This window comes from Chlamydotis macqueenii, chromosome 1 (assembly GCF_036417535.1).
Source record: "Chlamydotis macqueenii isolate bChlMac1 chromosome 1, bChlMac1.mat, whole genome shotgun sequence".
Classification (NCBI taxonomy): domain Eukaryota; kingdom Metazoa; phylum Chordata; class Aves; order Otidiformes; family Otididae; genus Chlamydotis; species Chlamydotis macqueenii.
In genome coordinates this window covers 85,289,782-85,433,960 of record NC_141556.1, presented here as the reverse complement: position 1 = coordinate 85,433,960, position 144,179 = coordinate 85,289,782, and the positions used below count along the sequence as shown (strand labels likewise).

Below are 144,179 nucleotides of genomic sequence, written 5' to 3'. Positions count from 1 at the left end.
ACTGGATGGATCTGTTGGGTTTCACTGATCAGGAGAGACACATAATGCATTTGTGCAGGTTTGTTTTATTTCTCATAGCAGGAAAGAAAGACGTATTGTCATTACAGACTCAAATAATTCTTAGTTTATCACTTATACTTGCAGTAGTTTTCCTTTAGAAGTCCACAAATAAGCAGGTTTACTTTCTTTTTATTGTCTCAGTTTTCTTTTTTTTTGTTGTTCTTATTTAAAACATATACTCTTAGTTGTCAGCACAGAGCAGTTTTGGAGCTAGCTGAGGAGTTGACAAACGCTTGCTAGTATTATGTGTTCATAAACCTAGAATTGCATAAAAATTGAAAATATTAATAATAATATTCTCTAAATGCCAAATGCAGATGCCTGGCATTCTCAGTTTCAGTACAGTCAGTAGTCTGCATCTATATTTGCTTAAGTCTGTATTCCGCGACACTAGCTCTCTTAGGATTGACAACTCAGCAAACAAAGCACCCATGACAGAAAAATATAATGTTAATGCCTTAATTAAGGTTTTGTAACTCACAATAATAAGTAGGGAGGTGAGAGCAGGTAATTTTTAGGAGCTTCCTATGTGATTTGCTGGACCTTTAAAAATGCCATGTAAACCACATTTTTTAGCATATGCAGCTTTCTGAAATTACTAAGCAAGGGAAAAGGAGATTTTTAGTTGTTATCTAGGTTTGGCTAAAGCAGATTTCTGTGGTGTTATTCCCCTCATGCCAATACTGCAGTGAAACTCTTCTGACCATAATGACTTTAATCTTGACGTCAGTGTGAAGAAAATCAGGCCCATAACTAGGAGGCAAGACTCACCCCCTAAAGGAAAACATTTTAGTGTTGACCTGACAAGTCTACTGGAATAACTGAACATTTTTTGTATTGCATGCTAAATATCCTCTAAAACAAAAAGGAATCATTCAGTATTTAACTGCTTTTCTAGTGGGTATTTAAAATAATGAGATGGTCTATCTCATGTTAGAATCAAATAAATACTGCAGAAATGGTTGTGGTAGCATCCCTTAAAATCCCTTACCATCTTTGCTGCACAACTAGCAAAGCAGAGCCTCTGTGTGTTTCTCATTGTTTCTGTAGAAAGGTGGGAAGATCCAGAACTGGATGCAAGGCTTCCTCAGCAGGGCAGGCAAAATTGTTTTTCCTGTATTTAAAGGTTTGGTAGAGGTTCCCAACTAGCCATAGTGTTTTTGAGATTGTCATAGTTTAGCCCTGCTCGAGACCAAGCTACAGAGTCTCTCGTTCACTCCCCCACCCTCCGAGGGAATGGAGGAGAGTTAATAAAAAAAAAAGGCTTGAGGTTTGAGATCAGGACAGGGAGAGATCATTCAAGTTACCGTTAGGGGCAGAACAGGCTCGAGTTGGGGAAAAGTATTTAGTTATTAAAACCAAAGCAGGATAATGAGGAAGAGAACAAAACAACTTCCCCCCCCCCCCCCCCCCCCCCCCCCGCTCTTCCCAGGCTTAACATTAGCTCTACCTCCTTCCCCCTGCCCCCGAGTAGCACAGGGGGGAATAGAGAATGGGGGTTACGGTCAGCTGCTCCAGCATGGGGTCCCACCCACAGTCCTTTGTGAACTGCTCCGACAGCTGCTAGGTGGAAGGCCAGAGGGTGAGGCCTGCAAGGCCCACAAGGCTCACGCCTCCCACTCTCTGCCTCTGCTTCAGCTTTTTCACATCTTCTTTTATTTTTTTTTTTTTTTTCTTCTCCGAAAAGTTATTTTTCCCCCTTCTTAGATGCATTATTGCAGAACCAGTTGGCTCGGTCTGCCCTAGGCCCAGCCAAGTCCACTGAACAAAGGGGAAACTTCTAGCAGTTTCCTACAGAAGCTGCCACTGTAGCGCCCCCCTCCACCCCCCTGCCCCCACACTAAACAAAAGCAACATGGAGGTAAAGGTTATGTTTGCTTTAAAGATTACTGTTTCTGTTAAACTCTCTGAAACTTTATTTACTGTTTACATTACAATATTTTTGCCTATAGCTTACTTTGAAACATGTAGCTGTACTGCAATGTTGAGAGACAGCAGGTTGTTTTTTAGAATTGCTTTTGGGTGGAGTGCGTAGGAAAAAAAGCATAGGGGAGTTAGGAATTATTTTCAAAAAAACAGTATTGAGTTAAAACTGTGCATAAACAGATTGATTGTATTTGCTAATTTTGAAAAATGAAAAAAAAAAACAAACCTTCATGCTTCAGTTTTGAATCAAAGCTATGGTTGCCAATTTGATAAACTTCAACTCTCTCCTGTTTACTTCTGTCTCCCACTGGTGTTATTTGAGCAAAAACGGTTCATGAGGTTTCACTCTAGATTTTTATCTATAACAACATAGGTTTAGTCCATGCTCTATATGTTAGCAACAGTTAGTTTAAGGTATTCATATTTCCAGCCCACTGTCATTTTCACTCCAACCCATCACTCTGAACACAAAATTTGCATATTTTTTTTAGCTCTCAGGGTCGGTATTTCTAGATAGTTTGTTTACCTTATTTGATCTCAGATCTGACTTCTTATGCAGATGTTTTTGTCTGAAAGATCCAAAATTTGTTCACCTTTAATGTTAGCCTGCATCCTCCTACCAGACCTTTGTGTAAATTGAATATTTTCCTTTTGCTGTGTTATGTACCATGGACCCCTTCACTTGCAGTAGACACTTTTTGATTTTTAACTTAAGCTTTCAGGTACTGCTCTCATCTAGCTCTAGCAACTTTCTATCACATCTCCCTCCATAGCATCTCCACAGTAGTTACATTTCCCAGAAATCCGTGGTTTATGTCCTGAATTCCTTGGCCTTTTTCTTTCTGCTCTTCATTTTCTCCCTTACTAATGTTGCTGCTTCAGGTAGTATAACTGTTTTGATCATGTCTCTCCCGTCCTTCCCATTCTGCCCACTTCCCCATTCTTCAAAACATCCAGTTCACACTTTTTGTGTTCATGCCTTGATCCTTCTCTATCCTGCTTTGAGCACATCTACGTTGTAATTAAAAGGCGTATTTGCATAGTGTGCCAACCCACACAGTCATCTTTGATGCAGAGAGCAGGAATGTAAGTAGGAGGCCAGTATTGCAGAAACAGCCCAAACACAATGTGCAGTTATTTGGCTTACACAAGGCCTCAGCCATTGGGGCCTGTTACACTCTGAATGTTTTGAGCCTGGCTGCTGGTAATGATCCAGATGTTTGCATGTGTTCCTGACTGTGGAGTGAAATTCAGCTATGAACATATGTTATGTTCATAAATTATGTTACATCATACATTATGTTAGACCTGGTTTTGAGGTTAAGTGGTATATATGCTTTCTCTAGGATTATGCAAATTTCTGAACAGGTTTTCATTTCATGAGCAGATTTAGCTGGAAGATGGAAGCACTTTACTCATGTTGTCTTTATTTTAAATTGAGAAATAATTAATTACATCAGAAATTATATTGTCCATTTTTTCTTCTTCATGATGGGGCAGATTTGGAGTGGGACTTCCTGTGCATTTTACGAGGAGGAGTAGCTTGGGTGGCAAGAGAGAATTTTAATGAAGCTAATCAATCCTAAACTGTCTTTTCTAAAATTTATTACATTCACGCTGACTTTAAGAACTTCACATGTCAGTTTGGGAAGGCTAAAAGACTGAATGGAGAATAATGCAGAGAATCAAGGGTTGAATCTGTATAGTTCACATTGCATAGATAATTGGAGTACTTATATCTTATCTGATTTTTAATTAAGTATGAGAGTACAATCTGAATTTAAGTACTTTGCTGAGATGTCCATTCTAGATCTTTTCTGTAAATATATATCTTTGTATAATATTCTTTTAAGTGTTTTGTAATAAAGTTTGTAACAGTGAAGGATATTTAAGAATCTGGAGAAAGTCTCTAACAGCTACACTACCAACCAAATAATTTTGTTTGCTACAGGTCAGTTGCATTCAAGCCAACAAATGACAGAAAGAGATTGAGAACTAATTTATGCCTGCCTGCTGTGATGGTTTAGCCCAAATCACCACACAGTTTCTCACTCCCCCTCCCCCTCCCCAGGGGGATGGGGGAGAGAATTGGGAAGGAAGGAGAACTCGTGGGTTGAGATGAAGACAATTTACTAAAATAAAAAGGGAAAACTACAATAATAACAGAATATAAGAATATTAAAAATATACAAAGTGAACAATATGTGTTTTCTCACCACCCGATGTCCCAATGACCGATACAGCCCGTCCCGAGCAGCAATCATGGAAACAAAACCAAGCAGCAAGCAACAGAGCAAAAGGGAGCCAGCAAGGTAGAGGGAACGATGCCAGCAAAACAAGCAGGAAAGATGGATGCCAGGAAGGCAGATACCCACCCTCGCCTGCCCCCACTTATATACTGAGCATGACGTTTATGGCATGGAATACTCTGTTTGGCCAGTTTGGATCAATTATTCTGTCTGTCTTTCTCCCAGCTTCCTGCATCTGCAAATTAGCGAGACTTGGAAAGCAGGACAGTGTCCTTGGTCTCATTCACAACAACTGGTATCATCAGGGTGTTTATCAACATTCTTCACACTTGAAATCCAAAACATAGGAGATACTGAGAGGAAAAATTAACTCCATCCCTGCCAAAACCAGGACACCTGTATATGTTTAGGTTTGACTGTAGTCAGCAGTAAAAGCCCATGACTTTTAGGGAAGTCAGTATTTTACACACAGGTTTTAAGACCAAGAAGAACCAATAAGATCTTTTTTGGCCTACTCCACAATGCAGACTGTAAAATTTAATTCAGTAGTATTTGCATTAAATCCGTGTTCTGGTTGCTCTTACAAGTATAGCTGGTTGAAACTTGCAAAGTAATTTAGCTGTTGCACAAGAATGAATAACATCTAGATCCCTGGCTGGTTTGTGTGGGCTCTGCAAGGAGACAGGACAGGAATAAAAAGTTGCAAAGGCATATTTTTGTCTTTGAGGTAAATAGATCTGACTCTGAATAAACATAGCAATCAAATCTGTTGAGTGGGAAGGTGCAATTTTTATGTAATCACTTTTGGAATAGAACTTCCACTATTCTGTACAGTTATCCAGTTTTTAGTTAAATAAGTGAATACAATCTGACTTTAAGTACCTTTCTGAGATGTCTATTTTAAATCTATTTTGTAAAATAAGACATTCACCTTGCCTACTTGACCTTTCTATTTAAACCTGAGTGCTCTTCTGCTCTCTCCACAGCAGCAGTTTAAATTTTATTGTCACTTTTTGAGGGTTTCACTGTCAGATCTTATTAGGCATTTTTCAGGACTATGTATCTCCTGTGAGATACATCTCTAATGTGAAGCCTAAATCTTTCTCTTTTGTTTATTGCTTTATTTGGCTTGCCCTCTGTTTTCTCTCTGCCCACTGGAAATGCACGTTGTCTTTCAAACAACATGTAACTCATGCAGAACAAACTGTCATTGGGATTGAGAGCATTGTGTTCTTTGCACTTGCCTTCACCTTAGGTCAGAAGGTAAAAATCACCTTAGGTCAGAAGTTAAAAAACTGAGTGTACCACTACATGCAGATTCTTATTCTTTCCCACTACATTTGACAGGTAGCAACTGTTCATGTTTACCTTTGGGCATTTATCTCGTTCAACATACAGTTTTGAATAAAATCTTATATTCTACTTCTGAATCTGCTTGTCTAACTCATTTCTCTACACTTGGTTGACTTCATCTATTTTCTATTAACCGCAGTGTAAACTGATTTTACATTGCATAAACTTTTATATTTAGTCTACTTTGCATAAATTGTTAATAGAGTTACAGCTTGACCCTTACAAAATTCAACTTAAAACACCTGTCTAACTTCCAGTCTGCTTTCAGACTGCCACAGGGACCTCAATCAATGTTGTTAACTATTTCCTTACTCCTAAATTTGCCAATACATGCAGTAATACCTGAGTGAATTTTCTTTAAAGTTTTCTGAAGGTGCAACTCTTACAAGGAACTAAAAGATACTTTGTTCTTAGTTGGTGAGTTTCATCACAGAAACCAATTTTAACACCTCCTACCTTTGCTATAACCAGCCTACATCTTTATTATATCACATATCATATTAGGAATTTTCTAAAAATCTTAAAAAAAAAAAAAAAGTCAATGGTTTAAAGTCAGCAAAAATGATAAAATTTTCCCAGCATTTGTTTTCCAGAAAATTCTCCCAAAGATTTGGTTTTGGTTTGGTTTTTGGTGTGAAATTTCAAAGAGATACAGTGATTTAGTTTTTAACCACTCTCATGCAGCATAACAGTGCCAGTGGAAAGGAAGGGAAAATGATGGAATATTGCAATCAACACACAGTGGTTTATTGTGCAGCAAATTCTATTTTGTTTCTAGTGTAGTTTTCCTGAAAAAAAGCCACCAAAAAACTCCCACATATTCCACTCACTACCTTGTCTTATATCAGCCATTGAAGTGTAGAAGCTGCCTTGCTCAGAGATAAGGTATCTCTGCTTGTTGGCAGTGCTTCCCAGTGTGAGCTGACAGCTCTAGATGCTTCTGCAGGAACTCAGGTGGTGCTAAACATCAAGACAAGGACATAGTGATGATGATGAGGCAGAGAGGGACATTGCAGACACAGAGGCAGGGAAGCATAGGATAAAGAACTGAGGAAACAGCAGGGTAAGGTGGGGGTGAATAAGGTTAATTTCTGTTTTAGGTGAGATGAGTGGCAGTGACAGGAACATGGGATTGGATTTCTTATTTGGAGGTGTAAGGATATGTGATGAAAGATTTTGAGGCTGATAGGATGGGAGATGTAGGATCACCCTATGTTTCAGGTCAAATTTGTACTTCTCCCCTATCAAAGAGATGTAAAATCAAGGATCAACTGTAAGACCTTATAGTCAGCAGTATGTTTTCTTTGTAGTATGGTGGTGTACCTTTCTCAAGAATGCTCTGGTCACTCCAAAATAGCATATATATGGGATATTTTTAGAGGCATGCAGTAAAAATGACGGGAAGTTGAGAAGCATAGTCTGACTATTTCTATGTGAGAAGCAGTTAACCTGCTAGACCCGCTTGGCTTAGGAGAGGGAGTCATAGGAGTTTTGAAATATGCAGTACTTCATGCAGTAAGTGCAGAAGGAGGATTTGGGAAGATTCTTGTTTTCATGATAAAATCTCCATAGCACAGCTAACTGATTTAATTAACTAGTATTTATGAGTCTCCTTATCTAAGCATATGTGGTATACCAGGAATATTTGGTGCAAGAAGATAATACAAAATTGGAAACAGTTATGAAAGAAATATTGATGTTGAGGAGGAAGAAATAACTAAAATTGTACTGTTGTGATTCAACCGTCATAGGCAGCTAAGCACACACAGCCACTCGCTCACTCCCCTGCAGTGGGATGGGGAGACAAACAGAAGGGTAAAAGTGTAAAAAACTCATGGATTGAGATAAAGACAGTTTAATAGGTAAAGCAAAAGTTGCATGCACAGGCAAAGTAAAAATAAGGAATTCATTCACTGCTTCCCATCAGCAGGCAGATGTTTCACCATTTCCAGGAAAACAGGGCTTCATCACACATAACAGTTACAAACACCATAACTCTGAAGTTCCCCCCTTCCTCCTTCTTTCCTCCAGCTTTTATTGCTGAGCATGACATCATATGGCATGGAACATCCCTTTGGTCACATGGGGTCAACTGTCCTGGCTGTATCCTCTCCCAACTTCTTGCAGATCCCCAGCCTACTCACTGGCAGGGCTCTGTGAGAAACAGAAAAGGCCTTGATGCTGTGTAAGCACTGTTCAGTAATAACAAAAACAGTGGTGTACTGTTGACACTGTTTTTGTCACAAATCCAAAGCCTAGCACCATATGAGCTACTATGAAGAAAACGAACTCTGTATCAGCCAAAGCATATACAATGAGTACATATAATTCTGTTAGTCCTATTAGTTGTTCATGGAACATCTGAAAATAATAAATATTCATAAAAATAATGGACTTGTGTTCTGGCAGTTCCTCAAGAGTGAGATTCTACTCCTGTGCAGAAAGGAGACAGATGAACGTATTTTTGCATTTTTAGCAGAATGAGATACTAACTGTTGAGCAAACCTAGCCTACTTCTTCCTCGTTGTCCTGGTTTTGTCAGGGATGAAGTTAATTTTCCTCTCAGTAGTGTGAGAGACTTGAAAGAGTTAATGTGCGTTGATGTCTCAAACACGGTTTCGGGGCAGTAGGTGTCTGATGACACAAGAGGTGGAGGCTGCATGGCGCCTGGGCAGCTCTACAGACCCCTGTTAATGACTTGACATATATGGCCAGGGGTCACACAGCAGCCATCTGAAAAAGGGGCTGACCACCCCTCACATTTAGCACCTGCTTCACTCCTGCACAGAGGAGTCAGAACTTTCTGGAACCAGACCATACAGGTCTTGAAGGGGCATAACTGGAGGCGGGGATTAGACCGCCTGTGAGCCCCCGCAGGGAGATCATCATGGGTGCCAGTCACCGCACCACCCCTCCCCCCCCGCCACGCCACCGCCACCAGAATCGCGCTCACCCGTCTATCAGTCAGTCAGTCATCATCGTCGCTGGATCCAAGGGTGGTGATATCTCTTTCCCTCTCTTTCTCTTCTCCATGTTCTCCTTTTCCTTCTTAGAAACATTCTGATAAGAGCCCCGACGATCATCCCCTTTATGCTTTCCAAGTTTTCAACGTTAAGCCGTTCCACTGAATATTAATAAAATGTTCAATCGATCGTTTGGTGTCTTTTCACCTTAATTTAGTCTAAGGGAATCATGAACCGGCTACAGCCCTGGGTTGTAACAAGTAGCCAGTGTGGTTTGGTCTTAGTATGTGAAAAATGTTGATAAACATGCTGATGTTGCTAATTAGTTGTTGCTAATGAGACCAAGGTCCAGCTTTCCAAGTCTCACTAATGTGCAGGTGCAGGAAGCTGGGAGGGATACAGCCAGAATAATTGACCCAAACTGGCCAAAGAGAGTATTCCATGCCATAAACGCCACGCTCAGTATATAAGTGGGGGTTGCCCAGGGAGAGAATCGCTCTCGATCTCCCTTGCTCTCTCACTCTCTTGCTTGTTGCTTGGTTTTGTTTCTGTGATTGCTGCTCAGGATGGACTGTATTGGTCATTGGGACATTGGGTGATGAGAAATCGTGCATTGTTCATTTTGTATATTTTAGTATCCTTATATTCTGTTACAATTGCCATTTTCCTGTGCTATTCTAGTAAACTGTCTTCATCTCAACCCATGAGTTTTCCTTTCTTCCCAGTTCTCTACCCCATTTCTTTGGGGAGGGGGAGCAAGAAACTGTGGTGACTAGAGCTAAACCACAACACTGGTATTGAAGGAAACTACTGTATTGTACCTCAGAGCCCTTTGGATCATGCTTCCACTGTCTAGGTGCAGATGGTTCATTTTATGTAGAACACAGAAATAAAAGATATTCATTTAAATGCAAATTTGCCACTATGTCCTATGGAATTGCCTCTCACTGAACAGTGTTGTGGCATACATTTGCTCTTGTTACATGACATAAATGTTGAAAATTAAATATCAGTATGAGGTGATTCTTGCTAACTGTAGAACTGTAGTCACATAGGTTAAATTTTATACGAAATCTATTTGTCCTTAGAGGGAGTGGGACCCTAGAGATCTTATAATACGCATTTGTTAGAAGCTAGCCTAGCATATCTTTAATACAATGGTAAGTCCCAAACACCCCCAAACACCACCTGCAGAAATAGGCCCTGAGCCATCACTTTGGAGCCAGGAAAATCAAGGAGCATCGCGACCTGTTCTCAAGACCATATATGGAGATTTCAAGGAGGAGTTTGACCAGTGAATTTGAGGAGGGGGCGTTTTGACGACCACCAAGACCACCAAAAGACCCTCGACTCAAAAGACTGGGCATGCGCGAGTGGGTGGGGAAATGATGTAATGGTTTCTCAGAAAATTTATGTTTATGCATATTATTTCTTGGAATTTAATGAATATGTATAATTAATGTGTATTTAACCCGTGCTGTTGATCAAATGGGTGCGCACGCTAGGTGGAGCGATCCCCCGTGCGCCCAGCGCTGCAATAAAGAAGTGCCTGCTTCTTAACTTCTCATTGCTGTTAAGGAGTTTTATTCCGGATTTCGGTAACAGTTTTGGCGACCCAGATGGGACCTTGCGAGTGAGACTGAACGAGATCGAGTGTTGATCGAACTCCAGCCGGCACCGAGGTATTCTCGTGGAGACCCATCGCTCTCGACTCACAAAGCTCCTCGCAACGTTCCCTGGAGAAAAGGGTAAGGCACTTCTTCTTTGAAATCTGTCTGGTTTGGATAGCCTGCCCGTAAGGCGCGGCGAAAGCTTCGCAGGGTTGGGGCTTAGAGGGTACCCGTTTGGTTTGGAAGCCTAGGCGTCTGCCCGTAAGTCATAAGCGAAAGCTATTGCTGGGTTGGACATTTGTGTATTTGGGACAATTGTCATTTGCATTTGTTTGGTTTTTGTATTTGGGACAATTGTCATTTGCATTTATCTGGTATTTGGCATTTAGTCTAAATTGTTTGAGAGTAAGAGTATGGGGAGTATTGGTAAGATTTGTACATAGCTTGGAAAGGGGCCCCAGGGTGTTTTAGAAGTGATTTACAAGCTGGTAATTGTTGCTTCAGTGCGTTTTGTTTTGTTTTGTTTTGTTTTGTTTTTAAGTCTGTATGCATGTGTTGCAGTGTACGGGACTTGAATGATATACAGTATTGCATTTGGGGTTTTAAACTTTTCTTGGTGACGGGATTGACTTTGTTTGTAGAACAGTGTTATTGTCTTTTTGGTACCAAAAACTCCTTTGTAAAATATGGGAAAACACATATCTTCTATGTCTACCTCAATGGTAGGGGAAATATTAATGAAGTCTCCACTGGGATGTGTTCTTAAACATTGGGAGGATATAAGGGGAGACCCAGTAACTAGAAAAAAAAAAAAAAAAAAAAAAATTGATACAATATTTTACAGTTGATGTTATCTTGTAGAAGGGAAGGAAAGTGAGATGTGGTCCCCGATGATGATTTGTTCTTTACTTTGGGAAATCATCCCAAGTGGCAGAAAGATTGCAGATACGTCCCCAAGGATCCAACGGTTTTGGCATAAAAAAAAAAAAAAAAAAAGGAAAAAGGTTGAAAAGATCCTGGCTTGTAGTATAGAAAGTGATGTTTAAAATGTGGAACTGAAGAGGAAAACATAGAATTCATGTGTTAAATTTCTGTGTTAAATTTCTGTATTATCTTTATGTGTTGTCTGGAAGTGTTGATGCAGGTTTAACAAATGAAACAGTAGAAAAAGGGGCCAGAACACCGAACGCCTGGTGGGAGCTGTAGAGTGGGACAGTTGAATTATGAGGGTTTCAGTCCTATTGCAGGGAGAACTGGGAGCCGACAAGACCAGATAGAACAAGGAGCGGCTCAAGCCTTGACCCCCCTACCACTTTGACAAGCAGTAGGGGAACAAACCGGGGATGAGGTCGGGGTGTGGTAGAGGAATGGATAAAATAACTGCAATAGGAGAGAGATTGGGAATATCAGTGTACAAAGTGTGAAGCATGGTGGCACTGGAAAAATGAATGTCCTTATTCTGAAAAAGAAACAAAAAACTGGCAGCACAGCAGATGCCTTTGTCAGAGGTGCAAAGAGGACTGGGGGAGAATTCCCCAGCAGAACCCCTGGTTACAATCCAGCTGGGGACCCAAACCATGGATTTTCTATTTTGATACTGGAGCTATTCATTTTAAGTACTGGTAGAAGAAAATTGAGTAAAAAGTATGTAGACAAAATTGGTGCCACAGGGAAAGCTGAAAATAATTTTTTTCATTCAATCCTTAACTTTAAGGTGGGTAAAAATGGGGAACTGGCCAATTTTTATACGTGCCAGAGTGTCCTGTTGCCTTAGTGGGGAAAGATTTATTGAGCAAATTGAAAGCACAAATTAATTTTTAAAACTGTGACATTCAATTAAATATACCCTAATCAAAAGCCAGAGAGGCAAGAATTTTTATGTTGCAGACAACTTCAGAGCCATATGAAATCCCTCAAGAAGTGGACAATGCAGTAACCCTTTGGTGTGGGCTGGCGAAGTTCCCGGACATTCAAAAGCAGCAGAACCGGTAAAGATTTTTCTAAAGGAGAGCACCAAACCGGTAAGACAAAAACAGTACCCTTTAAAATTAGAAGCTAGAAGAGGCCTTGAGAAAATGATTGAAAATTTTTTTAAAAAAATATCGACTATTAGTCGAATGTGAATCAGAATTCAATACTCCCATTTTACCTGTGAAAAAGCCAGAAAGTGAGGAATATAGGTTAGTACAAGATTTTAATAGCAATAAATTTAATAGTTCAAGATATTCACCCCTTAGTGGCAAACCTGTATCCTTGCTGACAGCTTTAAAAGAAAATCACAAGTGGTTCACTGTATTGAACTTACAGGATGCCTTTTTCTGTATTCTTCTTGACAAAAATAGTCAGGCATATTTTGCCTTTGAACTGCAAAATCCCACAACTGGGCAGAAGACTCAGCTCACCTGGGCAGTGCTACCTCAAGGATTTAAAAATAGCCCAATGATCTTTGGAAATCAATTGGCTAAGGAATTAGAAACATGCAAAATAATTTATCCTGAAAGACTGGTGTTGCAATATGTAGATGATATTTTAATAGCCACAGAAACCAGAGAAGAATATTTCAACTTGACTACTAACCTGCTAAATTTCTTGGGCCAAAGTGATAACAGATTTTCCAAGAAGAAAGCACAGATTGGAAAAGAGACTGTCATGTATTTGGGATTTGAAATCACACAGGGACAAAGACAACTTGGAAATGAGAGAAAAGAGGCAATTTGCCAAATGCCGGAGCCAAAAGGAGCTAAGGAGCTGCAAACGTTTCTGGGAATGGCTGGCTGGTGTCACCTGTGGATTAAAGGAATTGAAGGAGGGACCCCTTGTGTGAGAACCTGAAGCTCGAAAGGCATTCCAGAATGTAAAGGTAGCTCTGATGTTCACTCCTGCTCTAGGGTTGCCCAATTTAACCAAACCCTTTGAACTGTTTGTTCATGAAAGACAGCACTCAGCTCTCAGAAGAATCCTTTCTCAGAAAAATGGAGAATGAAGAAGACCGGTTGGTTATTTCTCCAAACAATTGGACAATGTTAGCTAAGGATGACCAGGTTGTCTATGGGCTGTAGCAGCAACTGTCCTCCTGACTTAAGAAGCTTGTAAGCTGACAACGGGACACCCAAGAACAGCTTATGTACCGCATATGGTACTTTCTGTTCTGGAACAGAAAGGAGGACACTGGTTATCCCCAAGCAGGATGCTCAAACATCAAATTGTCCTGTTGGAACAAGATGATGTCAAATCGAAAACAACTACAACAATAAATCCTGCCATCTTTTTAAGTTCAATAGAAGAAGAAGTTCTAAGTTATGACTGTCTACAGACCATCAAACAAGTTTATTCCAGCAGAAGTAACAGAAGAGTGAACATACCTGACCCAGAATTCGAGATATGTACTGATGGAAACAGCCTCATGAGAAATGGAAGAAGATTGGCTGGATATGCAATAACAACAACAAACTCTGTTATTGACGCAAAGCCGCTCTCAGTGAACACCTCAGCACAAAAGGCGGAATTGATAACTAGCCCTCATAAAAGCCCTAAAATGGACAGAACATAAAAAGTGAATATATGGACTGATTTAAAGTATGCTTTTGGAGTAGTACATGCCCATGGAGCCACATGGAAAGAAAGAGGAATGCTGACAGCACAAGGAACATCCATTAAACACCAAGAAGAAATTCTGCAATTGCTCCAAGTGGTGCAGAAACACAAAGAAGTTGCAATAATGCACTGCAAAGCCCACCAATTTGGGAATTTCCCAGTGAATATTGGAAATAAATTAGTCAATAAAAAGGCAAAGGAGAGAGCAGAAAAAGACATCATGACAATAATACCAGTTAAAGAAGTGAAATTTGAACAACAAACCCCAAATTATAGTAAGGTTGATTTGGAATTAGCTAAATCAATTCAAATAAATATGAAAAATGATCATTAGTCCTAAAAATCAAGTTGTGGTCTCACCACAATCAAAGCTAAAAGCATAGAAAAATTCATTGGGAAACAGAGGCAATGATCAGTGATTTAAGAAGACAGGTGATTAGTGTTAGGATGATAAAGCTAATAAAATCAGTAACAAAAAGTGTGAAACTTGTTTAAAGAATAACCCGAGAAATATTAAATAACCACCCCCAGGAACCATATATATGGGAAACTTGCCTGAAAATTATTGGCAGATTGATTTTTCAGAATTGCCACAACAAAATGGATATAGATATCTATTGGTATTAGTAAATATGGCCAAAAGATTTTTTTCCTGTCGCACCAATAGGCAAGAGAAGTGGCTAAAAATATGTTAAAAGAAATAATATCATGGTTTGGAATCCCCAAAAGAATATAATCAAATAGAGGTCCTCATTTTGTGTCTGAAATTATTCAAATATTGAGCAAAATTCTGGGAATCAAATTGAATTTACACACTCCTTGAAGGCCACAATCTAATAGACAAGTAAAATTTGTCAGAAAATATCTTTAAAATGGCCTCGTGCTCTTCCTTAAGCACTTCCGAGAATCAAGATTCAATCCAGATCTAAGACTAAAATTAGTCCATATGTTAATGTATGGAAAATCTTATCAGACTCTAACCCTTGTTCAAAATGTGACTGCTACTGGGGATAATGAAATGGAATTGTATTTGATATCCCTTGGAAGAACTCTGATATGGATATGGAACTGCCACAGAGCCTTTCTTTAGATTCCCCAGTTCATCATTTTAACCAGGAGATTATGTGTACCTGAAAATTCGGGAATCAGAAACTCTTCAATAAAAATGGAAAGAACCATATCAGGTGCTTCTAGCAATATATACAGCCCCTAAATTTGAAGATATTGATTCTTGGATTCATTATTTGAGAGTCAAGAAGCACAGCCTCCAAAACAGAAACAATGGATTTCTAAAGAAATATGTCATTTAAAGTTAACAGTCTCTCATTTTAATGAATTAGACAAAATCATATCAAAATAATGAAATCTATCAAAGGAATTTTAGTAGTAATGCTAATAATACTTTTTGTTTTACTGATTATGGAGATTAGTTATAAGTAAATGAGACTTATTGAAAAAAATTAAATAAGTCTCAAAGGGGGGAAATGTTACATGACATAAATGTTGAAAATTAAATATCAGTATGAGGTGATTCTTGCTAACTGTAGAACTGTAGTCACATAGGTTAAATTTTATACGAAATCTATTTGTCCTTAGAGGGAGTGGGACCCTAGAGATCTTATAATACGCATTTGTTAGAAGCTAGCCTAGCATATCTTTAATACAATGGTAAGTCCCAAACACCCCCAAACACCACCTGCAGAAATAGGCCCTGAGCCATCACTTTGGAGCCAGGAAAATCAAGCAGCACCGCGACCTGTTCTCAAGACCATATATGGAGATTTCAAGGAGGAGTTTGACCAGCGAATTTGAGGAGGGGGCGTTTTGACGACCACCAAGACCACCAAAAGACCCTCGACTCAAAAGACTGGGCATGCGCGAGTGGGTGGGGAAATGATGTAATGGTTTCTCAGAAAATTTATGTTTATGCATATTATTTCTTGGAATTTAATGAATATGTATAATTAATGTGTATTTAACCCGTGCTGTTGATCAAATGGGTGCGCACGCTAGGTGGAGCGATCCCCCGTGCGCCCAGCGCTGCAATACAGAAGTGCCTGCTTCTTAACTTCTCATTGCTGTTAAGGAGTTTTATTCCGGATTTCGGTAACACTCTGACTGGAAGAATACTTACACTCGTGTGACTATCCCTATTTTCCTACAGTAAAGTGCAAGAGCTGTTAACCGTCATGGTTCAGGACAAACAATTGCCAATGCCAGGAAGAAATCTTACTTTATAATTTGTTGGCACACTGATGTATGATTAGGGGATATCAGTCTAGTCTAATGCTTTAATTAAAAACAGAACACTAGACTATCAGCTTTTTGGAGAATGAAAGATTCACATTCTGTGCATTTTTCTTGACTGATGCAAAGGTTTCCGAAAGATTATAACCAAATTTAATATTTAATGGCAGATAATTTGTATATTTTCAATGTCCCATCTTCTAGCAGTTGTCAAATCTCTCATTGTTGCTTCCAAGCCATGTAATGAATAACAAATATTAACAGGATGACACTGAATCATTTGTTTCTCTGTTTATGTGGTCTCAGGAATGCAGAATGAATCCCAGAACCTCAGTTTATTGTGACTTTTATGCTTTCAAAGCTGGTATTGAGATGTCTGGGAGTTTTGTTCTGTCGGTTTGGTCTGTACTGGGTTTTTTGTTTGTTTTGTTTTTCCTTTGAAACAAGAATTGGGATGAAACAGCTACCAGCTTTAGGACAGGTATGTTCAGTATTGTGTGATGTCAATATTGGTTCTAGCTTCATTTTAATTTTTCTGTATTTTACAAAAAAAAAAAAAGAATAAGCATATAAGGCGATCAAGCCAACAAAGCAATTTAAAAAAACAAAGCTTTACAAAGCAATTTAAAAAAATCCACCTCTAATTAGTCAAAGCTACACTAAGCCTTGACGTTAAGCTTATGTTTAAGAAATTTGCAGAATAATAGCCCTTAATTCTGTAAGAAATAATGCTTTGGAAAATGCTGTTCAAGAGTACATTATTTCATCCCTTTTCCTTTATATCATATTTCAAGCACATATTCAATTTGCTGTCCTGTTGCTTTTAGGTATCATTTGGTGTTATTGTTTTCCCGATTTGTCCATGGAGTATTTGTATGGTATAATGCTATTTAGAAGATGCCCCAGCCCTGTTCTGAGAATTGAAGAACACAGAATGTGATAAATCATACCCTCTTAAAATTCAAGCTGTTAAAATTAGGTAGGTGTCTCCAAGTTGGGTTGTGTTCCCAGTTTTTCCTTTTTCTACTTTTTTTTCCTCTACTATAACATCCTTTTTTTTAACCTGTGAAGTCCTGTTGTTGTTTGATTTTTGCAAGCCATATCCTGTGGGATTTTTGTTGTAAAGGCCTTAAATTCCCTTTTCCAAATCAGTAGCATGTGTAACAAATAAAGCAGAGCTTGGCACCAAACCTGTGCTACCCAATTAGAGATATTTCCCTGCGACACTCCTCAGTCTGAACTGGAAAGACCATAGGCACTGTATTAACTTCCTAAGTTCTCCCTCTCCCTACTGAGTGTATTAACTTCCTAAGTTCTCCCTCTCCCTACTTTCCTCTGCCAGCAAGTGTGCTTTTGGATTCTCTTCCTGTCTGTCATGTACCTGTTTAAAATGATCAGTGAGGGAGTGGCACATTCTTTATAAAACACTCCCTGTATTAGTACCTGAGCAAGCTATGCTTTACATCAGTGTACCTGTTTAGGCTTATTATTTATTTAAATCCAATGAGAATTACATCATTTAACAACAAAAAAAAATAAATCTATTTTACCACCACAGTCTTTGAATTGCTGGAGCGTATATTGGTTCTTGAAAACAAGCTTGAAAATGAAGCCTCTTCTATAATAAAACATGTAGATCTGCCTACGGTAAATTCTGACAGCCCTGCAAGGGACCACTTTGCATCTTTTAGCTGTTACCAGCCTGTGCAAATGCAGTGTTGGGCTATGAGCTGGAACTCTTCTATCATAGCTAGAAGACCTCCTTTGCTCATTTGATTTTGAATGAAGTACAGCACACGGTTCCATCTCTTGCTTATCTTTCTTAAGAACTCAAAATATATGTAATTAGGGAAATAACTTCAGGAAACTTAAGTCAACCATGAGCTGAAGCACTTGTGATAAAAGGATATGGAGAAGCTTAAAAAGTATCCAGCAGAGGGCTGCCATAACAGTGTGGGGCCTAGAGCACATGACCTACAAAGGGGAGTTGAAGGAGCTAATGTTTAGTCTGGCAAATGGTAGACAAAAAAACCAGCAGGTAGCAACCCATAAGGACCAGAATGGGATTAACAACAATGATGACATCAGATTACTTTTCTTATTGAGAAACTCACTTCTTGAGTGCCAGACAGCAAGAGGCAACAGCTGAAAAAACTGTGGCTGGGGAAATTGAGATCAAACATTAGGAAGAATACTTTCACCAGGAGGTTAGTACAGGACTGGAGCAGATGACCCAGAAAAATTGTGACCTTTCCTTCCACTGAGATTTTGAATAGCTGTCAAAAGGGCACAGTTAGCCTGATCTAGAGTTAGCAACAGTCCTGCTTTGAGTGGGATTGTTTGGCTAGAGACCTCTAGAAATAATTCCAAAAAACTCTTCTTCTTCTCCTCCGGTAGATGTGATGTCAACTAACCGCTATCTTCAGTGAACATTTTTTTTTTACGTGAGGGAAGAGTTATAACATTCCTCCTTAGTTTTATCATTACCAGATGAAACAGTTTAAATTCCTCCAGTCTTCACTTTTAGGATGGGTTTTCTCAAACTCGTGGTCATTTTCACAGTTTCTCTTTGAACTTCCTACAGTGGATTTACCATTTGTGAAGTCTGATGACCAAAAATGGTCACGCCAGGGCTGCAATCTCAGTAGCATCTCATCAGGTAAAAAATTAATTCCCATATTTTCCTTATAATCTAGATGGTATTGCATTCTGGAATGATTTTGCTTTTTTTGCAAGAGTCAAATTAAGGACTGAGTTTAGCTTGCAAACCATTGCACTGTAACTGGCTATTTCTAACTTTGTTTTACATTTGTTTCTTCTTCTAAGCTGTAAATAATGTGTCCTTGTCTTTTGTGAAATTGTATTTTCTTTATATCAGAGTACTAATTTGCAAGATCATTTTGAATTCAGAGTCTATTCTCTAAAATGTGTGTATCCGCTTCCTTAGAGGCAAACTCTTCCAGTGCACTTTGTATTTCAAAATAAAATGTTAAATAAAACTAGACTCAATACAGTCCAATGCCGTATACCTTTAGATTGACAACAGATCACTGCTAAAATATTATTTGAGTCTGATTTTTTTCAACCAGTTTTCCAAGTATAATCTACTTTCAAAATAAGCTCAAGATTTTTATGAACTTCTAAAAAATGTGCATGAGGATGTGCCTGTGTGAACAGACAGGATAGTTAGAAATGCCATTACTATGGCCAGTAAATCCATCCTTCTGTCTACTTAAAGGAATCTACATTTCTGTGGAGGGAAAATTTAAATGATTCATACATTTTAAAATTGCTGTGTGTAGACAAAGAGTAGTCACTGTAAAACAGACAAAAATAAAAATTGTAAATGCAATTACTTGTTTCTTGTTCATTTTTATTTGTTATGTGCAGTATTTCTGATTCAGAATTATATGGGGAATATTCTGCACATTTAGCACCTGCAAGTCAGTCCTTCTAGGAAGGAACTTGATCTTTCATGTGTTAAGTAATTTTATACGCAAAACTCAAACCATTCTCATGTATTTTACACGTATCATGCGCACAGTTGTCCATGTATTTATTAGCACACTAATAAATACATGGACAAGGGTTCTGAACGGGTCTGAACATTGTGATTTTGGTCTTCATTATCTTTTCACAGTATGATGCAGTGAGGAATTTCTTTTCTGTTAGATGTTTTCTATTCTGTCAGGTCTCCTTTTTGGAACTCCAGTCATTTTAAGTCATTTCTGTTTCACTGTCACAGTCTACTTTGAACAGTATTTTAGTACTTTGATGACTGTTCCTTTGTTCTGAAATGCTTAGTCAAAACTATCAAGTAAGGCTGATGTGGCTATTGGTGCTTCTTGAAAGACAATATTGTGAGAACAACTAGTGTAATACTACTAGTTCAACTAGTAGTAGTTGAACTCTGCTAAACTCACTGCTCAGATTCTCACTGAAATGCTTACAATACTTCTGCTGATTTTAAAAGGATTTTGTGTGGTAAGAATAACTGTCAGTAATACTGAAATACATCCATCAACAAGCACTGTTAGATAATGCATATGGATAAGGCCAGAGAAGAAAATACTATGTGGAACTTCTCTGATAAGTGTCTTTGTCAGCATTATGAAAATGGGGTTTTATTCTTAAGACATTAATAAAGACCATCACTATTGTCTGCCCTTGCTTGTACGCTTTTTAAAAGCTGATTGATATTTTCTGCATTAATTTGTAAGAGAGAGATTATCTAGTAGACATAGCTTTTCTCAAATTTTGACCATTTACTTTTCCTCTCCCTTTTCTGATTTTTTAACATCTTTGTTGCTGCTATAACAATGGAGACTTGGACAAAGTATAGTGAGAAAACAACTAAAATCCAGATTCTGATTTCCCCAGGCCAGAAAATATCTTAAATTGTCCACTAAAATATCAGGATTATCCTGAATGTAGATGGGTATAATCTGGTGTATTTTTTTTATTTCATGCTTTTTGCTGTGATACGTAATTTGCTCTTTTGACAGGAAAAACTCATAGGAAAAAGAATTTATGTGCACATATAAATAAGATTAAGGAAGTGGAGACAGTATCATATTACCTGATAGTCTAAGGACAACAACATATTCCATTTGTCACAGGAAGTTCTTAGACTTAGCTGTAAAGCTATAAATGGGACAATTATTAAATGACTATATTTCAAGTCTTACAAAGAGATAAGGAATTTGAGCACATCATTTAGTACTAGTAGTACTTTTGACCATTTTGTGGGGAAATGCCAGTTTCTCCATAATTGAAGTGGAAGCTAATCTAAAACTAATTTTCATCTGCAGTGAAGTTTGACTAGTTCTTTGGACTGATGATGCTTTTAGACAATTTGTGAGGATAGAAGCTGGGTCAGACATTGTCACAAAAGTATCACAAGAGTATTATAAGAACCGCCAGCTTTCTTAGATACAGTTTCTCAGCAAGTCTCTTTCCCCTAGATGCATCCACTGAAACACAATTTGTTAACTATAGTCAGTGTCCTTGCTGTTTGCCTTGTATCTGACCAACAAATGCATGCACTTGAGTATCATGCTCCCTGACAAATTCTCATTGGTTCAGCTGGTGCTTCATTCATTCTGACCAGTTTTTTGCCAAACAGACACAGTTTTGACTACTTCGACTACACCATAATAAGTGTTTGTATGCTTGACTTCATTTTCATTTTCTTGCAAATTTTTGAGGTTTGGGTTATATCTTTTGGCTTTTTTATTGCTCTTGCATTGCAAAAGCTGTCTTGCTAACTAATCTACATGTATTAGTGAGATCTGTTTACTTTCTCATCGTCTGCAAACTACACATGGAGGCTACTTGAAGGCAATGCCTTTGAAAATGTTAACGTTTCATACGGTCCTCCATTGAAGTCATATGCCACAGAATTAAACTGAAGTGATTGCTGAGAGTTATTTATCTGACTCCAGAAACTGGATGCTAGTGGACATGCAATCAGTACAAATGTCGATCCTTACCAAAAAAAAAAATGAGCAATATTTCTTTTCTTGCCGTTACTATATTCCAAGTTTCTTTCAAACTATATACTTTCTTACTTTATTCATTCCTTCTAGCCTGTACTCCATCCTGACTGGTTCCTAGATCTGGATTTATACATTTGTTTGTATTGTCTATATCCATTCCCTTAACCTAGTGATGTTGCTCTTTAGTTGTTGAATAACATCTTGTCTGAGGTTAAATAAATTTTAAAAGAGCAGCCAAACATTTTCTTAGTCCTAAAATTATTAACCTAGCATATCTTTAATATTCAGCTATCAGAGACCATTTCTTAGTTACTACTGAGCAGCCTGTAGTTCCCTTCTTGAAGATAATAGTGACATTTACTTTCTTCTAGTTCTCAGGAGTCTCACTTGGTTGACATGACCTTTCCATTTCAGGAATGAACTCAGCAGAAAGAAATATTCCCATACTTACCTAGTACATTTTGAATATTGAGAAGCTTTATTTCATTTTCTCCAAATTAAAGTATTGGATTGTAATGGATAAATGGTCTTTAATCTTTAACTTATTGTCCCTGTTTCAGCTGGAATGGAGTTAATGTTCCTCTTAGTAGCAGATTTCATATGTGAAGAGTGTTGATAAACACACTGATATTATAGTTGTTGCTAGTGAGTTCAAGGACACTGTCTGGCTTCCCAGGTTTTGCTAATGTGCAGGTGCAGGAACCTGGGAGGGATATAGCCAGAACAGTAGACCCAAACTGGCCAAAGACAGTATTCCATGCCATAAACATCACACTCAGTATATAAAAGGGGGTGAGCCAGTCAGCTCTTATTTTTCTCTCACTGTTCAGAATCATTCTGGGATAGTTTGTAGGTTTTTTTTTGTTCTGTGATTGCTTCTTGAGATGGACTATATAAGTCATCAAGTTGTCAGGTGGTGAGAAATTGTATGTCATTTGTTTTGTAATTTATTTTTATTTTCCCCTTTAAAAAATTATTATTCCTTTTATTATTTTTAGATATATATTATTATATTTTCCTTTGCTATCCTAGTAAGTTGTCTTTATCTCAACCTATGTGTTTTCTTTTCTTCCCAATTCTCTCCCCCATCCCCTGGGCAGAGGGAGAGTGAGTGAGTGGCTGTGTGGTACTAGATTGCTGACTAGCATTAAACCACAACACTTATATATCAAATACTCATCCTTGCTAGGTGCTCTAGCTGCTCTGAAGACAAATTTACTCAGTTCTAAAATTTTGTGTTAGAAGGACTGTTCTAGAAAAAGCAGGAGAGCTCTCTGTTTGAAGCAGGGAATTTTTTTTCCATTGAAAGCCAAAAAGGTTCATGGGAAATCTCTGAGCCCAAGTAAGTTTTATTAGAAGAAGTGAAAAAAGACTCAGGGTTGCAATATTCATATGACTTAGGGTATCAACCAGGATCTAGAGTTTCTAATTTTAGCAGGGTTTTCAATTTTAATAATAGCATTTTTTTTCCTGGTTATTCTATGTACTAACAAATTTGTGGTGCTAGAATCTAACACAGATATCTTTAGTGGAACAGCTACTTAATCTGACTGAAAGAGAAGGAGCAGAAAGGATTGGAAGAAACTGCTGCTGCTTCCTGTGCTCTAGGTAGAGATTATGTAGAGCATTATCACGATGGGTAGAACTGCCATTCACAGAGACCTCAGCAGGCTGGAGAAATTACACAAGGCTCATTAAGGTACATGCAAAGTCCTCCATCTGTGACTGAAGAATCTGTGCAGCAATACATGGTGGGAGCTGATAGGATAAAACACAACTATACAAAAAATGAGCTGGTGACCTTGGCAATTCTTGTGTAGAAGGTGCCCAAGGACATAGTGGGGCTGTGTAGCCAGCAGGTCAAGGGAAGTGTTTATTCCTCTCTATGCCACAATTATGTGACCACATCTAGAGTTCTGTCTTCAGTTTGGGGCTCCACACTGCAAGAGGCATTGATACACTGGAGCAATTCCAGTGGTGGACCATCGAGATAGTCAGGGGACTGAAGACTCTGGCATACAGAGAGAGGTGAGAGAGTTATATTTGTTCAATCTGAAGACAAGAAAGCTTACGGAACATGTTACTGCACTTTTGTACCTAATAGATAGATACAGAGAAGTCAGAAGCAGACTTTTCTTACAGGTGCATGAGGCATTAGCTGGAAGATGAGAATTTCTGATTAGATAGCAGAAAATCCTTTCTACTGTGAGAGTAGTCAAATACTGGAAGATGTTGCCCTGAAACATTATGGAATTCTGAGAAACTGTAAGAATTTGTGTGGATAAGGACCTGAGCAAGCTGATTTAACTTCATAGTTGGATCTAACTTTGGTTTGAACAAGAGTTCATAACAGCTGACCTTAGAGTCATAGAATGGTTTGAGTTGGAAGGCATCTTGAAAGATCATGTAGTCCAACCAGTCTGCTGTGGCAGGGACATCTTTCATTAGATCAGGTGTTCAAAGTGCCATCCAACCTGACCTTGAACACTTCCAACAATGGGGCATACACAACTTTTCTTCAGCAGAAAGTCTTCTAATTTACATTGTTGTCTGATTCTGTTTTTACATAGTATTCTGATTAGCATGTTGAAGGCCTCTGTAGCATGCAACCCCGGCTGCTCCCTCTACCTGCTCCAGTCTTTGCCTCTACAGAGTGAAGACCCACTTGAGTCTACTGTAGCAGGTCAAGAAACCACAATATTATTGTGTCGGTTTTCTCAATGCATCACCAGGCTCAGTTTGCCCTGACTGGCTTGTAATTTTGTCTGTAATCTTAACAGCATTTTCTCCACCATCTATTAGCTCAGAAGATCTTCAGCTGTGAGCTGAGCACCATGGATCCTAGCATCTAGCATGGACAGGAGCCTAGGGCTATCCTACAGCTCTAGAATGACCTCCAAAATCTGCAGGAGTCTGTGGCCTATAAGCAGGTCACAGTCCTATAGACTTTTTTGGTACTACCTTCAGCCACAGTGACCCCAGCCCCCACCATAGCTTCCCCAAACTCTTCACTAGGGTGAGGGCACGGGGATATATTTGTCAGATATGGCTATCTTTGCCACTTCTCAGAGGACTACCTGACAGATTTTAGTCAGCAGTAACATTCTGTTCACTGTTGGGATGGCCCTAGCTTGTAGAGACTGCAGCCACATGGCCATGACTGACAGTGCCCTCCCTGAGCCCTGACTGAGAACAAGTTGGCATCTGCTTACTCAGTCCTATTCACTAAGTGGATGCAAGGCCCTGTTGATACACTGTGATGGTTTTGGCTGATACAGAGTTCATTTTCTTCATAGTAGCTCATATGGTGCTAGGCTTTGGATTTGTGACAAAAACAGCGTTGACAGTACACCACTGTTCTTGTTATTACTGAACAGTGCTTACACAGCATCAAGGCCTTTTCTGTTTCTCACAGAGCCCTGCCAGTGAGTAGGCTGGGGATGTGCAAGAAGTTGGGAGAGGATACAGGACAGTTGACCCCATGTGACCAAAGGGATGTTCCATGCCATATAAATAAATAAATAAAACATGATTCGTATTAAAAAAAAAAAAAAAGAAAAAGCTAGTAAGTAATATAAAATAATAGAAATTGTATTGTTCTGACATTATTTTTTTCTTACCAGAAGCATGATTTATGGCAAGTCAAATGTGAATAACCATCTCAATACTTGAGTAAAAACTTGAAGGAAAAAAGAGAAGAAGCTGCTGAAGAAAAAAAAAAAAAAGACATGTTTGGAGAAAGTTCCTTTTAAAAAATACTGACTTGCTAGAGCTTTATGGAATTACATGAACATGGAAGACTTTGGGTTTTGATGTATTAACTTTAGCAAGGATTGCATAAGCTCAGATACTTTCAAGGCAGCAGACAAAACAGCTTCATTCAAATGCACTGAGACCTAAATAGCCAGTTATATTCTGTGTGTCCCTTTAGATAAGCATGAAAACTCTGGTACATTACAAAAGACAAGTTAGATATGTCATTCTGTAACTTTTTAAGACCATTAGTTATGCATGATTACATAAGTTTGTGTTAATTAACAAGTGTATAAGACCAAAGGCCTAAGAATTTCCAAAAAGAAGCACTTAATGAAAGGCTTAGATTGAATTTATTTTCTAACTGGGATCATAGTCACAGCATTTTGATTAGATGGGTTTACTTCTGGATATCAATATATTATCATCTTTCTGGCACTTCTTGTTCCTAGATATCAAAGAGTGTCTGTAAAGCAGAAGATTCTTGATTCTTAATCCAAAATTTTTATTACCCTTGGGGGAGAAATCTTGGTGCATCTCAAAAAGAAATTTTAAAAGATAATAGCTTCAGAATTCCTAAATGCATCAAAGTTGAATCTGTAAAAAGATATCATAACAAAAACAAAACCCCCAAATATGTGGAAGAGACTCAGCTGATGAAGATAACATCAGAGGCTTCTCACAGTAGATAGCAGTCTTCAGTTAAACAGTTGTTCACTTCTTGAACACATTTCTAACAAAACTGGAGGAACTATCAAAAGAAAAAATGGAGTCCTTAACTTCATTTTCTTTCCTGTCCTCGTAGTCATATCAAACATGAATATGACAGTAACCCTGACACTTGATACATTACAAAAGAAAAAGAACTGACAAACTATGTAGGAATGCTGAATGCCAAGATAAAATAAGTAGCTAATATACATAAGGCAGTCTATAAAAAGGACTACCATACAAAGCCAATTATTATCCCAACACATTTATTCTAAGTGCAGAGAATAGAGAGGAGTTGAAAAGAAGACTATATGCCTTTAATGGAAAAAAATATATATTTTAGTGTATTGCAAGGCAATACTTAATAGCTGTTAAAATGAAAGTCACAATGAACTAAACGCTTCTGCTGGATTTTCCCTAGTGAGAAACACTTTAGAAAGCAGGTGTCAAAAAAGCTTAGGAGGCTTTGTATATCAAATTAATAGTGCCTCTTAATTATAAGACAACCTCAGAACTCTTGCTAAGTCAAGCAAAAGCATGCTTATCAGCTGGCAGTTTGAAGTAGATTTTAGGACTTGTGTCACATACTGGCCTGACAGCTCTGGAGGCTGAAATCATTCAATAGTAAAGAAGGAAGCAGCTGTGCAGACTTTCCTACCTCCCTTCTGCAAAAGTGTCTTGTTTCTATTCTGTCAGAGCTCTCTCAAGATACTTTCGTTTACTTTCTGAGCCTGTTTTCATCCAAGGCCTTTCTCATAACTGCTCAAGGTTTAGTCCTGCCACCACATAGTCATGCTGCAGTTAAGCACATGACTTAAGCATGGAGTGCTAAGTTTGCCACTGAGATAATCAATTGTGTTCTTGTAAATAAAGCAAAACGCAATTTCTGAAAACACACAAATGGATTTTCACCCTGTGAGTGATTACTGTTTGAAACTTAAATAAGAATCAGGTATTAAACTTCAATGTAATCTGTGCTCCTGTGCAAACCCTGGGTTCCAGCTCAGAATTTGTGTCCCACAGATTTATCAGGGGCCTGCACATGGAAGTTCATTGGCGTGCATTAAAACATGATTGTTAAAACACTCTGATCAGATTCTTACTTTTGTCATTTTTACTGTCTTTAGAAATGGTTAATTTCCTATTTGGTAGATGAAAAACTTTCTTGTCCATCATACACATTAAGCAGCATTTTGAAAATAAATGGAATTCAACTCAAAATTCAAAGAAAGGATTTTAATTTATTTTATGCTTCAGTGAAGCTGCAGTAAAGATGTTAGTTATATAAGAATAAAATAGTTTATCAAATTACCTGCACTGAAAAAGGAATCCTTTAGTAAGAAAGATAACAATTAGCTATAGTTACAGAATAGAAATACATTGATTTGCATCACCATGTCTGACCTAATGGAAAGGAAAGACTAGGTTTGTTTTGGGTTGTTTTGTTGTTTGTTTTTTTTTTTACACCTGTTAGTTTTTTCATTTTGGATAAAACAGATATTAAGCAGCCCTAAATGAACCAGCTCAAATGAAGTGACTATTCTTTCTCTATCTAGAGAATACAGAACTAGTTGACAAAGGCAACTGATGGATTGCCTGGAACAGGAGAGACCCGAAGAGAAGACAGTGAGACACATTAATAGTGCATTGCCAGTTGATGTATTCTATGCAAAATCTGATCATCACTGGTTTTACTAAATTTTTATGAGGTTGTGAAAAGCTCTACCTCATTTTAAAACATTCATAAGCAGAACATAACACTCGTGAAGAATGATTTGATTTCAGAGTTTATTTTTAAGGGCAAATTCTTGGAGTAAATCTGGAAAAAAATATGATCAAAGCTTAATTTGCCTAGTTAGACCTGAAGAGAAAATATATTTTCCAATGGCACTGAAAGTCAAACATTATTTGGATCATATAATCTCAACCTCTTTTTTATCCTGACAGAATCATAATATTTAACTTGCAGCTTTTACGATTTAGGTTTTTACAACTGAAAGAGTTACATTTTCAGAGATGCACATGTAGTCAATAGCAAAAGTTCTTTTTGTCAAAAAGCCCATCCCAACATATTTTCCCAAGGAAAGTGATTTTCAATCAATGGCTTTGTTTTCTCAAAGGAAAAAAAAAAGGTTTCTCTGATTCACATCAGTTAATGCCTGTATATTTGGAGTCATGAACAGTTACTAACAACAGTAGTTCTACAAGTAACAAAGTGCATAAGTTTATGACTGACAGTATATCTTGGGATTAGACTTTTTAAAGCAAAGGAGTACATGCATATGAAAACACTACCCTTTTTGAACATGTCCTGAACTTGGCATTATATGAGATTAAAAATTCTGGAAACTAGTTTTTATGGAGTCTGAGGCCTCTGACAGAAGAATCCACTGACTACTGCTTTGTCAGTTCAAGAGATTCCTGTCTGTAACTCTCCTTTTTGGCCACTACCCAACTAGCAGCTGGGAGTAAGGGTGATGAAAGGGAGCATGAGCCTTCATTTTAACCACTTTAGTGGAAAACCCTGTATCTTTGCATACTCTGCAAAGTATGCAAAAGTATGTGATTTGATGTAAAATATCATGCTGTGAACCGAAGAGTTTGAGAAACAGACGTGTTTTCTTCTTTTTATTCAGTAGTTGAATTAAAAGTTTCTAGCAGCAAGGACAGAAGACAGCTCAGTAATGCTATATACTCCTTTAGAAAGGAAACACTAAAGCTTGCTTATGAAGACCCAGGTTCTTAACTAAGCTGTTACTTGATGTCTCTGCACTGGGAAGTAAAAGTAACTTTAAAAAGTAAAGTCATCTATTATGGTTTGGTCTGGCTTCTCCTGATGATTTTTATGGCATGCAGGTTAAGTAATGTTATTATTTGCTAGGTGTTTAATACTATAGATTGCACTTCTATTCTTTAAACAGAACTCAGACAAATAAAGCTGTGATCAGTGGTTTTGAAAGCAAAGAAATATATACTTTGACCAGGAACAAGTAGAGCTCTTCGAAATTTTTCTGAGTTTCACTTACATATGACAAAGTAGTGTATGTCTGATTTGATTAGCATATTTGCTGTGTTAATAAATTGCTGTTCCTTTGGGTTCATGTGCTTTCTCTTATGGAATGATCTGATGAAAAAATTGTAATCTTGAAAAAGACGATAATTAGTTGCATCTGCAAAGCAAGATTGTGTTCAGTCATGGGCTGTAGAAGAAGTCATTCCATTGATAGTGATGCATAAACAGTGTTTGTATTCACAATCCTCACACAGACTCCGAAAGTATGATTCTCTCCAGAAAAAAAAATGCTTTGTCTCAGATATTCTTTAGCATATTTGCTTACATTAGAAACTAAATGAGTTTTGATGGTTGACCTGTTTTTTCTAGAACTAAGAAATTAAATTTCACCTTGAAATCAAAGATGCAAATTTACAATGATGAAGTTATATTGGGGTTTAGTTGGGTTTAAAATAGCCCAGGGTGTTAATGATTCTTTCTGATACAGAGGCTTGAGGGGTCTCAGGACTTGAGAATCTGATAGTCTCCTGTGTGCTTTATGTTTTGTATCTCTGTGTTATGTATCACAGTCCCATTCTTCCCTGGAACATCCTCAGGAAGAATATGCTGCATAAGAGCCATTTTTAGATAGCCATTTCTAGAGCAGAACTGCATATTAATTTCTTGTTTAAAATTCCTGTTTGCTCACTCACCTGCAGTGAGTGATTATTTCTGACAGATTAGTAAAATATTATTACTTTCTTCTAATTTTCTTTTCTCCATGAAAGAAGGGAGGGGAGTGGATTTTGTCCCAAGCTAGAGCATTCCTTAAAGTGAGACAGCAGTGAGATCTTTCTAAATGCACTGCAAAGCACGTGTTCAAACTCTGGGAAGAAAAAGCTCTTATTATTACCTAATTGTCAGATCTACAAGTTACAAGGTTCAAAGACCTGGGAAGAGCAACCACTGATACATCATCTCACTCCCATGAAAGCATAAAGAAATTTCTTTTATAGCTTCCTAGCTCATTGGACTAGCATTGGTTGCCAAAACTTATTAACAGTATAGTGTAGAACCGTTAGACTCTAGAATTCTTCTCTGTCGTGTCTGTATTTTCATTTTGGGGCAGATTTCTTGGCACTGTTCTCATTTAAGAAGCAAATCTCCATTAAAATTGAGATTAAGATATAGAAAGGAAGTACTGTAACAGTACGGGAAGGAAGCATAAGAAGTTCTGAAATGAAATGTGATAAAGTTAAAAATTACTAAGGAGTCTCAGAATTGCTTAGATTCATTGGCATGGTTATATTCTTCATTATCCTTGATTATATTTGTAGAAAAGGGGTTAATGTATTTGGTCAAATTCAAAAGTAAATAATTTTATGAGGTGCTGCAAAATATTGATAAAACCATAAGATATTAAAGAGAGCTAAAGCTGTTAGGAGTGTGTTAAGCAATAAGATTCAGAAAACGTAATTTTAGAGGCAGATATGTGATTGGTAGGAAATATTCAGAAAAGTTCAACAGTATTAAATTCAGGAATATTAAATGAAGAATTAAAAATCAGACAAATTTTTTAAAGAATATGCCAGTAAAAAAGGCCTGTGGTGTTGAACTTTGATAACACACAACAGTAGTCTCTCTTTCCCTGGAGCTGACAGCATTGTCCTGTGAGCAATTCTAGACATATCCTTAAAGACAGATATTCCCATAAAGGAATTGTTTAAAGGGAGAGAAAGAAAAAAATTCTGATGGGTCTGTTTGGAGGGATTAATTTATGGGGAAAGAATACATGAAGAAAGCTATAAATATGCCTTGGTTGGATAAGGAACCATTAAAAGGAAGGAGGAACAGAAGTATCTACAGCTTTTCAAAAAGTAAACAAATCTTTTTTTTTTTTTTCTTTTCACTCATACACATATTCCTATTGAAATTCCATAGGAAAAAAAAAAACAACCATGCAGAATTAAACTCTTTCATATTAGCAAATACAGAGATCTACTATCTGTAATGGCAACATCAGTCTGCATTCTCTAGCATCGATTTTCATATGACACTTTATAAACAGATTAGAGAGATTTCTTCGGATTTGTAAGTTGTATAGGTCAAAAAGAGAAAAAGTCAAGATAAGAAAGAAAGATTAATTTATCATTTTAAGATAGAGATTCCTTCCTTTCCCCAACGAAGCAAGAGTCCTTACGTAACCAATATTCACTGCCTAAAAGACAGCATTAAAATGTGCAGTCCTGAAATGGAGTAAGCATTCTCACCATCCTCTAACAGAAGGCTTTTGTAGCCCTACCTCTTACTAGCTCCAACAATCGTGATTCCTCAGGAGTGGTGTATGTGAAACATTCTGGACTAGCCTGTGCTTTGTACCTTTAGCTCAAGGGATCTGAGAATCAGGCCTTTCATGTTTAATTAGGATTGCTGCATTTGCCTTTTTTTTTATTTAAAATGGACTGTTAAGATTAACATTTATTTTTTATGGAAGTAGTTAATCTTTAATTTATCTTCAAGGTAAGATCTTCCACACTGATCTTCTCTTGGACCAGAAATTGTAGCAGGTGATAGAGTTTTTGCGTGGAACAAGGGAAGCTTGGAGAAAGGAAGGGAGCACATGCCAACACCAAGCAGAAAATATCTAACAGGTCTTAAAAAGAAGGGGCAGGGCTGAAGGGAGTGAAAATTGAGCTGCATCAACATCTAAATTAAATGTTAAAATTAAAATCATATCCTACTGGCTTAGACTTATTCAAGAAAAATATCAAAGTAGCACAATTAACACAAATAATACAATTTGTCATTGTACAGCTCTACTTCGTAGTGCATGTGGCATGATAAGCAAAGTTAATTTTTCATTGCCTTTGGGAATGTGATATTCTCTTGTTAAGGTGCAAACTGACTTGTCATCACTTCTGTGATTGAATTCAGCTATAGTGGTCTGGTATTATTCCCTGGGTTAAATACACAGTGACATTAGTTAACATACATTGGCAACAGAGTCTGCCTAGTTGTGAAAATGCAAGTCCTGAGTTTTAAGACATCGATATGGAATATCAACTGCAACCTGACAAAGAAGACTCCTAAATCTAAATCAGTGAGATTGGCAGATTTTTTAATCCTGACTGATTACTCTTTTCACCTGGAAACCTTTGAAACTGAAGTCTTCTACAAAAAAAAACCTCCAAATTTGAAAATATTTTGTGTCCAGAAATCGAAGAAGATAAAATATGGTTGAGTCATATTGGAGTCTCTCTCTTTATTAGTCATATTTTAACAGATATGATATGATATGATTTATACAGATAACTGATAACATGGTATACTATAGCGATTTTTTAGGTGACCAAAACATTTTCAAACATACATTTCATTCCTCTGCCCATACTTTTCTGTTTACCTACATTCTGCAGTTCACTGTGTGTGGACAATAAGACCAAGGTATAAGACTAAGGTGATTTATTTAACTGGCCTTGTGGGCAGTGGATCTGATGCTCACTAGTGTCTTACTAACCAACCTGTAACATCCCTCTTACATCATGATAGGTTAGGAGAAGATGAAGCCCATATCCTTAAACTTTTTTAAGCCTCAGTTCAGAAGAACCTGTCCAAGAAGAATGTTTAGACTGAAGCCTGATGTTAAAGTGTATACTTAATAGTTTTTTTTGGATCCCAGATATTCATAATACTCAAAGGTATTTAGAAATTCATTCACATACACACTTAAAAATGAACTATTTCCATTTCTTTTTCTGTTTATTTCTGTTTCATAAACACCATTTGTCTATACTACTGCCTACCAAATATGACTTTCCATGCCACACTAAGCTCAGTGGACTAGTTCTTCTATCATGAATTTGTGATGCAACTAAGAAAATTTTAAGCTTCAAGCTACTAATAATATTTGTTATATGACAAGAAGATTCAGTGAAACAAAGAAGCATTTAGAATCATAGAACCACAGAAGCAGTGAATGGAATGAACCTTGGAGGTCTTCACCCCAATTTCATTATTGGAATGTGTTGTGGTTTAATCTGAGCTGGCAACTAAGAACCACAGAGCTACTCACTCACTCTCCCTCGATGGGGTGGGGAAGAGAATCAGAAGAGTAAAACCAAGAAAACTCATGGGTTGAGATAAAGACAGTTTAATAGGTAAAGCAAAAGCCACGCAGGCAAGCAAAGCAAAGCAAGGAATTCATTCACTACTTCCCATCAACAGGCAAGTGTTCAGCCATCTCCGGGAAAGCAAGGCTCTATCACACATAATGGTTACTTGGGAAGACAAATTACATCACTCTGAATGTCCCTCCCTTCCTTCTTCTTTCCCCAGCTTTATATGCTGAGCATGATGTCATATGGTATGGAATGTCCATTTGGTGAGTTAGGGTCAGCTGTCCTGGCTGTGTCCCCTCCCAACTTCTTGTGCAACCCTAGCCTACTCGCTGGTGGGGTGGTGTGAGAAGCAGAAAAGGCTTTGACTGTGTAAGCACTGCTCAGCAGCAACTAAAACATCTCTGTATTATCAACACTGTTTTCAGCACAAATTCAAAACACAGCCTCATACTAGCTACTATGAAGAAAATTAACTCCGTCCCAGCCAAAATCAGCACAGAGTGGGACTATTGCCAGCAATGTATCAAGTGACTGGCTTTGCATACCTGAATCTTGAAAATGGTTGGAGATGGAGATTACTCAGCCTCTCGGGGTGACACCTTCCAGTGCTGTCCTAGTCAATAAATGTTTTTGTTTCATCTAAGACCAAACCAGCATTTCCCAGGTTTTGGGAAATTCCTGTAGCCTCTTGGTCCTTATTGTATCATCTACCATAACTGAGAAGAGTTTTGCTCTGTCATCTTTCTAAATTACCCTTCACATAATCATAAACAAACTCAACTCCAACTATAAGACATCCCCAGCCAGTGTGTTAACCTTTTACTAGACCAATTCATCTTCTCCACATCTTTCTTGGACTGGAGGGAAAGGAGAAAAACTGGATACAGCATTCCAAGTGTATCCTCACCAGCAGGGGTGAGGGGGTGGAAGTGGGCAGGGGTGGAAGAACAAGCCAATTCTTCTTGAGCCTCTCTGGCCTCTGGGCCTGGTGAGCTAAAGTAGAGGCTACTTCCCTTCAAGGCCACCTGATCTTAACCTGACAGGGAGGACACTCCTCTCATGGTCACTCTGCTTCCAGGGCCTGGCTGGGACTTCTGCTTCCCTCAAGGCCACTCTTCCTTCAGGACCCAATGGGGAAGCCCTGTCCCCTTGAAGATACCCTGACATCCAGGGTCCAGTAGCCCTGCTCCCCTCAAAGCTGCCCCATCTCCATGGCCAAGCAGGGAGGCCCATCTCTCTAGTGGCCACACCATCTTGAGGACCAGCTCCACCCTGTTTGAGACCACTGCACCTGTGGCGCCCAGTGTTGTGCTTCTAGGCTGTGGCCAGCAGATGTAGTTCCCTCCTGCCCTTGAGACTGCCCCATCTTTGGGACCAAGAAGACCAGTGTGGTGCCCTGCTCCCCTCAAGGTCACAGCACCTCCTGGCCATGGGAACTTGGGGTAGTGCTCTGCTGCCTTCTAGGCCGCCTTGCTTCTGGGACCCAGTGGCCTGTTTTGGTGCCCCTCAAGGCTGCTGTGCAGCCTGAGCATTGTGGGCCAACATGGTGCTCTGCTCCCATTAAGGCCATCCTATCTGCGAGGTATGGAAGGCTATGGTTGTACCTTGCTCCCCTCAAGGGTGCCATGCCTCTAGGACCAGGCAGACTAGCATGTTGCCCCTCTCCCACTGACGTCCTGGGCACTGGTCCTTGGTCCTCTCAGGCTACCCCACCTCCAGGGCTCAGCATTGTGCCCTGCTTCCCTCTAAGCTGCGGGATCTGGCAAGGAGGCCTAGTCCCTCTGAGGCTGCCCCATCTCTAGGGTGAGGGGAGAAGCCTGCTACTCTCAAGGCCGTGCCACCTCTTCAGCCTGGCAGGCTGATGTAGAGCCTTGCTCCACTCTTGGGCACCCTTCCTCCAGGCTTCTGGGGCATAGCAGGCTGGTGTGGTTCCTAACTCCTGTCAAGGCAACGTTGCCCCTGTGCCCTGGTGGGGGTGCCAGCTCCCCTCTTGTACACCCTGCCTCTGGGGCCTTGCAGATTGGCATGGTGCCCCACTCCCATTGAGGATGCCCCACCTTGGGATCTGCTGGAGAGGACACTTCTGTCAGGGGCACTCCAGCTCCTGGACTAGGCCCACTACCCTTGATGCTTTCCCACCTCCAAGGCCTGGCCCTTTGAGGCCACCCAGTGTCCTTGACGTGACAGGGGGACCGCCAATGCATGGTGTTGTGTCCTACTCCCCTCAAGGCTGCCCCACCGTGGAGTCTAGTGGCACAGCATGGTGCCCTGCTTCCCTTGAGGTTGCTCTGCCTCCAGGGTCCAGTGAAGATGGCTGCTCCCCTCGAGACCACCTGATGTACTCAAGTCTGGTGGGGGGCCCATTCCCCTCTTAGCTACCCTGCTTCTAGGGTCTGATAGACAGGAGTGATGTCCCACTCCCATTGAGGCTGCCCTGCCTGGAGGTCTGTCAGAGAGGCCTGTTGTACTCCACGGCATTCCAGGCCGCACCACCTCCAGGGTCTAGCAAGGAGGTCTGCTTCCCTCAAAGCTACTCTGCTTCTGGGGACTGACATGGAGTGCTATTCCTCTTGAGGCTGCCTGGTCAACTTGCCTCAGGAGAATGTTTCACTTTCCTTGAGGCTGTCTTGCAGCCATAGCCTTGGTGTGGTACTCCAATTCCCTTGAGACCACTTGGTCTCTTGAGCCCAGTGTGGTGCCCCACTTCCCTTGAGGTCATCCCTCCTCTGCAGCTGTCGTAGTTCAGCCCTGATCGGGACCAAACTACGCAGTCTCTCTCTCACTCCCCCCACCCTCCGAGAGAATAGGGGGAGATGATATAAGAAAAAAGGCTCGAGGTTTGAGATAAGGACAGGGAGAAAATCCTTAAAGTTACCGTTAGGGGCAAAACAGACTCGACTTGGGAAAAGTATTCATTTATTTCTAAAACTAGCAGGAGAATGAGACAGGGAACAAGATAAACACCCCCCACCCCTCCCTCTTCCCAGGCTTAACATTATCTCTACTACCTCCCCTCCCGAGCAGCACAGGGGAGAAAAAGGGAATGGGGGCCGCGGTCAGTACATCACGCGTTGTTTTACGCCACTGTGTCGTCATCGGGGAAAGAACTCCTCACATTCCTCCTCTTCTCCTTCGTAGGGTCCCTCCCATGGGCCACAGTCCTTCGTGAAAATGCTCCGGCGTGGATCATCTCTTCCACAGGGTGCAGTCCCTCCAGAACAGCTGCCCCAGCGGGCCCTCCACAGGTCACAGCCTCCTTCAGGCCTCCACCTGCTCCGGTGTGGGGTCCTCCATGGGCTGCAGGTGGATCTCTGCTCCTCCGTGGACCTCCATGGGCTGCAGGGGGACAACCTGCTCCACCATGGTCATCACCACAGGCTGCAGGGGAATCTTGGCCAGGAGCCACATTACTCCTCCCCCTCCTTCTTCACTGACCTTGGCGTCTGCAGCCGTTCCTCACAACAGGCTGGCAGATGCCTCTCAGGATCTTTTTACATCTCATTCTATTCACATCTCATGTCCTCCCCACTTCTTGCAGCCAGGCCGGGCTGAGTTGGGCCCAGTCGGCTGCCCGGCAGGAGGCCAGAGGGTGAGGCCTGCAAGGCCCACAAGGCTCGCACCTCCCCCTCTCTGCCCCCGCTCAGTTCCTTCACATCTTCTCCCCTTTTTTTTTTTTCCTGTTTTCCCCTTCTTAAATATGTTATCGCAGAGGCGTTATCACGGGACATTCTGCTACCAATTGGCTCAGCCTTGGCCAGCAGTGGGTCCACCCTAGGCCTGGCGGAGTCCACTGAACAAAAGGGAGCAATTTCTAGCAGTTTCCTACAGAAGCTACCACCTTAGCCCCCTGCCCCCCCCACCCCACTAAACAAAACCAGAACAGGAGCCCAGCTGGCTGGTGTGGTTCACAAGTCCCCCGCATCTCCTAGGCCTGGCAGACACACATCATGTTCCATTCCCCTTGAGTCTGTCCTGCCTACAGGGCCCAGCTCTGAAGTTCAAAGCCCTTTTGGTTCGTATTCCATCCCTCGATCCCTTCAAGATACTGTAAGTTGTAGATTCAGTAAGTGATTCCTACAATTAGTAAGAAAAGAATAGTGATACATAAAACAGGTATTGGTTGTGAGAGTAAGTGCAGAGTAGCAGTGACATTAGAGATAGGACCACCAAAGTCTTAGTCAAGTATGCTGGGTGCTCGCTACAGCCTTTCTGACAGGAAGAGCCAGCAGCCCATCAGAGGCTCACCTCTATAAGCCCAGAGAAGAGCAGTGACTCCTTTGAAATGGACACCCTGTCCTGTGGCAGCCCTAAGACAGCCATTAGCCTGACTGTTCAGGTGTGAAACCCATCAAGATGTCTCATCAGGAGCAACTCTCTGATCACCTTTTCAAACTGAGGGAGAGTTTATTGCTTGAGGGTGCAATATGCAATAGGGGTTGCAGGGGAAGAGAACAGTGGAATTGCATGTAATGTATTATGGGATACTTAGAAGAGGAACCAAAGGTGAGGAAAAGCATTAATTTTGGTGATTTGTGGAGGAACAAGTGTATGAAAACAGATAAGCAGGGAGATAATAAAGGCTAGTTGTGCACAAATAGTTTGCTGTTTGGTACACTTGTCTTGCTGTGCCCTGTGCCTGATCAGTGCAGTCTCTCCTACCTTATTAAATTCCTTTCTGATGCTTTTCCTGGGTAATGGACTTTGTGTGGGGGGGTGCGGGAGTGTCTCTGTGGGGGTCTGAGAGTAGCAACTGGAGTCAGATCAGGGGTTGGGGGGGGTACTTGTCTATGATACCAGCTGGAGTGAGTGGACCTAAGTGCTAGCAGCTGGAGTGAGACTGTGGGTCATAGTAGCCCGTATGTCTGTGGCAGTAGCAACTAGAGTGAATGCAAGGGTGTCAGCAAGTGTGTAAGCACTAGTGAAGGTCAAGCTGGGCTAGCTGGCATGTAGGTAAAGTGGTCTGGGAGCTACACAGCGCTTGTCTATTGGGACCAGGGGAGTCCCAGCCAGCTCTGGGTGTGTAAGTGTGTGTATGTGTGTGTGCAATGGACTGTGCCAGCTCTGGGTGTGTAAGTGTGTGTATGTGTGTGTGCAATGGACTGTGCCAGCAAGTGGAGTGGGGCTGCAGCCTCGGAACTCGTATGTTGGTGCTGTCTGTTCATGTCAGTGCTCCATGTGTCTGTCTGTGATCTGCGTGGCTGACCATCTATATGTGTATATACGAGTTGTATACCTGTGGTCTGTATGCTTGTGCCTACTGGGAATACACTTTCACCCTTGCTGCTGGTTGGATTTGGGAGCATGGAACTTCAGTTCTTTCATGTTGTTAGAGCTGACACGATGTATTTCTCACCTAACACACCCTAGCTATAAATGGTGAATATCCTACTAGTTGCAAGGTTATAAAAAATTATCTGGTTGGTTCTTTCACCTCCCTGAATATGTTAATATTCATCAGTTTATGTTTAAGGTAACGGGATGAATTTCAATTAATTAAGGTAATTTCTTCATGGTATCTTATGATGGCAGTTCCAATGTATCACAAGTGCAATGGAACATAAGAGCAACACTCCTGCCCAGCTAGCTCTGTTTATTAGCCATGCCGGAGAGGGACCACCCATTCCTACTCTTGTTTCCAGGGAGAAAGGTCAGAGAATATAGGAACAATTAAGGAAGAAGTATCTTCACTGTCTACAGAGGGAGGTGCAGCTGGGACTGTTGCTCCAGTGCTCTACGGTTTCCGTCACTCCTTCTTTGCTTTTACTTATCTACACAAGCCCCACAAGGAAGGAGTCAGATTGCCATCTGTCTGCTTCCTAGCACTTCTGCCTGTACTAGTGCCAGAAGTGTATCTTTCTGAGCACCTCTTACATGCACTTTTAGGTAAAAACAAAGACTTTGCAGCTAGTGTAATTGCCTTGAAGAGGAACTTAAAAGAATAACAAAAGAAACATCTTGCCCCAATAAGGTCACAAGATAAATGGGCTGCCAACAAGGCATGAAGTCAGCAAGATGCAACAGTAACTGCGGTAAAGGTAAAGGCAGCAGGAGGAGATCGTGACCACTGACTCAATTCAGAACCAAGAAAACTTGCCCCCCCCCAACCTGCAAGGGAGCATGCATGCTAATTTACATAGCAAGCAAGGCTGATTAAAATATAACTAACCAATGGTAAATGATATGTTAATTACTAACCAATCAGTTATTTTATTGTGATTTTCTTCCTTGTTATTATTTTGTACAAAAGACCCCTTGTATTTTTAAAAGGTGGGCTAGCTTTGTGCAATACTACCTAGCATTCATCTTTGCACAAATATTAAATAAAACAATAGCTACACTCTGTGTGTGGATTGGCTCTTTGCACACTGGGTGATGAATCCAAGTTTTGGGGCAACAGAATGACAGTGCTTAGAAAATGGAGAAATAAGGCCAGTTTTAAACCGTAAACCTAATTTTTTTCTAAATTAATTCATCAACAACACACTTCTTGGTAACAGTCAATAATTATACCATACTAATTATCATCACTACTGTTCTGGTTTTGTTACTGAGGGGGGGCCTAAGGTGGTAGCTTCTGTAGGAAACTGCTAGAAGTTGCTCCCCTTTGTTCAGTGGACTCTGCTGGGCCTAGGGCGGACCCATTGCTGGCCAAGGCCAAACCAATTGGTAGCAGAATGCCCGTGATAAGGCCTCTGCGATAACATATTTAAGAAGGGGAAAACAGAAAAAAAAAAAAAGGGGGAGAAGATGTGAAGGAACTGAGCGGGGGCAGAGAGCAGGAGGCATGAGCCTTGTGGGCCTTGCAGGCCTCACCCTCTGGCCTCCTGCCGGGCAGCCAACTGGGCCCAACTCAGCCCGGCCTGGCTGCAAGAAGTGGGGAGGAGATGAGAAGTGAATAAGATGTAAAAAGGATCCTGAGAGGCGTCTGCCAGCCTGTTGTGAGGAACGGCTGCAGACGCCAAGGTCAGTGAAGAAGTGGGGGGAGGAGTAATGCAGCTCCTGGCCAGAATTCCCCTGCAGCCTGTGGTGATGACCATGGTGGAGCAGGTTGTCCCCCTGCAGCCCATGGAGGTCCACGGAGGAGCAGAGATCCACCTGCAGCCCATGGAGGACCCCACACCGGAGCAGGTGGAGGCCTGAAGGAGGCTGTGGCCTGTGGAGGGCCCGCTGGGGCAGCTGTTCTGGAGGGACTGCACCCGTGGAAGAGATGATCCACGCCGGAGCAGTTTCACGAAGGACTGTGGCCCATGGGAGGGACCCCATGAAGGAGAAGAGGAGGAATGTGAGGAGTTCTTTCCCCGATGACGACACAGTGGCGTAAAACAACGCGTGATGTACTGACCGCGGCCCCCATTCCCTTTTTCTCCCCTGTGCTGCTCGGGAGGGGAGGTAGTAGAGATAATGTTAAGCCTGGGAAGAGGGAGGGGTGGAGGGAGGTTATCTTGTTCTCTGTCTCATTATCCTGCTAGTTTTAGAAATAAATGAATACTTTTCCCCAGGTCGAGTCTGTTTTGCCCATAACGGTAACTTTAAGGATTTCTCCCCGTCCTTATGTCAAACCTCGAGCCTTTTTTTCTTATATCATCTCCCCCTATTCTCTCGGAGGGTGGGGGGAGTGAGAGAGAGACTGCATAGTCTGGTCCTGATCGGGGCTGAACTACAACAACTACATATACAGAATTGTTAGTCTTTAACAATTTTTAAATTAGCTGTGAGTATACATAGAACAGAGGTCAGGATGACTAGGTCAGGATGACTTGGCTTGAGAGTACAGCAACACGCCACACTGGAATATCCTGATTAGGACATTTATATTACATACATTTCACAGGCTTCTGAAATGGTCACAAACTATAGGATGAACTTGAATTTCAATCTTATATCACAACTAAAACTTAAAATTCCATAAATCCTGCCACAAAGGCCATTCATGATTGCTGTCATTTTTTAGGGTGTTTTCAGATGTAAGAATTTGTGTCTTTCACTCACAACTATAGTTGTGCTGAAGATAAAACAGCTTTTAGATATGGCAGACCATCACTCAGGGGGCAAAATAATTTTAAAAATCTAATCTAAAACCATATAATCCTAGGGACTAACTAAAATTAGGCTACTCTATTTGACAATACTGTCTACTTGGCCATGCCCTTGATATCTTCTGCTCTCTTTCTTTTGCAAATCAGAGTTTAAGGACTTTTTGCTCTTTGGTACTGCAGATTGGAAGATTGTACTGGACAATGAAGCATGTTTTGTTTGCAGTGTATGGGATGATTAGAATAGTATAAGTTTGCAGTGTATGAATGCTAACAATTATATTACAAATATCATTGTAATACCTGATGATGTCCCACTACAGTACCAGGTGGTCTTTCCTGTCCTTGTGTAACATATAAGAAGTACTTTAAATAACACTTTGCAATTAGGGAGACTTTTGTATTGTCTCTAAAGATGTATGACACAAAGCACATACAGCTATCATACAATTCTCCACACCCCAAAATGCAGGCTAATTTTATATATTAATATTATAGATTGCAAAACTGGAAGATAGATAAAATAATCTAGAAAATTGGGGCAGAGACAAGATGAGAATTTAATGCTTCTACCCATGTATATATTTCACCCTTAGCTGTTAGAAACTTCAATAAGTTTTTCCAGTAAAATTGTTCTTCAAGGTTTATACTTCCGTTTGATTATAATTCACAGGGACCATTATAGGATTCATTGTAGTTTAAGGTGGTTGGGGTTTTTTTTTATTCATCCTAACAGCAAAAGACATATAACAGTGTATTATTTTTGAGACCAGTATGTCTCAAATTCCTCCTGAGCTCATACTCTTACAGAATGAATATGAACTTTCATATACCATTTTAGAAACATGCTTTAAATTTACTTGTAACATGAATCCCCTGTGTTTTAGCTTGCTATAGGTTTCCTTTCTTCTCCTCACCAAGCTGATAGTTCTTTGGAAGCTGGTACACACAGGGATTTACTACTTATAATTCATAATTGTCATGTATTTCCAGAATATAAAGGGGGGTGCAAGGGGGAGAATGTGCCACTTTCTCTTTTTTTTTTTTTTGTCATTAAGAGATTACTTATTTTGTCAAACCTCTTCCAGGTCCCAAGACTGCAATAAAGATAAGAACATTTTCATTTGGAGTTGCAGTGGTTTACCCTTCTTGTTAAACCCATCCATTCTACTCTTCTTGTTTCCACACTGCAGTAGGGAGTGTTGCTAATAAAAAGGAATGGATCACAAAATCAGCTTAGTCACAAGAAGAGTTCTAATTCTGCATCACTTTTTTTTTCTCTAAATTCTCCGTTCTTTAATTATGTACTGTTTTGATCTAGCAGCTTGAATTTTGTTTCAAGTGTTTTTTCCAGTATGCTAGTTCTTAGGTTTATGGACATGAAGATCCTGTCAGCTACTGAAATAGACCTGAAAACTGGCTCTGGCCCAGCCCTCTGAAAGAAAATACAAGTAATACAAGTAATAAAGTTCATGTACTCCCCAGTTCTGGTTCTTTTGCTTCTACAATCTTCTGTTTTATTTTTTTTTGAAGAAAGAGAGAAGTTGGACACCATTAACACCTACGTGTTCTGGTGTTATTTAATGAGGGGGGCCTACGGTGGCAACTTCTGTAAGAAGCTGCTAGAAATTGCTCCCCTTTGTTCAGTGGACTCGGACAGGCCTAGGGCGGACCCACTGCTGGCCAAGGCCAAGCCAATTGGTAGCAGAATGTTCCCTGATAACACCTCTGCAATAATGTATTTAAGAAGGGGAAAACAGAAAAAAAAAAAAAAAAAAAAAAAGGAAGAGAAGATGTGAAGCAGCTGAATGGGGGGCAGAGAGGGGGAGGCGCGAGCCTTGTGGGCCTTACAGGCCTCACTCTCTGGCCTCCTGCCGGGCAGCCAACTGGGCCCGACTCAGCCCAGCCTGGCTGCAAGAAGTGGGGAGGAGATGAGATGTGAATGAGATGTAAAGAGATCCTGAGAGGCATCTGCCTGCGTGTTGTGAAGACTTTTTCTTGTGAGAGGAACAGCTGCAGACACTAAGGTCAGTGAAGAAGGAGGGGGAGGAGTAATGTGGCTACTGGCCAAGATTCCCCTGCAGCCTGTGGTGATGACCATGGTGGAGCAGGTTGTCCCCCTGCAGCCCATGGAGGTCCACGGAGGAGCAGAGATCCACCTGCAGCCCATGGAGGCCCCCACATCAAGGCAGGTGGAGGCCTGAAAGAGGTTGTGGCCCGTGGAGGGCCCGCTGGGGCAGCTGTTCTAGAGGGACTGCACCCCGTGGAAGAGATGACCCACACTGGAGCAGTTTCACGAAGGACTGTGGCCCATGGGAGGGACCCCACGATGGAGCAGGGGAGGAATGTGAGGAGTTCTTCCCCCAACGATGACCCAGCGGCATAAAACAATGTGTGATGTACTGACCGTGACCTCCATTCCCTCTTCCCCCTTGTGCCGCTTGGGAGGGGAAGGTAGTAAAGATAATGTTAAGCCCAGGAAAAGGGAGGGGTGGGGGGAAGTCATCTTGTTCCCTGTCTCATTCTCCTGCTAGTTTTAGTAATAAATGAATAGTTTTCCCAAGTCGAGTCTGTTTTTGCCTGTAACAGTAACTTTAAAGATTTCTCCCTGTCCTTATCTCAAACCTCGAGCTATTTTTCTTACATCATCTCCCCCTATTCTCTCGGAGGGTGGGGGGAGTGATAGAGAGACTGCGTGGTCTGGTCCCGATTGGGGCTGAACTACAACACTAGGTCACACAATTATACCTGTATTGTGCAGAGTTTAGTATAAGTAAGTCGATCTCTCTGGCAGGGACCACAGATAAACAAGCAGAATCTCTAGATTCTGCCGAAGTCCACAACCACATCAATTGCCAAAATCCACGACCAGATCAATACCCCAGGAGGATGAGCTCTGTTTGCAGCCAGAAAAATCATCATCTTGGGCACCTCAGAGTGCTGACTCTACACTATAACCTGAGCCAAAGCCTGATTGTGTTTAATTTATTGGAGACCATGATTGGGCAACAATGTAAAGAAGTATGACCTCGCTTTTGCTAAGTTTTAGACTGGTTCTGCAAAACAAGCTATGTTGTTCTTAGCTCATGAAATGCATGCAGTACTGATCAGACTTTCTTATTTTTCATGTTTTAGTGGGAGGCAGCAGCATTTTGGCAATTTTCCTTAGTGGAAGAGGAAGGAAAATAGCGAACTGGGAAGAAAAAAAATGCCAACCCACTATTAGAGTTACAGTTGGTTGCGTATCAACAGTGACAGCTGAATACAAGTGCGTGCGTTTGAAGAAAATAGTTCCAATAGGAAAAAGTGAGACACATAGCAGCATGACTTACTGTATGAGATAGTTATGGAAGAGAAAGCAAGAAGATAGATGGCTATTTTCCAGACCTGACAGAGCTATCTAAGTGATTTTTCGTAGATCTTCCAGTTAAAATGCTTTACAAGAGTGCTCCCAAAATTTTATGCATGTTACTGAAAGCAGCAAGTAATACCTCTAGCATTTTCCAATCTAGCAAGAAATCAACAGTCTATCCCTCAATAAAGGTGAGAGAAAAAAAAAAAAAAAGAAAAGAAAGGAAGTTTGAGAATGGGTGAGAAACAGAAAGTGACAGAAACAAAGACAACAGAGTGTCTGCCACTGGGCAAAGAAAGAAAAGAGAGGAGTAATCTTAATTGTTGCAACCTCATCTGTAGTCAAGTTAAATTCCTTTAACTCTGTGTGACACAGCAATTTAAAAGTTTAAGCACAGACTATAGCCTAAGAAGAAAAGAAACAACAAAGATTTGATACTTACAAAGCAACAAAACATCTTGTTTGAATGAATAGGAACATTTTTACTTACCTGGTCTTCACCCCAGACTTGGTAGGCACGCTATAATCCAGCAGGAGAGGAAAACTGGACAGATGAAACAGAAATAGGTCTTTTATTTAAATATAGAAATTCCATCTTGGATTCCAGCAAACAATATAAGGCAGAAGGTAGAGGTTTTTTTTTCAGAAAGGAAAGCTTCTTAAAAGCTGTCACACAAGAGCAGAAAGTGACAAGATAGGATGGAAGTTGGTGATTTGCATTTCATTTCAGTAAAGATGGGTTCATGATTCTGAGAGTATTACTTAACTTTCTTTCTGATAAGCTATGTGTGCAGATGCAATATTCTCTACCCATTGATTACTTATGTGGGATAGCATTATAATGAGGTTTAGCTCTTCAAACAAAATTACACACCTCTTCTCTGAGCACTCAAGAACAGAATGCAAGCAACAGTCTTTCACTTCTCAGCATATTTTTTTTCTGGAAAAGCATTGGCTGTGCTTATCAAATCACCTTGGTACAAGAGTGTACATATATAATCCTGTATTTTCAAGGCTTCAGGAGTAACATGGAAGAGAAAGCAAGAAGGCAGTCAGGCCTGACAGAGCCATCTAAGTGATTTTCATAGATCTTCCAGAATCACACAGAATTACAGAAACATTGAGGTTGGAAAAGACATCCGGAAAGCATCTAGTCCAACCTTCAACTCAGATGGGAATTGAACAAGGTTGCATTACCACTTACACAGGTCAGCATCTAACATACCATGATATTATGCCCATTTATCTCTGCCGTTGGAGTAATCTCAATTTTCAATAGCCTACTGAGCTCCTCTAATCCACAGAGGATTGGAGACCCACTTTGATGGCCTTTTATAGAAGTTGTCAGAATAGGACTTTCTTCTAGCTGACCCAGTTACAACTTGAGTTTAGCTCTCTCAATTGGCTTGTGGCAGTGGGTAGCTCAGATCAGTTTAGCTTCTGATAGACCCTTCCTCACTCAAACCTAGCATCAATGGTGGAAAACTGCAGTGACCTGCAGAAGGCTAGCATGTGTTAGTGTTCGTGAAGGATAAGAAGATGATACATGGGAAAAAAAAAAGGTTAATGAGGAAAGCTAAAGGACCAGGAAGGAACAGATATTTAAATAAGATATTTAAATCCCCAGTATCAATTAGAATCCACTTCAGAGTCTTCAGAATGAACATGAGCAAATTGCAGGTAATAAGAGAAATATGAACTACTGGCATTTTTGAAAGACACAGTGGGGACAGAAGATGTATGAAGAGATTGGAGAGATTGCCGAACAATAATGTATGTTTTGAGGCAGAGGAAATCATTGTGACTTTCTGACCAATAATACTAATTTCAGTAACAGGTAAAGAGCTAACATCACTCAAAACCAGTAAATTTCTGAAGATTGCAGAAGAAAAGGAAAAAAAAAAAAAGGAAAAATTTATGAGAACAAAAAAAAATTGTGGCAGTTTTTCACTTAAAGGGAAAAAAATCACAGCTGTTATCAATTTGCATAGTGCTATTAACGTGAAAGAACAATGCAAAGTGATACTACAAAAGGATCCTGCCTCATGTCTATCTTTGATCAAATAACAAGCAAAATTTGGTGGGGATTTTTGAGCAGGAATAGATTTTTGCTACAGTATTTTCTCATCCAACTAGGACGTGGTTTTATAGCCCAATGGTTACTCCCAGTCTCTGTGTAAAGTCCTTCCCCAGTTTTCTAAACGAACAAGGAAGAAAGGCACCAGACACCGAGTCTTTCCCGTTAAGTCTCAAGTCAAACAGAAGGGGAGAACTCTCTTCCAGGCTGATTATGCCCCATCTTCTTCCTTTCATCAAGATACAAGGTACTAAGAAAAGTGAAATCTCCTGGTTTAATCTTCCTTATGACCTGTGAATAAGTGATTGGGGAAGAGATGGCAAAAGCTGCAGAAATGGGGGTGGCAGGAGGATTTGGAAGACCCAATGGAAGGACTTTCTTTTATATGACAGAACATTCCAGTGTAATAAATGTAACAGTTTAACATTGATCCAGGCCATATAAATATTATCTGTGACACAAAGTGCTATTCCATTTTACCTTGTCCTGTCTTCAGCCTTTTCATCGCTGCTTTCCTTTACCTACCATGTCTACCCTGTGCTTCCCTATGCAGAACTTTGCTACACATTTTTTCACCTTCTCTTCTGATAGGCCTCTACCTGACCTGCTTCCTTATTCTTATTTTATCTTCCTTTCTTATTCATCCCTATATCTCCTGTCCATTGTTCAACTGGAGCACTGCTATTGCCTCCTACCTGAAATTATGCCAAATTATAATTTTTTGAAGTAACTCTTACCTAATTCAACTGGATCATCACGGTAGCAACTTCATTCCACCTTCTTTCCCCAAATATTATTTTGGGAAGAAAGTTTTTATCAGAGGAAAAAGATGACCTCCTGTTAATGTATTTCCTTAGCTTTATCTTTAGCAGATCCCATATTTCACTGATGTTACCCTCAGGCACAGAAGTGCAATTGAAGAAAAAAAAAAGTCTTTCTTGGATGTATAAAGCACAAAGAAAGGATAGGCTTTTTTTTTTTACGTGGGGACACTTCTTTTGCAACTATTGAATATGAACTTCCCAAGCCACAACTTGCAGCTATTGCCCCTTTTTTATATCATATGATTTTACCAGGAGGAGTTTGGCTTATCTTAGTTACAATCCTTAAAGCTAGTCATAAGCCACTACTGCGTGCCCCTTGACTTCTTCCTCACCAAACCCATCAAGCCCATCTCTCTTCAGAGGTTAGTGCCCTGAGAGACCATCGTAGTAGTCTCACTGAACCACCTCCAATGTATCCACCTCCTTCTTGAACCAGGGGACCCAGCACTGGACACAGAATCAAAGATGCATTCTCACCAGTGCTAAGTAGAGAGAGAATCATAGTTCCCTCGCTCTACTGGCCACTTGTCATTTAATGTCGATAATTATACAGTTTGCCATTTATGCAGTGAGAAAGCATGATGAGTCATATTCAGCCTAGCCCTACTCCCACCCCTAACCCCCAGATGCTTTCCATCAGGACTGCTATGCAATTTCTCAGTCTGTACTGATGCACAGGATTATCCCACCTCAAATGCAGACATTTGGTTTTCATTCAAGCTAATGACAAAGCTGGCAAGAAGTCTGAGTCTTCTGAGGGCCAGTATTATTGCCACACTCAGCAATAGTAAAGCAGCCTCAACCACAGCTACTATTACTAGAAACCTGAAGTAATAAATGCTTCCCTTTCCATTTCCTCTTCAACACAACCCCACTCCATTTGTAATACTTTGTGACCTTCACATGTACTTATACATTATATATTTAAATTCAGAAGATGATTTTGACAACTCCTGGCTTTGTTACAAATGCACTTTTAGTACCATGGTATTTTCTTCATGACAGTACTCTTTTTCTTGAGATGTAACAAAATAGGGAATCAGAAATATGTTCCCAAGCTCAGTTCCAATGGTCAACTATCACCCTTAGGTAACCACAGATGTTAGCAGGATTTGTATTCACCTGTTTGAGGACAGAATTGGTCCCCTAAACAGTGTGAAAGCTCATATACTTCAAGTTCAATGTTCCTGTGAATTTCAGTATCAACAGGAACTTGCACTGAGGCCCATATTCAAACTGAAGGACCGGCCAAGTATCTGTGTGTCATAGTTTAGCCTCAGTTGGGGCCAGACTATGCAGTCTCTCTCTCACTCCCCCCAGCCTCCAAGAGAATAGGGAGAGAAAAAGGTTCAAGGTTTGAGATAAGGACAGGGAGAAAATCCTTAAAGTTACTGTTACGGGCAAAACAGACTCAACATGGAGAAAATTATTCATTTATTACTAAAACCAGCAGGTTAACAAGACAGAGAACAAGATAACCTCCCCCAACCCCTCCCTCTTCCCAGGCTTAACATTATCTCTACCACCTTCCCTCCACAAGTGCCACAGTGGGGAAGAGGGAATGGGGGTCACGGTCAGTTCATCACACATTGTTTTATGCCGCTGCTTCATCGTTGGGGGAAGAACTCCTCACATTCCTCCCCTGCTCCATCATGGGGTCCCTCTCACAGGCCACATTCCTTCATGAAACTGCTCCAGCATGGGGTCCTCCATGGGCTGCAGGTGGATCTCTGCTCCTCCGTGGACCTCCATGGGCTGCAGGGGGACAACCTGCTCCACCATGGGCTGTACCACGGGCTGCAGGGGAATTCTGGGCAGGAGCTGCGTTACTCCTCCCCCACCTTCTTCACTGACCTTGGCATCTGCAGCCGTTCCTCTCACAAGAAAAATTCTTCACAACAGGCTGGCAGACACCTCACAGGATCTTTTTACATCTCATTCCATTCACATCTCATCTCCTCCCCACTTTTTGCAGCCAGGCTGGGCTGAGTCGGGCCCAGTCGGCTGCCCGGCAGGAGGCCAGAGAGTGAGGCCTGTAAGGCCCACAAGGTTCGCGCCTCCCCCTCTCTGCCCCCTGCTCACTCAGCTCCTTCACATCTTCTCCTCTTTTTTCCCTGTTTTCCCCTTCTTAAATACGTTATCACAGAGGCGTTATCACGGGACATTCTGCTACCAATTGGCTTGGCCTTGGCCAGCTCGCCCTAGGCCCGGCCGAGTCCACTGAACAAAGGGGAGCAACTTCTAGAAGTTTCCTACAGAAGCTGCCACCATAGCCGCCCCTCACTAAATAAATCCAGAACACTGTGTGTGCACACAGACATCTGTATATGTAAACACAGCACTTTCTGCCTTTTAACTGATACTGCTAATTGATTCTTGCAAGGAATAACTTCTCCCCATGACAGATCAAAAAAAAAACGTCCGGAAGGACAAATAATTTTCCCTTTGGAATAAAACAGATTAGCACATAAAAGGAGGACTGAGAACACCAACCTTGGCAGATTTCCAAAGGAGATCAGGACCAAAACATTCATCCTTATGCTAGAAACCATGAGACTGAAAGGTTTTTCTGGTATCTGTAAAGCATCAGCACTGCGCTTAAGGATGAAGAGTCAGGTATCATCTGTGTTGACAAAAACGTGGAGAAGGACAAGAATAGGCGCCAGGGTAAGCCATGCAGTATCTGAACTGAAGGAAAGATAGATTAAATATCTGGCTGCCAGTTTTGCCAGTTGCTGAGTGCTTTTGAAAATCTGATGCCTCATTTAGCTGACTAAGGAGTGATGGAGCTGTACCAGAAATACAGACACAGCTGTTAGAGAAAACTGGAAAATATGTCCTGGAGTAGTTCTGAAAAATGTAATTCTTTTTCTCTATATAGAACATTGGTTTATTTTAAAAGATTTAATTAAGCTAAGTTTAGCTGTATGTGTCACCTGAAAATAGAGAAGACACACTAAAACTATATAGGTTAGCCCAAATGCGTGCAGACTAAAATTTCATGCACTCCCTAACCATCAGATATTCATGACATAGCAGAGAAAAACCTTGTGACAAAGATTGCAGAGACATTAAATTGATATTTGCAGATTATTTTTTTCCGTATCCCTACATCTAGAAATTAAAGTACTTAGCCCAAGACTGTGAGGATAGCTTTGGAATACTCTAAAATAGCTTCTATTGGCAATGGCTATAAGGATTTTCATGTTTGAAGGGTTTTAAGGCTTTCAAGAGCTCTATGAATGCCCCAAAGAAAAGGGGGAATAGCCTGCTTCCACTTCTGTCATCATTTGAGCCTCATGCCTAGAAGATGTGAAATACAATTCTACTTTATAATCAAAGGAGGGGTGGATGATTATTGAAAAAAATAGCAGTGGTGTGGAGCCAGTGAAATAACTTCAAGTGTTAGAATAAATGTGAGCTGAAAGGAGTAACAGGAAATCAGAGGCTTGTGAAAAACTGAATAATCAAATGCCTCTGCAAAGTGTCTCACAGAGGTTCAGTCTCAAACTGTATGGCAAGTGTGTCTATAACATCCTCTCACTTTCTGAAACCTTTTCATATGGTACCATTGTGCCCTGCATGGCATACTCCCATTGTCACTTGACATTTCAGCATACCACACACCTTCTGCTTCCTTGGGTTGCTTACTTCTATGTGATTTATTATAAATCCATGAAATCTATTGCGTACCTACTGATCTGTATCTGAACAAGAACTTGTGAGGGTCATTCAAGTAAAAGCAAGAAATCTGCTTATTTAGTTTTCTTGGCCCCATCTCTTCATTCCTGTGCAGTAGGAGAATAATTTTGCTCTCTGCCCTTTAATTCACATTCTCTGTCTCCATTCCTCCACCCCCAGGAATATTTCGGCCTCCTGTGTGCCCAGGGACCTCCTGTTGTTTTGGCAGTACTTCATGGTATGTCAGTATTCCAGAGGTCAGCTGAGGATAAACTGTAACTAAAAGACATTAAAATAGGCTGCAGGAGACAAAAATTCAAAACACCAGATCTATCATAATCTGTTACTGATGTAGCATCTGAGCTGGCTCTGTGCTTAAAATAAGCATCGAAAGTAATCTTTCAAACCTCTTACTCTGGTCTCCGTTGGCAGCCCCAGAGGAAATTGTTTCAAACCGTTCAGAGAGCAGCAATCCTGCCCTGGTCCTTGAAATCCTTCAAGCAACGCACACCCACACACCAGCATTATTTTCTCACCTCCTCCCTGTAAAAACAAAACAGAAACGTGAGAACAGTGGGCTGGAGATGGAGCTGCGGAAAGTGAAGTTGGAAGGATTACTTATGTAACACGCCCCCTCGCCCGCCCTTACCCACAGAAACACGAGTGAGGTAAACCTCATCCTCCCAGCTGACAAGTCAGAGCCAGAAAGTACCCGGAGGAGTGAAAGCAATAGAAACGTGTGGGGAAGGTGGCGATGCACTCCCACAGAGGAAGATGTCATTAGGAAAAGGCTAAAAACAAGTTCAAAACACCTCTAGCCCCTTCCCTCCCCAGCAAGACCCCTCCCCCCGCCCCTTTCCCTCCCCCGCCTTTTTAGCACGAGCTGCAGCCGGATCGGGACTCTTATTTCTGCAGTTCACCGCTATCTGACGGAATGTGGGTGCTGCTGAAAAAAATCAAGTAAAACAGAAGCTGGGAGCACGGACACGAGAAGATATATTAAGAAAACAGGTTTGCCACTTAACTCGGAGGAAAGAAGCTGGAGCGGGGTTCTTCGGTAACCCTCTAAGAGCCTTGCCGACAGTCCTTGCAGAGAAAAGTGTTGCTGATTCAAAAGAAGAGGAGGGATGGGGAGGAAAAAAATTGTGCATGCATGTGTGAGAGGGAGACAACGTGTGTATGCATACGTGTACATGCGTGCTTGTGTGTGAGAGGGTGTAGGCGACGGGTGGGGGGAACTTGATGTAATGTTTTTTTTCTACGAAAGACACGTGAATGCAATTCCCAGAGAAGGTCACCAAGCTCTGCCCAAGAGCAGAAGTGGTAGGGAGAGGGATGAGGGAAGCGGAGGGGGGAGGAGGAGGAGGAGGAGGAGGAGGGATTGCTATTTGAGAAGACCCTCATAGAAAGAGGGTGGCAAATTCTGTGACCATCTTTAAAGGAAGTTTTCTGGGACCTAGAGAGAAAGAAAGAAGCCCAAAGAAGGAAAATAAAGGGCTATGATTTCCTTGTCCTGTTGCTTTGTCTCTGGCTCCCTCTGCGTCTGGAAGAGTAGCCACAGGACACAAAGATGCCCAGCTGGTCACTGCACGCCCAAGTTCAGTTTAGCTGGTGCTTCTCTCCTGTTTAGCCCGACTGCTTTCTCTGAAGGGGAGGACTCGCAGGCCGACAGCCTTTTAGTTTAACCTGAAGAGTGTGTGCCGCCTCCTTCTGCCCATCCCAAGAGCTCTCTGGAGGTGGAGGCGAGGGGAGAAAGAGGAGGACTTGAAAGTGCCCTAGGAGCTCCCAGTGCTAAAAGGAGACAAACATTCCCGTGGACGACGCAGAAAGGACAAAGCCGACTGATTTATTGCTATTTTCCATATTTTATTTTTTTTCCTATCCTCTGGCGCACACCAGTCTTTAGAGACCTTTGAAACCGTAAACCAAAACACCAGCCCCGAAGCCCCAACCCCTTGGCTAGCTCTTATGGGAATGAAACACTCCTCCCGTTGCCTGCTCCTGAGGAGGAAAATGGCGGAGAACGCCGCCGACAGCACCGAGGTAAGGATGCGAGACAGAGCCGGCGCCCGAGCTTCCCCAGCCCCGAGCACAGATCCCTTAGCAGACGCAGCAGTAAGTGCAGATAAACTTTCCTGGCTCCTTCGGCAAGCCCCTGCCTCCGTGCCTGCTGTGATGTCCTGCATGCCCCCCCCCCCCCCCCCCCGCCCCTCCAGCCCCGCTCCCCCTGGGCAGAGAACTTTGCGCCCCGCTGACCCCTCCTGTCGCCCCGGCCACTTCCCGGAAGCCGTCGCTTTACGGCTGGTTGCCCGAGAAGTTGGGTGAACTGGGGCAGGAGGTGAGGCTCTGTGCACGGGGAAAGGAGGGCGTGTGCGGTGGTGGGGAAGGGGGGTGGTTATTTGTCTGAGGAGGCTGAAGGAGACAACGAACGTCTCTTGCGACAGCACCTTTGGCCGGCTCCGAGTGCTGTTCTCCTGACAGAACGCCGTGGAGCCTTTGCTGGAGTTGTTTGGGAGACTTTGGGAGTATCCGTGTCTCTGCAGCATCCTCGGTATTGCCAAGCAGAGCTACCCGAGGCGGGCGTGAAGGGCAGGAAGAGTCCGTTTCAATTCCGCCTTGCGCCCGGCTGGCCTGAGCAGTGCCCGTAATAGCTTTGCATTGCCTTCGAGCCGAGGGGGTGCCTGCGAGCTCTCAGGTTTTCTGCCAGAAATCGCACCCCTCTCCACCCTCCCTCCCCCCCCCCCCCCCCGCCCACTTTCGGTTTCCTCAGCATTCCCGTCTTTGCAACACTGGGGTTTGAGTAGCCCTTGTTTACTTGCCATGGGCTGTCTTGACCTCACTGAGACTTCTCAAGGGATGCAGCAGTGTGCAAAGTCTCAGGTCTGGAAAGGCAGAAGGTTGCAGGATGCAGTCCCAGCTTCTCTGAGGGCATGTGAGGAGACAGGCAAAAGTGCGAGTGTGTGCCAAACTCACCTTTTCTATTAATAGACCGTGCCTAGCACTCTGACTGAACGCTTAACGTGATTAACTGATACGCAGCACAGCTATGTACAGACTCCCGTGGACATTACACCCCAACTAACTTCAACAGCTTTGCCTTTACGTGCAAGGGCAGCACTGTCCCTCGTCCCCAGTTGCCCTGCAGAGGTAATAAAAAAACCTACCACTTTGGTGTGAGTGAGCAAATGATTATTTCCTCCTTTATTCTTCCGCTGTTTCTGCCAAATGTCTACTGGGAGGACTATCTGAAAGGAGGAGTTGTACTACTCCTTTGTGAATTCCACATTTTCCTTCCTAATAGTACTCTCAGTGCTTGACCTTCATAAATATGGCTCCTTTGCCATGCCAGGTAAGGAGCAGAATTTTCTTAATGTAATGTAAGCACTAGATCAAATAATATGCCTGCTATTGCATTACAACCTTATAGAGTACTGTTTGCAGAAGAGGCTTCTATAAATAGCAAGAGGTCTGGCTGCACATCTGTAAACTGTGGTAGTACTGGCAGCATGTGTTGCATTAAAGGTCCCAGGATCCTGGACAGTATTGCAAGGAGAAATGTACAAGCACAGCCAGTTCCTTTCAAAGCCATTTTTTTTCAATTGAAATTGTCTTTAGGTAGGGAAAATAGGTGAAAGGAGCTCTCTAAATATTCCTTTTCTATTTCAATTCACTATTAGTGCATTTTTTGTTGTTTTGGCACCTTTGTCTTTCTGCTTGTGCAATGCTGCACGCACTGCAGTGTCATTTTATGGAGAAGGTTTTCTTAACAATGACAGTTTCATTCTAATGCTGCATACAGGTTAGGAGAATATTAAAATGCTGTGCTCCTTCTCCTCAGAGTATCAGTCAGTAACAGATTTGTGAAATTAGAGTGAAAATATTGCAGATTGGGCATATCCTGCTGCACTTCTGCCTTAAGAAAATTGGAAGGGATACATTCATAACACCTGCCAAGATATTTTCTATTTTATTAATTTTCATGTTTATGATGTTAAGATATGTACTGAGAGAAGTAGTTTGCATACATGCAGACTTAGAAGTGTACCAAGCAAAATATGCCAAGACACTTGACGCTCTTTTACTCTTCAAGCATCTGTATTTGGCAAAGTCATATGATACCAGATTGACCTTCAAACCTGTATTTCTTTAACTTTCATCTGAAGTTAGCAAATGTTTTGTGACAGAAGGAATACAGGACAAAGCAGCTCAGTTCTGCACAGTGTCAAAGAAAATTAGGAATTGGTATAAATTTCCTTCATATGAAACCAATGGGGTATCATTAATACATATTATTCCACACTCACTAAATTTCTTAAGTACTTGGATGCCATGGTGATAGGTGTAATGTAAAAAACGTCATCTGTAATTAAGAGTAAAACATTTAACAAATAGTCAAAATGCCCAACTCCCAAATTGTTCCAAAAACCTTCTGGTTCTTACTCTGATTTGAGACAGTTACTTATGTTACAGCATAGTAAATTTTTAAATTTCTTTTAAAATCATAGAATAGTTTGGGTTGGAAGGGACCTTCCAACCAAAGATGACCTTTAAAGGTCATCTACTCCAACCCCCCTGCAAGGAGCAGGGACATCTTCCACTAGATCAGGTTGCTCAGAGCCTCATCCAACCTGGCCTTGAATGTTTCCAGGGATGGGGCATCTACCACCTCTCCAGGCAACCCATTCCAGTGTTTCAACATTCTTATTGTAAAAACTCTACCACAACTAAGAGCATTAATCAAACTTTTGGTCAAATGTGGTAAGTACGCTGTTTCAGTAGTTGAGCAGATTAAAAAATATATTAAGACAAAGAACGTGGACACTATGAGAATCTTTTGGTGACCATAGCTCTAGCTCATTAGCCTAAAGAGCTTAAAGAAATATGACAACTAATACAGACAAGGGAAAACCAAAGCCACGGTAAGATAATAGTCATTGTTTCCTCAAACAAGAACACAAAATTGTAGAAAAGCAAGAGCTCACTAGCATTACTTTCCTGTCAAGAAAGACACCGTGTGTTACCAGTAAACTTATAGAAGTGTGCTCCTGTAGGACCAGATTGTACGGACATTTACATTACTGGTATCCCCATAGCCTTATATCTTGATATAAAACATAGTTAAGTGAATGGAAGTGTTGCCACAGGTGCTGTTGGGTCCTGCATCAGGCTCAGGATAGTTTTTTAATTCTATTGTACTGATAACAGTCTCATATCAGTCAGTCTTCCAAAGTTTAAGTGGAACCAGTGTTTTTTTCTATCTGTTTATAGGAGCCTGAGAGTACACAATGCTTTGTAGAAAAGTAGAAGTCATGGGGAATAAAACCATAACTCTCTTCTATTTAGAGCCTCACTGAGGGCCATAGGGATCTCACTAATAGGAAGCTTGCTGGAATAGTTTTGGATCCGTATTTGGAGTGCACAGGGGAAAAACATATTCAGTAATCTTTATTCTCCTTGGCCATCCCATGAATTCCAAGAGAAGTTCCATTGGCACAAAATCTGTAGAATCTCTCCTCAAGATATAAAAATGAACCTCTGTATCTTTAGTCATGAAAGAAGACTTGTCTAAATAAAACAGATCCAGAACTGAGTAATCCAGAAATAATTAAAGGCACTCAGAAGGCAAAGTGAAAGAGAAAATGTTCTTTGTAGAACATAAGCACAAAGATTCTGCAAAATTAATGGCGCTGACCTGCTGTAGGTTTTGGTTTCTGGATCTTTTTATTTTAAATATATTAAATGGAAGCTATATTAATAGTAGGCTTGATATCAGTGATGGGAAACAAATTGAAAGAAGTGAGATTTCGGAAGAAGTGTGCCTGAATGTAGCTTGGTGAAGGGAATAGCACAAAGTGCCAGGGTTTATGTGCACATCCAGCAGACGTACACATCTACACGTAATGGGTTAGTCACTGACTGAAACAATTCTGGAACCTGAAAATGGGCTGGTTTTGTACGATGCAATTGCATAGTAACTTCATAAAAGGCAGTTCTTATGCTGAAGTCTTCACAGTATCTGTGATGCCTGTTTCGCTGCTAAGAATAGAGACATTAGGTAATTTATTAATGAAGCAAACTATAGTGCTCCTTGAATGTCCTGTTATACAAAACTTAAGTTTTGGTTAGGAAAAAAAAAATCTTTTGAAGATTTGGAGTAACAGGTGTAATAGACATACTTCCCCACGCAGATTAATGTAACTGGTGCAGTATAATAAGATCCAGGTCTGTGAAAGTAACTAGTCTGTTATCAGAAGTAGGGAGAATACAATGTGAAATCTAGCCATACCACTGCTGAGGGGAGAAGAGAATATGAAATCTGTTAAAATCATGAGCTTATCTTTGTGATTCATGAGTAGGAAGTGGGTTTTCTCCTTAGTAAGCTATCCAAGGACAAATGAGCAGAGGCGGAGAGAGAGTGTACCTAACAGAGAACAGTGGACTGAATTTATTCAGTAAATGTTAAGTTTTGTTTCTGGCTGTTACACTGGATGATCTTGGAGATATAATTTAATCCCTCTGAGCTTTCCCATTTATACTATTGAATTCCGTGATTTACTGGTGAAAGATGATGTAGAAGATTATTATTTGGTGTTATTAAATCACTTAGAACACCATATATGAATTAACATGAGTGGGTGGCGTTTACTCAAGAGAGAGACAGCACTGCTACGTGCTGTACTTCTTGGGCTAGCAGAAGTCACAATAGATCTGTTGTGGTGTCAGATAGCTAGCTGAAGCAGCAGGTTGTGTCATACCTTTCAGCCTCACTGAGTGGTGTGCTGCATGCTGTCACATAACTTTGAACAGGAAAGGTTGTCTTAGCTGGTGTGTACAAGTAGCGTAGGTGAGCTATAGAGACCAGACCAGTGGCCCATTCTCTACATGTTTTGCATTGCTGACGAGGCAGTCAGAAAGCTGACCCATGGTGTCAGTGAAGGATCTTTCACCGTGGATGTAGTCAAATTGCCAAGGGCTGTAAAGGCAGCTCTGAGTTAAAGCAGGGAGTATTCAACTTCACCACATTTTGATCCTGTACAGTGCTCCCACTATGACAAAGTAGCTTAGGCTAGTAACCAGGCCGTTCTTATATAGTCACGGTGGCTTTTGGTTTCTAGTCAATTCAGGAGTGGGGAGCAGAAATATGGCTCTGAGCCATCTTCTGTCAACTTCAGCTGTGCAGAATATTAATTTAGCTCAGCTGAAGATCTCAGTGTAGTTAAATGCATTCCATTCATTTCTCAGATTTAATACTAAAAGTTCAAGACATTGGCCATAATATTTTGGCCCCAGTGAAGAAATAACTTTTGCTTGGCATTAATAATATCGATAGGATCAAAAACCATTTATGTTTAAATAAAGAGTAACAGCAATTATTCAAAGCAGTTTCAAGGTAAAGATATCTTAGTGTGGATCATCCTTTGCCAGCATAGGGTTGTTCTAGTGAACAGCATTTTAGTATCAAGATGACTACTATTTTTTAGAAAGGATATGGTTTATCTTGGTGACATCATAGGCCAGATCATAATGTGTCATTGTGGCAATGCTAAAAGAGGTTCCCTGCTAGTGAGCACTTTGCATGGAAGTTGCCATAATAACTCTTTTTCCACCTCAGTCTGTGAAAGGCATCAAATTATTCAGAGAAGAGTGCAAGAAATTCTATAGATGACTGTCGTAGTTTAGCCCTGTTCAGGACCAAACTACGCAGTCTCTCTCTCACTCCACCCACCCTCCAAGAGAATAGGAAGAGATAATATAAGAAAAAAAGGCTCAAAGTTCGACATAAGGACAGGGAGAAAATCCTTAAAGTTACTGTTATGGGCAAAACAGACTCAACATGGAGAAAATGATTCATTTATTACTAAAACCAGTAGGATAACGAGACAGAGAACAAGATAACCTCCCCCCACCCCTCCCTCTTCCCAGGCTTAACATTCTCTCTACTACCTTCCCCTCCATGAGCGGCACAGGGGGGAAGAGGGAATGGGGGTCGCAATCAGTTCATCACACATTGTTTTATGCCGCTGCTTCATCGTTGGGGGAAGAACTCTTCGCATTCCTCCCCTGCTCCAGCATGGGGTGCCTCCCACGGGCCACAGTCCTTTGTGAAACTGCTCCGGCATGGGTCATCTGTTCCACAGGGTGCAGACCCTCCAGAACAGCTGCCCCAGCGCAGGCCCTCCACAGGCCACAGCCTCCTTCAGGCATCTGCCTGCCCCGATGTGAGGTTCTCCACGGTCTTCAGGTGTATCTCCGTGGACCTCCATGGGCTGCAGGGGGACAGCCTGCTCCACCATGGGCTGCACCATGGGCTGCAGGAGAATCTCTGCCGAGAGCAGCATTACTCCTCCCCCTCCTTCTTCACTGACCTTGGCGTCTGCAGCCATTCCTCTCACAAGAAGTTCTTCATAACCAGCTTGTGCAGATGCCTCTCAGGTTCTCTTCACATCTCATCTCATCTCCTCTCCACTTCTTGCAGCCAGGCTGGGCCGAGTCGGGCCCAGTCGGCTGCCCGGCAGGAGGCCAGAGGGTGAGGCCTGCAAGGCCCACAAGGCTTGCGCCTTCTTCTCTCTGCCCTCGCTCAATGTCTTCACATCTTCTCTTTTTTTTTTTTCCCTATTTTCCCCTTCTTAAATACATTATCACAGAGGCATTATCAGGGAACATTCTGCTATCAATTGGGTCGGCCCTGGCCAGCAGTGGGTCCACCCTAGACCTGGCCAAGTCCACTAAACAAAGGGGAAACAACTTCTAACAGCTTCTTACAGAAGCTGCTACCATAGCTCCCCCTCACTAAATAAAACCAGAACAATGCTACTTTTGTAATTGTTCTACCTCCAAGACGAAGGTGAGCTTAGCAAGACTGATTCACATGCCATCCAGAGCTTCACCCTTGGCCTAATTGTGAAAGATGAAGGCTTGTGCCTTTACTGGTACAGGCAGAGCAAAGAAATACATAAAGGTAAAAAAGCATTGAGCTTAATCTTTTCGTAAGATTTCGCCTCAGCCTTTCTGACTTTGTAGCAAAATTCAGTCCATTGACAGGTGAGGTGATGAACGGCTAAAAGGGGTGAATGATGAGACTGGTTGCTCCTTCCTCTGATTCCACACAGAATCCTGCTGCCTGCTGTCCTGCTCACGAGCTTTAATGCCAGCTTTATTTTGATCTAGAGTTTAGGATAAAATGAGATTGTCCTTTCCATAATTTTCTTTCTTGTTTGGGAGTAACCTCTAAACAAAAGAAACAAGAAGCACTCATCTCAAGGAAGCGAAGAGGAGATTGCCCACTGAGTGGCTGAGTTGATGGCTACAAGGGTGTCTTCACCATGCCTTCACAATGCTTCATAATGGAGCAACTGATTATTAATCACAGCCTACTTGTGTCTTTTCTGTGTTCTTGAGCAGGTACTGACTGGCTCCATGGAGTCTTTTGGCGTACTGTTTCTTTCAAGCTGTTGTATGGGAGCTGAGACAACTTTCTCACTTCACAGTGACTGTGAGAGGATAGGCACTGTTTTACTCATAGTATTTCAGTTTTAAGCTGAGATTTAAGAGGTGTAGAGAGATGAAGGATCATGGCTTTATTTCTTATAGGCCAGGTTTTTCAGGCCCCAGTTGTGAAAAATCTGTCTCAAAAAATCTAAATTTTAAAGGTATGCAAAATTTTGTCTTTTCCATAATCTGCATATTTCTAAAAATAGAAACTTAGTTTGAAAATCTGGAATAGAAAATCTGTTGTCTTTATTTTATTTAATCAACAGTTTTGGAGATTGAGAAACCAGAATTTGAAGTAAGGCAGGCTCATTTGAAGAAGCACTGACTACCAAGTTTGCTTTTCTGAAAACTGTTAAGTGCAGAAATTAAAGACAATTTTGCTTTGTATTTTGGGTGTGAAATGTTAGGTGATCATAAATAAAATCTCAGTGTCTTCACTTTCCAAGATGAAAAGAATATTTCAATAACAAAACATTTTCAAGGAAATTATGGTGTGAATAAAATGTTTAACTAAAAGTTTAGACAGAGACACAATAAAGAAGGTAAGGCAAATACTGTTCTCCTTCACTTAAGATATCCTGTCCTGCAGTTAAGACATGTTCTTGGAAGCTTGCATGTGTCGAGGACTGCATTGTACCTGGGTCTTTTCCTCCCAGAGTGAATTATTGTTTCAGAAGTAAACATACGCTGGTTGGGAAGCAGTGATATATAGTGGTCTCCAAGGATTAGTGTTGAAGTGTTCCTTCAGTGCCCACAATGCACACTTGGGGTCAATGTGGCATAGCAGTTCTTCTTGTTCTTTTCTGGCCGTACAGCTTATTTTTCATCACTTCTAATAGCACCAGAAAGCTCAAACCCCGTCTCAGAGCCCAGAATAATGTCTGAAAAGCCAGGCCTTCTGACAACAATCAACCAGTCCAAACGTATTTCTGTTGTGGACCTTAATGTTTCACTTAGAAAAAAGGAGAGGAGACCCTGCCATCTGTTTCAGTTTCTAGTTTCATCCTTGTACTATTCGTCAATCCATTGCCATGAAGCTTGTCCCCAGCTTGGGATAAAGACCAGCTACTGACTTGTTTTTCCTTAGTCACAAATAGGAAAGTAATTAATCCTTCCCATAACTCCTTTGCACTACTTCTATTTGAGGACCATATACCTCATGATTGTGTGCTATATTAGACATGTGCTATATTACCCTATCTGAAGTACAGGATATGTACTATTTGTTTTTTAACTCTAATCTTCGTTACATTGGGATCTATCAGGAATAATGGCACTGAGTTCTTTATAATTGGGGATCACACTCAGTGTCATTGCAGAAACACATACATGTTTGTTAGAAAGGACTTCTATAGAACATCTCATGCAGCCTCACAGTCAGTGTAGAGCAGTCACTAGCATTAGATCATGTTGGACACTGCCATCTCTAGCCAACTCTTGAAAATCTCTGAGCATGGACATTCCACTGCCTCTCTAGGCAGCCTCTTCCAGTGTTGCACAGATCTCTCAGTGAAAAAGTTTTCCTTATTATCCTAGCTGAACCTCCCAAACTGCAAGTTGTGACCTTTACACATTGTTATCTCATCTGCTACTATTGAGAAGAGTTTGCCTCCATTTTCTTTTTAACTGTGTTTCAAGCAAGCTGGTATTAGATTGTCCCTTAGCCTCCTTTTCCACAAATCAAACAAGTTCAGCACACAGTAATCTCTTCTTACGGGTGTTCTTTTCAGGCCCATGACCATTGTTTTATATAGCATCTTGCTTACCTCCTTTTAACTAAAAGCTGTGCAGAAATGTTATGAGAATGGAAAGGAATAATATTTTCTTAACTGAGAGAACTTTATAGCGGAAGACTAACTGACATGGACTAACACATGGATAGGTAGTGTCAATAAAGTGTATTCTCCAGAAATCCGTTGTGAGTGAGCCCAACTGTGTATCTGGCATGTTTTACTTCGGTATTTTGGGTTAATTTATTTCCTCTAGAAAGACAAAAGTCAAATCTGAAAAACAGCACTGCTTCTTATCCACAGTTTGCATCTTGTGTAACTATACAGTTGGAATAGCTGTTTCAGAAGGATATCATATGAGATAGTGTTAGTCATATCATAATATAGTTGCCTCCTCAGGAGTCACAGTGTTTTAAACTTAATTAGGAGTAGCTGAGTTTACAGACAGCAGGGGTGTTAAACAATTGTTAGGGATGCTCTACCTGTTGTATTGTTGAGCCTTAAAAAAAAGGTAAGGGCCATCATTACTATTTCAGTTCCGTTGGCTTTGATATAACCCATTAGATCCTCTGCAAACCTGAAGCAAACTGAGGATGTGAAATAATAAAACTGAGGTACAAGAACAGTTATCGGGCAGAGAAGACAAAAAAGGGAGCATATTTTATTCTGCAAGAAAGTATGTTGCAGACTAAAATTTCAGTTAAATCCTTTTCAGCTCTGTGTAAGTATGATGATCTCCTAGATTTCTGGGATTAGAAGTGGCAAATGTGAAGTTGCCCTCAAGTAAAAGCTCTGTTGTGGAAAATACTATATTTAGTCATGAGACAGAATATGCTTTGTAAATTTCCTGGAGATCAAGTATCATAATGAAATTATTTTGTGAATGTGGAAAATAGAAGGAAGGAGGGAAGGGAGGAGAGACCGAAGGAGGGAAGAAAAGCAGACAGGAAAGTGGGTAGGCATGGAGGGAAGATGGAAAGGGGGGAGAGTGAAAAGGAAGGAAGGAAGGAGGGAGGGAGGAAGTCAGGAAGGAAAGGTAGGGAAATACAGTCATTACCAAGAGAAGCTGCTCATTTCTGTAAAAGCAGGAACGGTAGAAATATATACTTAAATTTACTGTCAATAAGTCATTTTATGTTTCTGTTTTCTCTGTATTTGACATTCAATTTCTGTCCTACTTTTCTAAGAGAAATTTTATTTAAGAAGATAAACTTCATGGAAGACAAAGATAAAGATTTTAAGCAAAGAAGGTGCTTTCACTTATTACTGAGAGATTTTAATGAAAATGTGAAACTATTCTTCTAGGAATTTCTTTTTTTTTAATAGAAGACATGCTTTCATCTAATCTCAATACAATTGTTTTATTGAAGAAAAAAGTCTCCATGCCACCTTTCTGTCCAATAGGTCTGTTCCTTTCTCAACAGAAAGCCATTAGTGCTTCTTAGTGCACATAAAATATGTCTTTGTCGTTTTTAAAGTGGAAGGCAAAAGTACTTATGCTTGCAAGATCTATTTCCACCAGGTAAAACTGAGTATTCTAACCATGCCTCCCAGAAACAGAGGCATTCTGATCTCAAGACAGGTTTAGCCTCGTGTAAATGCACCAGTTTCAACAGAATTATTTTTGATTTATATAGATTCAAAACCAGCTCATATCTATATATAAAATTATATTAAAAAGGATGAATCACCAGTCGTTTTGCTCAAGAGTTTTCATCATTCTGTTTCATGACTGTATAAAAATGTTAGGCGTATACTTTCTCCTGTCCCTTTCTTAACTGTGTTTAAAAGATGGGTCTGAAATTGCAAAAGCTTATTCTCTTATTAAGACAAAGCTTGATTTATATCAACGTGACTATCAAGAACTGCTTTTGAAATGTGCTATGTAGATATCTTGTAACACTATGTAGATGCCTTCTAACACTGTGTAGATGTATTTTAACAGGTGTCATTCAGAAACTTTGGGAGTTACATAAATTGCTGGAGATCTTTGAACACTTCAATAAATGTTCTATTAATAATGTAAGAAATGCTGAACACATTGGTTTGCTCATGTGTGTCAGTACCACTTGGTATGACTATTTATTGTAGAATTAAGTTCCATACTGGCAGAATATTTAAAACCATGCCTCATCTACCTTCTATACTATGGAGCAAAAGTAATTCCACTGGAACTAGTGGGATTACCTGTGTCTGTATGTTAGATACATATCCAAGTTTCTTAAATAACTGCTGAAAACACATTGAAGTAAATTGTGGTATTTGCAGCCTTCTTGAGAACAACCTGGAGTTGATGGGTATTCAACTCAGTCTCTGTAGTAGTTTAGCTCCGCTCGGGACTAAGCTACACATTCTCTCACACACTTCCTCCGCTCTCCTAGGGAATGTAGGAGAGATAATATAACAAAAAAGGCTCGAGGTTTGAGATCAGGACAGGGAGAGATCATACTGGTAGAGGCAAACCAGGCTCGACTTGGGGAAAACTTTATTTATTATTGTTAAAACCAAAGCAAAATAATGAGGAAGAGAATAAAAACATCTTCCCCCACCCCTCCCTCTTCTTGGGCTTAACTTCATTTCAATTATCTTTACAGCCTTCCACCACCGAGCAGCACAGGGGGGAATAGGGAATGGGGATTACAGTCAGTCCATCACACATCACTTTATGCCGCTCCTTCCTTATCAGGGGAAGAACTCCTCTCACTCCTCCCCTGCTCCAGCATGGGGTCCTTTCCACAGGCTGCAGTCCTTTGTGAACTGCTCCAGTGTGGGTCATCTGTTCCACAGGGTGCAGTCCCTCTGGAATAGCTGCCCCAGCAGGCCCTCTATGGGCCACAGCCTCCTTCAGGCATCCACCTGCCCCGATGTGGGGTGCTCCATGGGCTGCAGGTGGATCTCTGCTACTCCGTGGACCTCCATGGGCTGCAGGGGGACAGCCTGCTCCACCATGGGCTGCACCATGGGCTGCAGGGGAATTCTGGGCAGGGGCCACGTTACTCCTCCCCCTCCTTCTTCACTGACCTTGGCATCTGCAGCCGTTCCTCTCACAAGAAGTTCTTCACAACCAGCTTGTGCAGATGCTTCTCAGGTTCTCTTCACATCTCCTGTCCTCTCCACTTCTTGCAGCCGGGCTGGGCTGAGTCGGGCCCAGTTGGCCGCCCAGTGGGAGGCCAGAGGGTGAGGCCTGCAAGGCCCACAGGGCTCATGCCTCCCTCTCTCTCCCCCTGCTTCAGCTTCTTCACATCTTCTCTTTTTTTAATTTTTCCCCTTCTTAAATACATTTTCACAGAGGTGTTATCAGTGAACATTTTGTCACCAATTGGCTCGGCCCTGGCCGGGGGCAGGTCTGCCCTGGGCCTGTCCAAGTCCACTGGACAAAGGGGAAACTTCTAGCAGCTTCTTATCGAAGCTGCCACCATAGTCCCCCCTCACTAAACAAAACCGACACAGTCTCTTACAATGAAATTTCTCAGACAAGGTAAACCAAAACACTTAGTTTAATGTTTAATGGCAAAATATGAGCAAGAGTACTTCATTAGGCTAAATTTAGAGTTCTTAAGGACATATATGTTGTCCTTGCTATAACTGAGGACTAGTCAGTCTCAGAAGTACACACAATTGCCTTAACAGTCTGAAGAAAGATTATTATTTCTTTGTCAATTACTAAGTAGACAGATGAGAAGCTTGCCTTTACCAAGGTTTTTTGGATTTGGAGATTTAAGTTTAATTAGCTCCTTCAATGCATTTTATAAATACCATCACAATTTAAAAAAAAATTAATATCCAGTGTAGTTCCAAAGTCTGACAATTAATGAATTACCAACAAGATATCCAGTCACACTGATGCAACAGTTTTGACTCTATTTCAAATCAAGAAAATTACTCTACTCTCCATCTTGAAACTAAAATGCAAATGCAATACACAACACTAGGTCTGAATAAGCAAGACTATGCTATTTAATAATTCAATAATTGCCTTAACATTGTGATCATTTGTCATTTCAGACACAAATAAAAGTATAGTTCCTTAAACACACATTAATATGCTTACTTACAAAATTACTTATCATGTGTATATGTCTTTATACATGTATACACACACACACAATGTTTTATATTTACATAAATTCAAACTGCATATTTTGCTATGACTTTCATTTCTTTCTGCATCCAGGTTGTCAGTGTTAGTAGAAATGTGTCAGAGAAGACACTACTGTGCCAATGTAGGCTCATATAGTGTAAAATGATAAAACCTGGTGAAAGTCTTATATATACCACATCAGATGGGTTTTTTAATATATATATATGTCTCTGTTGACAGAGAAACTCTGTGTTTTAAAAGGCAGTTTTGTGAAAGTCCTAGCCTTTCATTCAGTAACATCCTTTATATTAATTGCTTTCCTCTATATCGGTGTTCTGACAAAATTCAGTTTAGTTGTGGAGAATATAGCCTTCAGTTTCAAGTTGAAATAATAAGCTCACATTTCAGATATAGTGCTAACAAAGCTCTAAAATAAGTTTAAATTCAACTAACTTGGTGAGCTGTTAGGAAACTCACAATTCAGAAAGGGAACTTTTAAAAATATTTGTTTATGTATAGATCACTTCCAAGCATTCGCAGCTTTGATTCAGCAATTGAATATAATTGGTCTTGTTTTCTTAAATTCTGTGACACCAACACATCTCAGAAGTCAGAGAATAAGATAGCACACTTGCAAGTCAGACCAACTCAATTAAAATGCATAAAATGCAATTTAGTTACTGTCATGGAGGTTAAACATTTTTGCCAGTAAGAATACATTGAGAAATATGTGAAAGCCTGGTCCTCAAAAATATTTTTTCTTCAAAACCTCTTCAGAAAATTAGGCACTGTTACTATCATTCCCTCTGAGTTACTCTGTTCAAGCACCTTTGACCATTTGTATAAAGAATGAGAACAGTTCTCTAGCAACTAGTTTCTCTTAAGTTATTAGCAATACATTTTCCATTTAGATACGTTACGGTAAAGAACATAAATATTAGTCATATTCTATAAAGCACCATTTACATTTTCCATGCCGTATGTTACATAAGTATATAGAGAGGCCCTAAAGGGCCTCTTGAGTGCATCTGACATTTTTCAGAGGTGTGACAAGGTGTGGCTCTGTTAAAAACACAGAGGCCACTGGGAATTAAAATTTCTCTTAAAAGCCACCACCACTTACGGCTCCACTAAGGGGATTGTGAGTTTTAAGTGTATAGGAAGAGTGAAATAACAACAGAGAATTAATATTTTTGCCAGAAAGAGTAAATACAGTATGCGATTCCTGTTTCTACCCATTTCCTTGTTTGGTGATCTCAAATAATGAAGAATAATAAAACCAGAAAATGGCTCAAACACTGATTTTGCATCCAAATAAGTCTGAATAAGCAAATCAAGGCTGGAGAAACGGGCTGACAGGAACCTCATGAAGTTTAGCAAGGGGAAGTGCAAAGTCCTGCACCTGGGGAGGAAAAAACCCCATGCAGCAATATACGCTGGAGGGCACCCAACTGGAAAGCAGCTTGGCAGAAAAGGACCTGAGTATTCTGGTGCACACTGGAGCAATGTGCCTTTGCTGACAAGAAGGCTAATGGTATCCTCGGCTGCATTTGACAGAGTATTGCCAGCAGGTTGAGGAAAGTGATCCTTCCCCTTTATTCAGCACTAGAGAGGCCACACCTGGAGTTCTGTGTCCAATTCTAGGTCCCTAGTACAAGAGAGACATGGACATACTCGATAGTCAAACAAAGGGCCACAAAGATGATTCAGGGACTGAAGCATCTCTCATGTGAGGAAAGGCTGAGAGGGCTGGGACTGTTTAGCCTAGAGAAGAGAAGACTCAGGGATATGATCAATGTAGACAAATATATGAAGGCAGAATGCAAAGAGGACAGAGCTGGGCTTTTTTTCAGTGGTGCCCAGTGACAGGACAAGAGGCAATGGGCACAAACTGAAATACACAGGGTTCCATCTGAATATGAAGAAATACTTGGAGAGATATCAAGAAATACTTTGGAGAGACAACACGGCAGGGCACAGGCAGTCCAGGAGGTTCCTGGAATGCGTGAATGACAACTTCCTCCTGCAGGCGATAGAGGAGCCGACAAGGAGGGGTGCCATGCTCGACCTTGTGCTCACCAACAGGGAGGGGCTGGTGGGGGATGTGAAACTAAAGGACAGCCTTGGCTGCAGCGACCATGCCATGGTGGAGTTCAAGATCCACGGGGCAGCAAGGAAACTACATGGCAAGCTCTCTGCCCTAGACTTAAGGAAGGAGGACTTCGGCCTCTTCAGGGACCTGATGGGCCAAGTGCCATGGGAGGCGGCCCTGGAGGGAAGAGGGGCCCAGGAAAGTTGGTCCATATTCAAGGAGCACCTCCTCCAAGGTCAGCAGAGGTGCATCCCGATGAAAAACAAGTCGGGCAAAAAGGCCAGGAGGCCGGCGTGGATGAGCAAGGAGCTCCTGGAACAACTGAAAGTGAAAAAGGAAGCCTATAGAGGGTGGAAGTGGGGACAGGTAGCCTGTGAGGACTACAAAGAGGCTGCACGAGTGGCCAGGGATTAGGTAAGGAAGGCCAAAGCCCTGGCAGAACTGAATCTGGCCAGGGATATAAAATACAACAAGAAGAGCTTTTTTAGGTACGTATGGGACAAAAGAAAGTCCAGGGTAAATGTAGGCCCCCTTCGGAAGGGAACTGGTGTCCTGGTTACCCAGGACGTGGAGAAGGCTGAGGTCCTCAATGACTTTTTTGCCTCACACTTCACCGACAAGAGTTCCTGTCCCACCGCCCAAGCTGTAGAAGGTGCAAGCAGGGACTGCGAGAATGAAGAACTGCCCATTGTACTCGAAGAGCAGGTTCAGGATCATCTGAGGAACCTGAAGGTGCACAAGTCCATGGGTCCTGATGAGATCCATCCGCGGGTCCTGAGGGAACTGGCGGATGAAGTTGCCAAGCCACTGGCTATCATATTTGAGAAGTCGTGGCGGTCTGGTGAGGTCCCCGATGACTGGAAGAGAGGGAACATAACCCCAATTTTTAAAAAGGGGAATAAGAAAGACCCAGGTAACTACAGGCCGGTCAGCCTCACCTCTGTGCCTGGCAAGGTCATGGAGCAGATTCTCCTGGAAACCATGCTAAGGCACATGGAGAGCAAGGAGGTGGTTGGTGACAGCCAACATGGCTTCACCAAGGGCAGATCGTGCCTGACCAATTTGGTGGCCTTGTATGACGGGGTGACAGCATCGGTGGACAAGGGACAAGCAACGGATATCATCTACCTGGACTTGTGCAAAGCTTTTGACACTGTCCCACGTGACATCCTTCTCTCTAAACTAGAGAGACATGGGTTTGATGGACGGACCACTCGGTGGATAAGGAGTTGGCTGGATGGCTGCACTCAGAGAGTGGTGGTCAACGGCTCAATGTCCATGTGGAGACCGGTCACGAGTGGCGTCCCTCAGGGGTCCGTGTTGGGCCCGGCCCTGTTCAACATCTTTGTCGGCGACATGGACAGTGGGATACAGTGCACCCTCAGCAAGTTTGCCGATGACACCAAGTTGTGTGGTGCCGTTGACATGCTGGAAGGGAGGGATGCCATCCAGAGGGACCTTGACAGGCTGGAGAGGTGGGCCCGTGCCAACCTCATGAAGTTCAACCAGGCCAAGTGCAAGGTCCTGCACCTGGGTCATGGCAATCCCAGGCACAAATACAGGCTGGGCGGGGAACGGATTGAGAGCAGCCCCGAGGAGAAGGACTTGGGAGTGCTGGTGGACGAGAAGCTCAACATGAGCCGGCAATGCGCCCTTGCAGCCCAGAACGCCAACCGCATCCTGGGCTGCATCAAGAGAAGAGTGGCCAGCAGGTTGAGGAAGGTGATTCTCCCCCTCTACTCTGCCCTGGTGAGACCCCACCTGGAGTACTGTGTCCAGTTCTGGAGCCCCCAACACAAGAAGGACATGGACCAGTTGGAGAAGGACCAGAGGAGGGCCACGAAGATGATTAGAGGGCTGGAGTGTTATAGTTTATCTGTCCTCTTTGTCTAATTAAATGACAGAGATTGGCCAATTAAAAATTTGGTTTATTAAAGCAAGCAACCAGTAAGCAAAACAGCGCTGGGCAGCCGGGCAGTCTCCTGCTCTGCCAACGGCGCACACCGAGGTAGCAAACCGTCCCATTCTTATACAGTAAAACAATGAATATTTTGTTTACGCTTATACATATTCATTACCTAAACCCGCCTACTCTTGCTTCGTATGTTAATTAGCTTATCAGTCCTTCGCGCTTGCGTAAATTCTCCCAGGAATTGTGGGCGAGGGTCTTCGGGGGTCTTTTGGGAGGAAGGCCGTAGGTCTTCTTCATGGTGTACTTTTCACCTTTGCCTGGAGTGTGCTGACCCTACAAGCTGGCAGTGTTCTTATCAGTCTGAGCTGATTCATGTCCTTGTTAACCACCTGTTTTCCTTGAGCAAGGAGATTTATGTGATGGATGCCATCCTGTTTTCGAATCCTTGCTCCTCTTAATCACTCCCTCGAGATAATGTGAGACTGTTTCTCACTCCTCATGAAAACAGACTTCCCCCTCCCACTAATTGCTTCTTCAAACTATATGGTTAGAAAGTTACTGGTTTTATACACTTCGTCTTCATAAGCCCCCCCCCCCCCACTTTCGCAGTCCTGCATGCCATGTTTACATAGCCGGATGCCTGTGGCTGACCTTGCATACTTTATGTAAATTTCCATTGTTCTGACAAGGTTTGATGAACAAACAGTTCACAGTTTATCACGTGGAGCACCTCTCCTATGAGGCCAGGCTGAGAGAGTTGGGGCTGTTCAGCCTGGAGAAGAGGAAACTCCGGGGAGACCTGATAGCGGTCTTCCAGTACCTCAAGGGGGCCTACAAGAAAGATGGGGAGAGGCTGTTCCGTAGGGCCTGTTGCGATAGGACAAGAAGTAATGATTTTAAAATAGAGGGGAGTAGATTTAGATTGGATATTAGGAAATTTTTTTTTACAATGAGGGTTATAGAACACTGGAACAGATTGCCCAGAAAGGTGATGGAGGCCCCATCCCTGGAAACGTTCAAGGCCAGGCTGGATGAGGCTCTGGGCAACCTGATCTAGTTGGGGATGTCCCTGCTTCTTGCAGGGGGGTTGGACTAGATGACCTTTGAAGGTCCCTTCCAACCCTAACCATTCTATGATTCTATGATTCTATAAATCATCTTTGGCAGATCTGAGTTCAGTGTCATGGCCAGCGGCAGGCTATAGGGAAACATTATTTTTACTCCTATTATTTTTCATGCTTCTGAGTTTTTTTCCGTGTTTCTTAAGTCATGTTAACGTTCAGAAAAATAACAAGCTAAACTTTCAGTCCGATCCTTTGACTCACAGTTATCTTAGATAATGCACAGATTTTCATGTTGATTTTTTTTTGTATTTTTTTTTTTTGCCCGTCCACAACAGGCAAGACATCAAAGGCAAGAGAAACTGAAGGTGGAACTGTGTTCCATTGTTGGAACACAGATGGGGTTGGTGCAATAAAGAATTTTATATTGCTGTATGTCTTGCTGTGCCCATACTGTGGCTAAAGAACAATAATGCCAACCTCGTGTGTGGAAAAGTGGTAAGACTGACTAAAAAAAGACACTGAATTTGCGTCAATGCCTTCCTTTTATAGGCCTTTCAGTACCTGGAAACTTTTACTCAGTATTTTCAAGGTTTCTTCACAACTGTGACTAGTAAAAGCCTTTCTGAAGCTGAGATTCACTCTCTGAGCTTTTCAGGTTAAGAAAAGTCACATGAATCAATGAAAATCATGGGTCAGAAGCACTTTAATCAGAGAACATCAGTCTTCATGCTAATCAACCTGTTTATACAGCATCAGTGCAAGACTGATTTGAGCAGAAGCCCAGTTATACGGATCTTTCTACAGCCAATTACATTTTCTGATCATGTTGTCTCTAGCAATTTCCTTTTTGCTCTACAGTTCTTCTAAGTGAAGGCACTTCTTCAGTCTGTAGTGATTGTACAGCAGTCATTTGAATTCCTTCTCTATTAGTGCTTAAGGGAAAGATGAACTAGTCTTGTTGCCCATGTGCTCTTGTGAATGCACTAGGCAGAGCCAAAGCTTTTCACAAGAAGGAAGAATCAGGACCCGTGCAGGATGTCAACAGAAAAGCATGAACGGGTGTGTGGCAGCTACAGAAATGGGGTAGCAGAACTCAGGCTGCGCTTTCATGCCTGAGACCTGCAAGAAGGATTCAGCTTCAGCTGTCACTGTGATGCAAGTAGCAGTTCCTTGTTGCAAAGAGGCACTGACAACTGTCAGGACAGTCACAGGTTGTATTTTGTGGACAAAGTGTTCTACATTGTGTCCATAAATCAGGCCAGGAATTCCATTCAGTCTTAGCCAAGCATGCGCCTGCTGTCAGCACATAATAACATATGCTGCTTTATGAATCAGCATCAATAGATGTGATGAGACAAAACACCCAACCCCTTATGAAAATGGCAACAGCAAGAAAGGGAAGACAAACGGTAACAGCAAAAGCCAGGATGGAGACAGCCCCTTAATGAATAGCAATTGAGGTGGTTCAGGGTAGACTGTGATATTCTAGCTAAACTGAAAACATTCAGTATAAAATTCATACGTTCTCACTCCAAGTATCACCAAAATCAGGAATCAAACTCCTTAACGCCAATGTAGCATTAAGAAGCAGGCATTCTTTATTGTGGCGCTGGATGCACGGGGGATCCTTCCACCCAGCGTGCATGCCGGTCTGGAAATCAGGACAGAATATATGTAGTGATTTCATGCATAATCATTAATAATTCCCGGAATACTAATACATAATCATCAGTTTCCTAGAAATCATTATAATATTCCCCACTCACTTGCGCATGCTCAGTCTTTTGAGTCGAGGGTATTCTGGTGGTCTTGGGGGTCGTCAGAGAGCCCCCTCCTCTAATTCGCTGGTCGAACCCATCCTTAAAATCTCCATATGTGGTCTTGGGAACAGGTCGTGTTGCTCCTTGACTTTCTGGCTGCAAAGTGATGGCTCAGGGCCTATCTTCACAGCTGGTGTTTGAGGCCTACCTTTGTTTTACCACTTTTCTTGACTACCCCAGACATGCTAGGCTAACTTCTAACAAACGAGATGTTGTATTTTTTTAACAGTTCTAAGACTCCCTGTTCCCTCTAAGGATAATAGATATCATGTAAAATTTAACCCGTATAACTACAGTTTTTATAGTTTGAAAGAACCACCTCAAATTGATATTTAATTTTCAAAAATCATATTCTAAAATTATACTGATTAATCATTTTACCGTAACACAAGGTCAGCCTGGAGAGGGAAGAGAAGATACACTCTTCATTGTAAGTCTCGACAGGAAGTATCTTCCTGAACTTCCAGGTACCCAAGAGAGAAAAGAGTCAGAACTTTCTTCCCACCATACACTTAACCGTACTTGTAAGGCAGAAAAGCTGCTATTTTTGTTGACGCTGGCTTTCTGCCAGTTCTTTCCCCAGTAATTTGTTTACAGTTGGGCCCTTTACATCTGATAAAAATAGACATTTGAATGTCCTCACAAGAGTTTTATTCTAATGGTTACAAAAGAAAATACTACTTGCAGATAGGTGTTAGAGTCCAATACTCTCTTGACCAATTTCTTGTAGATATTCCGTGCATGGGGGGTGTAATGTCTTATTAATGTCTTAATTGAAGACAGTTGATGTTACCTGGGATTTCAGATTTAGTAGAGTGACAGAAAATACACTGAAAACACAATACAAATATAAGTTACACTTAGCAAAATACAGGAATTGCAATTGCAGCTCCACCATAATACCAATGGGATTTCCATTACTGTTTTTCGTAATGTTCTCACTGTCATGATGCTGGGTGTCCCCAGTCACCTGGAAGGAGTACATGAGCAGCTCAAGCCCATTGCTCTCATTGAAATTATTTTGTTAGTTGTTCGACTTTTATACCTTATGTTGGGCTGAACTTTGTAATCACTTCCCCCATTCAAGTCTGGCTAACTCAGGGAGGCATTCACGCTCTTTTAATGAGCTCAGGGAGAAACATTCAACCACAATCTCCTCCACTCAGCTGTTGATAGCTGCTTGTCTGAAACAAAGGCCACCATTTAGTCCCCTTTATGTTGAGATAAAGTCAGCATCTTTGCAACAGTCAGGCACACCCAGCATTATTCCCTGAGTTTCATGAGCACATGGCCTTTGTTCATCTCCACTGAGCCTTATTTCATTTTAGAGGTTGATTCAGAGAGTCACATTCCACCTCTGGGGGTTTAGTCGGTCACAAGAGGATGCAATACTCTGATAACCTACACTAAGAAATGTCTCACTCCTTCAAAGTCACACAGTGGGATGGACTTAAAATCATCACAGAGGACAAAAAACTGCTAACCTGGTTATGACAGGTGATCAAGAAAAAAATCGGTGCTATAACATATTAAGACCCAGAGAGCTACAGCTCTAAAGGAAGTGGCAGCGTGTCTTTGCTCTGTGCAGGGAAACAGACTATTTTTTGCTAATTGACAAATAAAAGTGCCAAATGTGTGACTTCTGTTCAATGTTGGTGCCAGTTTGCTGGTAGTTCTGAAGCTGCACTGAACTGTGTAAATCAGTGTGCTGATTTTCTCTGGCACTTCAGCTCAGGAACTTGTTCTCTCACTTCTCAGTCTTGTTCTCCTTTCTGTCCTTATTTATCCTGCAGAGGTTAAAAAGGAATAATGGATAAGCTTGGATACTTCTTAGGCAGAGACCTCCTGTAGAGCTGAACTACATTTGAAACTATACTGAAGTGTAGATCAAAAGCTTGGCTAGGACATGGAGTAGGTGATCAAATGGAAATTTTTTTGCCCTCCCCCATTGTAAAGCTCAGCAAAGCCTACAGAATATAATGTCTTCCTAGAACTGTTGTGAAACATCTTAAGCTCAGTGAGAGGGAGAATGACTGGGATACCAGATGCAAAGAGACTTTCAGGGATCAGTGCATTAGAAATTTGCTAGAGCAGAGGAGGTCTTCCATTAACTTTTTGCTAATTTAAGAAAATAATTTGTACAGATAGAATACTCTGGTTATTTTTGTTAATAATTAGCCTCTAAAAATAGCAGAGCTCTACTTTTTCATGTGAATTTCGGCTTACTGCTTGATACTGAGAAATGGCCTAAAAATAACTGGTTCTATAGTTGATTAGCACTTTCTGGTTCTTGTTCCCTGTCACTAGAGAGCCAGTCAAGATGATGATGGGGCAGGGAAGAGGCTGTCCAGCAGTACAGCTGCTTCCCCTACAAGAAACACATGATAAGCATTAATAAAGAGTCCTGTAGCCTTCTTCCTTTTCTCAACAGACTGTCATGCACTTGCCAGGGTAATGTAAAGTAGCTTAAAGTATCAAACTATTTTTGCTTCCTTTCCACTTTGTGTCCATAGCGTCATAGAATAGTTTGGGTTGGAAGGGACCTTTCAAGGCCATCTAGTCTAACACCCCTGCAAGAAGCAGGGACATCTTCAACTAGAACAGGTTGCTCAGAGCCCTGTCCAACCTGGTCATGAATGGAGAGGTGCTCCAGCCCTCTGATCATATTCATGGCCCTCCTCTGGACCTTCTCCAACTGGTCTGTATCCTTCTTATGTTGGGGCTCCAGAGCTGGATGCAGTACTCCAGGTGGAGTCTCACGAAAGTGGAATAGAGGGGCAGAATCACCTCCTTCAGCCTGCTGGCCATGCTCCTTTTGATGCAGCTCAGGATGCAGTTGGCCTTCTGGGCTGCAAGCGCACATTGCTGGCTCATGTTGAGCTTCTCGTCCAGCAGTACCCCCAGGTCCTTCTCCTCAGGGCTGCTCTCAATCCATTCTCCGGCCAGCCTGTATTTGTGCCTGGGATTTCCATGACCCAGGTGCAGGACCTTGCACTTGGCCTTGTCGAAATTCATGAGGTTTGCATTGGCCCTCCAGCCTGTCAAGGTCCCTCTGGATGGCATATCCTCCCCTCCAGTCTGTCAACCACACCACACAGCTTGGTGTTGTCAGCAAACTTACTGAGGGTGTACTGTCCATGCCACCATCTTGAGGAGTTTATCATAAGGAGGTGTATCACTTGATATTTATTTGTACATCACTGAAACCATGATTCTGTTCAGCAAGGCAGGCAATTATGCAGCAGCAATGATAGTAGCAGCCAATAAGAAAATTACAATTTCCTGGCTTAGTAGCTCCATAATTCTTTATGCAATGATTTGCAACAAACTGTTCCTCTTCAATGTGCTCAAATTTGGTATTTTCCGTACAGGCTCCTATAACTTCTGTTGCTATTTCTACAACAAGGTCTGCCCTGTGGTGTGAGGTGTTTCAAAGTAATCTGGCACATGAATATCTCTCTTCACTTGGAGATTAATAAAAACCTTCATTCATGTTTACATTTCTGCTCATTGCTTCCAGATAACAGTAGCATGTCTTCTCTGGTTTATAGTTGATTACAAAGTGAAAACAGCTGCTAAGAAAGCTAGGGTTTCATTCCTCAAAAAATTATCTTGTCCTTATTCCCGCCCCCCCCCCCCCCCCCAAATGCTGAATTGCCTAGTCATCCTTAAAATACCACTAACTACCATCTGTTAACAGGCCCCTAATATTCTGACAATAGATGTTCTGACACTGGATGTTGGACTCTGCAGAGAAGTGAAAGGGCAATCTTTTTATTCTCCAGTGCAGTGTATCTACCCTGTGAGCTATATTGTAGAAAACAAGTATTAAGGTGACACTGATGAGTCCCCTCTGATGCACATAGAAGGGAAGGGGCCACAAGGGCAGAAAAGTGAGAAACCTAGATCCTTCTTTCAGCTAGTCCAACTAGTTTGTGCAAAGGCAGTCCTAGAAAACTGCCTCATTATTTACTGAGCCCCACATTACAGGAGGAAAAGGAACTGAATCATGAGTTGCTAAATAACAATATAGGCCTGGAGCTATTCCCGGGGAAACACAGCATGGAACAATTTCTTCTTCTGATTTGACTGGAAAGTGCCAAATCTACCGAAGCAGCAGAGAACATCACTCATCAAGAACCTTGAACTATCAATATTCATGTGCACATAGGAAGAAATATTACCCTTGTTCCAGCTACAGCCTCACAGTACCCAGGCTGTGCCTGGGTGTGCCAGACAGGCACACATAAATCTGAGGGTTTCCATCCCATCTCAAAAAAATAAAGTAAGACTGGTGGTATCTAACTACTTGTATTACAGAATACAAGGTGAAGGTAAAGACTAACAACTGTAGTTTAAGCCAGTGCTGTTCCAGCAACATGACACCTTCACAACCTTTGTACTTTGCCATGCCGAACGTGGTCACAGGAGCTGGAAGTGGTAGGGTGAGTTTGGCCCTGGAATGGCACAACATAGCAAGACTGTTACTTGGTGTTGATGTAGGACTACTTGCCCGATCAGGCCAGATGGAGCATTAAAATATCAGTATCAGTTCAACTAGTAAGCATTTCATGTTAACAATTGTCACTACCCAGTATAGAGGTGACTCTGCAATGAAAGCCCAGGAATGAAATTAATACAGTTTCTTTCAGATTCATTGAGTTTGTGAGCAATATTTCAAAATCAGCTGGAAGACATGATGCATTTTATTAATGCAGATATATTTCTTCCCCTTATGCAGCTCCCTGAAAGGCAAATCAGAAATAAAATGACACTAAACTTGGAAAAGCTTTTTATTTCCCAGAGGCTATAGCCTAATTCAAATGGAAAATTCTGCTATCATAGAATCATAGAATCATAGAATGGTTAGGGTTGGAAGGGACCTTCAAAGGTCATCTAGTCCAACCCCCCCTGCAAGAAGCAGGGACATCCCTGACTAGGTCAGGTTGCTCAGAGCCTCATCCAGCCTGGCCTTGAACGTTTCCAGAGATGGGGCCTCCACCACCTTTCTGGGCAACCTGTTCCAGTGTTCTATAACTCGCATTGTAAAAAAATTTTTCCTAATTTCCAATCTAAATCTACTCCCCACTATTTTAAAACCATTACTCCTTGTCCTGTTGCAACAGCCCTACTAAACAGCCTTTCCCCATCTTTCTTGTAGGCCCCCTTGAGGTACTGGAAGACCGCTATCAGGTCTCCCCGGAGCCTTCTCTTCTCCAGGCTGAACAGCCCCAACTCTCTCAGCCTGTCCTCGTAAGAGAGGTGCTCCAGCCCTTTTATCATCTTCGTGGCCCTCCTCTGGACCTTCTCCAGCTGGTCCATGTCCTTCTTGTGTTGGGGCCTACAGAACTGGACACAGTACTCCAGGTGGGGTCTCACCAGGGCAGAGAATCACCTCCCTCGACCTGCTGGCCACTCTTCTCTTGATGTAGCCCAGGATGCGGTTGGCCTTTTGGGCTGCAAGGGCACATTGCCGGCTCATGTTGAGCTTCTCGTCCACCAGCATTCCCAAGTCCTTCTCCTCGGGGCTGCTCTCAATCCATTCTCCGCCCAGCCTGTATTTGTGCCTGGGATTGCCATGACCCAGGTGCAGGACCTTGCACTTGGCCTGGTTGAACTTCATGAGGCTGGCACAGGCCCACCTCTCCAGCCTGTCAAGGTGCCTCTGGATGGCATCCCTTCCTTCCAGCTTGTCAACGGCACCACACAACTTGGTGTCATCGGCAAACTTGCTGAGGGTGCACTCTATCCCACTGTCCATGTCGCCGACAAAGATGTTGAACAGGGCCGGGCCCAGCATGGACCCCTGAGGGACGCCACTCGTGACCGGTCTCCACATGGACATTGAGCCGTTAACCACCACTCTCTGAGTGCGGCCATCCAGCCAACTCCTTATCTACCGAGTGGTCCGTCCATCAAACCCATGTCTCTCTAGTTTAGAGAGAAGGATGTCGTGTGGGACAGTGTCAAAAGCTTTGCACAAGTCCAGGTAAATGATGTCTGTTGCTCGTCCCTTGTCCACCGATGCCGTAAACCCGTCATACAAGGCCACCAAATTGGTCAAGCACGATCTGCCCTTGAACTACCACAAAAGCTAAACCTCTAATAGCACGGTCAGAAGAACAGGCTGTCTGCCCTTCTTATATCTGTGCACCTTGATTGCTTTTGTTCTAGAGAGTTTTGGATGTAGTGCTGCAAAAAGAAGAGATCTGTCCAAACTCCTGAAAACCATAAATCTCAGAAGGAAAATCTGTTGCAGGAAAACGTATGGCATAGTTTATAGCTACTGCTTTTTTCCTGGATGACTGAATGGAAAAGAAGGAAAAGCATTCCATGGTGATCAGTCAGTTAAAGTGTTCCCTGGCCTTTAATGGCTATTTTAGGTTTTAGGTGCACTTCAAATTTTGATAGAAGTAATACCAATTAGGTAATATATGGCTGGCAATAACATTCTTAGCTCTCACAGTTGACCTCAGTTTAAATTCTCATGATGATATCAGAATTTCACCCAGTCAACACTGATAGGCTGAGGACCATTCATTAAGCTATCTTCCTAGTTTTCACTACTATAATTTCTCAGCTTCTACCAAATGAATGAAGAATGATGAAATTAAATGACATTCTCACCTTCTTTAGTCAGAAAAGGAGAGGCTTAAAACAATAGGAAGGTAGGAAAGATTTTTTTCTTCATCCTTTGGGTTTATTTGCCTTTCATGAATCCTTAAAAGGGGTGCAACGCCCTGGTGGAAAGGAGGAGCTTGCTTTCCACTAACTTACCATGCCAGGCATAGCTGTAAATCTGTATGAGACCAGACGCTGCAACCTGTGAGAGCTGCTGGCCTTGTGAGGCTGCTGGTTGCAGTTTGTGCTGCTCTTGTGATATACACACCAGAGCTAACTCAAACTGGATTCTGGAACAGGAGAAAGGCTGCTGTAACATGCAACAACCAAAGAGCCCATACTTCTTAGCAAGGCCCCAAATTCAGAAGAGCTCTATTAGAAAGCATGCTGTTCATAGCTGTCTTGATACATGGTATTGAGCTAGTGTCCTGGTTTCAGCAGGGATGGAGTTAATTTTCTTCTCAGTAGCCAGTGTGTTTTGGATTTTGTGTGTGAAGAATGTTGATAAAAACATTCTGATGATACGAGTTGTTGTTAATGAGACCAAGGACACTGTCTGGCTTTCCAAGTCTCGTTAACGTGCAGGTGCGGGAAGCTGGGCAAAAGACAGACAGAATAATTGATCCAAACTGGCCAAAGAGAGTATTCCATGCCATAAACGTCATGCTCAGTATATAAGTGGGGGTTGCCCATGGGAGGGGGCATCATTTTCAGTTATTCCTTTTCTTGTCGGGTATCCGTTTGGGCACCCTTGGCATTCTTTTCTTCTCTCTTGCTTGCTGGCATAGTTCCCTCTACCTTGCTAGCTTGCTCTCCCCCTTTGCTTGCTGCTCGGTGTTGTTCCTGTGATCACTGCTCAGGACGGGCTGCGTCGGTCATTCGGACATCGGGTGGTGAGAAATTGTACATTGTTCATTTTGTATATTTTGTATATATTAATATTCTTATATCCTGTTAGCTTTGTAGTTTTTAGTATTTTTAGTAAACTGTTTTTATCTCAACCCACGAGTTTTCCTTTCTTCCCAATTTCTCTCCCCTGTCCCACTAGGTAGGGGCAGGGTGAATAAGAAAACTGTGTGGTGATCCGGGCTAAACCACCACAGCTAGAAAAAGACTGAGAAGTCTGGAATGTCTCTCAGAGACGTTGTAGTCCTGATAGTCTAGCCTTTTTTCTCAGCCTGCCAGATTTACTTACAGGTATCAATCTTGCATCAAAATAACCAGTGTGCTTGCGTATATCCACCTCTTCCATTCCTGATTGCACTGAAGAATGGAAACAAAACCACTGAACATCTAGCCATAGAACATCACAGCTTGCCTCCTTCATGACTTTTAAAATTCTCCTCTATTTAATTCTCTAACTTTCAGTTCTTGACTCATGTGATGGAAACCATTACACTGTAACAAATCCATATGCTGTATATTTAGAGGGAACAGCATGGTTGTATGTGGAGATTTGTTTCCAGAATATTGATAGCAGTAACTTAGTTTCTACCCCATGAAATGAAGAATTAATTTAGCCATCTGCCAGCTGTACTTCACTATTCATATTGTCCACCAGAGGGCAACGGTTCTAAAACATGGTGCCCCACTGAGCTGGACCTGCGAAATTCTCTGACTTCAATAGAAGCAGGTTTGAGACTTCAGCCAAGCTCCTCGCTGTGTTAGGAGGAAACTCCTCAGCTCACTCATCATGAGACTCAGGGGGCTTCAACCAAACAGATGGGCAACAGAGTCTAATTATAAGACCATCTGCTCTACACAGCAAAGTACAGGTGAAAGCAGAAGGCATTTCCCAGCTGTTTTAACAGGGATCTTATAAACCAATATGGTGTTGCAGTTAAGTCTGTCACATTAAATCTAAACCAATGATAGATATTAGGTCTATCATGTGCCAAAGATAATAAAAATGCAACCTGGGCCTAAAGAAAGGTACCTCTCAGCACTTTTAAAGTAATGCTTTGCTATCCTTTCATGAGGTACTTCGCAAAGAGTAAATTTCAGTTAATAGTAATACCATTTCTCTCATATTTCCTTCTGTTCTATACTGAACTATGACTGTTCAGGCCCTGCACTGGACCATCTACTCTACAGGCATTGCAAAATCTCCATCTGCATAAAAAGGAACACTTCAATTAAACATCAACATCCATAACTACAATTTGTCACCTTTTTTTTTTTTGTTGCATTACCCAAGGGGTACTGTAATGTGTAGTAAGAAGTCAAGAGGGCAGGTTCAATGAAGAGCACTTTAATTACCTTCACTGGCACACAGAATGATCTAGAACTGCTCAGACTTTTGTAGATTCTACAGATGCTTAATATCACTCTCATCTTTATATTCTGTCATCTCATTTCCTATCATTTCAGTCCAATTCAGTTACACGTAGCTTCAAAAGCTTTTCATTCCATAGTGTCATGTCCTCGTGTTCTTCTCATAGTGCACATTCTTTAATCTCACTAAAACAGACTCTGTTCCTATTGTGTGTACAAATCTATAATCCCAAATTTATAACCCACCCCATAACCTACACTAGGCTCAGGTTTATAAGTTTTTCCTGCTATTACCACCTGTATCACCTGCATAGTACAAATATAACTGTCCGTGTCTTACTATCATAGAATAATATGGGTGGAAGTGACCTCCGGAGGTCATCTAGTCCAGCATCCTGCTCAGATAAAAGATCACTTTAAAACTAGATCAAGCTGCTAAGGACCTTCTCCAGGTGAGTCTTGCAATCTAGAAGGTGGGCGACTCCTCAGATCCTCTAAGCATTTGTTACAGTGCTTAAATTCTATTAGGGGGAAGAATTATTCCCTTATACCCAATTGGAAATTTGCTTGCTTAATTTGTGACCTGTCACTAAGCAGATTCTGGCTTTTCCCCAGTAGATAGTCTCCATAAAGAATCTTGACAGTACCCTAGGTCAGATCCACGAAGGTATCACAGTTCCTATTTTGTATTTGCATTTAGGTATCTAAATTCATTCTTAGCTTTCAAACAACAATTAACAGATTTGCAGACCTTTGTTGTCTTTGCATTCGTTCTTGCTACTCAGTGTTATTTCTGCTGCAGCCTAAAAATGCCAGCCATGCCTTTATTATACTGAAGACCTGCTTGCATCTTTTACTTTGACTTTTTGAGGATTTGGACACTTGGTGTATAACCAAGTTCCTTGTATGACTGCTCAGTCTCAGTTGTTCTGTACAGAGGCTTTATTCTAAAGAGAGAGATTCAGATTTCAGAACATGCCTCAGTATTTTAACAACATTTTTACTATCATCATTACTTTAGGAATAAAATGTAGTAATTGTAATGTACTCTAAGCTATACTTGTCTGTAAAGGACAATGAATTTTCTGCTTGTCTATGACAGGTTAATCTGGCATTTCAGATACTGCATGTAGAAAGTTCAGAGCAGCACTTGACTTTGAAGCAACTGAAAAAGTTTCAAAACAAGCAGTTTTAAGAATCAGTTCTCTCAACTTTTTTACAGAATCTGTCTGGCTAGATTTGCAGTTTTAGAGTTTAGAGAGATTTGCAGTTGCATTGAACTTATACTTATCTGCAATTTAAAATAAGCTGAGCCAAATTTTTATCAAGTAGAAAGTAGATTTATAGCTGCTGAGGAACTGGATGTTTCATCCGGATTTTGAGAAATACAACAACATAAAGCCTCCACTAAGAAAAACAAAATCCACAACAAAAGGCAAACATTCTTTACTGCTCTTTGAAGGCCCTGCTTCCTGAAAACATGTACCTAATGCAGACATATATAACATCCTTGTTTCCAAGCAGTACTATCTGTCTGCAGTTGAATGTTTGTCTCATCTAGTCTCTGTTGGAACCCCTTGATTTCTGCCCATTTTGCACACCCTGTGAACTTCATGTCCTTAGCATGACCGAGAAATGACCCACGCCGGAGCAGTTTCACAAAGGACTGTGGCCCATGGGTGGGACCCCACGAAGGAGCAGAGGGGAGGAATGTGAGGAGTTTGTCCCCCAACGATGAAGCAGCGGCGTAAAACAACGTGTCATGAACTGACCGTAACCCCCATTCCCTCTTCCCCGCTGTGCTGCTCGGGGCTAGGAAGGTGGCAGAGATAATTTTAAGCCCGGGAAGAGGGAGGGGTGGGGGACAGTTATCTCGTTCTCTGTCTCATTATCCTGCTATTTTTAGTAATAAATGAATAGTTTTCCCCAAGTGGACTCTGTTTTGCCCGTAATGGTAACTTTAAGGCTTTCTCCCTGTCCTTATCTTTAACCTCGAGCCTTTTTCTTTGTATTATCTCTCCCTATTCTCTCAGAGGGTGGGCGGGGTGAATCATAGAATCATAGAATCATAGAATGGTTAGGGTTGGAAGGGACCTTCAAAGGTCATCTAGTCCAACCCCCCTGCAAGGAGCAGGGACATCCCTGACTAGGTCAGGTTACTCAGAGCCTTATCCAGCCTGGGCTTGAACGTTTCCAGAGATGGGGCCTCCACCACCTTTCTGGGCAACCTGTTCCAGTGTTCTATAATTCGCATCGTAAAAAATTTTTTCCTAATTTCTAATCTAAATCTACCCCCCTCTATTTTAAAACCATTACCTCTCGTCCTATCACAACAGGCCCTACTAAACAGCCTTTCCCCATCTTTCTTGTAGGCCCCCTTGAGGTACTGGAAGACCGCTATCAGGTCTCCCCGGAGCCTCCTCTTCTGCAGGCTGAACAGCCCCAACTCTCTCAGCCTGTCCTCGTAAGAGAGGTGCTCCAGCCCTTTTATCATCTTTGTGGCCCTCCTCTGGACCTTCTCCAACTGGTCCATGTCCTTCTTGTGCTGGGGGCTCCAGAACTGGACACAGTACTCCAGGTGGGGTCTCACCAGGGCAGAGTAGAGGGGGAGAATCACCTCCCTCGACCTGCTGGCCACTCTTCTCTTGATGCAGCCCAGGATGCGGTTGGCCTTCTGGGCCGCAAGGGCGCATTGCCTGCTCATGTTGAGCTTCTCATCCACCAGCACTCCCAAGTCCTTCTCCTCAGGGCTGCTCTCAATCCATTCCCCGCCCAGCCTGTATTTGTCCCTGGGATTGCCATGACCCAGGTGCAGGACCTTGCACTTGGCCTGGTTGAACTTCATGAGGTTGGCAGGGGCCCACCTCTCCAGCCTGTCAAGGTCCCTCTGGATGGCATCCCTCCCTTCCAGCGTGTCGATGACACCACACAACTTGGTGTCGTCGGCGAACTTGCTGAGGGTGCACTCTATCCCACTGTCCATGTCGCCAACAAAGATGTTGAACAGGGCCGGGCCCAACATGGACCCCTGAGGGACGCCACTCGTGACCGGTCTCCACATGGACATTGAGCCGTTAACCACCACTCTCTGAGTGCGGCCATCCAGCCAATTCATTATCCACCGAGTGGTCCATCCATCAGTGAGAGAGAGACTGTGTAGTCTGGCTCTGACGGAGGCTAAACTACAACAGCCAGACAGCTTTCTGTGTCAGAACTACTAGAATAGAATATGCCCAGCACCATTTTCATTAATCTGAATTTAATAATCTAGACCTTTAGCATGCAAGAGATTATCACCTAGTATGTGGTCACTATAGGAGTTTTAACAATACAGCTTCTTCCTGCTGCAGATATAAAGGCATAGCTAAATATAAGAGGACTTGGTATCCTTCTGTCAAAATTTAGGCTTACTTCTGCAATAGCTTCTTGGAAGTCATTACACAATGGTACAGGCTAAAACCTCCCTTGACTCCTTTATCTTGTATCTGTTTGAAATAAGTCTTTGTCTCACGTTTGTGGGAGCATATCTTAAGTGATCTTTGGGTTAAACAAAGAATCTGGTATATTATCTGAGACGAGAAGTTCTAACCTGACTTTCTGAGGAAAAGAAGCTGCCACATTGTCTTGTCTGTGTATCCCATTGATAACTTTAGAGCTTGTCCAGCCCAGTCTAATTTGAAAGAAGAGTGGAAATATTGAACACATCCGTGGTCCTATACATTTATTGAAAATAAAAAATTAGGTAGAAGAATAGCCGGTTTGATGATCCACTGAAATTGAAGCAGCCAGATTTCAGTTGCCATTACTTCTACTTGCTCTAAGTTTGGTAATCTAGCTGGCTTGTGTTACACGTGTAACATAAAGTCTCCAGACTAACCATACTGTATGATCAATAACGAAGATGTAGGGAGAAGTCTAGGCAGAGCTCAGAAGTAAGTTGGGAGATGAAGGGATAAAGAGCACATACTTGCAGGAAACAAGGTTTCATTAGCTTCCCCGGTCATGGAAGAACCTCCGTGGACCTCCATGGGCTGCAGGGGGGCAACCTGCTGCACATGGGCTGCACCATGGGCTGCACCATGGGCTGCAGAGGAATCTCTGACAGGAGCAGCATTACTCCTCCCCCTCCTTCTGAACTGACCTTGGCATCTGCAGACGTTCCTCTCACAAGAAAAATTCTTCACAACAGGCAGGCAGACGCCTCTCAGGATCTCTTCACATCTCATCTCCTCTCCACTTCTTGCAGCCAGGCCGGGTCGAGCTGGGCCGAGTCAACCACCCAGCGGGAGGCCAGAGGGTGAGGCCTGCAAGGCCCACAAGGCTCCCGCCTCCCCCTCTCTCCCCCTGCTTCAGCTTCTTCACATCTTCTCTACTTTTTTTTTCTCTTTTCCCCTTCTTAAATATGTTATCGCAGAGGCGTTATCAGGGAACATTCTGCTACCAATTGGCTCGGCCTTGGCCAGCAGCAGGTCCACCCTAGGCCCTTCCGAGTCTGCTGAACAAAAGGCAGCAACTTCTAGCAGTTTCTTACAGAAGCTACCGCCGTAGCCCCCCCTCGCTAAACAAAACCAGAACACTGGCCCAAAAATAAATATAATCAACACTTAGATATGATAAAACCATTTGTTTAAAAAGAAGAAAATGCTGAAATTGAATCATATTAAACTATAATTTCATTTTTAATAAAAGGGTAAGCATTTCTGAACAGAAGATACTGTTAACCTCTTCAATGCCATAAAATGTCATAAGTGGCTAAGAATTTGTCGAGGAGAAAACACTGCAGCTTGAAGAACATTTTTACAAGGATTAGAATTTTAAACTACAGCCCTCTGTCTCCATAGTAATATCAAGAAATGAACATTGAAAATCAAGTTTATTTTTACTCTACACACCTCAGCTTTTATCACAAACCTCCTAAAAATGAGTTGTGCATATTTCACCATCTTGCCTCTGTGTAGGCAGATGGTTATATCTAAAAGGCTCAAATTTTCAAAATAGCCTATGATTTTTTAATATCAAGTTCTCTTTTGTATTATGGGAATTGTACATGCAGATAGCCTCATAAGTCCATGTTGACTTAGGTTCAGTTTTCAAAAAATAAGAATTTCAACAGTTTCCATTGATGCACATGCACAGCTCCACATATCTGGAAGTCACATCTGTCACTGATGTTTTAGAAACCTACGTCAAGATGTTCAGATGTGAGATTTTGAGAAATGAATGAGGGTTATGAATCTTGCTTTTATAAGAATTCAAAGCTTTTTAAAATAATGGTCCTGTGCTAATACCTTTGATGCATATGTAATCTACCAACCTTGTCCACAAAGAAACAGGAAATTTTATTTAATTTTTAAAAGTAGGAAAATATTTCCCTAATTTCCTTTGACTTAAGCATTGAAATGGTACAGAGCAGCAGGACCTATGTCCCATAGCAATGTTAGGAAAAGATTGCTCTTCAGATTTTTCAGACCCTCCAACTCTATCTTCAGTAGCAAATGGGAGACGGAAAAATAGAGGGCTGCAGGTTTCGCACAGTGATTAATGGATTCTGAGGCAGCTGCTTGCATTCTTTTGAACTTCATCTGCATTAGCAGCAGCCAGTGTTCTGGAGCTGTGTGGAGCTGGCTGGAATCCATATTTGTAATAAACCTGGTTTATTCAGATAGAATTTGTTAGATTCTTTTCATTGATGTGAGGTTTACTCCCAGCTCAGATGCTTTCCCTTTTCAGGGGTTATTAAAAAAATTAGTTGTTTCCGACAGGTATGGTATATATGTGCTAAGCTTGTAAATCATACCAAGGACTCTTTTCAGTTCTGGAAAGAATACAGGAAGCTGTCCTTCCTTGATGGCTTTTCTCTTGGAGGCATGTTTTCTCCTAAAGCGGTTGTACCATATCCTTAAAAGCTTAGTTGTTTTCTAGTTTAGCAAGCACAGAGCTGTACACCTGACAACTTTATTGTTTCTGATGCAAATAAATTTCATTAAATCATAGAATCTTTAAGGTTGGAAAAGACCTCCAAGATCATCAAGTCCAACGTCAACCTAGCACCACCATGCCTACTAAACCATGTCCTGAAGTGCCACGTCTACACGTTCTTTGAACACCTCCAGGGATGGTGACTTCACCACTTCCTTTGGCGGCCTGTCCCAGTGCCTGACCACTCTTTCAGTAAAGAAATGGTTCCTAAAATCCAATCTAAACCTACCCTGCCACAGCTTGAGGCCATTTCCACTTGTCCTACCACTTGTTACTTGGGAGAGAAGACCAACATCCACCTCACTACAGCCTCCTTTCAGGTAGTTGTAGACAGCAACAAGGTCTCCCCTCAGCCTCCTCTTCTCTAGGCTAAACAATCCCATTTCCCTCAGACACTCCTCATAAGACTTGTTCTCCAGACCCCTCACCAGCTTTGTTGCCCTTCTCTGGACACGCTTCAGCAACTCAACGTCCTTCTTGTACTGAAAGGCCCAAAACTGAACGCAGTATTCGAGGCGCAGCCTCACCAGTGCCGAGTACAGGGGCACGATTACTTCCCTGCTCCTGCTGGCCACACTGTTCCTGATGCAAGCCAGGATACTGTTGGTCGCCCTGGACACGCGGGCACACTGCTGGCTCATGTTCAGCTGACTGTCAACCAGCAACCCCAGGTCCTTTTCTGCCAGATAGCTTTCCAGCCACTCTTCGCTAAGCCTGCAGCATTGCATGGGGTTACTGTGACAGAAGTGCAGAACCCAGCACTTGGTCTTGTTGAACCTCATATAGGTCACCTCAGCCCATTGATCCAGCCTGTCCAGATCGCTCTGCAGAGCCTTTCTACCCTCAAGCAGATCAACACTCCCGCCCAGTTTGGTGTCATCTGCAAACTTACTGAGGGAACACTCAATCCCCTCATCCAGATCATTGCTAAAGATATTAAACAGAACTGACCCCAGCACTGAGCCTCAGGGAACACTGCCTGTGACCAGCTGCCAACTGGATTTAACTCAATTCACCACAACTCTCTGGGCTCGACCATCCAGCCAGTTTTTAACCCACTGCAGGATACACCTGTACAAGCCATGAGCCACCAGCTTCTCTAGGAGAATGCTGTGGGAGATGGTATCAAAAGCTTTGCTAAAGCCCAGGTAGATAACATCCACAGCCTTCCCGTTGCCTGGTGGTGGGTCACCTGGTCATAGAAGGAGATCAGGTCGGTCAAGCAGGACCTGCCTTTCATGCTAGCTGGGCCTGATTCCCTGATTGTCCTACACATGCCTGGTGAGCACACTCAAGATGAACCGCTCCATAATCTTCCCTGGTACAGAGGTCAGGCTGACAGGCTTGTAGTTCTCTGGATCCTCCTTCCTGCCGTTATTGTAGATGGGCATCACATTGGCAAGCCTCCAGTCATCTGGGACCTCCCCTCTTAACCAGGACTGCTGATAAATGATGGAGAGTGGCTTGGAAAGCTCCTCTGCCAGCTCCCTCATTACCCTTGGGTGTATCCCATCCAACACTTGTGAGTGTCCAGGTGGCATAATAGATTGATGACTGCTCCCGCTGGATTATGGCAGGTTCATTCCACTCTCTGTCCCCATCTTCCAGCTCAGGGGGCTGAATACTCTGGGGATAACTGGTCTTACTGTTAAGGACTGAGGCAAAGAAGGCATTAAGTACCTCAGCCTTTCCCTCGTCCTTGGTGACTATGTTCCCCCCTCCCACATCCAATAAATAGTGAAGATTCTCCTTGACTCGCATTTTGTTGTTAATGTATTTGTAAAAACATTTCTTATTATCTCTTACAACAGTGCCCAGATTGAGTTCTAGCTGGGCTTTTGCCTTTCTAATTTTCTCTCTGCAGGACCTAACAAGCTCCTTGTAATCTTCTTGAGTTGCCTGCCCCTTCTTCCAAGAGTGGTAAACTCTCCTTTTCCCCCGAGTCCCAAAAAAGCTCCCTGTTCAGCCAGGCCAGTCATCTCCCCTGCCAGTTCATCTTGCAGCACATTCATTACATTTCTTTATTTTGTAATTGTCCACTGTGTTTATATGTTTTCCCCAAGTATTTGTTGTGATAGTACATGAGTTATTCTTGACTGAAAGTGTTCACAGTACCTATAGCAAATCTATGACAGAGGGATTTCCTGAACCTCACTCACAAAATTAGTTGTATTTGTGACCTTACCTTGGAGTTTCAGAATTGCAGTGCTACACATAGAAATTGTAGCAGTGGGTATTACAGATGCTGAAAAAAAAATAAATAATTTTAATTTGAAAGGTCTGTGTTGTGCTAATATTCCTAAAACAGAAGTGAAGCAGCTGGTTTAAGGTCCCTGTGACAGAGTGCTGCTACTGGAGAAGATCACCACCCCAGTCTGGTTTTCTGTTGCCCCTTCTGCATGAGGCTACTATACCGATAGTATAGTGCATGTCCTAACATTGTCACACAACCACCATCAACACATTTATCTTACCATGGGCTGTTTGGCTACAAACTAAGACAGCTGAGAAGCAGACCTAATAGGCTTCTACTTCTTCCCATACATGGAATATGTACTCTGTGGCAGAGATGTAGATGGACAGTCGAGAGCAGTAAGTCTATGGGTATTTTAGATAAACCTGAAAAGTACTGTGAGTCAGAGGTCTAATACTGAAAAGTCTAACACTGAAACAGATTGCCCAGAGAGGTGGTAGATGCCCCATCCCTGGAAACAGTCAAGGTCAAGTTGGATGGGGCTCTGAGCAACCTGATCTAGCGGGAGATATCCCTGCTAGTTGCAGGGGTGTTGGAGTAGATGACCTTTAAAGGTCCCTTCCATTCCAAACTATTCTATGATTCTGCTGCCTCAGTAGCTTAAAAAAAGTTACTTGCCACTCCCTTGGCTGTAGCAGAATTCAGCTGTCTTGCAGACTATGAGATAATGTTAATTGCTTTACAGCAAATAAAATCATTCAGACAACTTTCTTAGCCTGAGTTGCTGAATTTAGTTTAATTCCGTATTTTTAGTCAGAATAAACCTTGTTCTCATAACCCTGTCTAGACAAATTCCACGCAGCCAGCAGCAGAACTGATATTGCCTTAGACCGAGACAGAAGACTCACCTTCAAAACTAGTCTCTTTTCCTGTAGAAAATGCTTTCTATTGTACAGCAAACCACATCTGAATTTGTAGTTTGACAGCAACAGAAATGCTAATACCCCTTTGGTTTCATTTACAAAAACTGACAGATTTCTCCAGTAGGTAGCTTTTGAGCAATTGCCCGTGATGTACTGTCTTGTGTCTGGAGACCTTGTTACCTAAGACAGGAACAGAAGGAAGAGTTTGGTGTCTGTTATATTTACATATTTTGCTTTTAAATGATGCAGAGGACAAGATTTAGGAGAAAATTGTAAGACCCTATAGAATTCATGTTAAATTAAAAAGAAATTCCAAATATGTACAGTTTCTGTCTTTGTAATCCAGCAAACAAATCCAGAAAGGACTACAGGGCAAGGTAACTGCAAAAATTTGATAGTGTGTACACTAATGGAGAAAAATGTTAGGATGTAATCTCAAGTACTTAAAGTATCAGGACTAAATTTGGAAGGGTTGAATATTACAAGCAACACCTTGACAGAATGTCAAGCAGGCAATGAAATAGTTTCTTAGAGAAATGACTGCAGGTGGACATTTTAAAACTTAGGACTGAAATACAAATACCAATTTGGAACAATTGTTTTCTGGGTAGGAGGTGAACTGGGTGAGGTGATAAATTAAAAAATGTCAGAAATAAAAAAGATGTATAAATAAAGCAGTTCTGGATCATTGGGGATAAAAGGTGTTACAGGAAAATAAACCACTAGTATTAATTTTTCACCGATGTACTAAAGAAACCATCAGAAGATGACACATTTAAATCTTCAAGTGAAGAAGGGAAAAAAAAAACCCCACGTTTTTTTTAATATTGAAGTAAACTGAAATAGGGTAATTGATACTATTCAGAGAGCATACAAGGGAATGATATCTCACATTATCAAGCGAAGACAGAGTGAACTTTATGAAGGTATCTAGGAGAGGTTTAGGCAAATCTAGTCCCCAGTAGGAAACTACTAACTCTGAAAATAAAATAATAAAAAAAAAATAGTACAAGAGGAGGTGACATATTTTAAGTAGGATTGACCTGCTTAATATATGAAGTTGTTGATCCATAATTTGCAGGTAACTTAGTTGTCGTAGTTCAGCCCCACTCAAGAGCAAGCTATGCAGTCTCTTGCTCACTTCCCCCCCACCCTCCAGTGGGACAGGGAGGAGAACTGGTAAAGAATAGAAGGCGAAACTCTTGGGTTGAGAGTAAAAAAAGAAGTTTAAGAGAATAACAGAAGAAAACAAAACAGAGATGGAAAACAAATAAACAAAACCAAATAACAGAAAATACTGAAACATACAGTACAATAGCTTACAGCAAATCCTGATGCCCAGCTTCCTCCAAAGTAGCAGGAGGCCTATCCCAGCTCTGTCCCCCAGCCACAGGGAGGGCTTAGGTTCCTCTCCCAGCTCAGGTGAAAATTAACTCTATCCTAGCCAGAACCAGGACAAGTGTACATGTGAAGCATCTTGCTCAGTCTTTCTCAGTTTTCAGCATTTTGCTTCTTATTAAGGATGAAAGATGTACATGTACTTATGGGCCAGACCATGGTCTGTGTCTCATGTTTCTGATACATTCTGTCTCCTATCACGGATGCTACAGGTGCCAAATATGAGTCAAGGGGGTGCTAGCATTCTGGCTCTATTGAAATTTTGGTGTTGGAGATGCCATACTTAAGGTAAATGAAGTGCAGTGGGTTAGGAGGTGTTGGTAACACATAACTCCTGCAACTCCCAACAACAGGATCCTGAATTAAGGAATCACATATCCCACACAGCTCCCTGTAGTGCTCTTTGGACATGCTGAGAGACTTTCAGATAGTGGACTTTCTGATATTGTGAGCAGTCTCAGACCTACCTCATCAATACCACCAGATACATTACCTGACAATTAAGAATTGATTGTGAATCCTGTCTTTCTTGTTGGCAACACTGTGTTCAAAATCCTTTGATTACGAGCTCTTCTTTGCAGGGAAACCATTTATTTATGACAACTGACCTCTCACAAAGCTGTGGCTGTTTGTCAGAAAGACACTGAAAGGGGAAAACCTAGCTCTTAACTGCCTTGTGTCAATGTTTGGAGTCACCCGCTTTAGCTAACACTAATAATTTGTCATAACTTTGCGCTGACGTAGGTATCTGCAGAGCAACATCAAGGAAAAAGCCATTATGGAAATTTTCCAAGATAGAGCAAATAAGTTAGAAAGCCAGGAACAGAAAGCAGCCTAAATTTCACTTATGATACCCCAGGTGTCTTTGGTCTTACTATCTTCTAGCTAATTGCAATAATATCACTATGCTAGACTTAGACATAAATGTTTTCTTTTAGTGATGCATCTTAACAATGTTCCATATTCTCCTAGATTTGCCCCATCCCATCCCAGCCTCCTCAGCCTACTGTTGTTCCAAAGCCAGTACAATCTGTTATACATGTCCCATTGCAACCAAGCTGCCCGGGCCGAGGCAAGATGGCAAAGCTCATCAATCCAGAAGAGATGACATCCAGGGATTATTACTTTGATTCCTATGCTCACTTTGGAATTCATGAGGTAATATTTATTTTAATTTTAGCAAATTTATTATTACTTAATAGTAATAGTTGTTGTTATTTTTTTGATTTATTAGTTACCTATCCTGCTCACTCATGATTATATTCCTCTGCTTTTCCTCAGAAGATTGCATAATCTGGTTAAGTGCCAAAGCTATCACCCACTTCTCTAGAAACCTGTACTCAAAACCTCTGTCCCACTTAGATCCTTACATATATGAGTTCTCCACAGAGCTTATATTAGCTATCTGTACAGTGGTGTTCTTCATGACTGCATCAGTTTAGTGCATTTATGAGGGCTTCCAACTAACCAAACCACACATGGGAACTACATTATTGCTAAATAAGATATTTTATTCTCTTGCATATTTAAGCACAGATGCTAGCAGAACAGCTGCTCAGCTGACATGAGAAGCCAAGTAATTTCTTGACTCCTGGCATGTTACTTGAATGCATAGACTGCGTTAATGGGAACAGATAGCCAAATAGCCTCCAGTAAATACACTCCTGGAAAGAATTCAAAATACACAGTAGACCATATTTACCATTAAAAAGTTGACTGTAGACCAATTCTAAAGAAGACACTAATATCTTATATTTACGTGACCCAAGAGGATAAGATCTTAAAGACTAGGATGCAGAAAGGCCAGCAATGTGAAATCAGTGGCACTTTCCACAAACTACATAACAAACAGTATCTATTTCCATTACTCTGGTAATTGTGGAGCGTATACGTAAACAGAAGATTTCTATCTGCCAATTGCATCTTGCCAGTGTAGCATTCAAAAATTCAATCCAAGAATGGAAGAAGAGAGAGGAACAATTGAGTGGGAAGGAGACCTATGGGAAATATTGAAGACACACGAGAGAACTCAAATCATATTGAGCTCTTGATGGAAGGATTCAGCTCTGTAGATCTCAGGGAGTGCAGGGAGTACCTGGGGCCTCTTGCTGAGGCTGGGAAGTGGGAGGTTGCCTCCTTGCCTGCAGGGGGTGTGCACTGGTAGAGGATTTGTGTCAACAAGTAAAGGAGCTGCTAGAGGAGGCTGACAGACTTTACAGCATCAGGGACATGAGGAAGAGACTGACTGGATCTTCTCCAAGATCTTGAAGATACAAGAGCCTAAATCCTCAATTGTACTGAAAGGAGGGGTAATCAGAGTCTGTACTTATCAGGTTTGGAAGTGGAGACTTCTTTAATGGTGAAGGCTGAAAGCCTGTAACTTCTGGCAACAGGAGGAAGGCTCCTGATCCGACCTAGCTACAGAATAGGTTCAGTGCCTTCATTGTAGATGAGGAGCAGGAAGTTCTGTCCAATGAAGCTTCAGAACTAGTTGGCCCTGAGCCATACAGAATCACTGGGAGGAAGTGACAACTGATAGTAGTGGAAGGCTCTCTCCTGCAGGGGACATAGGCCCCCATCTGCTGACCTGACCTGCTGTTTAGGTGTTTGGATCTGGGACATTGTGAAGAGGCTGCTGACATTTGTCCAGCCTTTAGACCAGCCTTGGATTACTACTGCTGCTCTTCCACATGAGCATGAATGAGAACCGCAGCATATCAAGTGTGACTACACGGCTCTTAGGATGATGTTCAATAGCAAGGTGTGCCAGGTGTTTTTTTGCCTCAATTCTAACAGTGCAAATAAGTATTTGAGGAGAAGTGCTCCTGCAGGTCCACAACTGGTTGTGCAACTGGTGTCAATGACAAGTTTTCAGCTTTTATGTCTACAGAACCCTCTTTGAAGATTGAAGTCTGCTAAGAAGAGATGGAATCCAACTGAGAAACGAAGCCAAAACCACCTTTGCCAAGCGGGTGGCCAACCTGATGAGCTAAGAATAATAGAGGAAAGAAATGATGACCCACAATCACATGAGGAAGTGGTGGACTGAGTTGGTAAGCAAAAGATGCAGGGTGATGTGGACAAGACCTCGTAGCCAGTTAATAAAACAGAGCAGAAGGGGCCCACCCCAAGTGTAAGCACACAAAAAAAAGAAAGTACCAAGAGGCAGCATTATAGGCCTTATACTTTATCTGGAAAATCCACATGACAGCGAGCCTCTTTGAAGTGCCTGTACACTAATACATGCAGCCTGGGAAATGAACAGGAAGAGTTAGAAGTCAGTGTGCGTTTGCATGGCTGCAGTCTCATAGGGATCAAAGAGATGCTGTGAGACTGCTCATATGACTGGAATGTCACAATAGCTGGATATAGGCTCTTTAGGGGGGTGAGTGGGAAGGTGAGAAGGGAGATAGAGCAGCTGAATGCATGGAGTCATGTCCAGCATGGGACAGATGATGTTCCAGTGGAGAGCTTATGGGTCAGGATTAAATGGCAGACCAACATGATTGACTTTGTTATGGGCAACTGCTGTAGACCACCTGATCAGGAGGAAGAAATGGATGAGGTCTTCTTCAGACAACTGAAAGAAGTCTCATGTCTTCCTGAAGCATAAGTCTGATTTATGGTCCATGTGAGACTTTAACCACCCCAACATCTGCTGAAAGACAACAAAAGAGGACACAAGTAATCCAGGTAAAACACTGGCTATTATGCCTCCATCCTTGGACATATTTAAAACCTGATTGAACAAGGCTCAAGATGAACACCTGTTCATCTCATTTGTGTCTCTTGCTCTTTAGTTGGTTACCACTGAGAAGAGTCTGTCTCTGCCTTCTTTCCTTCTTCACTCAACAGATATTTATATGCATTGATAAGATCCCCTAAGCCTTCTCTTCTGAGGAATCCTGGCTCTCTCAAGCTCTCCTCACATGTCCAGTCCCTTAATCGTCTTCATGGGCCTTCACTGGATCTGCTCCGATATGTCTTGTCCTAGAGAACCCAGTACTGGACACAGGACCCCAGATGTGGTCTCACCAGTGCTGAACCACCTCCCTTGATGTGGTGTTTTTTTTACTGCAGCCCAAAATGCTGCAAGGGCACAATCCTGGCAAGTTCAAACCAGGTTCCCAAGATCATTTTCAGCAAACACTGCATTCCAGACAGCCATTCCTCAGCCTATGCATGTATTATTCCTTCTTGTAACTAGTGCATGAGGTTATTCCTCCCAATGTGCAGGACTTTGCATTTCCCTTTGTTGACTTTCTTGACATTCCTGTCAGTTCTTTCTTCAGCTTGTTGAGGTCCCTCTGATTTGCAGCACAACCATCTGGTGAATCAACCACTACTCTCAGTTTTCTATCGACTGCAAACTTGCTGAGACTGCACTCTGTCCCATCATCCAGGTTATTATTGAAGGTATCCAACAGTATTGGCACCAGTATTGACTCCTAGGGGGACACCACTAGTGACTGGCCTCCAGATGGAATTTGTGCTGCTGATCACAACATTTTGACAGCAGCAGTTCAGTCACTTTTCAGTCCAATTCACTGTCTGTTTATGTAGTCCGTATTTCATCAGTTTTTCAATGAGGATGTTATGGGAAACAGTGTTGAAAATCTTACTAAAATCAAGGTAAACAAACATCCACTCCTCCTCCCTCATCTACAGGGCCTGTTATTTCACCATAGAAAGCTATGAGGTGGTCAGTAATCTCCAAATCCATGCTGAACACTCCCAGTCACCTTCTTGTCCTTTATGTTTGGGAAGTTTCCATAAGGGTGTGCTCCATTACCTTTCAAGTGTTATTGGACTGTTCCTTTGCCTCTTTGAGTGATACCAAACCATGCTTTATGATGATAAAAATAGCCTTTTATTAATTTACAGTTATTGAGTACATACAGTCTCCTGCCAAGACAGGTAAGTGAGCAACTGATATATATACTAGTGCTTCAGACTGCTGGGCAGTGCACTGATTCTTTTTATTCTGAAATACAAAAGCTCATTTGCCTACTTGCTTAAACTATGAAATGATGGCCTTAGTATATGCAAAAGTTCAGCCTTCTAGACCTAACAGAAGCATTTTGTGAAAATTGAAGTGTCTATTGAATGGCCTACACTTCTGTTAAAAATGGCATTTGGATCTTGACCTCAGTGCTCTTTGTTGATATATGGACACTTCAGAGCAAGGTGTCAATGGAATGAAATGTATTTATTGTTGCTATCAATGAAGCAAAAATCAGCACCTAAAAATGACAATCTAAAATAGAGAGATAGTGGTCTAGATTATACACTAATAGCTTTTGGAAATTCATCATATAAATGAGTGAAGAGAAGAGCAGTAAGGGAGTACCATACAGCACAGTATCCCTAAGCTCTGCTATGAACTTCCTGCATCAGTTTGGCAAGGCTATCAAGACTGCTGTCTTATGGATTACGGAACGATTTCTTTTGTGTTCAAAGAGGAACCTCAGAAAGTCCCTCTGCTGAGGCTCTAAGTTGTGTAAAATTTAGGAGAAAAGGAAAGCTTAGATTTCTGTATGGCTTCTGTCTCTATGCCCAAAGCAGTGCTGTGGATAGATTGCATTCTAGTTGTCAGTTGTAACAGTGAAGTAATATTTAGAGAAATAAAATTGTACAAAGGACATCATGCTGCTTCTTAATAATTCAGTTCTAAGTAGCTAGCATTTTACAGTTGCTTTCATGTGCGCACGCACCCCAAAGTAGCTGAAAAACTCTTCAGGTTGTGTGTTAATAATGCTTAAATTATAATAAGGGAATGCATTCAGCAGTAGTGTTGAACATATATAAGCACTTCAAATAATAACACAATGCTCTTTTTTCACCACAGGAAATGTTAAAGGATGAAGTGCGCACATTAACCTATAGAAACTCAATGTATCACAATAAACATGTTTTTAAAGATAAGATTGTCCTTGATGTTGGAAGTGGCACAGGAATCCTCTCTATGTTTGCTGCAAAGGCAGGAGCCAAGAAGGTATATGGGGTAAGAAGACTTTCTCTTGTATTTTGAGGGGGTTTTTGTGCATTTTGCCTGAGGATTTGGCTTGGTGATTTACTTTTTCTTACTTGTCTTGGTTTGAAATTTTTCTCTCCAAGCTCTTGCATGGCTTGATCTACAATTACTTCAGTGCAGTTCTGTTGCTTTCTATGACCTGCAGTAGTGTGCCTTTTCCAAATCGAGATACAATGTCTTTTCTTGTGTGGACTCTTTGGTGATCTGGTGCATATCCACATTTTTTCTTGGCTGCCAAAAAAATGATAAAGGGGCTCACTCCTACTCAGAGAGGTCAAAGCAACTATCTTGCTTCTTAAAATTCTTAAGTTCTGCAACTTTGTAGTCTTGGAAACCAATTTCTTTTATATACTTTTCCCTGTATGTTACAACTCAGTGAACCATGCAAGAAAGCATGTGCGTGTTTTCTGTGTCAACAATAATGCATTTCAGAGGCAGAAGGGAATGATTACCTTAAATGTTGAACTTTAGGAGCATGAATTTGCCGTTCTCTGCAGAGAAGTCACTAGAGAGATCACAAATTTGCTTCCGAAGTATATTCAAAGTTATTTGACTGTAAAATGACAAACAGAATTTATTTTTGCTTTGGACTTCTGTTTGCCCTGCAGACACAACACAACACAGAAAAGGGGAGTATCTGAGTATCTGAACTATGTGTCTTTATTACTGGTAATGATACATGAAATGCAAGGACTCCCGTTCAATTATCAGGCTTGTATTTTCAAAATCCAGTGTTAATTCTGAGTGCCTCATCTTGTCTGCCGTAAGTCATAAGCAAAAGCTATTGCTGGGTTGGACATTTGTGTATTTGGGGCAGTTGTTATTTGTATTTGTTTGGTATTTGGTATTTGATACACATTTGTGTATTTGGGACAATTCTAATTTGCATTTGTTTGGTATTTGGCATTTGGTATTTGATACTTAGTATTTGAAACTTGGAATTTGGTAGTTGATATCTGGTATATGACATTCGGTTTTTAATATTTGGCACATGATATATTTTATATAAATAATGGCATTGTCTAGATTGTTTAAGAGTATGGGAAGTATTAATTTTGATGAAAAGATACCAAAAACATCACCGTTGGGATGTTTGTTGGCACATTGGGGTGAACTGCATGGTGATGGAAAGAGCAAAATGATTGAATATTGCAATCACTGGTGGCCTTTATATGTATTGGAAGACCAGGAGAAATGGCCAGTTAATGGGACTCTGAGCTATAATACTATTTTACAGTTAATGTTGTTCTGTAGGAGAGAAGGTAAATGGAGAGAGGTGCCGTATGTGGATTTGTTCTTTTACTTGAGACAAAAAATAGACTGGCAAAAAGAGTGCAAGCTGATAAGTTGAGATAATTTGGTGATGACTGTAAATTCAGAAAATAAGAAAACTAAGAATTGTTGTTCAGTTTGTGATATTGGAAGGAGGTGCATTAGATGTACGGTACCAAAACAGGATGAAATGGAGTTAGAACTAGATATACCCCCACCGGGGGGAGAAGGGAGGGAGCAGAGTCTCTCTCCGTTATATCCACGGGAAAAGAGTGAGTTGGGACGAATAGAACCGGATAGTACAAGCCTGTGAAATATCAGAGGTAGTAATTCACACTCCAGTGTCTAGACAAACTCGTCAGCGGACTCAAATGCTGGCCCCTTTAAGACAAGGAGTGGGAATACATGGACCGGTATATGTTAAAACACCATTTTCTGTCACAGATCTAATGGCGTTGAAACAGGCAGCAGGGGTCTAGAGGGAGGACCCAGAAAGGGTAGGAAGAGTGGTTGAAACAATTATCAGAACTCAGGATCCCAATTGGAATGATTTACAAGTGATATTGGACACTTTATTGGATAGTATGGAAAAACAGATGGTTTTAAAGGTTGGAAAAGCACAAGCTGAGGTGACAGGTGTGGAGGGAGTATTCACTGGAACACTGGAGCAGAATTTTCCTTCGGGAGATCCTCAGTGGGATCCAAATGATCCTGTACATCAGGAAAGGCTAACTCGTTATCAGAAATGGGTATTGTATGGAGTAAAACATGCAATGCCAAAAGCTTTGAATTGGTCTAAATTATATGAAATAAAGCAGGATAAAAATGAGTCACCCTCTGCATTTTTTGAAAGATTAAAAGAAGCCTCTAGGAAATATACTGATTTGAAATTGGAAACAGAGGCAGAACAACAACAACTAGCTTTAATTTTTGTGGCACAATTGGCGCCTGACATAAAGCGAAAGCTTCAAAAATTAGAGGGAGAAGACTCAAGAAATTTGGTTAAAATGCTGGAAACAGCGTGGAAAGTTTATAATAATCAGGAAATAGAGGAAGAACAAAGGAAAGAAAAGAAAGATTAGAGACAATAGACTAATAGCTGTCCTAACAGGGAGCGCAACAAGAGGGAGAGGACAAGTTCGAGGAAGAGGAGGTTTTAAAAAACTTTGGTGACTGGGAATCTAATGCACCTCTAGGAATAAATCAGTGTGCAAAAAAAAAGGGAATGGAAAAGGGAATGTCTGAGGTTGCAAACAGATCAGCAAAATGTGGCGAACATGATGGTTTTGGATGAATGAAGGGGACCGGAGGGGAACCCAGCTGAGCCTCTGGTTGTAATTAAGCTGGGAAACGACAAGATTGAATTTTTAGTGGATACGGGAGCTGTCTATTCTGTCTTGAATACTCGCAAAGGGAAATTAGGAAATAAGACAGCAACCATAGCTGTAGTGACAGGGAAACAAAAAAACAGATCATTCTTGCAACCCCTTGATTTGAAGTTTGGAAATAAGGCAATTACACATGAATTTATGTATGTACCAGAATGTCCAATACCCTTGCTGGGTCGGGACTTGTTGTCTAAATTAAATGCACAAATAGTTTTTGAAGGATGAGAAATTCTTTTAAAAATACCAAAATCAAAAGCAGGAGAAGTATTGATGATACAGGAAAAGATTAAAATTCAGGAAATTCCACAAGAAATTGATGATGCTGTGATACCTATAGTTTGGGACACAGAAATACCTGGAAAATCTAAAGCAGCCTATCCTGTAAAGGTAGACTTGAAAGAAAATGTGAGGCCAGTGAGATTAAAACAATATCAAATTAAACCTGAGGCCAGGACAGGAATCAAGAAATTAATAGATAAATTTCTGGAACATGGAATTCTGGAGGAATGTGAATCTGAATATAATACTCCAATTTTACCAGTGAAAAAGCCATCGGGGGAATACAGATTAGTACAGGATTTGAGGGCAATAAATCAGATAGTAGAAGACATACATCCTGTAGTGGCCAATCCATATACACTCTTAACAGCATTGAAGGAGAATCATCAGTGGTTTACAGTGCTTGATTTAAAAGATACTTTCTTTTGTATACCTCTGGAAGAAGGAAGCCGAAAATTGTTTGCTTTTGAGTGGGAGAATCCACACACAGGACGAAAAAAAACAATTGACATGGACGAGACTACCACAGGGATTTAAGAACAGTCCAACAATTTTTGGAAACCAATTAGCAAAGGAACTGGAAACATGGAAACAAGATGGCCCTAAACCTCAACATTTACTCCTACAGTATGCAGACGGCATACTGATAGCGACGGAAGAAAGATCAGCATGTATAAAGGTAACAATTGATCTTTTAAACTTTTTGGGGCTAAGCAGATACAAAGTTTCCAGAAAAAAGGCCCAGATAGCAAAACAGACTGCGATATACCTGGGTTTTCAAGTTTCCAAAGGGCAAAGACAGCTGGGGACAGATCACAAAGAAGCTATTTGTAGTATTCCAGAGCCAAGAAATATTCATGAACTGAGAACCTTTTTGGGAATGGCTGGGTGATGTCAGCTGTGGATAATGAACTATGGTTTGTTGGTTAAACCTTTATATGAAGCTCTTAAAGGTCCACCGTTTGAATGGGGTCCAGAGCAACACAGAGCCTTCCTAAATTTGAAACGAGCGTTGATGACAGCACCAGCCTTGGGACTTCCGGATTTGACCAAGTACTTCCAGCTATTTGTATACAAGAGGTAACATATTGCACTGGGAGTGCTGACACAAAAGGTGGGAAGTTGGAAGCGACCGGTTGGATACTTTTCCAAGCAACTGGACTCTGTAAGTAAAGGTTGGCCTGCCTGTCTAAGAGCAGTTGCAGCTACTGTGATGCAATACAAGAGGTTCGAAAACTGACTCTGGGAAGAATGATGGTGGTATATGTGCCACATATGGTGATTGAGAAGCTTAACATGAGCAGCCAATGCGCCCTTGCGGCCCAGAAGGCCAACCGCATCCTGGGCTGCATCAAGAGGAGTGTGGCCAGCAGGTCGAGGGAGGTGATTCTCCCCCTCTACTCTGCCCTGGTGAGACCCCACCTGGAGTACTGTGTCCAGTTCTGGAGCCCCCAACACAAGAAGGACATGGACCAGTTGGAGAAGGTCCAGAGGAGGGCCACGAAGATGATAAAAGGGCTGGAGCACCTCTCCTGTGAGGACAGGCTGAGAGAGTTGGGGCTGTTCAGCCTGCAGAAGAGGAGGCTCCGGGGAGACCTATAGCAGTCTTCCAGTACCTCAAGGGGGCCTACAAGAAAGATGGGGAGAGGCTGTTTAGTAGGACCTGTTGTGATAGGACGAGGGGTAATGGTTTTAAAATAGAGGGGGGTAGATTTAGATTAGAAATTAGGGAAAAATTTTTTACGATGTGAGTTATAGAACACTGGAACAGGTTGCCCGGAAAGGTGGTGGAGGCCCCATCTCTGGAAACGTTCAAGGCCAGGCTGGATGAGGCTCTGAGCAACCTGACTTAGTCAGGGATGTCCCTGCTCCTTGCAGGGGGGTTGGACTAGATGACCTTTGAAGGTCCCTTCCAACCCTAACCATTCTATGATTCTATGATTCTATATCAGTGTTGGAACAAAAAGGGGGTCATTGGCTATCCCTGAGCAGAATGATGGAGTATCAGGTGGTTTTGATGGAAAAAGATGATGTAATCTTAAAAACCACTAACTTGATAAATCCTGCAGTCTTTTTGAGTTCTGTACAGGAAGAAGGGCAACTGGAACATGACTGCTTAGCCACCATCAAATATGTGTATTCCAGTCGAGAGGATTTGAAGGATGTACCTTTGGACAACCTGGACTGGGAGCTGTACACAGATGGTAGCAGTTTTGTTGAAAATGGAACTCGCTACGCAGGATATGCGGTAACAACTGAGAAATCTGTTGTAGAAGCAAATGCTTTGCCCAGCACAACTTCAGCTCAGAAAGCGGAACTAGTAGCTTTAACAAAAGCCTTGGAATTAAGTGAAGGAAAGAGAGTGAATATCTGGACTGATTCAAAGTATGCATTTGGTGTGGTACATGTCCATGGGATTTTGTGGAAAGAAAGAGGATCATTATCCTTGCAAGGATCTGACATTAAATATAAAGAGGAAATTTTGCATCTGCTACGAGCAGTCCAAAAGCCAACTGCAGTAGCAATCATGCACTGTAAAGCACATCAATCAGGAAGTACAAAAGAAATTGTAGGGAACAGGTTAGCAGATAGGACAGCTAAAGGAGTAGCCAAAGAAAATGCCTGGCAATTGGCAGTAATTCCTACAAAAACCATTACGTTACCAAAGGAAAAGCCTAAATACTCAGAGGAAGATAAATCACTAATTGGCACGGCATTCATATTGCTAATAATTTTCCTAGTGATTAGCTTGATATATTATTTTCTAAAGAAACAAATCAGCTGTAAAACTTCTTTCAATCACATGCTTATCCAGCAAGATAGCAAGATAGCAAGATGAGCTATCAATCATCATCTCCAAAGAATTATAATGAAAGTATTGAAATAATTTTCAAAACTTTCAAAGAGGGGAAATGTTGCAAATTTGTTATGGATACCAGCTTGCTGCTAGGAAACCCCCTACCTTTCCCATCTCGATCTGGGTATCAAGGACTTTAATCAGTAGAATTATAATCAATGATAATACCAATGATTGATAATAGGAAAATACTTAATCAATATGATTCTGGAATATATATATGGGGTGATTCTTGCTAACCATAGTACTATAGGGTTAAATTTAATGTGAAATATCCTTACCTTAGCATCCTTATCTTAGAAATGTGAAATATCCTTCCTGTAGCAATATGTATCATCCTTATCTTAGAAATAAATCAGCCTAGCATGTCGGGGGGTAGTTTGGGGAGTGGTAGAATGAGGCACCAGCTATGCAGCTTGGGCTCTGAGCCATCACTTTCAAGCCAAAAGATTCAAGGGCAAGATGACCTTGTTCTCAGGACCATATATGGAGAATTCAAGGAGGGGTTTGACCAACTAATTTGAGGAGGGGGCATCCTGACAACCCCTGAGACCACTAGAAGACCCCCGACTCAAATTACTGAGCATGCGCGAATGGGAGGAGACGTATTATAATGATTTCTTGGAAGGTTGATGTTTATGCATAACATTTCTCGTAAATATATTGAATATGTATATCGAATGTGTATTTAACTGTGCTGTTGAATCAGACAGGTGCGCACGCTGGGTGGAGTGATCCCCCGTGCACCCAGCGCTGCAATAAAGAAGTGCCTGCTTCTTAACTTCTCATTGCTGTTAAGGAGTTTTATTCCGGATTTCGGTAACAATCCGAATATCAAACTAGAGCATGGAGGTGTAGATAGCTGAAATCAGAAGATGCTGGCAAAAGTTTTGGAGTTTAAGCATGAGACTTAATATACAGAATTGGCAGATAGAATGTATTTCTTGTAAGCCAAGTACACAATTTATTATCTCAAAGCCTCAGGGAGAATAAACCTGTAGACTTCTCTGGTGCAGGAATATAGGTCTCACACAAGGATGTTGCAGTGCTGTGAAAGTATAAGCATATACAAAACGATGATGCTGTGCTCCCACCTTCCTGTCTCCCAGATCCCTGGCCATATGGTCTTCCTCCCTCCCTTGTGCTGGCACTGGTGCTTATCTGATTCTACAGTAAGCCAGCTCAGTGGCAGAAAATTCACCCAGTAAGAGAAAAGTAAATACAGGTTTGTTGTTGTTGAGTTTGTTTTGGTTTTTTTTTTGCTTTAGACTTTTTTATAATTCAGGCATTTATAAAGCTCTGTGGCACACCAGTGTCAGCTCACCCATGGACTGTTCAGGACTGAAGCTGAGGGATGTGCTATCCAGGAAACTTAGCTCTCAAAGTAAATCACTTAGGTGTGAAACTCCTCTGCTACAGCCTAATAGTTTCAACCTTCTTGTCACATGAACTACCTCACCATGAACCCTGTCACAGAGAAAGGTGTAGAGCTGTATTTGTGTTGGAAAGGCAGATATTTCTGAGATCTGGCAGTGGCCATCTTACAGTCAAATTCAGACTTTATGGTCCTATTGGCAAAGAGAATGGAAATGGAAAATGTGAGTGTTCTTTTAAAAAGCAAACATTTGCCATGAGTATTACATAGAGCTGAGATGTTCCAGTTTCTTCTACAGTTAGATGTGATTTTTTCAAATAGCATGATGTGGGAACTGTTGACAAATGCAGAGTATTGGTTTTCTGACTACAGTGCCAATGAAATCACTCTCTTCTTTCTCACTCTTTCCCTTCTTCAGGTTCAAAGTCATCCACTAACCTTTCTGGTTCTTACCCGCTCTTACTCACTGTTGGAACTTATTTGTTGCCACTACCTCAGCCAACTGCTAGAAACGTCTTCAAGAGGTGTAAATCATAGAATCGCTGACTCATAGAAAGATTTAGTTTAGAAGACCTCTGGAAGTATCAAATACAACCTCCTGCTCAAAGCAGACTTAAGTTTAAAGCTGTATCAGGTTGCTTAAGGCCTTGTCCAGACCAGTCTGCCTTGTCCAGACCAGTCTGGAAAATCTCCAAGGATGGAGACTCTGAATCCTCTCTCAGCATCTATTCCAGTGCTTCAATCAGCACGAATTTCCCTTGCTACAGCTCATGATTACTGACTTTTGTCCTGTCACTGTGCTCTTCAGAGAAGAGTTTGACTTTGTTTCCTCTGCAAGCCTTTCCTAGGCAGTTGAAGATAGCTATTGGATTGGGGGCATCTCTTCTAGAAGCTGAACAGTACCCCTCAGTTTTTCTTCTTTCTTCATGTGCTCTGATCCCTAACCATCGTGGGAGGATAACAGTGCAATGAAGTTAATATAACTGGGGAGCTGTCGTAAGACATACAGCAATAGGATTGGCATGTGGTTGTTGATGCTTGGGAGGCGTGAGTGAGGGACAGAAAAATACATTCAATTATCCCTTGAAGCCTTGGTTCATCTGCTGCATTTAGTCATTCAAAATTCAGGACAATCACTGCAGTAGAACTATTTGAATTCAATGGTATTTTCAGACAAACAAGACAGCATAGGTAAGAAGGAGTTAAACAGACACATAAAATGAAGACACATATCAGATACTAGCTGATTTGGATAAAAAGGTGATGATGAGGCCACAGCCCAGGGGAAAAGGAAGTCTGGGAAGTGGTGATTGTTTCAGAAAAATACCCTAGTAAAAGGGGAGACATTCACAGCATTAAATTGAAGACTGAGAAGTAAAATGAAAATAGAGATGAATATATACACACAGAACTAGATGCAGCTGTAGAAACTCAAGGGTCCCTCAAGTGTCCATACCGAGACCACTACTATTTAATATCTTCATTAATGACATGGGTAGTGGGATTTAGTTCACCTTCAGCAAGTTTGCAGATGACACAAAGCTGAATGTTGCAGTTGATATACTTGAGGGAAAGAATGCCATCCAGAGGGACCTTGGCATACTTGAGAATTGGACCAGTGTGAACCTCATGAAGTTCAACAAGGCCAAGTGCAAGGTCCTGTGCTTGAATCAGGGCAATCCCCAATGTCAGTACAGTCTGAGTGATGAATTGATTGAAAGCATCCCTGCAGACTTGGGGATACTGGTAGATGGAAAATTGGATATGAGCCAAGAATGCATGCTTGCAGCCCAGAAAGCCAATCATATCCCAAACTGCATAAAAAGAAGCATGGCCAATAGGTTGAGAAAGGTGATGCTCTCTCTCTACTTTGCTCTGGTGAGACCCCACCTGGAGTACTGTGTCCAGCTTTTTTTTTTTTTTACTGGGTCCCCCAGCATAAGAAGGACATGGACCTGTTGGAGAGGGTCCAGAGGAGGACCATGAAGATAGTCAGAAGGCTGGAGCACTTCTCCTATGGAGATGGGCTGAGAGAGTTGGGGTTGTTCAGCCTGGAGAAAAGAAGGCTTCAGGACAACCTCATTACAGCCTTTTGGTATATAAAGGGGGCTTATAACAATGGTGGAAAGAGATTTTTTACCAGGGCCTGTAGTGCTAGGACAAGGGACAATGGTTTTAAACTGAAACACAGTAGATTTAGATTGGATATAAGGAATAAATTTTTTACAATGAAGGTGCTGAAACACTGGAACAGGTTGCCCAGAGATGTTGTGGATGCCCCATCATTGGAAGTGTTCAAGGTCAGGTTGGATGGGGCTTTGAGCAACCTGATCTAATGAAAGATGTCCCTGTCAATTGCAGGGGGGTTGGACTAGATGATCTTTGAAGGTCCTTTCCAACTCAAACTGTTTTATGATTCCATGATTGTAAATTGAGCTACAGACATATTTCATTGGAACACACAGTTTTCATAAAAACCAAATGCTTTGTAAAATTGGACAGATTTGAGCAGATCACTGACTTGAAAGAGAACTGGGGAAAAACTTAACACTTAATTTTTTTCATATTTCTTCACCTACAGAGTTCAGTATTTTCTTTTTCTGAAATGAGTTACTTTTTAAAATAAAATTGTGCCACATTATAGAGTCCAAATCAAAACAGAGGCGAACAACTTTAGCCAGCCAAAGCAAGTTTATTTTCTGAAATGTATCTTCCTTCCTGGAACATTTGAGTGTTGTTTTTATATTATTTTGCTTCTTTGAGAATTAAGCTGTTTTTTGGAAGCTCATAGTCATTAATGAAATAGAACTTTTTATTTCTCTGTATCTTTTTCTTTAGAAAAGTTGGAAAGCCACCTCCAAACACCTATGTACCCATGCTTTATTTTAAAATCATCCAAAACAAGCAGAAAGAATGAAGTCTGTGCAGTTTACAGCAAGGGAAGAAGAAGCTGGATGGAGAAAAAGGACAGAATTCTCCCTAAGAGATTTCCTCATTGGACTCTCTGGACTAGCACTGTAGTGTTCCTATCTACATGCCAGTTTTGGTTTATGTTCAGGCCATTGAGTCAAACGTCTTAAGAAGCGGTTTACATCCACAGGCAAACTAGGTAGAATTAATGCTCATGTTGCCATGGGGGCAGCAGTTGGTATTATGACTGCTATTGTGTCTAGGTGTGTCATGGTTTAACCCCAGTTGGCAACCAACACAGCCGCTCATTCACCCTTCTTGGGAGAATGGAGGAGGGAACTAGAAAGAAAGGAAAACTCATGGATTGAGATAAGAAGTTTACTAAGGCAACAAAGAAAAAGATAATTATTATATGTGTGTGTATAAATGACAATAATAATAATAAAATATGGGGATAATTAAAAATACAAAACAAACTATGCACAAGTTCTTACTGCCTGACAACTGATACAACCTGTCCCAAGCAGCGATCATGGAACAAAACTGAGGGCAATCTCAGAATGATCCCAAGCAGAGAGAGAGAGAGAGAGACTTGCCCACCAGCCAACCCCCACTTATATATTGAGGATAATGTTTATAGTATTAAATACTTCCTTTGAACAGTTTGTGTCAATTGTACTGGCTATACCCCCTCCCAGCTTCTTGCAATTAGCAAAACCTAGGAAGATGAAAAAGTCCTTGACCTCTTGACAACAACTGATAACATCGGTGTATTATCAACAGTCTTCACATACCAAATCCCGTACTAAATCCAAAACACAGCAGCTACTGGGAAGAAAATTAGCTCCATCCCAGCTGAAACCAGGACAAGCTGTTTCATGGGCTATGTAAAAAGAATAAGATATTTGTGTGTCCTTCCATCCACGTCCTGCCATCTGTGAGTGCCATCACAGAGGTCAAGCACAGTTAAGTTTTCTAAAAGTTAAGTGGAATTTATGGGACATATAAAACACCTCACTAGAGATAATATAATTCTATTTGGCATTCCCATAGGGAAATTAGAGAGATGAGCATTACACAAAGTATTATGGACAGTTTAATGTCAAATTTGGAAGAGGTAAATTAAGAACTGATTAGGTGACTACCAGCAAATTTGGCCCTGATGATTTTAAAAGGGCCCCAAAACTAGAAAGATTCATGGAATACAGTGTTTCTCTAAAAGATATCAAAAGTCATTGCAAATATGGGCTTTTATGCTAGACCTCAGATTTTAAGGAATTTAAGGGCAAATCTAAAACCTGAAGGTACTTTGTAATTACTTTCCTAGTAAAAGCACAGAACTGGTCACAGGAAAAGACATGCAGATTTGGATGTTTTTGTAAATACAATAATTTCAGGAATTTCTTATGTGTAAAATGTCTGTATTCTTATTTGATAGCATGCATTACCAAAGATGATAGGTTTCTCACGGAGAAAAGCATTGCTTCTTTACACAGACCAGTATTGGCATAGTTTGAATTTTAACATTATTCACAAAGTTTGAATGTATTTTATTTTAAAATATGTGAGGAAATGTAGCACCATGCTAATTCATTCCCTTCAGCAGATTTTTTGGAGGAGGAGGCAATATTCTGAAGTAGCAGGAATAAATTAAATAATATTATTAATAAATTATGGGATTTTGAGTTAAAACCTCTTTACCTCTTTTTTTTTTTTTCTGTATTTCAACAGTGTTAAGAACAATCTTTTCTGTATAAGCCAATTTAACTCAGACTGCAGTTTAAATATTAAGATACCATTGATCATGATCCTGCCCACACAGGTTTGATTTACTCTCTGTCAATGTTTACGTGCTCTGTAGAGTCTTTGCTGCCTTCAGTAGATTTTAGTTCTATTCATATAGCTGAGATTTCTAATACATAATTACTCTTCCTCTTGTTTTTCTTTTTTTCTTTTTTTCCTAGATTGAATGTTCAAGTATATCTGACTACTCAGAAAAAATTATCAAGGCCAACCACTTGGACAACAGTAAGGCATATATAAAAATAATTTCTTCAGGAGAAAGAGAAGATAACTGTTTTGGTTTTTTGGATTAATTTATGTTGCATGGTTTATATGTAAATGGTAGTTTTGCGTAATTTACTTGTGTAAATACAAAACTAAACACTTCATTCTATGCACTACAACAATTCTTTACGGGAGAAGTTACTTCTACATTTACTTCTAGGCTCACAAACAACAGAAGAAAATAGGACCTGTCAGTGGGCAGCTTGATTTAGCAAAGAAGACAGAAGGCCCCATGTTAGAGCTGAACTTTTCAAATTAATTTTGCCATTTGAATTCCACCTTATTTCTTAAATAGAATCGGCACACAAACACACAGACTTACATTGAAATTGAAATAAGGTTCAAAGCAAAAAGTATTCCATATCAATACAGATTTTTCACTAAGAGTTTCTTCTGACTTCCAACTTAAAAAAAATGTTTTTAAAAAACATTGAAACACACACTCACACAAATGAAAATGTTCAGTTCTCAGAATAACAGTATCCCAGAAACCTCTTTTTTTTTTTTATTGAAAGGAAAATTGCTGGAATTTCCAGGGGTGTGGAAACACTTAAAAAAAACCTTAAAAATACACTGAACCTACTGAAAACTCTTAACAAAAAATAATCTCCTACAAGTTCTATTTCATGTCTTCAGTTCTCCTCCAAATCACTGCACACAAGATATCTTTGTAACAACCTAAAAAATCAGGCTTTTTTAAACTGAGACTGTGAGACAATTCTTGTTTAAAAGTGCTCTTTGTGAAGAAATTGCCTTTGCTGCAGAGCAGTGCAGGTCATAGCTGGCTAGACTGTATCATTTACCCCGCTTTTAGCTGTGTCTGTGCTAGCATATGTGCAGGAGTAGATTTCTGTTCTGGTTTAGATCTGCTCTATTTTTTATTGCTGTCATTGGCAGCTTCTGACTAACATGGAGCTGTTTGAGAGGAGAATTTATTGTAGAGCATGTGTATTCAAGTGGTGTCATGGGAAAGAAACAGCAGTGATGTGGGATATAAGAGGCCAGCCAGTGTATACAACTTTGGGTTCACAAAAAGAAGGAAGCAAAGGACCAGAAAATACTCTTGACCACAGTAGGAATAAAGCACTAAACAATGAGATGTTGACCTCAGCTTGGTCATCCTGCACCTTTGGTGCAAAGCCCATATATTCCCAGAGTGGCCTTTCATCAAATAGCTACACAAGCAGCATGCCACAAATCAATTCACATTTGGATTTCCAGCAACAGGAATTGTGTGTGAAGGTACCACCAGCAGAATAAATAGGAAGGAACCAGCGTGCTCCAGAGGTTGCAGAAGGTATTTATCTCTACTTCTTCCACATGTTTCTCCAAGGAGCAAGTCCTTTGAAAAACTGTAGAGGAAGAAGAGACCCCTCCCCTTTGGCAAGAGACATGCCTGGACAGGTTCAGCAGTCTGTCTGACTGCAGTTTGGTCTCCAGTATAAACAAATCACACAATGGAACTAACATTTACACTTACACACTTTACACTGACCCACATTCACTTTTTTTTTTAATGCAGCAAGGTACCGAGCCAAAAGACCTTGTCGCTCATGGAAATTTTTCTTTTTTCCTCCCTAATTGTTTAGAGAAATGCAGAGTCAGCAAAAAAAAAGGCTGAACCAAGAGAAAACCGACTGTTTCCAGAACAGATGCAATATAGCTGGGGACAGCACAATCTGTTCCCACATGGTGCCTTATGAAGATGTTTAATCAAAGTGAAGGGAGGTGGGAGGAACTTGTGCTGCTGCTGCTGCTTACACTGTGACTGTTCTAGGTATAAACAGAGGGCTTCAAAGTCTGCAGGTGTGTCACTCTAACAGCTGCCAACAGTGCTAAAATTCACTCCAAAAGAATTGTAGCAGTGAAAGTTCTCAGGAGAAAGAGAACTAAAGAGAACTCGTGGATGGAGCTTATAGACGTGAAGAGTCTTCAGTATAACAACAGATGAACTAGAGAGCTATTAACTGTGAAAGGAAGGCGTTTAAAGAATGGGAAAGAGAAGAGAACTCTGCTCTTTTCCAATCGAGTTGCTCTTACCAGCTGATACTTTGTGTTATCGGTCTGAATGAGAGTGTTCCCAGCTTCTTTGGTGGCCAGGCTGGATTAAAAGTTTGTTATGCAAATAAAGTGGCCACATTGATTAGAGTAATACTAGTACTGCATGTATTTTGGGAATATGAAACCTCATGTTCCCTGGACTGAATTCTAAAAACCACTCAACCCACACTTCCACTCTTAAACAGCTAACCTAGTTCTACCTAAATGAAAGTACCTTCCTCTTCCTCAAACTGAATGTTGACCACTTTCATCAATAAAAATTGCCGTTATTAAAAAATGCTATTTATTAATACAGTAATCTTATAAATTGGAAAGTAAAATGTTCCCCACTCACTTTATTCCTGAATTTCAAGTGCATCAGTTACTTTGTCAAGGAAGAATCCAGAACTATGAGACATTACCCACTGCAACAAAAAATATCAATATCAATAGCAGACAAACACAAGCTGAAAACTATTTGTCTAAAGAATTTGGAATACATTTGTAAATAGGAAATGTATTTTAAAAATTACAAGAATGATTGGTGACTTGTGTAGTGATCCTAAAATGAAATAATTTGTTACAATGGAACTAAATATGGACCTTTTCCTTTTAAAAAAATACCTATTCTAGAATCAACCAGTTCAATTAATTGCTTATTGATTTGCTTTTGCAGTGCATACCCAGTCTCCTGTAAGTAGTATACAGTATTGCCAGTAATTTAATGAACTGTCTTGTAACAGTGTCTCTAAGGATCTAGTATTGTACTACATCAAGCTTCTAGCAACGTTTTTATTTCCTTGAAACTAATTTGGTGACAAAATATCTGACAGCAATGTTTTCCAGCATTCACTTTAGGTAAGTGTGGAAAGTTATGCAAGTCTAAACCAGATCAGAGTGAGAATGCCAGTGTGTTATAAAAGATTCAATCATGAAGCAGAAAGGAATGCAAAATGATTTTTCGTGAGAGAACTGTGTTTGTACAAGCTTTCTTGTTTGTGTACTGTCAGGTAGGTCTGACTTTCTCAGTTGAGTCAGCTGCCCAGAATTTGTGGAAGAAATAAGCCTTAGTTTCCTTATTGTGAAGCCAGCATAATATATTTGAAAAACAGATGAGAATGAGATCCTAGTTCCATAAATCTCGAATATCTCGGTGATGAGATCATGTATGTGTAACTCTGCAGGGGTGTTTAAAAGATTCTAGGTGGATTCTTTGCATTACTTGATCAGTGATCTAGAAATCTTCCAAATTCCAAAGGCTGTGTAAAAAATGAGACCATGCAGGTAACCAGGTAAAGGCTGTTTTTCTGATGTTTTTTATATATGGGTTTTACTTGATCTGGGTTGTTTTTTTTTTCCTTTTATACTGATACTAAAATGTCTGTTTATTACTTACTGCTAGTAGCTTTAAAATAGCATGAAATCCATTGAGTCACATGGAGTCACCCCTTATCTACAGGCATTCAAGAAGAGAATCATACTGAAAAGGTCAACCTGACATTCACCTGTAAGGAACTTAGTCAGGTGTTTTATTATGTGAAACATATTTCTTTGGATTCTTTTTTCAGTAATCACAGTATTTAAAGGTAAAGTGGAAGAAGTTGAATTACCTGTGGATAAAGTAGACATCATCATCAGCGAGTGGATGGGTTACTGTCTGTTCTATGAGTCAATGTTAAACACAGTCATCTTTGCACGAGACAAGTGGCTGGTAGGTGTTCTGCATGTCATACTCTTTGCTGCAGCAATTGTCATTTATTTATTACAAGCCCTCCCCCTCCTACTGTCACCATAACAAGACACAGTTACCACTCCAAGTGCCATTTCTTAGGCTTTAATGAAAAGATTAAGAAAGGGAATCTCAGTGAAAGAGCTTTGCTTTTGATTAACAGCCAGTGAAATTCGTATAGACATGATCTAATGACATTACCACAGGCAGCAAGAGTTGCTGAGATTAAAGCTGATGTGACAATCTGGAGGAGAACAATAAAGGCATGCAAAGGGTGCTTGTCTGGTTTTTGTATGTGCAGTTCAAAATGTGATGTCTTTGTCAGGTGAATAGATTACGAGATCCATTTCCCCACAATTCATCAACAGAAACCTGGAGGGCTAATGTTTCCAGACCGAGCTGCTTTGTACGTGGTAGCAATTGAAGACAGACAGTACAAGGACTTCAAAATTCACTGTGAGTAAACACTTAACAATAACCCTTTCCTATGGTTATTTCCCTAAAATATTTGATTTATATGGGCCTACTGTAACCCCTTTGCTGGCAAAGTTTTGCAAAAGCGAAGAAATCTTGCTGACCAGGTCAGAATTCTAATATAAACATGAACACTAGAAAATTCTAGACTAATGATAAATTCAGGAAACATGCAGTAATTTAAAGTTCACAAAGGCAAGATGCATTAATAAATTATTGTAGACCTTGCTTAGAGTTATACTGATACCTCTACCTCTATTTTGAAATATGGATTTTAGGACATTTAGTTTTGTTGTTTTGATAAAGACATCATCTCACATAACTGCCATTAAAATTGGTAATATCATCTTGCCATTCAGGTGCTGGTTTTTGTTCTTAAAATAACAAGAACAGAAAAATTACTAAGATGCAAATGAATTGTAAATAAAATAAGCCTAGAAAAAATGATACCTCACTAATAAGCTTGTCAAGAAGAAAAAAAAAGTCATGCTTTTTTAACTTTTTAGAACACTTTATGTGAGAATTTTTAAATGAAAAATAAGGATCAGAAATTTCCATTTTACTTTGATCTGAAAAAAGTTATAAAACTTTTTGGTTTGTTTCATAAATGTATAACATTGACTTTTCCTTTACATGTATTTTTTTTTCCTTGAAGTTTCATTGAATAACTGGTGCTGTTAGTGACCTCTACAGGTCACCTAGTCCAGCCTCCTGCTCAAAGCAGGACAGATTTTACAGTTAAAATAAGTCACTCAGGGCCCTGCCTTGCAGAGTCAAGAGAGAAATTCCATAGCTTCTCTGGGTACTTGTTAAAATGCTGAAGCACCCTCAGGAGTTAACATGTTTCTCAATATCCAGTCATAATTTTCCTTGCTGAAACTTGCCTTCGTTGTCCCTTGCCACCTGACTTTTTTTCTGGAGCAGCAGAGAGCAATTAGATCCCATCATAGCCTTTTCTGTCCTAGGTTAAGCAAACCTTGTTTTCTTGGACATTCTTCATGTTTTTGTATGTGGTTCACTTTCATTGCCACAAGGTCATACTCCTGGTTCACATTCAACTTTCTGTCCCTTAGGTCACCCAAGGTTCATTTATGTGGTCATAATAGTTTTGGTGAAATGAGTAAGTTCTACATTATTTCACTTTTTTTTTTATGTTTTACTTTTATTTATTTTTTAGAGCTGGTCAATTTCACTTAAAGGCATTTTCCATTAGAGGAAAAAGAAATCACGAAATTCCTAAGCAGTTTTATAAATTAAGCATACGTGCAAAAGGTTGGGTAAAATCAGTGAGTTCAATCATCCTTTAAATGAAAATGCCTAACTCCTCATTCCTTTCCTCTGAACTCCTCTCAGAAAAGAAAGTTTGGTGTTTCTGTAATTAAATTCAGTGCCAATACACAGAACTGCCAGTGGGTCAAAACTGCCATTTTGGGTCAAAAGCAAGCGCAGCACAGTGGGGCAATGACACAAAGTCTGTGTAGGTGCCAGGGAAAATTATATCTACTCCTCAAGTGCAGTCTAGATTTTTCTCCACAGTCATGTAATGACCTTGACAGCTCCATTCCTTACAAAATGTACAGATTCAAAAGGATGTATGAGGCATCCATTCTGTAAAGGAATCAAAGCCATTTTGGCCTCAAAAAAATCCCTTATGCCTTCTTTTGCCTTGGTTTTGAACCCCTTCCTTTCTAGGCCTTGAGCCTTTTTCTCTTCTCACAGACAATATGCCTATTTAAAACTAGTTTATTTTTTCATCATTTAAAAAAAATGTTTCAGGTTCGTTTTCTCTTCTAGAATGTTTTTTTCCTTTAAGACACTTTCTTTTCTGATTTCACCTCTGATTTCCCTTTCTCCCTCACTTTTTAGACCTCTGTGTCTTCTTTAGTTATTTCTATTTCAGTACCTGTCTGCACCACCATTGTGTCTCTTTTCAGTTTATAAATCCTTGATGGTATCTCCTTACATTTCAATTTTTCATCTTTCTTTTTTCTCTCAAGGTGGACAGAGTCTTGCCTTCGTATGAGATGCAGAGCTGAGCATTTCAAAGACCCGTCATATTGATTAAGAAATAATGCAATATGACATTTCTAAAAAAAATCTGATTTCTGATTTCTCAGACTTTATTAATGCCACAGAGTACTACTGTAGTCAATACCCCTCATATCCTGCAAAATGTAAAACATTTAATTTTATCTTGTAACTCCTGTGGCAGGTCTCGTCTAATACAGACGGTGGCATGTATTTCAAAGGTATCCCATGTAGGTTGAAGTACATCAAGTGATGGAGGCCTCAACAACTCTGTTAATAAATTGTTCCTTCGGGTTTTCCTAGTTAATATTTTCTGAGTAACCACGTGAACACCTATGGCTTCTATAAATATAATCTAAAGTTCCCACATGCTTGCGATGCCTGAAATTACAGTTTTGATCACCAGCTCCCCTGAAATATTGAGAAACTCACAGTCCAATAAAGAGATAACATATCAAAGAACTGTTCATGTCCAATTTTTTTCCAATTAGAAATATGAATTTTTTTAAACTTATACTACATTTTCAATCACAGTCTTCTGGGAACACCAGATACACTCTGAAAAAACAAGACATTTCAAACATGCTCCCTGTTGCTGTTTATCAGTTTACTTTCTTTGCATTTAAACAATTTTTTTAGAAGTTCAAAATACTCAGTTTACAATTTCAGATGGAGCACTGAATGGACCTTGATTCATATGATTCATAAGACTAAGATTTCACTTTTTTTTTGAGATTTTTGTTTTCATTTTGTTAAGCAATTTTAAAAGCAAAGCCACTGTACTTTTCCAAGTTTCAATGTTTTCATTTTATTCAAGAAAAAAAAACTCAAGACGATAAGATGCATTTATCAGAACAGTCAGAAGAACAGTTCAAATATAGAAGATCAGTGTGGCTTTTAAATCTTTTAGAAAGTGGACATTTTGGGTTTTTTCTCACAATGTTCATGCACATTAAAACTTGGATGCTCCAAATATTGAAACACACCTGTAATTCTATTCCTGACAGTAATTCACTTGCTGAAACTAAGACTACTTAAATAATTAAAAAAGCATGCAAGCTGCTGATTGAATAGCAATGTATAAAAAAGAAAATATTAGCTGAATGGATAGGAAAGGATAGAATAATCTTAGCAGCTATTCCCAAGTCTCAGCCTGACAAATTACATGATTTCGGGCAACACTCTCAGGTGTTTAAAGCCATGAAAATAATTGACAAATCTCATATAATACAGTTTGGGTGACACCAAAAAACAAGGGCCACTTCTTCAAAGATGTGCATTGAGGGATTATTTTGCCACAACTGCATTTTCTGTAAAATAGCAATTATGACATAGACAGGGCAGAGAGCAAAGACCTAAAGAGGAGAGGTGAAAGTTAGGGGATGGTAGAAATTCTTTAAAATGAAAGATGCTTTGAGAAACAAAAAATATTTTTATTATTACTGCTAATCTTTGACACATCCATTTGCATTGACAGGGTGGGAGAATGTGTACGGCTTTGACATGACCTGTATTAGGGATGTTGCCATGAAGGAGCCTTTGGTGGACATAGTAGATCCAAAGCAAGTGGTGACCAATGCCTGTTTAATAAAGGTTTGGTAATTCCAAATATACCTAATTATGAATGTTTACACCTAACTGTAGGATTCTTTGGAGACCTGCTGCTTATGTTTTACTACTATCTTTGTGTGCTTCTAAATAGCTGAAGAAGCCATCATTATAGAATGCTATCAAACTAAGAAGGAAAATTGTACAGTTTTACATTAGTCAGTACTAGTATGTTGCACATGCCTAAAACTGCCACCTGAGCTAAGCATGAACATTGGTACCTTGATCACTTATGGAATACCCAAAAGCAAGATGCTTATTGTGACTCTATACTCATCTGGCTACTGCTAACTGTAATTTAAGACTCTTACAAATTATACCTGTGCAAATACTGGACAAATAGAGACATGGTGTATTTAGAGATTAATTTTAATTGCCCTATCTTCTTGTAAACAGAGGCTGGAAATTACTGATGGAATGTTGTTGAGAGGAAGGGGTAAATTAATTCTGTTTGCAGTAAAAAATATCAAAGCATCGATTTCTGAATTGGTCAGCTCTGATGGAATAACTCTAATTTGCTCCAGACTATGAGATCAGAATTGGAACCTAATAAGTTTGTATAATTTCCTAATTCTTAGCTGTATCCAGAATGTTACTGTGCTCTCCTAGCCCCAGCATCTGCAGCCAGAGGATATCTTGTACTCTGTTCTATGTGTAAGATAGAGTGGCCACTGCCATCTGTTCACAAGACCAGATTAAGAATCTATAGCCTGCAGGAACACATGGAAGCTCTAAAATTCCTTCCACGTGAAGGAATCCTCCACATGTGGGACTACTGTCACGAACAAGGCTGCATCAATAGCAGTGGTAGGATCAGGTCCATGAATCCAAGATTGTGCTCATTTATCCCAAAGGCTCAGTTCTAATTTTTCCCTTTCACTTTTTGACAGTAACAAACACAGCATTAAGTATTCCCATATGCAAAGAGGAAAGATATACCTTTAGTGTGCAGAAACTTTACTGAAAGCAACAAAAAGTAAAAATAGAAACGCTGTGTGAGTTCGTATGCATGCATAGTCCATCTGCACTGAGGGGAATACAAGATGGTTGTGTCTGAAAACAGCCTGAGCTAGAGCAGTTTAAGATTGCAATACACAAAAATAAACGGCTATTTACACTGCATAAAATATGTCTGGAGAGTGAGAGATCATGTGGCAAAATGGGTTGGCTTCTCTGAAATAAAAAAAGTTGTAAAAGCTGCATGCCCTTAAATGAAGTGCAAATCTAATGCTTTCTTTAGAAGATCTTTGAATGTAGTTGGGTTTGAGAAGACAGACTTTTCCTATTCAAGTTTTATATTTAATTCTACAGGGCCTGACATCTTTTGTCCATACACTGAATGGTGCTTTACCATGTAATGGCACCTTGACAGCAAAGCAGGTAATAGCTACACAAGCCAAAACCACTGTCAGTTCCAGAATCTGTCCTTAACCTCACAAACTGACAAATAAAAAAAAAAAAGATAAAATTGTCAATGAAAGGCAGGAAAGAGGGAGGGTTTTGTTCAAACTAGCAATGTATAAGCAGGAAAAATTGAGGCTGCATTTCCTTTTTTTGATCGTACTTACTTTTGCCCATGGTTTATTTATATAAAGTGCATTTATTTGATCCTGAAAATATTTGTAAATTCAGAGAATAATATTAGCTTAAGAAAACATTTGAGGATAAAAAAAGCAAAAATGTTTAATTATTCAAATATTTTATTATAGCATTGCAGGTGGCACAGCTTATTCATAAATAATGAATCCTCATTCACAAAGGGATTTTTAAGAGTGTATTCAACCCAAAGCCAGCTGACTTAGGTGCCTACCAGATGAGTCTGTGTTCCCTGTACATTAGTCAGTAGATCAACTAGTCACTAGATGCATTCCTAACAGACCAATCAGAGCCCTGTGCTTCTGCATTTTTTTTTCAGTTCCCAATTTGGATGCTCTGAATTGTTCAACAAAATCAGCAAAATAAGACATGAACCTCTCATGCTGTGTAATCATGATACTTATCTAGAATGCTGGAGACTTGTGTAAAATTTCCTCATTTGTACTCTTCAGGAATTAGATGTAACCCAAGTCCTGAACACTTCAAGGAACTGTAGTCACTAAGCCACAGGTGCATTGGAGGTGCTGCACGCAGGGAAAACAGCATCTTCTCTCTTGTGGAAGCAATTCCCCTTTCAATGTTCTCTTAAGTATGTCCCAGGGGCATAGGAATTTTCCTGGCTAGTAGGAGCCCTCTGTTTAAATTCCAAACTAAATGAGCCAGGGAGGGTAGTGGGACCAAAGCATCTTCAAACCACAAGAGTCAATAACTGATCTCAGGAAAAGTGTACAAGTGTCCTTCTGAGGGCCTACTGCTTTTGGTAACATTGCCTGAAAAAATTGAAAAGTATATTTCAAACTCAGTAAAACAGTTGTGTTTTCTTCTCTGATCCCCTTGTATATTAGAGAAATACAAATGGGTTTGGGCTGACCCAAAACTTTTTCTCCATGTTAATTTTGGTTTTGTGTCAGCACCAGAGACTACAGTAACACTAAATTGATTGTTCACACAGCTGTAGAAAAACCTGCAATGAGTGAGTGGCAAAAACTCACAAAACCAAACAAAAATGAAGAATATGTCATGTCCAGTTCATAATTAAAAGTACTGCTGGACTTTCCTGAATATTCTCCCCTATCTATCCACAGAGAAAGAGTTAAAAAAAAAAAATATCTACTTTTATGCATCTATTCGTCCCACATTTTCCAGGAAAAGTTTAAAGCTGCTACAGGTCACAAGCTCACTTTAAAATTACACAATTTAATGCCACTTAAAGCACAAACTGCCTTCCCTGCACAAAAATAATTATGCAACATTCTTGTCATAGCAAAAAAAAACATTGACCTATATGTTCAAATATCCAGTTCTTTGAGAAATGTCTATTGTTTTGGAAATATCCTGATTCACCTGTACAAAACCTTATTTCAAAGGACCTGCAGTATTTTCTTCAAAAAGGTACTGTTGCTCAGAGGGATCCATACACATAGATGAGGCACTTGTCTTTGAGCTCTGATGAGTTCCATGTTCTTCTCCATAATAATCTTGACCCATGAGGCTTAGACATTCCTCATGAGACTTTTCTCTTGCTCCACAGCAACTTCAGTGAACTCCCTAAGCACATTTATTTCTCTTAGCTTCTCCTCAAGTAAAGCAAGAGGCACCTATGCCACTAATTTTCCATCTTTCTACAAACATTGCTCTTTTTTTTTTTCTTCTCTACTCTTTTCTCTACATGAAAATCTCCCTTCCCTAAGTGATTCTTCCCTTTCCAACTGTTCTCCCCACAGTCTTTCCTTTCAGCATCATCAGATTTAACTCTACCTGTTCCCCTCCCTCCTGAAAAACAAACAAACAACACCCTAGTAATTTTCAGGCATTTCCTTCTGTGCAAACAGGAAAAGAGAGAATAAGAGGGGCCCTGGCAGGTGGCTGAGGTCTCTGTTGTCTAGAAGCCATAGCTACACTTGCTTCCCTGTTATTTCATCTAATTGAAACCCAGCATATGCTGTAATAGCTAGTCAAAACAATCTCAGACACTCCATTCTTCCTTTCACTACTCCCCCTAATTGCTCAGAATTTAATGTTGTTTCTTCTCTCCCCATATTAATACTGTTAGTTCTCTGCACTCTTTAAAAAAAGAAAAATAATTTTCTTTCAGAAAAGTGTATGTGTTTTGGGGGCTGCCTATTGCATTCAGTGCTCCCCTCAAATCTGTATGCATGTGTGCAACTGACAATATAGGTCTCTTTTCTGACAAGCATTGAGAAAATGACTGTTGTTGTTTCTCAATATTTCTGAGACTTTTCCACTAACTTCTCTAATAAAAATATTTCCTGCTGCTTTTAATTCCACTTTGCCCTACAGAGCCAACACACCTCAGAGAGAGGGAGGAGGGATCCCTTTTATGTGCCTTATCATCAGACAATTCACAATTTTCTCACAGTGATACTACTAAAAAGCCACCAAAAATTACAGAAATCTGCAAGGATCACCCACCAATCCAATCGAGCTTGTCAAAGCCAATTTTGCAGGCTACTATAAGAGTCTGCCAGGAGATTTCAGAAATTCTTATTCCTAATATGCTTTTTTCTTTTTATTGTCTTTTCAGAAAAACAAACAAACAAACAAACAAAAACAACCAAAAAAAACCCCAACATTTTAAGACTATCCTAGCCAGATGCACAGGGGATCCTTCCACCTAGTGTGCACGCTGGTCTGGAAATCTGGACAGAATATATGTAGTGATTTCATGCATAATCATTAATTCTTGGAACACTAATACATAATCATTAGTTTCCTAGAAATCATTATAATATTCCCCACCCACTTGCGCATGCTCAGTCTTTTGAGTTGAGGTGGTCTGGTGGTCTTGGGGGTCGTCAGAGCGCCCCCTCCTCTAATTCGCTGGTCGAACCCATCCTTAAAATCTCCATATGTGGTCTTGGGAACAGGTCGTGTTGCTCCTTGACTTTCTGGCTGCAAAGTGATGGCTCAGGGCCTATCTTCACAGCTGGTGTTTGAGGCCTACCTTTGTTTTACCACTTTTCTTGACTACCCCAGACATGCTAGGCTAACTTCTAACAAACGAGATGTTGTATTTTTTTAACAGTTCTAAGACTCCCTGTTCCCTCTAAGGATAACAGATATCATATAAAATGTAACCTGTGTGACTACAGTTTTTTAGTTAACAAGAATCACCTCATATTGATATTTAATTTTCAAATATCATATTATTCTAAAATTATATTAGAATCATAGAATGGTTAGGGTTGGAAGGGACCTTCAAAGGTCATCTAGTCCAACCCCCCTGCAAGGAGCAGGGACATCCCCAACTAGATCAGGTTGCTCAGAGCCTCATCCAGCCTGGCCTTGAACGTTTCCAGGGATGGGGCCTCCACTACCTTTCTGGGCAACCTGTTCCAGTGTTCTACAACTCGCATTGTAAAAAATTTTTTCCTAATATCTAATCTAAATCTAACCCCCTCTATTTTAAAACCATTACTCCTTGTCCTATTGCAACAGGCCCTACTAAACAGCCTTTCCCCATCTTTCTTGTAGGCCCCCTTGAGGTACTGGAAGACCGCTATCAGGTCTCCCTGGAGCCTCCTCTTCTCCAGGCTGAACAGCCCCAACTCTCTCAGCCTGTCCTCACAGGAGAGGTGCTCCAGCCCTTTTATCATCTTTGTGGCCCTCCTCTGGACCTTCTCCAACTGCTCCATGTCCTTCTTGTGCTGGGGGCTCCAGAACTGGACACAGTACTCCAGGTGTGGTCTCACCAGGGCAGAGTAGAGGGGGAGAATCACCTCCCTCGACCTGCTGGCCACTCTTCTCTTGATGCAGCCCAGGATGCGGTTGGCCTTCTGGGCTGCAAGGGCGCATTGCCGGCTCATGTTGAGCTTCTCATCCACCAGCACTCCCAAGTCCTTCTCCTTGGGGCTGCTCTCAATCCATTCCCCGTCCAGCCTGTATTTGTGCCTGGGATTGCCATGACCCAGGTGCAGGACCTTGCACTTGGCCTGGTTGAACTTCACGAGGTTTGCACAAGCCCACCTCTCCAGCCTGTCAAGGTGCCTCTGGATGGCATCCCTCCCTTCCAGAGTGTCGACAGCACCACACAACTTGCTGTCCTCGACGAACTTGCTGAGGGTGCACTCTATCCCGCTGTCCATGTCGCCGACAAAGATGTTGAACAGGGCCAGGCCCAACATGGACGCCTAAGGGACGCCACACGTGACTGGTCTCCACATGAACATTGAGCCATTGACCAGCACTCTCTGAGTGCGGCCATCCAGCCAACACCTTATTCACCGAGTGGTCCGTCCATCAAACCCATGTCTCTCTAGTTTAGAGAGAAGGATGTCATGCAGGACAGTGTCAAAAGCTTTGCACAAGTCCAGGTAGGTGATATCCATTGTTTGTCCCTTGTCCACCGATGCTGTCACCCCGTCATAGAAGGCCACCAAATTGGTCAGGCATGATCTGCCCTTGGTGAAGCCATGTTGGCTGTCACCAACCACCTCCTTGCTCTCCATGTGCCTTAGCATGGTTTCCAGGAGAATCTGCTCCATGACCTTGCCAGGCACAGAGGTGAGGCTGACCGGCCTGTAGTTACTCGGGTCTTCCTTATTCCCCTTTTTAAAAATTGGGGTTATGTTCCCTCTCTTCCAGTCATTGGGGACCTCACCAGACTGCCACGATTTCTCAAATACAATGGCCAGTGGCTTGGCAACTTCATCCACCAGTTCCCTCAGAACCCGCGGATGGATCTCATCAGGTCCCATGGACTTGTGCACCTTTAAGTTCCTCAGATGATCCCAAACCTGCTCTTCAAGTACAGTGGGCAGTTCTTCATCCTCGCAGTCCCTGCTTGCACCTTCATTATTGATTAAGCATTTTATGTCATATAACAATCAGGCCAAAACTATAGCTTATTTAAATCATTCACCATAAGTAAGTTTTCTAAGTCTCAGAAACACATGATATGTGGTCCTTGCAAAGATCTCAGTAATTGGAATACAGCTGCGTCTTTTGATGTCTATTTTTGTAGACTTATCTGAGATTATAGAATCCAATTGCTAAAAGAGCCCTCTATTGTGCCCTAAAAGAAGCTAAAAGAGCCCTCTAATGGGCATTCTAGACTCTGCTCTCCATTTTTGTGGTGTGAGTCTGAAATAATGCTGGTGAGGTCAGTGATGATTCCTGGCTTTTGTTGGTAGAGCAGAGGAAATTTGAATTTCTACCTGCAAAGCTTCTATTTCTTTGTATGCATGAGCAGTTTTGTTAATACTGACTTTCTGAATAATATAGATAAAAATATTTTGGGGGTATCTGGCTGTTGCCAAATATGCCCTCACAAGGACAATAAGGACAGTGAAGCCAGATATACTCAGGAGGATATCAGAAAGTGCACTGATAGGAAACATTTTGCATAGCATTAGAATACAATTTATAGCATTTCAGACTTAGTATCCTCTCTGTCATGACTACGAGTTTTGGAAACAACCCAGATAAGAGCAATACCTGCCTGGGAAAATCAGATCCATCTAAGAAACTCGGTTTAAGCCTTGAACAGTGAGATTTAAATATTGGTTGAAATAAGCAATCTTGGAGACTACATCATTGCTCCCAACTGCTGCAATCAAGCCATAGTACAATTTACATTATTTGCTTCTGTCTAGTTCAAGAGTAAGATCCCTGTGCTTACTATTTGGAATCAGTTATCTAACACAAGACTAGAAAGCATAATCAGCAAAAAGCAGGCCCCTGTCATGCCTCAAATGTTTTACACAGTCAAAACACATCCCCTTCCAGAGATGCTCAAACAAATCAGAACTTTATTTTTATTAAAAAGCCAACTCTGCCATCTTTCCTCATGCTGATAGTCCCTGGTGATGAAAGGTCTTAGAACTGGAACCTATATCTCCATTTCAACATCCATTGTGCCTATATTTGTCAAAGCACGTTTTTACCTTGATTTCCTCCAGCTCCCGCAGCCCCTCCCTGCCATTTCCAAGGATATATACTCTTCTGTGAGTGGCCTCTCTTATCACATTCTGTCATCTTAGTTAGATAACTGGATCATTTGCTGATGATTTGATATATTCGAATGTATCATTGATTTCTTACAGTGTTAAAGGGCTGCCAGTTGTCTGTGTTGCTGATCATTAAATAAATGCTTAAGTACATCACTTAACACTTACTTTAGAGTCACAGACATCTGCATGTAAATGGCTTTTTCTTTCTCCTCAAAACAGGAAGTAGATATTTATACAGTGAAGACTGAAGAATTGGCATTTACTTCTGCATTCTGCCTCCAAATTCAGCGTAATGATTACATTCATGCTTTGGTCACCTATTTTAATATTGAATTTACGAAGTGCCACAAGAAGATGGGATTTTCTACAGGTAATCTGTATTTCTTTTAATTTAATTTCTGTTGTCCTCAGTATATCAATGCTACTGGTCAGATGGTACATAAAGGTTTACTGTACCATGAGGTTTGAATTCCAGTGATAAAAATTATTGTAACTTTGGGGGAGGTGAGCAGGATAGGGAAAGGACAACTGCTTGTAGGAATTCTGCAAAAACAGAGGCAAGATTTCAAAATGGCTACCAAGCTTAGAGCTCAGTGGAACTTATGACCCAGGAGTATATGCCCATCACCAGTGATATCTAAATCCTGTGTCAAGTTTCTCAGATTAGGCAGGGACTTGTTGGCTCAGAGAGAGATAGCAGCTCTGCATCCTAGTTTCCCCCAAATCAGAAACTCAACAAAAGCTCTTGCTTGTCTCAGAGTCTAGAACAAAACCATTGGTTTTTTTCCAAAGATATAACCACACACATACTGCTTATGTAAATGAGCTCTAACAACACAAATATGAAACTCTAACTTTGGTGAGCAGATATTTAAAAGAATAACTCCATTCCTGTAAGGCATTGTTTACCAGAGTGAATAAATTGGCCAGTGTTGCAATAAATTTGAAAACCTCATGACTGCTTTAATGAGAAGAACAAAAAATTACAGTTGGTGCTGGTTGCAGTTAGCACCATTACACAACTTCAGCAGGTGTAAATGGAACCTGATGTAAGTTAAATATGATTAGAAATATCTTTTTTTTTCCTCCCTTTACAGGAGCTCTCAACCCTTTACAGGAGATTCAAAGCTCAAAGTACTTTGTTTAAATACTTATTTATATTTGATTCTGGAAGCATAACCACATGGATTATGTCATTTGGTACCTCATATTCATGTGTTTTTCAGTAATCAGTTTCCCTGGTCATTCTATAAATGTGTTATACTCTAGTATTTCCCACACCATGAAATGCATCAGTATGTGCTGGGGAAACAAAGTGTAGCTAGGAAGACATGAACAATCTCTGAGGCACTGCAGTGGTATCCTGAAGTGCTAGTATTTCTGAAATTGTGCTGAACAAAATTATCTAAGGTGTAAAACACTTCAGGTTTTAGGCATTTGTTTTTCCCTACAAAAGGCTGACTTTTTTAGCAGAAGGCAGCCCAATAATGTTTTCCAAAAGGTAATATAGTCAAACTTCCAGTTTTCTGTAAAAAACAGCTTTGAACAAAGGTTGTAGTTACTGTGTTGTCATGTTAACTGAAACCTACCTTAGTTGTAGTTACTGTGTTGTCATGTTAACTGAAACCTACCTTAGTAAAGTACTAAATACTTAGTAAAGTACTTAGTACTTAGTAAAGATCAGTTGGAGAGAGTCCAGAGGAGGGCCATGAAGATGATCAGAGAGCTGGAGGACCTCTCCTATGAGGACAGGCTGAGAGAGTTGGGGCTGTTCAGCCTGGAGAAGAGGAGGCTCCGGGGAGATCTTATAGCGGTCTTCCAGTACCTCAAGGGGGCCTACAAGAAAGATGGGGAGAGGCTGTTCAGTAGGGCCTGTTGCGATAGGACAAGGGGTAATGGTTTTAAAATAAACAGAGGTAGATTCAGATCAGACATTAGGAAAACATTTTTTACACTGAGGGTTGTAGAACACTGGAACCGGTTTCCCAGAGAGGTGGTGGATGCCCCATCCCTGGAAACATTCAAGGCTGGGTTGGATGAGGCTCTGAGCAACCTGCTGATGATGTCCCTGCTCCTTGCAGGGGGGTTGGACTAGATGACCTTTAAAGGTCCCTCCCAACCCTACTATTCTATGATTCTAAAGGAGGTCTACTTATATTGCCAGAACTACATTAAAGGTCTTTTGTAAAATTGGAAGTGTGGCTTCATCTGCAAAGGAATAGTGGAATGTTTCTGTTTTACATGTGCATGTGAACATACACGTTTTAAGAAACATCCATTGAATAGATTAGGATATTTGATTAATGTTTTACCGTCACATGTGTCCCATCAGCAAATCTGGCCCTCAAACCCTGGCATTCTTTGCTTGACTCTTAGACATCCCAGTGAATAGGCATCAAAAGTGGCAAGGAAGGGGACCCATTATGTTATTGCAAGGAGTTGCTTGTCTGCAGCAAGTAACTATCGATAGGATGAGAGGAAAGGGCCTCAAGTTGCATCAGGGGAAGTTTAGATTGGATATTAGGAAAATTTATTTCCTGAAAGAGTGGTCAAGCAATGGAACAGGCTGCCAAAGCAACTGGTGGAGTCACCATCCCTGGAGGTGTTCAGAAAATGTGTAGATGTGGCACTTTGGGACATGGTTTAGTAGGCATGGTGGTGTTGGGTTGACAGTTGGACTTGATGATCTTAGAAGTCTTTTCCACCCTTAATGATTCTATGATTCTAATTGTTATTCAAAGTACCTAAAATAATGGTAGAAGTGCCTTGCAGCCTTTGGAGAAGTAGGGTTTTTTTATACTATGAAACTGATAGTGCGTGAGTTGTACCTTCAGGTATGCCATCAGGACTACAGAACCTTAAACAAGTCCATAGATTGACAGGAAGCATCCAAGCATGCTGAGAGTGCTGGTCAATGTCATTGTAAGGCTACCCTCTAACATCTTTAAAAGGTCATGGTGGTGGGGGAAGGTTTTTGATTATTAGAAAAAGGCAGCTATCACACCCATCTTCAAGAAATACAGCAAGCAGGATCTGTGGAACTACAGGCCAGTCAACCTCACCTCAGTTCCCTGGAAGGTTATGGCACAAATACACCTAGAAACTATTTCTGGCTATATAAAGGACAAGAAGGTGATTGAGAACAGCTAGTATGGATTTACCAAAGTCAATTATACCTAACCAACCTGATTGCCTTCTAGACAACTAGCTGTGTCGATGAGGGAAGATTAATAACTGTTGTATAAATAAACTTTATCAAGGCCTTTTGTACAACCTTGCATAGCATCCTTAGAGCTATATTGATGAGATACAGACTGGATAAGTAAACAATAACATGGGTGAAAAATTGGCTCAAAATTTGTCAGTCAGCCTGGCCTCAAAACAGAGGCCAGGCGGATTGACACATGACCTCAAAACAGAGTCTAGTTATTAGTAGCATTCCACAAGTGAGCAACAGTGAGGTCAATATTGTTCGACATCTTTATTAATGACCTGGATGGTAGCGTGCACTCTCAGCAAATTTGTTGATGATCCCAAACTAGGAGGAGCATAGGCTGGAGAGAAAGGCCTGCTATTTAGAGAGATCTACACAGGTTCAAAATTGTCTCATGAGAACTTTATAAAGTTCAGCAAAGCCAAATGCAAAGTCCTGCAGCTGAGACCAAATAACTCCATGCTACTGCTTGGGGCCACTGGATAGAAGTCATCTTTGTTGAAAAAGACTTTCAGATTGTGGTGAGCAACAAACTGAACATGAGTCAGAAGTATGCCTTTGGAGCAAATCTGGCCAATCATTGTGACCTGTATTAGCATGAGTCACATGCTAATATGAGTCAACCTCATATGAGGTTGAGGGAAGTGGTTCTCTGCCTCTATTCAGCACACCATGATGAGGTAGGTGTGGAATAAGTTACTCCATAAAAAGGTCATTTGGCCTTCTGTAACTGAAGGAATAGACACCACTGTCTACAAGACTGGTCTGGATTCTCAGCTAGTGTCTGTTGGCAAAGCTCTACTGATTTCCATAACATATCCAAGTTTGTAGGACATGAGGAACTGCCACTTCATTGATATGTCATTTTTTAAATTATGAAGCAAATAACCGTGTGATTTAGAGTGGACTTGAAGACCTGTGCCTACATTCTATACACACTCTCTGTTCATGGGGCACAAGTTTCCAGCTGCATCAAGCTTTTCTAAGGAAGATAGCTCTAGATAAGGGCATGTGCATATATACATGTGTATGTACAAGATAACAGTTATGATTTAAAATGTAAGTTCAGTTTAGTTTTGGTCTAACATGTTTTCAGTTAGAAATCTTACAGAGATATGTCCAAATGGAAAACAGATTCTGGATCTGAATTCTTGCAAGAAGATCTCTCCTTTAGCAATTGAGATCAATAGTCATAAAAACTGTCTAGACACATAGCCAGGAATTATCGGGTAAAATACATTTCCTTTGGAAGATATCCGTTTGCCAACACAATTTCTGACAAAAGGTTGTTTATATCAGTCTTCCGATTCTAGAATTCTGGAAAAAAAAAAGAACTGTTAAAAATTCCTGTCCTGACGTTTTTTAAAAAATCTTCATTATTTCCTCAGTCACAAACAATTTCTAAACGCAAACTTTTTTTTTGAAACATTGATGTTGAGATGAAGTGAAATCATTGTTTTATTAAACAGTGTTAAGATATTATTAGCATGATTCAGTACAGTGGGCCCATGTCTGCATCAAAAAAGTGATTGGGGAAACAAATGGAAGAAAAATAACTTCACCAGAATGTGTTTTGCCAGATCAGGAAGTCTCTGAACTTGTATAGCTATTCTTATGTTCCTAGATGCCCTTAACTGCAAGAATGCTAGGAACAAGAAGTAATCAATACAAGTTTGTTAGGCACTGCTCAAAGGTTTGCATTTAAATCAGAAATAAAACCAAATAAGTAAAATAAAAACCTGAAGTAGCAGAAGGTCATCAAAGTGATTCTGCTAAGCAAGACTAGAAATTACCTGAGACCAGTATCCATCTCTGGCAATTGCCCATAGCATAAGCCTTTAAAAAGTCCAAAACCAGGTCAAGGTGCAAATGCGCTTTCCCCAGCTGTATCCTCCTGGAAACTATAAAATCTGCTGTTCCAGGATCATGAGTCAAAGGTTTCATCTGTGTTATTGTGGTTAATATTTTCTTATGAACCTTTTTTTCATAGTTTTGTGTAACTGTTTTTTGAACTACTTCAGAATTCTGACTTTCAAAGTACTTAGTGATAAAGATTTCCCCAATTTGAATGTGCGTGAGTTGAAAGGAAGGCATAAAAAAAAAAGTGCCTATCATGCCCAGTAAACACCTTTGTGGAATCTTTCTTGCTGGGTATGATTCACATCTGCCATCTTCCAGTAAAAATCAGAAGACAACCCACTGACAGTCAATAGAATTGTGTCGCGTTCCTCAGGGGTCCATATGCGTTCCTCAGGGGTCCATACTGGGTCCAGCTGTGTTCAGCATCATTGTCAGCAACATGGACATTGGGATAGAGTGCAGTCTCAGCAAGTTTGCTGATGACACCAAGCTATATGGTGCTGTCAACAAGCTGGAGGGGAGGGATGCCATCCAGAAGGACCTTGACAGGCTGGAGAGGTGGGCTTGTGCAAACCTCGTGAAGTTCAACCAGGCCAAGTGCAAGGTCCTGCACATGGGTCGTAGCAATCCCAGGCACAAATATAGGCTGGCCGGAGAATGGATTGAGGAGCGATGGTGAACGAGAAGCTTAACATGAGCCAGTAATGCACTCTTGCAGCCCAGAAGGCCAGCTGCATCCTGGGCTGCATCAAGAGGAGCATGGCCAGCAGGTCAAGGGAGGTGATTCTGCCCCTCTACTCTGCTCTCGTGAGACCCCACCTGGAGTACTGTGTCCAGTTCTGGAGCACCCAACATAAGAAGGACATGGACCAGTTGAAGAGGGCCCACAGGAGGGCCACAAAGATAATCAGAGGGCTGGAGCACCTCTCCTATGGAGACAGGCTGAGAGAGCTGGGGCTGTTCAGCCTGGAGAAGAGGCTCTGGGAAAACCTTACTTTCCAGTACCTAAAGGGGGCCTACAGGAAAGATGGGGAGAAACTCTTCAGTAGAGCCTGTGGTGACAGGACAAAGGGTAATGGTTTCAAAATAGAGGGGGGTAGATTTAGATTAGATATTAAGAAGAAATTTTTTTACACTGAGGGTGGTAGAAAACTGGAACAGGTTTCCCAGAGAGGTGGTGGATGCCCAGTCCCTGGAAACATGCAAGGCCAGGTTGGATGAGGCTCTGAGCAACTTGATCTAGTGGAAGATGTCCTTGCTTCTGGCAGGGAGGTTGGACTAGATCACTTTTAAAGGTCTCTTCCAACCCTAACAATTCTATGACTCTATGTTGTAAAGCATGTTTGCTAATATAATATGTAAATTAAAGCATTCTATGAGAGGAAAGGCTTTTTTCAATTGTTCCCAAGACTTAATTTGATTTGTAAGAAAAAGATGAAATTTCTATAAATAATACCCATATATATTTTTTAGCACCTGATGCTCCCTATACTCACTGGAAGCAAACTGTCTTCTACTTAGAGGACTATTTAACTGTGAGACGAGGAGAAGAAATCTATGGGACTATATCCATGAAACCAAATGCAAAAAATGTGGTGAGTCAGCATCACTGATTCTAATTCCAACTCTAATGATCACAAACTATAATCAACAGCAAATAAAATGCATATAGGTAAAACAATGAGAATGTTTACAGCAGCTCTAAATGAATGTTTATTAGTAAGAGCTCTAGTCACAGCTTCACCAAAGGTGGTGACAGCAATGATAATGTAGTGCTAATATTACAGAACTCAGCCTGCAAACAAGATAGCATGTGAAGGGAAAAATTATTCCATTTCAAATTATTCAAAGTTAGCTGCCCCCTGCCATTGGCTTGGCTCACATTTTGTGACACAAGCAGGTAAGTGTCTCTTTATACTGTCACTAAAATCAGTGGTAAGATCACTTGTGCCAATACAAAGTAAGAACTTCAGTTTGATATCTATTACCAGATTTCCGACTCAGTGTCCAAGAACTCTCTTTTAGGAAATTAAGTAATAGATTTCAACTGAACATCTGTATGAACTCACTGATCAAATGCACTTGAACTCACTAATCAAGTAATATGGTTGTTTAAAAATTGTGGCTTTCCACAGAAAGTGCACATCTTATTTAAGACTAAATAAGCATGATGGATACCACACTATCATGACTTGGTGAAAACTTCCTCAATTTCTCTGCTATGGGCTGAATCCCTCGCCAAGTATGTCAGTTATTCAGTGCTTTTAACTTGTAAGGAGAATATCTATTCTGGAATAACTCCTACTGTGAAAGCCCTTTACCCTAGATTAAGAGCATCTCGATGGAGGATACACTTTAAAAAATGTTACAGAATACATATGATAGCACAGCATTTCAGAAGCTTCCTAGTTGTAACCAGGACACTAAATCAGTCTTACGAAGAAAACCCAAATATGCCCCAGGTATAGATTGTATGGTAAATGCTATTACACATCCTATTTCGTCCTCTTTCAGTGTTAGCAAAATTTAAAAACAAAAGAAGTTAGAAACCACAGTAAGTATCTCTTGAATTGACAGGTCTTTTTAACCTAAGCAGTGATAAGTGAATTCATACACTAAACTTAGGTTCTTACTTACATGTTACATTTAAATCTTTTTACAGCGTGACCTGGATTTCACAGTAGACTTGGATTTTAAAGGACAGCTATGTGAAATGTCAGTATCTAATGACTACAAAATGCGCTAGCAAGAAACCTTTCAGAGAGATGAAAAGGAGAATTTTATCAAGTTCTGAACTGGTGAACTTCAAGCTAGGAACAACTGTTCACAAGATTTAATAGCAATTAAATACTAGAATGTTTACTCTGATGGGAAGTGGTAAGCTGATCCTTCATGCAGATAGTACAGGGGGCTGGGATCCCACTGTGAATGTACAGTATACAGAACTGTAGCTTTTGTCAAACATATAGGAAAAATAAGCAACAGTCTTGAGTGTTCTGGTTAACTTTAGGATGGCAGAAGATGCATATACAAATTGTACTACTTACTGTGAATTTCTGGTTCTTCCAAGCTTTGCATGTTAAAGATGATTAGGGCAGTTTTCTCACTATGAAAGACCACTACAGCATATTACTGTGATAGTATTACTGAACTTATATCAATATAAATTAATATATATATTGTACATGAGAAAAAAAAAGTCATTTCATAATAGGAATTTGGTTTATGATTATTTCATTCTCATTATGCAGTTATGGAAAGATAATGATGGCACTCTGGCACTACTCTAGGCAGTGATATATATTTAATTGTCCAAAGTTATAGCATTGGTAAATAGTCCATGCAAAGTATAGATAAGAACTGGGCATTTACAGGAAGTTCAACAACCATCTTTTTGAATGTCCTCTGGAAAAATGTTTTAAATGTTTTAAAATTCACCTTCACAACTGAATGTCTGTCAGAGCTTTAAAAAACAGCTTTTTATCCTTGAAAAGTATTCTGTGGTGAGTTTTTATATCTGGATTTTGCATGAGACCTTCTGAAATCAGACACCTAGTATTTAAATGTAATGAATGCGAAGTCTCTGAAATGGTGGGTAATTCATGTTTCTTAGCCATGTCATATTTCGGTTCTTTGCAAGATTCTTAATAGAAAATAAATTTTTTAAAAATAGGAATTAGTGTTTCCTTTTGGTGATGTTTTAGATAAGTTTTAAATTGCAAGTACTATTTCAAGAGTGCAGTGATTTGCAGGAACAAGCTCATGTCTTTAAAAAAATGTCTATGGCTTCTGGTATTACTAAGATGTCTGTAGCTTTCCCATCCCCTTAAATCCCTTGTTCTTCTTACAATATCTCCTGCTTATAGTTAAAATATCTCCTGCTTATAATTCTTCATACATATGTATCAAGTCTTTTTACTGTATGAATGTTGACGATTTAATCACATGTAATTCATCAAAAGCTTCATCATCAGTTCTATCCTCCCATTTTCCAGTCTGTCTAGCATTACGCACTAAATCATGTTCCGCCATGTATTGGAAGAGATTGAGTAGTTTTTTGCCTAAAATATTTTTAATCATCTGCAAATAAAGCATACTTGAAGATGTATTTTGCCAGTATTTGTCAACTTTCACTTTTTAGAAACCTATTTCTATTGTTTTTCCCTTCACACAAACTGTACAGTGCCTCCTTTTTCTTATGGTCTAAAGATTATGGTCTAGGGATTGTATCACATGGTATCTATGTAGAATGAAATTAAACTGTAATTCAGCAGTAAAAGTTACTGTTTGCAGTGTAGTTCATCACTGTTGTTTTAAAGCACTTTTATTTTCTTGGAATGAGGATAAACAACTTTCCTCACAAAATGACTAAGTTTTTATCTCTCATATACTGCTGTCATTTTCATAGCTAGATCGGCTACTCAGTAATGGCTTGGACCAGAAAAACCTCTAGAAGTCCCTTTCTGCTAACACTTCTGTGATTCTAGGACTTTAAGGTAAGGAATTCTACCAGATTTTTTCTCAGCCCCCTCCGTTTATATAAAGATACTCAAGCAATGTTTTCATCTTCTCCTTTGCCAGTAATCACTGAGCTGACTATAATTGAAAGGAAAACTCTTGCTTTGTTTGTCTAACTTGCACTTTGATAGCACTTAAAATCATCCACTTCTCTTGCCCACTGCATGAATCTTTAATATCTTTTATAATATAAGAGTAATAAAGAAGGGGAAAAAAAAACCAACATCTTGTTTAAAAAAAAAAGGAAAGACAAATCACCAAAAAAAAAAAAAGAGAATTCACAAGGCTCTGCCTACCTTTACTGAAAATGTGTCATTTTTGCCTGACAGCAAGCATTGAACCAGAAGCAGCAAGAAAATTTGATCAGAACAGCTCATTAACCAGTTTGACGGGTATTATAAGCCCTATTGTGTACTGCTCTTTCTGCCTCATCTTTCACCTAATGACAGTGAAATGTAGGTCCCCAACAGTGGCCACCTTGCCTTCTTACTACAAGTGCCCACTTACTTCATTGCTGGAAGAGTAAGTCCTTGACAATGTTGTTAATGGCACAGTTCAGGGGTGATGACCAGACTTCAGTCACATTCAGCCCTGGGAAACTGGCTTGTGCTTTTCTTCGAAGCAAAAGCATATCACATTTCTCCATCAAATAAAGAACTGAGAGTGCCTACTGCAGTGCTGAGTATCTTCAAGCCACAGTGATCAAAAACAAAATTCAGGCTTCCAAGGCCATTATAGGTGTTACCAACCACTAAGGTTTTGAAAGCATCAATGAGTTCAGCATACACAGGATCTGTTAGGTCAGCATTAGTGAAATAGATATGCACAGAGCTTGCAGGCCAAGTGCAATCAGCTGATAGGCTTTCCTCAGGAATCCAACAAGTCTGGGTAACTACCACAGAGTCTGAGCCTAATCTTTTAAAGGTTATCATGGATGCCCGGGTCGAACCCAAGCAACTGACCTTCAAAGCTTTGTATTAACATACTGAAAGAGACATATGTTGAAAGCTTTGATTTTCCTTCCCACTGACAGGAAAAGAAAATCATAAGCTGAGAACAGAGCCTGAGAAAGAAACCAAAATACAGTATTTTCACAAAAGACTGTCCCTGATAAGTAACATATACAGCACTGGAGAAAAAGAGAAAGGAGGTTGCTTCTGCCTTGACTCTAATCTTAAGGCAGAAGTATTGAAACTCTTCTCAGGGCTTGTCCTGTCGCTTGAAACAAAAAAGAGCATCCAAAAAAGCTAGATACTGAGCATGCCTCTAAAAGGCATAGTGTGCAATCCACACTTGCAGTGCTTGTGGGATTGGGGAGATAGTCCCTAATGTTGAGGACCACTTTTGTTCCCAAGGTTCTCTACAGAGCAGTATAGTACGACTCTTCTCACATGCATCTTATTCCCAGCACCAAGTAGCCTGTGCCAGATGTATGAAATTTCACAATTTTGCTTTGATTAGGTTGATTTTTGCGGGGCTTGTTCTGCGCACCTTCCTATGTGCAGAATTAGGAGTTTTAGAACCTTTCTACACTGTCTTAGACTTTTAATAGGGGTTGAAATAGTCCAGAAAATAGACAATAATATTACCTGAGAGCATGTTTTTACTGCAGACCTAGTTTGAAGAAGGATAATTTATTTTAGGGATAATTTCTAATTACCACATACCGATTTTATTGTAAATAATCAGAAGAAACTTCCTTCACTTAGAAGGTAATTTTATAAAGGATACACATTAAGTCCTTGCCTACGTATATAATGAAGAATAAATCCCTGCTTTAAGAAGGTAATCTAACAGTCACTCTCTTTTATCTGTAAAATATATCCCACATACTACTTACATTTAAAAATACATATATATGTTCAACATCTTGTTGATAACATTGTAAGTGGCCCGATTCATATGGATTGAACTCAGTGTAATAGAGGACAATTTGTCTGTGTTATATAATCAGTAATTTCAAGTACTGTGTGTACTGGTAGATGTAACGTTCTCTGTGATCAGAATACACACAAAGGGATTTTTAAAGTGTAAATAACACTGAAGAAAGAAAGATTTACTTAACAAAAGCATGTCCCAGTGTCACTGGTATAGCAGACAAAACAACACATTATAATTACTTTCAAACTACAAAGCCCCACGAGTGTTACAGAAATGGGGAAATTAGCTTTTAGAGGGCTGCTTTCATTGACAAGCATGCTTTTTCTTTTGCAGGCAGGAGTAGCAGGAGAGTGGAGTGAGGAGGGTGGAGCAGGAAGGCACCAGAGTGACCTACCTCTTTTCAGTCTGTCAGTTCCCTTGTTCATGTGGAGTCAGGGGCTCAGAACTCCTTTCTCAGCTAAGTAAGAGTACATTACTTCAGCCACAGGCAGTAAGTCCCACTATATATGGAGAGGATGGGTGAAGGGGAAAAAAAGAAGGTATTCAAAATGCAAAAGCAACAGAAAAACAGAGTGGCTGGAGTTATTTTGCTATAGAACCTCACATAATCTTAGAATAATCTGTAACAGAAAAGACTTCTAGAAGTCTTTAATCTAACCACCTTCTCAGGGTAGGGCTAACTTCAGAGGTAACTCATGTTGCTCTAAGCCTCGTCCAGGTAAGTCCTGAACATTTCAGAGAACACAGATTCCCCAGGCTCTCTGGGCAGCTATTCCAATGCTGTGCTTATCTCACAAGGCAGCATTTTATGTTCAACTGGAACTTATATTGTCATATACTTGTTATAACTTGGGACTGTTGGGTCTTGTTCTTCTGCTATTTGCTGAGAAGAGCCGGGATCTGTTTTCACTGTAACTCCCTATTAGATACTGGAAGATACAATTAGTTCCCACCTTAGTCCCCTCACAGTAGCACCTCTCTTCCCTATACAACCCTTGATTGCATCCTAGCCTTTCATATGAATTACATTACCTATCATCTGTAATCCCTCCCCACCCCTTTTTCTTTCTAACAGAGTCCAGTTATATATTGATGCTGTTACACACTGCTTAACAAATGTATCCAAGGGTTTTCCAAATAATGTAACTCTAAGGGTCATTAATTAAAGAGAACTTCAAGTTCTCTTACCATGTTGGAGGTGGCACAGAGGACACATTTTATGAGCAATTTTCAGGTTGGCATATGAGGTGTAAGTTTATGCTCATGTATGCACTTCCCTAGTTTGAATATAAAACAAAGCCAGGTGATTTCTTTTTCAGTAGGCATTAAGCATTCACACACTAGTTCCTTTTGGATTAGTGGGAGGCTTTTAGTCTTTTCTGAAACATTTCCTTTCAGTGTTTCTCAGAGATCATCTCAGATGTTAATCCCCAAAGCACACAGGCAGGTGGGAGGAAGACAAATCTTTTAGATCATATCTAAACTTCCTAAAAATCAAGTGTGAATTTACAGCACGTACAAATATTTTTAAAAAGAAACTAAAGGAACAAACCTGCTATTTCAGATGTGATATAACAAATGTTTGGTTTTTAATATCTTCATTGTAAAAGAAAAAAAAAGCACATTACTTAAAATTAATTTTTCATATACTGTTTTAGAGTAAAGAGGATGTGAATCATCAGTGTCATAGTTCAGCCTCGATCAGGACCAGACTACGCAGTCTCTCTCTCACTCCCCCCACCCTCTGAGAGAATAGGGGGAGAAAAGATATAAGAAAAACGGCTTGAGATTTGAGATAAGGATAGGGAGAAATCCTTGAAGTTATCGTTAGGGGCAAAACAGACTTGACTTGGGAAAACTATTCATTTATTACTAAAAATAGCAGGATAAGGAGACAGAGAATGAGATAACCTCCCCCCACCCCTCCCTCTTCCCAGGCTTAACATTCTCTCTACTACCTTCCCCCCTCCCCCAAGCGGCACAGGGGGGAAGAAGGAATGGGGGTTACGGTCAGTTCATCACATGTTGTTTTACACTGCTGCTTCTTCGTCGGGGGAAGAACTCCTCACATTCCTGCTCTTTCGTGGGGTCCCTCCCACGGGCTGCAGTCCTTCCTGAAACTGCTCCAACATGGGTCATCTCTTCCGCGGGGTGCAGTCCCTCCAGAACAGCTGCCCCAGCGTGGGCCCTCCACAGGCCACAGCCTCCTTCAGGCATCCACCTCCCCCGTTGTGGGGTCCTCCAAAAAATTATTCCAGGGTCCAGATACTGCTGAAGGGAAAGGAAAAGGTTTTTTATGAGCTCAAAATTGTTACGATCTCTGTTGTTCTCTTTCCCTATCTTTCCAGTCTCTGCAGGTACAGATATAATTTCCTTGACTCTCTTCCCTTTCCCTTTTCTTAGTATGTTTGATATTTTTCTAATTTTTCAGTGGAAACAAACATTGGAGATAAGAAATGATGCAACCAACATGAAGATAGCATTTTTTGAGAAAGCTTGGAGAGAACTACAGTGTGATTGTGAAACAGAAATAAACCATATTAGCTGTGAGATGACAACTACAATCAAAAATCAGTCTTCCTTCCTCACAGAACACAGAGACTTGGGCTACAATCCAAACCATTCCTCTGAATCATCAAATATGGTCTTTTAGAAGCACAGCAGTCAGCAAAATCATGCCTGAGCTGACCCCTGAATCCTCATGTGGAAAACAGGACATCCTCTTTTACAGTTCAGTTCCGTGCTTTCATGTCTAGCCATTTCCATTTACTCAAATGAACCATCAGCATTTCCAGTACAACAGAGCCCTAGAACCAGAAATAGACCCCTATGTTAAGGTCACAACAGAATTTAATCACAAACCATACATGCTCTACCATTTTGATGCAGAATATGAAATGGCAGTCCAAAAAGGCATATATAATTTATTATAAACAGTAACTTGTAATGCTGATCAGTTAGCAGAAGTACTTTGTCATCACAGTGGCATATTTTTCACATTTATTGTCATGAGAAATCAATGTCATTAACTAATGAGACCTGATTAAAGCAAAAACTGTTTCCATAATTGTCTGATTATCCTATAATTGCTATTATCACCACTACAGAGCATCTCAGAACAAAATAGCTCACTATTTTGCTTGCTTTCCTATGGGATGAGTGTAGGCAGGCAAGTAACATGTTGTGTGAAGCTGAAACCGCAGCATGTGATGGATAGCATTTGGATATCAAATAGACAACAATAAAACACATGATGACAAGTCTTGAGCTATGAATTGAGGATACGGAAATGGCAGAATTCAAAACCCGAAGGTATCCTTTTCCAGTAAAGATGTAAAGATAACTGAGAAAAGAACTTCTGAAAATATTGAGAAGACCAGGTAAATCAGTTTGACATCTCGCACTAAAAAATGTAGAGGAGACATTAAAGTATAACATCTTCTGGGATAACTTTCCATTTGATTTCTATTGCTAAATGATACCATTAAGTAGGAGTTCTGTTAAGCAGAGGGATATCTGGTCTCAATCTTAGCAAATGCCTAGACCCTTCCAACCTAATGTTCATGGGTCCAAATGCAAAATTCACTTCTGCTTGCCAGAACACTGACACTGTGTTATGTTCTTCTCATCCTTGTTCTTTCAACAGTACTGACACAATATGCTGTTTCTTTTCCTTCATCTCAAGTTGTTTCTAGCTTGTACTTCAGTGATAAACAGGAAAAAAAAAGGAATCCACTTACAAATCAAAACCAATCCTAAATCAAACTTTTCTTCTAAGCTGTCCTTATCTCTTATTTACCTGTGTGTCATGTGTTCTTTTTATTATGGTCCACACTCAAATTGCTTGTGATAGTGAGGATAAATCTAGCCTCTTGACCTGTCACTTCTGAGAAGAGTCTGGCTCCCTCCTCTTCATTCCCCACCTCCATCAGGTATTTACGCACACTGATAAGATCCCTGTTCAGCTTTTGCTTCTTTAGACCCCGTGCCCAGTCATTCAGCCAGTTTTCAAAGCACTTTCCTATCTTCTATCCAATTATCTAACCTATACTTTGTCATCTTGTCAACAAAGATGTTATGGGAGGCAGTGTCAAAAGCCTTACTAAAGTTGAGGTAAACAACATCCATGATTCTCCCCTTATCCACTAAGCTAGCCATCTTATTGTAGAAACTATCATGTTGGTTAAGCACCATTTCCCCTTTGAAATTCCATGCTGACTATTCCTGATCACCATCTTGTCCTTCATGTGTCTGGAAATGGTTTTCAGGATTAGTTGCTCCATCACTTTCCCAGGAATTGTGGTAAGGCTTACTGTCCTATAGTTGTCTGGACCATCCTTCTTGCCCTTCTGGAACACAGGACTGACACTTGCTTTCTTGTGAATCTCTTGCCCCATAGAGTGCTCTCATAGCACCCTTGGTTTCTATGTTGTGGGTGTTGTAGTGGTCTGAGACTAACTGTTAAGCTTGAATATTGGTCTACAAAGCAGATATGCAGAATTGTTTGCCTGACTAGAAAATTATCTGTTTTTTTTTTTTCCATCTGTACCACAGAAATGTTGATTGTAAGGAAACCTTGGAGATTTCTAGACCAACTTACTGCTCTAAGCAAAACTTTCTCCAAAGGTACATCAAATCTCTGTGGCTTTATGTAAAATCTGACCTGAAAACTCCCAAGGATGGACATTTTATAAGCTTTTAGTAGATATGATAAAACACATTCCCCTTCAAGACCTCATTTAGCATTATATTTTGAGACCTGCCAGCAAAGTTTTAATCATTTGATAGATGTTTGTAATGCTGATTTTGTATGACTCCACTTTCTTGATCAATGGCACTCTACAGAAGCCTAAGTGTACTATGTTTGCACAGCTATATCATGTTTACAGCAATGACTACAAGATACTTTAGCTATTGTTCTACACAACCCGAAGAATCATGTCAATGAGAAACAAACATAAACAAAATTTCCACTACTTAATCATCTGTGTATATGTTCTCCATTTGCCTTGATGTGAGTAGCACTCGACTTCGGTACAGCATACATGGGGCATGGAAATGACTAAAGCAAAGCTTCAGACATCCTATCTGAGTTTAGTAATTCCTTGCAAAACGTCCCCTGGGGCTTTTAATGACACCAATGCATTTCAATGTAGAATGTGACTTTATATAAAAATGCCTATAGCATATATGTAGAAAGTTTCACTCTTATCATTCGTCTTTGCTGACAGACATGTCATGTAATGCAAATCAGTTTCTCTGTTAGAATAATACCTAAAGAAGTTCTGTCACTGAGAAGCTGCATTAGTGATTTATGCCTTATTTCAAAGGGATGAGCAACAGCCTTATTACAATTTCGTAATATAAATCCATATGGTTGCTATGACAATTGACGAGTCTTAGTAGTCTAGGTTCAAAGGACCTTGATTAAAACTGTCTTGTAGTGCAGTATAACATAGTTCAATCATTTGCACCTGTAACGACTGGTAGCAAGGCCATGCAGAAACAGACCAGAGCACTCACATTCACAAGGAGACCACACTGAGCTTTGCGGGTTACAGCTGTATCTCTGAGCTATGCAATGGCAGTCTTGAGGCTTTTCAGCTCATAGCTGATGTATCCAAACTGATGTCTGGCTGCAGCAACGCTGAACTCAGCATTGGCACATAAAGCCACCTGAGAAGCCTGGTAAATCAATTCATATCCAGTCCATATAGCTGTATTTAAAGATGAAGTTACAAACAGATGAGACGTTTAAACTTGCTGATACTGAAAATGGGCTGTTCACCCCTCTAGACTTCTTTTCTCAAACTGTGATCTTAGCTGTGTTTTTCCACGCATATCCTCCCACTAGCTCTGGTATTTGTCAGATTTTGCTGGGCTAGTTCAGCTCACTAATGCAGTTGAAAACTCTGTCTTCTTTTAGTTTTTTTCTTCTTTCTTGAGATTCTGCCAAGGCAGTAACTTAAGCTGCTTTATTGTGGAATTCTAAATACTTGTGAAAGGTAAAATGTGGGAGTAACGACTAGCAGGGACAGTCACAAACCCACTCTGTACCCTGAAAAAGATGGCACCTGAGCTTTAATAACAGCTATACAGATACATCAATATTCATATGTATCTGATTCATATACTTGATTTGCTCTGCAAAGTCAAGATTTAAGTTTAGTGCTTCAGGAGCACTGAATCCTACAAATAGGCAGTCATTTTCCAAAGCTGATAATGTTCACTTTGCAATTTGGTCATTGAGAAGACAGCAAAAGAGACAAAGACAGATACACTGGCTAAAGACCTGGGCAAGATGTCTATTATGTACGTTTAGAGCAAAAGAACACAAATATCACAACATATGAGATAAAGATGGCACAAGATAAAATGTGGAAACCCAGGGCACAACACAGTATGTCATAGATGGATGATAGCTGTGGCTGCTGCTCTTCCTTTTTCAAGTCCAGC

The 144,179-nt window shown here is 40.9% G+C and overlaps 1 protein-coding gene and 1 long non-coding RNA gene across 6 annotated transcripts; one reads left to right on the top strand and one right to left on the bottom strand.

The window, feature by feature from the left end:
- Positions 1-48,788: 48,788 nt before the first annotated feature.
- LOC147602189 (uncharacterized) lies at positions 48,789-52,260 on the bottom strand. Of its 2 annotated transcripts, none has more exons than XR_015260169.1 (4): positions 52,062-52,260; positions 51,456-51,580; positions 49,854-50,043; positions 48,789-49,115 (listed from the first exon to the last, which is right to left on the bottom strand). It is a non-coding gene; the product is annotated as an uncharacterized LOC147602189 (long non-coding RNA). The 2 variants fall into 2 exon arrangements; XR_015260174.1 differs by lacking the exon at positions 52,062-52,260 and adding an exon at positions 51,691-51,794 and having other exon boundaries at positions 51,456-51,584.
- Positions 51,930-135,603, top strand: PRMT8 (protein arginine methyltransferase 8). 4 transcript variants are annotated; one of them, XM_086759254.1, is made up of 11 exons: positions 51,930-52,052; positions 52,941-53,084; positions 93,594-93,779; positions 98,470-98,625; positions 110,701-110,764; positions 114,412-114,554; positions 114,941-115,028; positions 118,552-118,667; positions 126,470-126,620; positions 132,798-132,919; positions 133,987-135,603. In XM_086759254.1, the coding sequence occupies exons 2-11, from the start codon at positions 53,010-53,012 to the stop codon at positions 134,068-134,070; spliced, it is 1,185 nt and encodes a 394-aa protein (XP_086615380.1). In that variant the 5' UTR covers positions 51,930-52,052; positions 52,941-53,009; the 3' UTR covers positions 134,071-135,603. The 4 variants fall into 4 exon arrangements, with proteins under 4 accessions (XP_086615380.1, XP_086615369.1, XP_086615374.1 ...); XM_086759243.1 differs by having other exon boundaries at positions 51,953-52,052; positions 52,597-53,084; XM_086759248.1 differs by having other exon boundaries at positions 51,991-52,052; positions 52,672-53,084.
- The last annotated feature ends 8,576 nt before the right edge of the window (positions 135,604-144,179 follow it).

Bases quoted from the DNA above. Each gene is read 5' to 3' on its own strand.
- PRMT8 (XM_086759254.1), top strand. From the start codon at position 53,010: ATGGGAATGAAACACTCCTCCCGTTGCCTGCTCCTGAGGAGGAAAATG. The intron at 93,780-98,469 runs GTAATATTTATT...TTTTCACCACAG, and splicing joins CTCACTTTGGAATTCATGAG to GAAATGTTAAAGGATGAAGT. The intron at 115,029-118,551 runs GTGAGTAAACAC...TTGCATTGACAG, and splicing joins CAAGGACTTCAAAATTCACT to GGTGGGAGAATGTGTACGGC.